At 46.6% G+C, this 144,179-nt stretch overlaps 2 protein-coding genes across 2 annotated transcripts; one reads left to right on the top strand and one right to left on the bottom strand.

The window, feature by feature from the left end:
* Positions 1-40,506: 40,506 nt before the first annotated feature.
* Positions 40,507-125,439, bottom strand: LOC119452497 (sodium-coupled monocarboxylate transporter 2-like). Its single transcript, XM_037714610.2, has 15 exons — positions 125,104-125,439; positions 105,157-105,222; positions 103,133-103,184; positions 91,540-91,607; positions 85,123-85,280; positions 77,314-77,454; positions 75,672-75,801; positions 75,430-75,518; positions 73,092-73,201; positions 72,791-72,858; positions 68,903-68,989; positions 67,441-67,613; positions 65,261-65,364; positions 51,262-51,368; positions 40,507-40,724 (listed from the first exon to the last, which is right to left on the bottom strand). Exons 1-15 carry the CDS (start codon positions 125,437-125,439, stop codon positions 40,638-40,640), a joined length of 1,776 nt encoding a protein of 591 aa, XP_037570538.2. The 3' UTR covers positions 40,507-40,637.
* A 13,790-nt stretch (positions 125,440-139,229) lies between these two features.
* LOC125945737 (uncharacterized) lies at positions 139,230-141,072 on the top strand. The gene is made up of 3 exons (XM_049667998.1): positions 139,230-139,368; positions 140,243-140,293; positions 140,675-141,072. Exons 1-3 carry the CDS (start codon positions 139,338-139,340, stop codon positions 141,070-141,072), a joined length of 480 nt encoding a protein of 159 aa, XP_049523955.1. The 5' UTR covers positions 139,230-139,337.
* Positions 141,073-144,179: the final 3,107 nt, after the last annotated feature.

The raw sequence follows: 144,179 nt of genomic DNA, 5'->3' as shown, positions 1-144,179 counted from the left end.
TATACCGTGCTCTGGCTTTAGGTTATTTAGAATGCAAGAATTGCCCTTAGCCTAACGTTACTACATCCAAGCACTATACAGACTCTGCTCCGAGATATTGACAAATGAAAATTCTACAGAAAATTGAAGGAGCATTTTTTTCTGCGTTGGACTACGTATCGAGTACGAGCAAAATTTGTGGACCATGTGCATTATACCCAGATTATATGATATTTGGAGATCGTAGGCACGTAGGAGTGGAAAAGCAGCATGACTGCGATTTAAGTGACGTTTTTCCTCTTCTGTTTACACAATCTTAGTCAGAGACACGGGTGTCGGTAGGGGGTGCAAAAGGTGCATAAAAGACGCTCATTAAAGAGCAACACATTCCTGCTGAATTAAGTTGACATCAAAGAGGTTTGAAGACCAGCACAGACCGAGTGGCACACACCCAGTGCTCACAGTCTGCGACAAAGTGTTTCTTTGAACAGCGGTTCAACAGCACGTGCGCACATGAACAGCATCTAGTGTGGCCCATGTCGGCGTGAATATACACAATATACACATATGAACAGATTGCCACATACTCAGTGGCCCAAGTTAGTCCAGCGGTTGGTTCAAAACTCTGGTCCATCAGCAGAACAGCCCCATGCGCTACCCACTCTATCACGGACTACCCAGTTGACCAGGTAGGTGAGAAAACGGTTAGGTACAGACATAGAAGCCTTAAAAATATGCATAAAATGGCGACAGGAAAGTGCGTGTACTAGCCCAAAAATGCTTACGCAGTAACAGAAATCTAGGCAAGAAAAAAAGTGGCACGTTTCGAACTGAACCCATCGTACGAACCACTTCGGCCATATGACCGATGAGTAAAGCTGAAGCCCTGACATTGGCTGCGGACAACTTGGACTAGCACGTGCCACCCGCAGTGACTGCTATTGTTTTCTTAGCGCCCGCTACCTGCCGAGTCAGCGGTGGCTGGTGTATCCACATGGTCACGGCTCGGGTGAGTAAGCTTAGCATTGAGCTAGGTTATTTCTTTACAGATTCTGAATTATCAACGCAAAGAAAAAAAAAAGAAAATAGGCGGAACCCATCTCAAAATGTCTGTCGACGGTAATCCGTTAGCGTTGAATTAATATAGTGACCCAGCGTATTGCCACTGTTGAAACGAGTTATATATGAGGCGTGTACCACTGCGGGACTCTCGCTCCTCCCTAAGAATATTTGGCGCAATGCGGTGCCGCTACCACGACGCTTGCACGCTGCCTCAGGAATGCGTGGTTTGATGGTGCCTGCGAATGCTCAGAAACGCGTCGAGCCTTTATCACGTGATACGATTTTTATCGCACCGTAGTGCGATTTTGGTCGCATGCGACATATATTGCTGTCGCAGGTCTCGACCCCCCCCCTCTGCGACTGCAACCTGGTCGCGAGCCGCACCGATTGCAGCGATCATTGGGATTTTTCCTCAAAATTGCACCATGACCCGCGATAGCTACTTCGTGATTTGTTTAGCGGAATGACGTTTGTCGCTCAACAGAACGTTTATGGGTACTTAATTAAGGCGAAAGCCTCAGATGTCTGTTTCAAGGTGGTGTTGTGAGGTACAGAAGGTCACGTGCCCCAATGAAGGCCAGAAGCGAACCGGAGCATGTCCAGCCGTATATACGAGATGATTATTATCAGCAAAGTTAATTAATTAGGGTGGATTAAGGTGTATGAAAGAGGATTATGGTACCATGAGGTGGATCAAGATACATTAAGATCAATTAGGGTGGCTGAAGGAGGATTAAGCGGGACTAGGGTAGATTAAGATGCACTAGGGTGTGTCAAGGAGGATTACGGTGTATTAAGTGATTTAACGGCGATTAAGGTGGCTACAAGAGGATTAAGGTGCATTTGGGTGGAACAAGGAGGATGAGAGTGGATTAACATGGATTAAGTTCAATTAGGGTGGACTGTGGTCAGCTAAGCAGTATTAAGGAGGATTAGGCTTGATTTAGGTCGATTAAGATGGAATAAGTTGTATGATGGAGCATTAGGGTGGATTAAGGTGGATTAGAAAGTATTGAGGAGGATTATGGTGGACTAAAATGAAGTTAAGGACCGCACAAAGAGCGATGGAACGAAAAATCTTAGGACTAACGTTAAGAGACAGGAAGAGAGCGGTGTGGATCAGAGAACAAACGGGCATAGCCGATATTCTAGTTGACATTAAGCGGAACAAATGGAGCTCGGCAGGCCATGTAATGAGTAGAATGGATAACCGGTGGACCATTAGGGTGGCAGAATTGGATACCAAGAGAAGGGAAGCGTAGTCGAGGTCGGCAGGAAACCAGATGGGATGATGAAGTTAGGAAATTTGCAGGCGCAAGTTGGAATAGGCTAGCGCAAGACAGGGGTAATTGGAGATCTCAGGGAGAGGCCTTTGTCCTGCAGAGGACATAAAATATAGGCTGATGATGATGAAAGTGAATTTCAGTAGGCTTTAAAAGGCTTTCCTCTTCGCGTCTCTTAGGCGAAAGCTAATGACACCTGGGAATTTGAATCAATGAAAGTTGACTCAACAAGGCTTGAACAGCACAACTAATTGAGCGGAGCCGTGGATTGCGGAAGCGGTACTTACAATCTGCACCGACGCGCGAACAAGGCGCGCGTTGTAATTGTTACACGTTTGTTGACACGCTACGTCGCCAATCAAGCAACGCGTTTTTTTCTTTTTTCACGTTGGCTTCGGGTGCTGATAATACGTACTTTTGCATGCCTCTCCGTTGTGCACACGCGCTGCGAGTTCTAATTACTACGACGTGTCCCTCACGACAAGACATGGCCTTCGGATGTCGTCCCATTTTTCTGGTTCGTTGCGTAAAAGCTAGTCGCGATATACGAAAACAGCCCCGTTGTAGCGCAGTATGTTTTTGCAGACGAAATAATTCTGTGAAAATCCTTTACAGGTGGTAAAATTCTGTGTCGAGGGGATTTCCGCCAATCGCCCATGTGAAAAGCGGAAAGCAGGATGGCAGCGAGGGAGGGAGGGGGTTTGGCTTCTACTCTGCTAGCAACTTTGTATTTCTGCAAAAACAATGTATTTCGCGCGGCTGCGGGCTTTCGCGCGCACCGTATCTTGAAATCATCTCTATACGGGGTTGACCTTAGTATGCGCTGTGCTTTCGCCAATCAGTTTCCATTGAAGCGATAGACCGCACGAACCTTCACTCGCTGCTTCTACCGCGCTTGCTCACGCCAGATGTTCTGACAGTGGTTGTCTGTGGTAATCGAGTGTGATCTACTCATGTTTGCTTGCGCGCGCTGATACCATGCTTGGTAATTCAGTTAGTAGGCGAATGTGCCAAAGTTGATGCAGCCGATAAAACTATCACTACACCGTATAGCTCTCTACTCATTTTCTATCGCAATTGATGCTTCGCCTTTCGGGCGAAACTGCGACTTTTTACAACGTAAACTGTTATGGGCTCATTCCAATTAGCGGCAAGAAGTTGGAGTGGCGCCCTCTACGAGTGAAGTCACGGCCAGGACGGTGCTCGCTCGGCTGCTGCGCGCGCTCGTTCCCTTCGTGCATGCTTGGGGTATTGGTGGCTCGAGCCGTACTTATTGAAGGATATGTCGGTTTCTTTTTACTGTCACGCCTGAACGGCAGTTTCTTCCTCTGAACCGCGAGTCGTGAAAATTTGCGGCGTGGATATCGCAAGCTATGTAGCATTGAAGGGGTCTACTGGTTTTGCAATGCGTTTATGCGCAGTGTCTATCCATAAACTTTGCGTAAAAAGAATGTCTGCAATTTCAACACACGAAGTTGTGTATGATGCTCCGCAAAACACTTAACATTCCCTTAGTGCTTAGCCATGAGATACATTGCATTTTACAAGGAAGAAAATCTTGGTATTGGTATTTGATTTTAATATTATAAATGGGTGTTAGAAGGAAACTGCACCGCGAATATTTAATGATGATTCTTATGGTGAGTTGTTCTAGTCGAATACGGCTACTTTATAAATGCGTAACAGAAAGAGTTAGGCGCGCATTTTGCATGAACACGTTTGCTAATACTTTCACAGTTCTCTGAAACAAGCACCCAGAAAACGCATTGCTCATGACTGTTAACACGACGGCGCGCCACGTATAGTATGTATATACTTCACGAATACCATAACAGCAATCACCTGAAAGAACAGTTTCATGGTTAAGATCGAGAGCCTATCAATTGCATGCGAGAAAATGTTTCATAGTGACCCTCAGTTGCCTTTATCGACATCATGGCACAGCCCTTACGCACCTAAATCTACCGACTGTGGTTATGACGAGCCACGCATTACTCGCGAAACGGATCAGTTCACTACAACTTCGAATTGAAACTATGAAGCAGTTCTATAAGCGCCAATTGCAATGCCTAAGGTATACTCGAGGCTATACCGCACAGCTTAGGCTGCGCTGAAGAGGAACATTCAAACGCCTTCTGTCTTACCATGTCTCGATCCTGCGTTGTCACAACTACACAAACTGAGAACTATTCGCTTCGTGAGTACATAAAAGAGAACCTCACATACCCGCCTCATAGAGAAGACACCACAAGCCTCAAAAGAAGTCACTTGATTTTTGACCTCCACAGGGCAATAATGATAGCGTAAGCATTGCGTAAGCATGGAACCATTGCGTAAACATTCTACGGATACTTCCCTTGGAAATTTTTCCGTCCGTGCGTGCGTCTGTCTGTAACGCATTAAATGATGCGCTGCATAGGTAGACATGGGGTCCTATGGGGGTCTATGTGGGAATGCCCTATGAATACGTATGACTACTGAGATTTATGAATGTGATTATGTGCAGTGAGTACTGAAGAGGTATTACTAGTTATTAAGGTAAATAAAAATTATTAAGAATTATCACCAAGAAATTATTTAGGCTTAAAGAAGACTTCTTCAGACAAAAAATGGGTGTGGAAGACAAATGGAGGTTCTTCACGATGAAATTAAATAACCGCAATGCTATTAAATGAAGGTAATCAAGCAGAGAGATGCTGAATAAATTTAGTTTAGGTAAAATTCATTTGCCGAATAAAGATTGATCGGGGTTAAATAATTAGTCAAACTTTTGATTCAATAAAATAAATTGAATAGGGTCAATCATGATTAATTAAAGGTAATGCAGAAAACATCGGCATATTCAACAGAAATTGCCTATAATATTTTAAGATTTAAATTGCTAATAATTCAAAGCAATTGCCTTAATAATGAATAATTCCGTTGTTTAAGAATCAATAAAAAAACAAAAGAAGAAACAAAGCAAACGTTACCATCATACCTCCATACGCGTTTGTATAAGTCAGAGACGCTTGTGTGCTAGATGAGGAAACGAAAAGAATGCTTATGCACTGTCTGAGAAATCCAATAAGGGTGTTTCCGAATGAACTTCTTTTTTAGCATTCCCTTGCGTGTGTTCCATTTTGCACGTTGTCCCCTCCTTTCATACAAAATCACTAGAAACAGCCTAAATTTCACCTTTATAGAAAGTCGGTGTCCTCGTGCTGCTGCTACAAAACTTCCGTTCCCGTTATCCGAAATGCAGTGATATCAGGAAGCAGTGATGCGCATTTGACGGTCCTTGCTTTCGAACATTCCGCACCGTTCAACTGCGAAACCCACAAACGAATCAATAAGACGTGGTAGTAACACTGCTGAGTGGTTCCTGAAACAAAACTGTGAGGACAGCTCAGCAAACTTTATGGTGTGTAAATGCGAGATCATTGCTTGTAGCTTTGCAGCCGCTCATTCTGCCTTTCACGTTGTCGGGAACGTGGGTGGTGAACGTTGTTTCGCTGCAGCAGCTCGCTTCGCAGGCTTCCCTGCGTTGCGATAGTTTCGTACATCGTCGACGATTTGCTGTCTCGCCTGGAGATGCAGACTCCATAGCGCCGACAGTGGCGCCATTCCTGTAATTTCGCTATCTGGTGAATGTCGCTCCAGGCAGAGCCCAACCACGTGCACAGCCTCGAAGATATTCATCACTGCCGCCTGTTGGGACGGTGGCGCAGTGGTTATTATACGTTCGGCTACGGCCTGGTAATAATGGCGGTGGCGCAGAGAATCGAATCCCCAATGTGGTCACAATTGTTTCTAGATGAAGATGACGTAATTTTGTGCCGTTTATTGCCACGGCTTTCTGATGATGGTGTTGTCGCACAATGAGAGAAGTAACGCTCTCCCATTAAATGTCTTGCACGACAACTATGGTAGTCCACCTTAAAAGGTGGGATTTCCGACAACTTTGACTTCACAAAAATGGACAACATGTAGGTGAATATAACGAAATACGGCATATTACCGTATTATTAGTACGTTGTTTTTTCGAATGACCTTATTGAGCCAAAGAACTCCCAGAAACCACGGTCATCACGTACTGCCGTCAAGGCTTTGTCGAAAGTCGAACAGCTGGGCGAATGGGTGTGACTGTCAATAGGTACGAATCTGTGTAGCGCAGCTAAAATTTTATAACTTGAAAGTAGGTTATGCTTGGCGTGGGCTACTCTGATATGTTGTTTGAATAGTTACACCGCACGATGAGCAACACTAAAACAGAAAAGCTATCTTAATCATTTTGAGCTATCTGGACATTCTTAAGTTTAAGATCTCTGAATTTATGGTCAACATGCGATACAGATTCGCTTCCAAAACTAACAAATGACACGAACAGCATTATATATACAAATTGTGACATTATTCTGTGATAATATTTCGTGTGTATAAAGCCATGAAAGCTATTGCAATAGATGACATACAGGAGACAATTTTAAAAAATAATGCATGTAAAATAGGACGTGGTTTACCTACAAAGATCTGCTTTCCTGAAAGCTTTATTCGCAATATGCACAAAACCAATGTATGCCTAAATATAATTGGTGAATAGAGGAATATGATATTCCACATAGAAACATATACGTAACTGGTTGGAACTCCCATTGTACAGTAAAGGTTCAAGGATAATTGCGAAGATTCACGCTACTAAAGGAGATACAATAAATTTATCGTCACTCAGGGCGAAACTGGAAATACCAGGAATGAGACTGTCGATGGAGCGAAGCCTGGAGCGAACGCGCACCTCTAAGGTGTCAGGTAGAACCATTATAATTGTTCAAGATATCAGTGAAGCAGTTATATAAAAAGTTTCTTTGGCGCTCTGGGCAACAGTGAGAACGAAGATCTGCGTTAGAACGTTTTCTAGAGGACGCATGTGTTTTAGTCAAGTAGTTTTAATAATACAAAAAAACTTATTCTTGGGCAAGTTGGTGCTGAGATTTCCTAGCTATACTTGAACGTGGCGTGAAAAGGGACAGAAAAATAATAATACATTTCGTGAAAAGGGACAGAAAAGAGGAGACAGTGAAGCGCCAAACTACCAACTGTTTAATGCCAGCGTCAGAATATACAGAAAAAACACCGCATATCCATGGGGTGCATGATGATGAGTGGGCGAAGCTCCGGAGGGAATCATCGGTAAACCGTGAATCTTCCGTGTAATTCGCCCAGTCTCGCCGCACTAAATCGAACGATTCACTTCCACCAATGATACGCGCCATATGTGACGTCATTCCTATTTTATAACAGCGCCCTTCATTATAATTGCACCATCTCCCGCTTAAGGGGACGCTAGCACAAACGAGTTAGAAACGTGCAGTACTCTCTAGTAAGGGGGAGAGGCCACAGCGTCTTACGCAGCCGTTTACACATGCCGGAACGTGCACCGTGTTTGCCGACGCCCTCACATGACTGCTGAGAGAGTATAACCCCCGTATTCATAAACGCTCCTCGACTTGAACTTGACTTGCCACCGCCTTCAACGCGTTTCGAACGCGCTGCCCAAGGCGGTGGCAAGTCAAGTTCAAGTCGAGGAGCGTTTATGAATACGGGGGTAAGGCGGAGAGGCCACAGCGTCTTACACCAGCTTCTTACACGGGCCGTAACGCGCTAGCACAAACGCGTTAGAAACGCGCAGTCTTTCGTTAATGTTGGGTATTTATTGTCATTGTGATGCGTGTGTCCATGTTCGCTTCGTGGCGTAGTGTTTAATTCGAAATTACTAAGCGATGAAATGTTTATGGCGGACGTAATGAAGCGAGTTGAAGAAATGAAAGGTGTGAGTAACGCGTCACACAGAGAAAAATGGGAGAACTTCAAGCAGGCGGTTAAAATGAAAGCAATAGAGCGCGCGAGTGCGACATGCAGAGAAAAAAGAATTGAAGAAAAACAGATGCCCAGTAGCCTGGAAAAATTGACCAGTGAAGAATGTAGGATGCCCGGCATGTTCATAGATGATATTCGCGCACTGAAGCATAAACTAGAACAGTTCGATATCGAAAGATACCGCGGTGCTCTGGTAAGGGCAAGGGCTGAAAGGCTGATAATGGGAGAAGCACCGTCAAAAAGAGCGTTGGGCTCAGAAAAGTGGCACGCGCGACGCAATCAGATAGCGGAAATTGAGCACGGTGGGTAAGTCAGCGACGCAGCAGAAGATATTGAGCGCGCTTTCTTTGAGCACTACAGTGCTTTATTCGAAGACTGTTCAGTTGACATTGACCGTTTTAAGAAGGACTGTTTAACGTTGATGCCAAAACTAGACGACAACATGGAAGAAATATTGGAGGATCCTATTTCACAAGAGGAAGTGAAAAGTGCTATTGAAAGTATGCATCCGGGGAAGTCCCCGGGCCCTGATGGTCTGACCTCAGCCTTCTATAAATTTTTGAAAGGAGCGATCTCGCCCGTATTAGCCGATGTATACAACGAGGCATTCGAGCTCAAAGTATTACCCCTGTCCTTTTCATCTTCACACACTGTTCTTATACCGAAATCAGAAGACCCCGTTGCATTGCGCAGAGTAACTTCTTACCGCCCAATATGCCTCACTAATGGTGATTATAAGATAATGATGAAAATTTTAGCCAAGAGGTTGCAGACAGTCATTACGGAGCTCGTGGGGCCTCATCAAACGTGTGGCATTAAAGGCCGGACTATCTTCTCTAATATACACGTAGCACGGAGTATTCTCGAATGTTGCGACGCAATGGGTGCACGAGTGGCAATGCTCCAAATTGATCTAGAGAAAGCGTTCGACAGGGTGCCTCATGAAGTTCTTTAGTGTATTTTCGATCATGTGAATTTGGGTAAAATAATTAGAGAGGGGGTTGGCGTGGCGTACCGGGACTGCTCAACACGGCTAATTGTCAACAAGGCGGTGGGAGAGCGCATCCAAGTCAAGCGTTCGGTGCGTCAGGGTTGCCCTCTCTCGCCACTGTTGTTTTGTTTATATATAGAGTCGTTTTGTTTGAGTGTCATATATAATGACTGTGTCCGCGGGTTTAAATTGCAAGAGGTTGACGTACGGCTGTTGGCTTATGCGGACGATATTGCCGTGTTTTGCACAGATTCCGACAGTATAACACAGGCTGTCAAATGTGTTAAACGTTTCTGTGCTGTGAGTGGCAGCGCAGTAAACTGGGGCAAGTGCCTGGGATTCTGGCACGGAGACTGGCCGGAGGCCCCGGACACCTTTTCCAACATGAGTTTCGTAACGACTCCGGTTAAATACTTGGGAGCTCCCCTCCAGTGCTACACAGACAGTGAATCGTACTGGAGGAGTGAAGTCGATAACCTGCGGGACAAAGTAAACAAGTGGAATGGCTGGAATTGGTCTATGTTTTCCAGAGCTACAATTTGTAACATTTTTTTAGTGAGCAAACTTTGGTATATCCTCCAAGTGTTGCACTGCTCAAGGGTAAACATTCAGAAAATTCACCGTGTGTTCGCTGTGTTCGTGTGGGCATCGTCTTGGGAAAGATCAAGTCGAACCAATTTATTTCTTCGAGTTCGAAATGGAGGACTTGGTTTGTCACATTTGTTTTTGAGACAGGTAGTCAATCGATTTTCTTTCTTCAGGGACGTAAAAAACCCGTTCCTATACACTGTATGTCAACTTCGCCTGGGGAGACACTTGCCCAACATGGTTATCTCAACCGGCAGTTTGCCCGGTGGTGTTTATGGTTTTCTTCGTGAAGTTGTGGTTTCTTGTAGGTTTTTGTCAGCGCGGTTTTCACTCGAATACTTGAGTGTAGTCAATCGGAAAAAATTGTACAAGGACCTTTGTGATGTGGTTCTACCCGTGCCTCTATATCGATCCCTTTATGGTGCAGGCCATGGACACAATGTTCTAAAGCGCGTTAAGGCAATTCTAATACCGTCAGGTGTTAAGACTTTCTTTTTTAAGTTACACACAGGCACGCTCACTGTCAAACCATGGATGGCTGAAAGGGTTTTTTTTTGTTCCCTGGGGCACCCCTTGTATATTATGCAGAAAGGAGGAGACAATTGAGCATGTATTCCTGGATTGTTGGGATGCTGTTTTTCTTTGGGATGTGCTCCAGCGCACAATCAAAAAAGAATTCCCCCTCGATGCGTAAGGCATTCGCTACTTGCCAATAGAAAGTGATGACGGCACCCCATTCGATATGGTAATGCTCATGGCCCTGCATAGCATTTGGAAATGCAGAATGGCAGTAAGGCACGCTGATCTCGACGCAAGAGCGGCTCGCCAGTATTTTAAAGAAAGCATAAGGGACTTTGTGGAAGAACAAAAGTTGCTAGAATGTATCCCAGAATGGTTGCCTCGGGTGGAATTATTACTGACGATGAGACAATTTTAGCGTGTACGCGTCCGCACAAGTTGAGCGGTTGTATTTAACGAATATTGTGATTGTGACTCTGTTTTGTGATTCTCTGTGAATTTATGTATTTCTGTGTGTGCCAAAGACCGGCAATAAAGAAAAAAAAAAGCTTCGTGGCGTAGTGGTTAGCGCCGCGCGTTCGGAAGCGAGGGGTCCCTGGTTCGATTCCGCGCTACGGACACAACTTTCGGATTTTTGTTTCATAAAAGTAGACGTGGCTACCTACTACTACTACATACTACAGAGGAGGGACAGACCCACACCCTAAGGAGCTTCGCCGCTAAAAAGGTTAACTTCCGCGCGTGCACAGAGAGCCCAGGTGTGACACAGAACTACATGGTCATGATATAATTTTTTCAAGAAAGCGCGTTTCTGCAGAATACAATGTGACAGATGTATCGCTAACACAATCAGAGCCTTTCTTTTTAATAAAGAAAACTGCCTGGAAGTCTTGTTCCCACTTTTGCCCACAATCGATACTTGCTTAAAGCGTGGCTCACAAGACTTAGATGCCTTAGAGTGCGCAGGAAGATGCGCATTGTCACACTGACCAATACTATTAGTATGCTCCCTCAGTCTGTCATTAATCCAACGCACAGAAGTTAACCTTTTTTTCTGTATCTTCTGACGCTGGCATTAAACAGTTGGTAGTTTGGCGCTTCACTGTCTCCTCTTTTCTGCCCCTTTTCACGAAATGTATTTCGCGCCACATCCAAGTATACCTAGGAAATCTAATAATACAAGCTGCTTCACTTAAGCCTTACGACAGGAGAAATCTTCTGTACGCTTCCTAGGCCGGTATTTTGTAGCGATGCCTTTTTCTATGCCAATGCCTTCTCGCGCTTGTTCAGTGGTCAGGGTGATGGTCCGCTCACGTCATCAACGGGATCAGCCAGCCGTGAGTGGTGGATGACAAAACTAGTACAGAATAAAGCATAACGCATCGCTGCAAAATACCGGCCCTACATACCCATAGAAAGTTGACCAAGAACCTTGCACTATTTTTGTTAATAATTCAACAAATTCAAGAGGCCAGTTACGCAGAAAATCCGGCGTCGTAGGCGTTGCTCGTGCGTTCACCGTGCTTCGACCTTGCTTTGACCTTGCGTTGGACGCGAATGAAAACTCCCGATGGAAATAAAGAATTGATAACAGGCCAAATAATGTTTGCATTGACGCGAAATTTCCAGGGAGGTTCCAGTAACCAAAAAAGCATATAAACAAACTGAAAAGAAAATTGGGGCTTACGGGGTAATCGAGCCCAGGATATACGGAATGCGAAACGGCAACGAAGGTTCGTTGGTTCCATCGTGTTAGAGGGTGTCGTAGTGAATGCTTTGTGGTCTTTGGCTTAGTAAAGTGTCTTCGTGCAAATGCACTGTTTCCTACATGGTTATTATGAGTGCGGTAATTATGAATGCGCAAATTAGACTGAAGTGAAAGGGAGAGTTGGGGTGGTTCATTACGCTTAACCCTTTATTGAAGAGTGTTGAAAACTGTAGAGAATGAGGAGGTCGAGAACGCATGAGGCAAAGGCTTCGCGTTAGCACCGTCTTGGCAGTTGGATGTATAAACCGCATCCGATGGACGTCAGTCTCTGTCTCCAACGAGAGTTACCTACAAGCAACGTACAAGAAAAAGAATTTTTTCTTGCTGAGTTTCACTACTGAGTTCGAAGTTTCTGGCTAAATGTCATCGGCTAACACTGACTGACCGGCAGCAAGCGTTATTTGTTGGTTTAGAGCAGGAACACTGGACAAGGAAGGCGTTTGGCACGTGACTCACTGTCTTTTAAAAGCAAGGCCAGAGGAGAAAGGCCGATGCAAGACATCCAGCTTCATTGATGCCACACTTGCGACGTAAAGCAAATATGTACACCAATGGTTCACATATGATGATGAGAGCTTTCTATATAAATTGAAAACGAAGCCTTAGGTGGCTTGGGGTAAAGCCCACTTCCAGTTTTCTCCCTGCGGTTCTCCACTACTGCTGAAAAAAAATTTCCCCAAAACATTTTATTTCTTTTATTGCGATAGTAACGATAGGGACACTACAAGCGGATTTCTGCATTCGGCGTCGTCGTCGCCGTTGCCGTCAGGTTCCGTGGAAAGTCTAAGGGCGATAAAATCGTCGCCGCGCGCCGTATGCTGTTTGTGTGAGGGAAAGCACGCGAGGGACGCGCACTTTCACGCAGGACGAACGCATGGCAGAGTGCACACACGGTGTCTTCCCTCGTGCGAAAAAGGCCGTGGGGGGGGGGGGAGGGAGGCAGGGGAGGCAACGTTTATCTACGGCACCAAATGCGTATCTTGCGACCGGGCGCAAGGGGAACTGGCGACTCAATCGCCCACGCGAAAGGCTGAAAGCAGGAAGGCAGCGCGGGAGGGAGGAGGTGTGGCTTCTACTCTGCCAGCAACTTTGTATTTTCGCACAGAGTTTGTATTTTGCGCGGCTCCGGGCTGTCGCGCGCACCGTATCTTGAAAGCGATCTCCACACGGGCTTGACCTTAGTAACCGTTGTGCTTTCACCGCTCAGTTTCCGTTGAAAAAACAGACCGCACGAACCTTCACTGGCTGCTTCAGCAGCGCTTGCTCACACCAGCGTTCTGACAGTGGTTGTCTGCGGTATTCGAGTGTATTCTACTATGTTTGCTTGCGGGCGCTGATGCCATGCTTGTTAATTCAGTCAGTAGGCGAATGTGTCAATGTCTTGCGCTGTAGTGGACATTAAAGAACCCCAGGTGGCCAAAATTAATCCAGGGCCCTCCACTACGGCGTGCCTCATAATCAGAACTGCTTTTTGCACGTGAAACCCCAGAAAGAAGAATGTGTCAAAGTTGATGCAGCCGACAAAACTACTCTCAATACTCCGTATAGCTCTCTACTAATTTTCTGTCGCGGTTGATGCTTCTCCTTTCGGGCGAAACTGCGACTTTTTACAACGTAAGCTGTTATGGGCTCATTCAAATAGCCGTTGCGGTTGGCGATGATGCCGCCGCCGGCGTACGCCGCCGTAACCGCTGTCGCCGGAAATGCGAAAGAAGTATCCGATTCCTGCCGGGATGAAACCCGCGCGGCGAAGACCCTGTTGTGCGTGGTGCCCAAATGGGAGCTACTCTTGAGCAGTTCCACCAGCTTACGCTGTGACGGTGCTGCGTGTGCCGCCCAGGCTTGTGACGTTTTCAGTGGATGATGGTTATTTTTTGTGTTTGTCCATTTAGATGGAAAATAAACATTTTCTCAGTATGTGTCTTGTCCTTAAATGGTTAAACAAAGGAATGTGCGTCTTTGTGGGATGTATCGATAAGCACGTTGCGTTGCGACTTTGTAAAGTGTCTTAGAGAAACCTACTGAGACGTAGATGGTAATTGTGACTATTCTAATTGGGAATCAGATAATTCGATTGAACTTAAATGACTGGAGGCATCTGTATGTGTGATGTATTAAGGAGAGGGTTGTGGTTAAGGTATCTGGTATTCTTCACTTCATGAGTATGCTCGTAGTTACCAAGTACGGTAATTACAGGTGTGATGCACGTGTTTGGAATGTTAATTGAATTGGAATTGATGTGATTGTGAATATAGGGAACGAAAAGAATTGGAAGGAGGAATAGACGGAAGTGTGTCACATGAGTAAGTACACATGACTGTCGCAGAAATTAGTGATTGATTTTGAATTGATGATCTATAGCGATTGGTAATTCGTGATAAGGAAATTCATATGCAATGTATGATGTTTCGTGTAAAGCCCAAAGGCGAGAACACCGTCGCCACGCACTGCGAGGGGAGCCGACGATCGCTGCTCAATCTGGCCCGCCCAGATTCGGTGGGGCGATGGGAGGGAGGGAGGGGGGGGCGGCGGTGTTCTCCGACAGCAAATGCGCATTTCAAGACCGCGCCTATGGAGAATCTTCGATCGCAGCTCAATCTCGCGCACGCAGGGCGGGAGGCTGCGTGGGAGGGAGGGAGGGTGGGGGTGCGGCGTTTTACTCCGGCACCATCTGTGTACTTCGCACGGCCGCACGCCGTCGGGCGCGCCTTATCTTGAAAGCGATCTGCAGGTGGTTAGTACCATTGGGCGTGCGGTGTTCTCGTCGTTCTGTGTACACTCATGCGATAGACAGCAGGAAGGCCACTTGGCTCACTACTTCCGTACTACCTCATGCCAGCGTTTTGACAGCGTGTGTTAGAGGTCATCGAGTGTGATGTGTTCTTGTTTGCCTGTGCACGGTAACACCATGCTTGTCAATTTAGTTAGAAAATATTTTAAGTTTATATGGCCGCTAAAACTGCTCTCCTTACTTCGTCTAGCTCTCTCTCTACTAATTTGCTATTGCAATCGATGCTTCGCTTTTCGGCCGAAACTGCGTATCTTTCTTTTTAAGCGTAATTTATGACGGCCTCTCAGAGCAATCCAGCCAATGAATAGATTTGGTCTTATGCCCCCTGCGATTTCTTAAAATGCTGTTAACCCTAAATAAAACATGCGATTCAGAGAAGAAGTGTGTACAGCCATCAGTGCTATTTATAGAGCTGTGCTGCGTATCAGGGGTGGATTTCTGTAAAATCCTGGTTACACTAGACCGGAACGACCCAATTTTCCGTCTCCCCTCCCCCGGTCAAGAACGCATGTGCCAGAGAAAGCTGACGTATTTGCGAATGACTTGGAAAACACCTAGTTCTCAGTGCAGATATCTGTCTCGCCTTCCCTTACAAATTATTGTTGAAATGTTATTGAAATGTAATTGGCAGTAACGAAACTACATTGAATGTACATTGTGGTATCGTTGAAACATCATTAAGGAGAGTGCGAATTTTTTGATAAGTGTCGATAATTATTCCGCGATATTTTGTCGAAACATCATTGAGACATTGTAATTTCAAAATCATTGTTATACTGTTCAAACCATGCGGTATTTCTACATTGAAAGCCCATTGAAGCCTTCTTAAGTTTGTGAGGCATCTCAACCTTGCAATCCATTGAAATATTATTCAAGTTATATTTGACGTCAATATTGAAACGATATTGAAATCCCATTAAATTATGCCCCGAATGTAAGGGTTTCATTTAACTTAGGCCAAACTGTTAGAATGTGCAAGTGCTACGTAACTGGGCATAACTAATGTAATGCAGTTGGCCGTCGTTTGGAGACACTCAGAATGTTTTTTGCAGTCCGTTAGTTAGGAAATAATTAGTGTTAATGAATAATGAACTTCTAAAATATTGTCATTTGATTAAAAGTGTCAATGAGAACATTGTGGAGCAACATAAAAAACTTCCGATGCAGCCTTTCTGCCTACCAACTAACACCATCAACCTACCAACCAACACCAACACCAACCAACGCCATACCAACCAAAAACAACAGCTTTCTGACCTACCAATAAGCCCATATAGCTATCCTCCTCGCATTTGAGTATTTGAAATGCGGCTGCAGTGAAGTCATCATGTCAGCGCAGAGAGTAGACCGCTGCACAGGCCCGGGTCGTCCGCAACGTTTTTACGCGGGCTCGGGTCGGGCTGGGCTTGCAGCAACGGGCCGGGGCCGGACTCGGGGTTGAAGCCACAGGCACGGGCCGGACTCTGGCCCGCTCAATAAAAGGCCTAAGTGGGGCCTTCGACCACACGCGAACGTTATACATTGCATGGTTCAAGGCATTCTGTGCCAAGCTGAAGTGACACCGTAGTGCGCAGTTAGTTTCGCGTGTACTGAATCTTACTAGGACAAGTTTGTGGCACTTTCTCTGACGCCTAACATTATTGAAAAATAATTTCGGTATTCTTTGGGGTACTATTGAGGCACGCGTGCCGTACCCAGCTTTGTGACACAGGTAGCCAAAAGCAGCTCAGCCGCTGTGACGGCGTTAGTCGACCATGTACTGAATCTTACGGGGCCAAGTGTGCGACGCACTTTACGCCCCCTCCCCCTCCCCCAACAAACTATACCTTATTTCGGTACTCACACTTGTTGAAAACGCGACGAGTGTTTGCCAAGAGTAATAGCATGGGAGTGTGCTGCTTGCTCCGGCAGAAACCACGAACTGGTAACTCAAAAATCCCGTCTTCCGAACGACTCAGAACGGGCTTTGCACCCACGCATTTGTCTTGAGTACAATTAGAAGGCATTATGCGCGCGTCTAGCACGGTCTGGCTGAGAGCCTGTGTTGTGGCCACCTCTGCGTACCTAGCGCACCGTTGAGTCGGCGGAGGCCAAGCTATGCCGGAAACGTACAGTCACCAGTGTATTCGCGCTCTTAAAGTGGAGGCAATAATGCCCAGGAACGGGGGCATTATTTCATGCCGTAGTTGCAGCGGTGTATGCTTTTACAGACGGAGTTAAAGAGTACGCAACAACGGTAAAAATCTGTCTCGAGGGGATAGGTCATGACAGCATAGTATCCTACGTTTCAACGTTGCAGTCTGTTAGTTTCGGTTTCCACGCGTATTCCCCTCCCCCCACCCCGTGATTTATTTCTTTCGAGGTTCTATGACTACCTTCTATGATTATGATTATGATTACATTCTATGACTATGAGAGGCAACTGCTTACCAAGCTCCCAAAACAAACGCACAATTTATATATCGTAATGAATTCTGTACAATAGTCTTTTAACAGCTTGAATTAGTATATAAAATATCGTCAATTTGCTTTCGAAGCGTTAATGCCCAATAAGAATTATTTAAACATTTTATCTCTTTTTTCTGATGTGTCATTCTTTTCCTGCACATAAATCAATAAACCAGCAATTTTCAGCAGACTTTTTTATCCTAATGGCGCCTGTATAACCCTCAATTTAAAAGGTCATTGAATATTGCACTAACTATAGGGCATTGAACTGCTTTTGTTTATGACGATAGTAACAAACTGCTGCAGTATTCTAAGAGACTACATCGCCGTAAAGATTCCTTCCTCTCCTTGCTTCTCTCTCTCTACTTCCTGTATAAAACCATGCAGCAATGTGAAAAGCAGTGAGACACCTCGTTTTTATAAACAGTCGATGACGCTTTAAACGAAAGCAAATTCAAATCGTACAGCGAAGTCCACCAGTTGCATTTCTTTCTGCGAATGGTAGCATCTTTTCAAGTGTGGATGGTTCTCGCACTTCCACAACTAATAAAGTGTGCAAACCTATCACGAGGCACAGACCGTGCCCAAAAAGACAGAGGGAAAGTTGCTAATGAGTTTTCAGTTACATGCATTACTGCACAAAATCATAACCACATCCCGTCATTACTTCTGTGTGTGATCGAAGATTAGAAAATGCTTTTACTGGAATAATATTTAAGAGCGTGCAAATGATGCGCGAACTTTTAAAATATACTTTCTGAATTTTGAGCTCGCGCCAAAGCGTTATTGTATGTTGCCTTGGAATGGAAGGCCATCAGTTTGGACAGAACCGATGGTGTCTCTAGAAATGAATGCCTTGTCGCAGTGGCCGTTCATCAAAGGCCTTATTTGGTATGATGAGACGCAGTTGTCTGTGTCGCACATCTAATGCGGGGACCTCGATGGAAATTATTAGGCGTGTATAGCAGTGAACTTACAGCATTTTATTGCGCAAGCATTATAGGGTTACTTTTCTCGCAAATCCATCCGTCCATGCGTGCGTCTGTCTGTAACGCATAACATGATGTGCTGCTTAGGTGTAAATGGGGTCCTATGGGGGTCTGTGTGGGAATGCCCTATGACTACGTATGACTAGTGAGATCCACGAATACGACTGCAGTCAAGTCTCGCCAAACCCGCACTCCGGACTATGGACGGCTATTTTGGGGACGAAACGGGTAAATACAGCCATTTTTGTCCCGTTATTACGAACACGGGTTCACATACCAAAAAATAGAAACAAAGTGACTGATGACCCCCAGAGGTCCCTGTGCGTACCCAGAATTCGCGCAGGCCGCGCCTGTATGTACAGGAACTTTCCGGGATGGTGTCGTACTGCCGCATGATATTGCCCGCACGACGCGCGTATCGAGCACATTCTGGAACAGGCGCGTCCACCAATGATAACGCTAAAACATTCGATGGTACTTGTTGAAGAAGCATTGGCGTTCTTTAAAACAGAGAAAGCGACCAACGCCTGGGAGCAAGTGAGCGACGAGCAAGGTAAATATGCGATTAAGATTCGCTTCTAAAACTAACAAATGATTACAACAGTATTATATGTACAAATTGTGGCATTATGCTATGATGATGTTCAATGTGTAAGCCCATGTAAGGTACTTGCAATAGACGACATACAGGGGGCAATTTTAAGAATAATGAGGTGATAACATGAGGTGGTATAACTAAAAAGATCTGCTTTCTGTAATCCTTTATTCGCAATATGCACAAAGTCAATCTATTCTTAAATATAGCAGGTGAATCGAGGAACATCGACTTTGCACAGAGGTAACAAATGCGCAGCTGCTTGGAATGCCCATTGTGCAGTAAAGGTGCAAAGATAATTGCTAAGGAATCGCCACTCCCACTTTCTATATGCCACTCCGCGCAAACCACAACAGTCGTCCATAACGCTGTCGGTGGAGCCAACCTAAAGTGCACACGCACTTCTTAGATATCAAGTAGAACCATTATACTTGTGCAAGTTATCATTGAAGTAGATGTACAAAAAGTTTATTCTCCCTGTGGGCAACAGTGAGAACTAATATTTGCGATAGCGCACTTTCTACACGGCACATGAGTTTTAGTCAAGTAGTTCAAAAAATACAGGCTGCTTCAGATGAGACAGGATGAATCTTCATAACGCACGTTACATACCTATAGATAGTTTACCAAGGACCAGTGTTGTACGGAACGGCGTTTCAATAAACGGCGTCACTGGAACTAGTTCCTTTTGGGAGGAAGATTCAGTCGCAGGAGGCCGCCAGGGGGCCAGGGAGTGTGGACGTGGTTCAAGTCGGCTCCATGGAAAGTTGCTTTGTCGGGTGGAAACAGTGCCGATTCATAGAAATAAGTGATGTGATCGCCTATCGGAAGTCCCAAGGATCACCTGGATTCCAATTTTATGACTGTAAGGGGACTTTCGGATGTTTTACGGCCACTTTTATGTCGACCGTGTCTCCCGCCTAGCTAAGGCTAACGCTAGCATTGAACAAACGCGGCGGCTCGGCGGCGGCCGAAGCCCCCGGCGCACGCTTCGGAACACCGCTGTGGAGGCACGATGACCATGGAGGTGACCGTAGAGGGTACCGAAGTTACCCCCGAAGAATTGAGAACAGCGGATTGGATCACGAAAGTGGGAAAGCGTGTCAAAGATCGGCAGGCCATCTTTTTTAAACCTCCTTGTGCAGGACCTTGCGAGAGACGAACGGCGAGAAAGCCAGAATAACGGCGAGCGGGCGGAACGCGGAGCCGAGTCCGGGGCGGGCAACAAGGCGGCAGCGGCGAACGCCGCGTATAAGAAGCTGGGGCAGAAGATCGCGAAGCGTTCAATTGCGTCGCACCTCCCGCGATTACCGGCGAACGCCTACAAGATAATCCTTCGGCCAAAAAACGGGCTGGGGCTCGCAAATGTTCCAACTACCAGGCTGAGGGTGGCGGTGCGCATGGCAGCCCGGATGGCAGCGCGCATGGCAGCGCAAGTTCCGTGGGTTAAGGGGCAACAAAAGGACGTCCTGATTGTTAACGACAAGCAAGGCACTCTGATTTTCAGCACCCCAGACATGGACACTGTCTGGAAGGTGACCAAGATTATGTCTATCAAGATCGAAGACAAGGAATACGAAGTCACGGCGTACCTCGCGCTGCACGAAGACAACGGGCGGGGTCTGGTGCCCGGAATTGACCCGAGATTGACAATAGAGGAGCTCACTGAGGCTTTCCGTTACCCGAGGAACCTACCGATACTTGGCGTTAGGTAGATGGGCAACTCTAGCGCGGCAACCTTCACCTTCAATGCGAGACAGTGCCGAGGTGGATGTACTGTTATGGCGTACCTCGGAAGTGTGTGCTCTACAAGAAACGTTACGAGGTGTGCTACCAATGTGGTGAGCTAGGACACAGATCGGACGTATGTGCCAGCGAACAAGTTCAATGTCGGGGACGCGGAATGACGTCCCCACCTGAAGATCACCATGTGAGCCCAAGTGTAAGTTGTGCGCCAAAGGTCATTTCACAGCGGACCGGAAATGCAAGGAAGCTTTCAGGACCCTTTATACAATAAAGAAGAGGCAATGGGAGGCTAAGCTGCGCTTGGAGGAGAAAAGCGCAAGGCGAAGGATGCCGAAGTAGGAAGGAACAGAGGGGAAAAGAATCAAGGGAGATACAGGAGTCCGTCAAGACAGGGGAGCATGTCGAGAGGGAGTTCGGATTCCGTCCCGCGAGTCGCGACTGCCGCAACGGCAGGAAGGGGAGAAGCAACAGAAGGGCGGGCCCGGGAATGCGGGGACCTCCGGCGGCGCTGTCGTCAACAACCCAGTGAGCGCCACGGCGCCGAACAGAAAGGTGGGTTGGACCAGCAGTGTCTCCCAAGATAAACGCGATGAGGAAATGTTTCAGATTAAGGAAGACAATCTCATGCTTAAGGAAGAGCTAGCGGCCATGAGAAGGCAAATTGAGGAGCCTAATATAGGTCTTAAGCCTAATACAACACCGGTTAAACAACCGCAAGTGTCTCAAAAGTAAAATATAGAAGGATCAGAGGAGCAGATGGCGTCTCCGCCCCCTGCTAAGAAGAGGGCGAAGGAAATGAAGAAGCCCATAATAGATAAGGACATACATAGGCAGTGACAGACATTAAAATAGCGAAACTGGAGGAAAAAATTCAGACCAAATCTAGTCAGGACGATGAATGGCGCAAGGCCTTCGAGGAACGCATGTTGGGGATGTTCCTAAATCCGACACAGCAGTTGCATCAGCGAGATAACAATCTTACAGAGTGACTGCATCAGAGGGATAATAACCTCACTGAAAAACTTAAAGCAGAATTTGCGAAGAGGGATCGGGCATATGAACAGTTCACCCAGCAAGTATTAGGAAGCCAGATGAATCAGCTAGTGGGCAGTCATGGCTCACAGATCCAGTAAAAACACCGTTTGGCGATGGAACTGTAGAGGCTTCAAGGGCAAGCGTGCGGTCTTACAGGAATTCTTGAGGAACGGGGAGCGACCGGACCTAATAGCACTACAGGAATGCGGCAGAAAGGCATAATCGTCGGGGTACAAATCCTATGCAGGCGACGGCGAAAGCACGCAGGTGGCCACCTTAGTCAGGTGAAACGTCACCGTGGTGCAGCATGACACCGGGAGTACACAAATCGACCAGGTTCTTGTAGAACTGATACCGCGAAGAAAGAGAGACGGTAGCTTGTTTGTATTAAATGTCTACAGCTCTCCCAGACAAAGAAAATGTGACTTCGGGAATATCTTCGTGACGATGCCACGTAGGATTAAGAACAACCCGCTGTTGATCGTGGGAGACTTCAACGCTCACCACACGGCATGGGGATATAAGCAGACTTCGATAAAGGGCAGGAAATTGTGGGACGACTTACAATCTCATAATATGGATTTAATAACCGACCTGATGCAGCCTACGAGGAAGGGAACTAGCGTCGCGTGTAATACTACACACGACGTCACCTTGACGGGGAGCCGCACTAGAGCCACGCGGTGCAATACAAACGAGGACTTAGGCAGCGATCACAAAATCATAGAAGTGGTGGTAGAAGGACGCCCGGCAACCCCCCGGAAACTGAGGGTAGAAGCCGTAAATTGGGACTTCTTCAGGGCACTCAGGGACGACCCGGCTCCCATCTCTGATATTGCGGAGTGGAGCGACGGCATAGTGCGCACTGTTAAAGAGGCCACGGAAGCGGTGGAAACTGAGGGGGACAACGAAGCGGTAGACAGGAGATTAGTTAATCTCTGGAGGAAAAAGAAAGGGGCTGGAGGACCGACTTTGACAGAAGAGATGGGCTCGAAATATCAGGAAACAGATAGCGGCTTTAAACAAGGAAATTGAAGAGCACGCAAACACGCTCACGAAGCAAAATTAGGGGAACGTCTGCGATCAGATGGAGAGGAATATGAGTACCGCGGGGACGTCGCGACTTCTTCACCACCTCTTCATGTCTCTTTAAGTCAGCATCCAAACAACAGCTGGAAAGAATGGCGCATCAATTTGAGGGCACTAAGAAGGAACTCTTAGAAGAAGTTGGGAATAGGTACATCAATCCCGCCGGACCTGAACCCCTCCCGGCCTACGGAGGGGGAAAGAATTCGGAATTAGACGCCCCGATCTCCCGGGCTGAGGTCAGAGCAGAGATTAATCGGTTAAGGACTAAGTCAGTGGCAGGGCCGGACAGAGTGAGCAACAAAATGCTCCGTAACTTCGACTGACAGCTCAATCGTCATCCTCGCAACGTACATGCAGGAGTGCTGTGAGAAGGGGACGATACCGCAGGAGGGGAAACTCGCCGACCTCATTGTGGTTGCCCTAATGCACGCTCGTACCTGCTACAGTCTTGCTAGCATACCATCGCAGATAGATGCGGAGATGTGTGGACACAAATCGCTCAAGAAGTTTTCCAACCACATCTTTGTGCGGATAACATTGATTTTCTGTCGAGGTTACATTCTTTCCAATAATTTCCTTAAGCGCTTTCAATGATGTTTCTCAGACAGCTCAGATCTTGAGCTTCAGAAAAAGACTTGAGAACAGCCTCACATTAAAAAACAAAGTCCAGATTATGTCTGCATGCATAATAAAAAATTTGCCATTCATTTAGTTCAGCAAGGTGGTGTTGCCGTCCGGGTTCTTCAGCCGCTATCATGCACACAGAGCAGTGTTCCACACTGTGGATAATCGGCTGTAACAAAAAGCCTGCGAAGTGGGCGAGCGCATCTTCCCCAAGAGAAGGAACTTCCTCTAAGTCGAGAATGATGTCGCTTCTCTCATCACTCTCTTCCGACTGAGTGATGCTTTGCGCTTGTTTAATTTTTGCTGAGAAAAAAATCGACCAGGTAGGTACTGTCATCGATCGCGTATCCAGGAAACGAGTTTACAAGTGCCCCAATACTTCTAGCTACAAAAAAAATCTCCATTCACAAGCGTCTAGAATAAACCTACGCCGTTGCAACAAGTCAAAAACGGCGATCACACCATACTGCAGCCTTATAATCACTGGAAAAGGCACGCCAACATATACAAGCAACTTCTCTGTGAACATGAAAGGATTTTAAAGGGACATTATTCTTAACAAAATCATGATCCTCACTCGCATATCTTCGTTATGTCCGTCAGTACCCAGCTGTCACGTTTTACTTGCGCTGCCCTTTTCTTCCTTCGTTCAACGTCGCGGAGGTAACAAAATACCCGCGGCTATCTTGCGGTCGATCCAGTGCACAGAGCGACAAAGCAGCCCGTCATGTTTTGTTAACAAGCACGAGCGTCACAAGGGCTACACAAAACACAAGCTTTCGCACCACAACGCTACAAAGAAAGCAAATGGAGCACGCGTCCGTTCAGTTCGACAGCCGGCGCGAAAGAACCAACATGGCGCCGAAAAGCCAGAGCGGCGGCGCAGGGCGGTTCAAAGGCTGTCCCCGACCTGTAAAGCGGCGCTGGCATCGAGGCGCCCTAACTCTCACGAGTGAAGCCCTAACTCTCACGAGTGAAGCCGACGGGAGCGGACGTGTCGAGTCGAGGTGCCATTTCAGCGCAGCAGGAGCAGCGTGCCAAAGAGATAAGTTTTGTTATTTTATATTTCACTTTTTGGTTTTTTTAGGAGGGTTAGCTTAGCCAAACAATCTTTATAAATTATTTTAATGCTTTCTCACTTTCTTGGTCTTCTCGCTTAGATAAAAGTAGGTAAAGAATTTTTTTTTTCTTTTCCACATCTACGCCTTGTTAGTACGAGATGATGGTTGGTACTAGGGGGAACCCACGCGTGCGTTGTTCTGAGTGCGAGCGTTCCTATGCGCTGGAAGAAACGCGGTTTAAATCAGCACGCGAAGCGAATGGTGCAGATTTTATCTGTAGGATGTGTGTGCTAGGGTCGCGGCTAGACCGCCTAGAGCAAGACAAGGATAAGTTAGCTAAGCGGGTTGGAAAGCTAGAAAAGGAACTTCAAATCGAGCAGAAGCAGAGGAAGGAGGCAGAAGAAAAACTAGCTAACGCAGAAATCCAGCTGAGCGCCACCATTCTGCAAAGCAATGATGAACGCATCGAGGCGAGCACCGCGAACGGAGCTGGCTCCGATGCGAGTGTAGAGACAGCCGAACCCGCCACGCCGGTAAGCAGTGGCGCAAACGTCAGTGATAGTCACGAAGGGGATACCACTGACGCGGCCGGGGAAGAAAACAAAGCCAAGGGCAAGAATAAGAAAGGAGGGGAGGGCATTGTGACTTCGGGGGCAGCTTTCGGCGGTGAGGGGGAAGGAAAGCGTCGAGTTGTCTTTGTTGGGGATTCCAACATGCGTAAAGTAGAACCGGCGATAGCAGAGAGGGTAGGGGCAGACGAACGAGTCCAGGTTAGCGCGCTTCCGGGAAAGCCGATTAGAGAGGTGATCGCGAAGGCCAAGGAACGCATGTGGGACACAATGGAGGAGAGACACCTAGTGGTGATAATGGGCGGAGTGATTGACGTACTGAACGGACGAGCAGCAGGAATCACAAAGCAAATAGCCAAAGGGGTCACCGACCTGCGGAATGTTTCAAAAGAAGTACAAATCGCGGTGTGCACGGTGCCAGAGGTTGAAAGGCAGGGTTATAAAATTGAAAGGGCAGTTCTTGCAGTAAACAGGGAAATTTGGACTCTAGCTAAAGCAATGAATTTTACGGTCATTGACATCAACCGTGAAGTGCACCGAGCAGGCCGCGAAGGCGCTTTTGTGCGTGACGGGATACATTTTAGTGAAAGTGTAGCAACACCGGTCGGAAATCGATTCGCGGCACGAGCTGTAGCTTTTTTAGGCGGGCCCCAGGCAATCAGGAAGCAGGATTAGGTATTGAACATAGCGAAACACCAGTAAAGGGCAGAATTAGGCGACCAGGAGTCAGGAAAAGACGCAGAAAGGATAAGAATAGAGAAGGTAAAATTTGCTACATTAACATGCAGGGTGGTCGTAAGCAGGAAAAATGGCTGGAAATTCAAACGCAACTGAATGATGAAGCGATTAGTGTGTACGCCTTGACCGAAACGCATCTACGAGATTTGGAGCAGCCGCCGGTTATTGACAACTTTGTATGGGAAGGGTGCAACAGAATGACCGGGTCAAGGAAAGGCGGAGGCGTAGGCGTACTAATTAGGCGAGGTCTGAAGTGGCGAAGGGTAAACGAGACATGTAAAGAGCATTTATGGATTAGTGGTACATGGCAAGGTAAAAAGACGTGGCTGGGAGTAGCTTACCTGTGGACAGGTAGTGATAGCAGGGAAAAAAATAAGGAATTGGTCGATTGCATTAGAAGCGATATTAATGAGTTCAGTAACTCGGGCCAGGTGATATTAGTGGGAGATATGAACGCGCACATGGACGATTTAGACGGATATACTGATTACAACGGCTCTCTAGTGCTGGATTTGTGTGATGAACAGAACCTTATAGTAGTTAACAGGGAGAATAAGTGTCATGGACAGGTAACGTGGCAATGCGGAAACAGGCAGTCATGTATCGACTACGCCTTAGTCTCAGAAATGGTCTACGAACAACTGGACCAAATGATAATAGACGAAAATGGAAAAAATAGCCTGGGAAGCGATCATAGACGTTTAGCATTAAAGTTTGGGAGAGATACCAGCTCAGAACATGAACCAATAGCCTCAGAGTTTTTAAAAATGAATGACGAGCAAATAACAGAGATCGCAAACAACATAGAGAAGAAAATTGAGGCTTTTCCTACAGCAGTCTGGGAATATAAGGAACTGGTGGAGGTTATGCAGCATGAAATAAGGCGGACACGGCAATACAATTGTTGGATTGGAAAGAGGAAACCACGTAAGTGGTGGAACAAGGAAATTAAACAAGCTATAGAAGAGCGTAAAGAGGCATCTAGAGTTCATCGAGAAGCCAAAAAGTTGGGATTACAAGAAGAAGAGGTGCTCCTTAGATGGAATACATACCGAGAAAAGAAAAGGGTTGCGAGTGAGCTCGTGCAAGAGAAAATTAAATGCGCAAGTGAACGTTGGGTGCATAACATTCACAAAAGAGACAAAGGCGCCCCAAAAAGATTCTGGAACCATATAAAAGCACTCGGAGCTCCAACTAGAAACTCGCAAACGGCTATAAGGGATGAAGACGGTAACATCTATGAAGGCGATGATGCGCTGCGGTACATCACAGACGTTATCAGGCATAACTTCGGGACGAGAAAAAGCGTAGTTCAGACAACAGATCCAGCAACAACAGAGAGGCCTGAGAGATCAAAATTCAGCATAGAAAGCTTTTATTGGAAAAAGGCAGCAGAAAATGTCCCTAACAACACGGCAGCAGGACCCGATGAAATCCCAATACAGCTAATCAAAAACCTCGGTCCAAAAAGCAAGGCACTGCTGACTAATGCCATAGAGCAAGTGATTAGAACAAAGAATATTCCCGTTGGATGGCGTGAAAGCAAGATGAATCTTATCTACAAAGGCAAAGGAGATAAGGAAAAGACGAGCTCGTACAGGCCAGTTACAGTAACGTCGGTGATATATAGAATGGCAATGCAAGCCATAAAATTAGAACTGTCGAAGTGGGTGGAGGAAAACGGTGTATTGGGGGAACTACAGAATGGGTTCAGGCCAGGCAGACGCTTAGAAGACAATATGTTTGTACTAACTCAGTGCATAGAGATTTCAATAGCTCAGAAAAGACCTTTATGGATAGCATTTCTAGATATTAAAGGAGCTTATGACAACGTAGACAGGGAATTGTTGTGGGATATTCTTCAATACGAAGGCATAGATGACGATTTCGTGGAGCTGCTGAGGGAGATATATCGAGACAACCAAGTACAAGTGGCATGGGAAGGCCGAAAAGGAAATGAAATGGTGGGAATTCACCAAGGATTGAAGCAAGGATGCCCTCTGTCACCATTGTTGTTCACGCTTTACGTCAAGGGCATAGAAAGACGACTGGAAAACAGCGAATTAGGTTTTGATTTATCCTACATGCGTAATGGACAAATGGTGCAACAGAAGATCCCTGGACTGATGTACGCAGACGACATTGTGCTACTAGCGGACAATAAAAAAGATTTACAGATACTTGCGAATATCTGTGGGAACGCAGCGACAAATCTAGGCCTTAAGTTTAGCACAGAGAAATCAGGGATTATGATCTTTAATGAGCACACGAGTAACTTCGTGGTGTCAATTCAACAGCAAGTAATACCCATAGTGAAGCAATATAAGTACCTCGGCGTACACATAAACGAAGGAAAGAATTACTCAAGCAACCACCAAGATAATCTGAAAATAAAGGGGAAGCGGAATGCAGCATTAATGAAACACAGAGCACTGTGGGGCCACAATAAGTATGAGGTGGTGCGTGGAATCTGGAAAGGAGTAATGGTGCCAGCGCTAACATTCGCAAATGCCATTATATGCTTAAAATCGGATATATTGGCGGGTTTGGAAGTTAACCAAAGATCAGTAGGCCGGTTGGCTTTGGGAGCACACGGTAATACGACAAATGAGGCAGTGCATGGAGACATGGGTTGGGCCTCTTTTGAAGTCAGAGAAGCACAAAGCAAAATTAGTTTTGAAGAAAGGCTCAGGAACATGGATGAAAATAAATGGGCGGCTAAAGTGCACAAGTATCTCTACATGAAAAGCGTGGACACAGAATGGAGGAAGAGGTCAAGGAAGTTGGCAACCAAGTACAGGATAATCGAAACTGTAAGTAGACAACCAGGGGTCATCAGAAAGAAAGTGAGAGAAATAGAGACCGTGAATTGGATGCAAAGAATGGAAACGAAAAGGACAATGGAGATTTACAAGAATGAGAAGAAAGAAATTAGAAGGGAAAATCTGTACGATAACACAAAGGGCAGTGCCTTGCTATTTGAGGCTCGAGCCGGTTGCCTAAGGACGAAAACATATCGGAACAAATATTCGGAATTAGATGAGACATGTGTATGCTGCAGTAAAGATCCAGAGACCACTCAGTCAGTGGGTGGATCCCGTCGCATTCCTAATGGAATGCGACGGGATCCACCCAGCGAGAACCGTAGGTAACGTGCAACTCCCAGAAGCGCTTGGGTTTAAAGTGGAAGGAAACATAAACAGATCAGCCGTAGAGATCAGCAAGAGACGATTAGAGTACTGGTGGAAAAAAAGTAGGGAAAAGATGGATGCGACCTGATCTCTTAAAATCATAGGCAGCGGTACAAGGTAAATTTTTGAAAAAGAAAAATAATGATAGGTATACAAAAATGCAAGATAAAGAACATGTATAGTATACCTGATTAAATCAAGCAGGCTAGGTGACTATTTGTCGCCGCCCCGTTTCAAAGGGGATGCCAATAAATCATCATCATCATCATCCTAAGCTGCCGAGCATGCGAGCGCCATCTGTAGGTGCTGCAAGGAACCCAGCCTCGTACGCGGCGCGCACCTCACTTTGGTTGGTTTCTTGCCCACGGACACGACATACCAATTGGGAGGTAGAGTAATACAGCTGTGCTTTAAAAAGCTAATGGGGACCTGAAAAGGTAGAAGAAGAACCTTGGATGTCAGCCGCAGTCAGCATAGGTAGCCGGCCAAATGGAAATCAATTCCGTCTCTTGTGCAGCTTTGCTTCAAAGTAACTTGTTTCTATCAGACACATAAGTGCTCAGGATGCTGTGCAAGTAACCGAATATCTCAGAAAGTAAACATTTCTTTCGATCAACCCAATAGATTGGCTCATCACTGAAAGACGCCAGTTCCTTCATTCGGTTGATTAGTACACCATTATTGGCCACTGCGCGCAATTGTTTAATGGCATATTATTTGACACGTCTGTTGATTTTTGGTTTCTTTTGCATATTTCGCTGTTTGCTTAAGGTGGGAGACGGTGAACGTCAAGTGATAATGATATGAGTGGTCAGTACACGCAGCCAATTTTATAGAGTGTACTCAAGTAGTCATTCTGTGTCTACGGGTGCTCGTTTGTGGATATACGTCACGAATTCTTTGCGCATATGTGGAGTGGGCCACAGCGAATTGGACCATATACAAACGTAAGGATGGCTTAGAGGAGTGCCTCCTTCCACATAACAAGTTGATGTAGGCAGTTTTCGGTCTTATCGCCTCCGCGGTGATATGCAAATGCCAGCTCTTAATATTGGAAAAAGATAGCTGTCTATGCTGTTTACTGTCTACTAAACTATGCTGTCTACTGCGAGAGCAGTGTCACAGCAGAAGGAACATCTTTTAATGCGAAAGCATTATATGGCTCATGAAGCGGAAAATCCCGCGGCGTGGCCGCAGATGATACAAAATCGCGCTCGTATAGAGACGCGCTCGTACCAGTGCTCGCGCGTTTGTCATCGTTTTCTTCCACAGCTGGCTTCGCTGATCCTCATCATGTCATCGTTCATATACTGCCCCTCCCTCTGTGAAGCGCTAACGGTACTGGCCTACTGCCAATCACTGCCAGTCGGTGCATTGATTTCGGTGAGCTCTGTCGTGCACTCCATTGAATGAAACTTCGACCGTAATGGTACAAACCGCCACGTGGTCACAGAGACGGACCGAACCCGTGGCCGGTCTATAGTATAGAGCACCGCGGGTCGCGACGCTGCCAGCAGGTGCGGTGGTTTCGGTGAGTGATGGATGACCCTTCGACTTCTCAGTCAATACCGGGACCCGGCTCCTTTGGACGTCTGGGCAATACGCGAACCAGACGAGACACGGAATGCGATAAATGATACAAGACCACATGAAAACAATACCATTACGTTTCGTAAAAGAAGTGGTCATTGGGAGGACGTCGCAATGCTTTCACATTCATTCACGTACAGACATACCTAAGTGTCCTTGACATATAATATTTCTGCTCCCCAGGTTCACCCTTGTTAGGCCACAGAAAGCATCATGCATGCATTCGCTACCGCTGATGACCCTCTGGCTGCCACTAGAGTGCTATCCTGCAGAGAGAAGCTGCTGCAGTGCGTAATAACGATGATGACTCTGTATTAAAGCGATTCCTTTAAGGGCCCCGTTACGCAATGAGCACGGCGTCCGCGTCGTTGAGTGTTCGTTGACCGTGAGCGAAGCGTCTACCATTCACAGCGGGGCGCGACCCCCGTGCTCCGCTCGGTTCCTTGCAGTACCACCCGATAGATGGCGCTCGCATTCGCGGCAGCGGCGGCGCCGGCTGTGCGAGTAAAGAAGGAACTAGAAAGCTCGCGCTCGTGCATAGCGTTAGCCGCAAGTGTTTCCCGGTGTGATTGCACAAGCTGCAGTTGCCAGGAAGTTATCGTGTTGTACTCTTAGAGGCGAAGCTTAAGCGTTTTCTACGTTTTTAACCTGTACGCATTCTTTGGTGGCTACCCCAGCTCTGTCACGCAAAAATAGACTTGTATCTGCTAAAAAATGCGTAATTCGCGAAGTTAAGACATTTAATCGTTGTAGTAGTGAGAATGTAGATGGGTGGTTCCTTTATAACCGACAAAGAACATTTAAAGAAACAAAAAAAATGAATCAGAATACTCATAGGAATACCTAGACCCCCATAAATAATACATGGAGAAACCTATAGTAGGGTTGGGCCAACTCAAACAGGGGATGGATCAATTTAAAATTTGGGGGTTGGCCAACCTAAATTTAGGGGTGAGCACATGGGCCAACTGAAGTTAGGGGGTGCACCAACTTGACTTTAGGGATTGTGCCACCTTAAAGTTGCGGTGGGACAAGTGAAATTCCGGGGCTTCAACGTAAAATTTGGTGGCGGGTCAACTTATTATTTGGGGTGGACCAGCTTGGAATTTGGGGTTAGGCCAACACAATTTGGGTGTGGGCCAACATGAAATTTGCGATAAGGCAAACTCAAAATTTAGGGGTGGACCAACTTTGGGTTAGGACGTGGGCCAACTTAAATTTAGAGTTCTACCAACTTGAAAACTGGGAGTGGGGGTAGGCCAACGTGAAAGTGGCCAATTTAAAGTTGGGGGTGGGCCGATTTGAAATTTGCACATGGGCTAACTTGAACGTTGGGGTGGGACAACTGAAATTTAGGGTTACGCTTGTGCATACTTAGAAAACTTCGGTATAGAATCCTTTATTTTTATTTCAGTGAGAGTCACATTATTATCTTGAACCATGGTGTGGGTCAGGGTATAAAAGGGACGAGAGTTGGTCAGCATGCAATCCTGAAATGATATTCGCCACATTGTTAGCGACCGTCGACCGGAGCACGCCGATGACTCTGTGATACCTGGCATTCTGCGTCGTGATGCAGAAAAATCATCACGTGCAGCAACCAGGTAGCACAGTTCTTATCCCAATGTGGTGGTTCGGTAAAAACCTGAAAAAAGCAAATGGCTCTGAGCTCAGCGAATCATGAAGCGGCTGGTGGAGGTATAAACCCTACACTATGGAATTACCGAATTGGTTGCATTGGTATCGCAACACCAGTAACATGCAACTATAACTGTTGAGTGCTCTACTCCATGCGCTAGTTTTACATGAGGCAGGTTAGTCTCTCACAAAACGTGGTGTGTGCATGTAAACAAGAGGCGGGTTATCGCTGAAGTTTAGTAATTCTATATTTTTCTCTCATGACATATTTGTACAATGAAAAGTGTGCCTGAATGTCAAAATTCCGGTATATGTTGATGTTTCTTACGTATGTATCATGTGGAAACATCAATGTGGTAAGAACATTCTTCACTTTGACTACATAGGGTATAGTACTCGTCATTAACTGTCAGCATTTCCTGCTTTTTGAAGGAAAGTTCTCTAATAAAATCTGGAACAGCTTTCCAGATAACATAGTAGTGAAAACTGACCGTGAAAAATTCAGCCGCTCACTTAACTTCCTAATGCTTTGTTAACCCACGCTATTATACTCAGTTTCATTTCGTTTTACTACTTTTGCCTTGCACTGTAGCACATTTGCTTACAAACTAATTGAGTTGTTTGTATTATTCTGATAGACGGCTGTATGTCGTTATTATGTTCGTGCAATTTTTAGGCTGCGCACCTGGCTGGTGGTGTCTTTTTTTTCGACCATGACATTGTCGCGAGTTTGCCACTTTTATGTCCGTACTTCGTTTTATGCCCCCCTTATTTATTGCCGTATGTAGGAACCTTGTAAGGTATTTTACAAATAACAAAATTGGAGGTACTGATGTCTGTATGCTATATTGCTGATGATTCCTTCTACAATAGCACAAAGGCACTGTTGCGGATAGACTAAGAACATATGGTGTCGTGTCTTGTTACTTTTCTTTTTTTATGGCTGCTTGGTGAACAGCTAAAAAATTGAGGAAGCTGCACACTAGTGGTGTGAAGTCTGGGCAAACAGCGAAGCTGGCGACCCCACCTAGTTTTATCTCGGTTCGCCCAAGTTATTGCGAGGTTATGCTTCGAGACTCGGCCACGTCTTGCGCAAGATCACACCAGAATCATCGGCAGCCCAAGGAGCAACGAACACTCGGTCATTAAAGTATCTGGACGCTTCTGGACGATCAAACGCTTTCGCTCGGTTTCGCGGGCTCGTAACTGCGGATCTTCTGCGAATTGCCGACGTTTTGCTCCCGCTTCGGCGGCGCGATACTCAGGATCGGACTGAAGTTTTATTTATTTATTTGGTACCTGCATCGCCTTTGCAGGCATTACAGCAGGGGGGTATACAAATCGCGACAAAAATTGTTTTTCAATTTAAACACACAAAGCGCGGTAAAATGCATCATTAGATTCAATACCTACAATATTTGACGGAAGAGCGTTCCAGTCCCTCGTGGTTCGACGAAAAAATGAGTATCGCAAGGCATCACCTTTAAAAGGAAGTTCGTAAAGTTTCAAGTTATGGTCCCTTCTGCGTGAAATATACGATGGTGGCCTAATGTACTTTTCTCTTTCAATGCCTGTTTTAGAATAATATATATTATTAAAAAATTTAAGTCTAAGGTTTTTTCCTCTGTCCTTTAAATCCTGCCACTGAAGTTTACGCTTGCTTTCAGTGATACTAAGGTTATTATTGTAATTTCCCAATACAAATCAGACTGCCCTATTCTGGATTTTTTCAAGTAAATTAACTGACTCACCAGTATAAGGGTCCCTAACAAACACACGCGTACTCAAGTACCGTACGTACGTGGGTAAAATATAGTCGTTCTTTCAGTGTACTAGGTAATTGGCCAAAATTTCGACGTAGGAAGCCCAGCTTACGTGCCGCCTTTCTTCTAATCTCCTGTACATGCCTGTTCCATCTTAAATCTGAGGTGTCTCACTAACTCGAGTAGCGGCACAGCTGCATTCGCGCCGCGCTTCCTGTTCTTCAGGAGTGACGCTCTTCGGCCGCCCCATCTTGGCGGCGATGTGCTCAGCGCGGAGACGGCGGGACGCGGAGCTATAAATCCCGTGTGTCGGCGCAGTGACGTCAGCGCGTAGTTCCGCCTCTGCGCAGCCGCTGCAACCACCCCGCACGGCGTGCTGACGTCGTGGCTCACGCAGCTGGGGCGAAGCGTTGCTAGGCGACGCATGGTGACTTCATCGCCAGGCGGAGGTTTTTCGGCATACCTCGACGGACCATCCTCGAGCTTAAACAGCTTCACTAGTTAACAGGGGTATGTGCCATTGCGCTTGAGCCCTTTCTGCACAGCCTCCAATTTCGTCCCACATTTCGGGCGTACGACACATTTACTAACCTGTGGCTTAAACTGCTTCGCCGTTAATATGGAGCACATCTCCATAAGTTGGCTTCGTCCTTTGTATACAAGCATCTTGCTACAAGACAATTCCATTGAAAGGCTCTATTAGTTTTTGCAAAAATACTAGAAACGAGCTATCGCCCCAAATACTATCGGCATGACCTGATTGTATGAATGGTGTCCTTACAGAGAGCAATTTTGTGCTTAAACGCATGGAGCTCTATCAAATTTGACCACTTTCTCATATTAACGAGCGTTGCTGGATACCAACGGAGTGAACGAAAGTACTGCCTGTCCCATGGTGGGATACCTATCGGAGAAGTTCTTGATCAATCCACCGGATATTTATTTGCAGACACGCTGCACAGCAAGAAAGCGACTACCAGTATAATGAAACTACCGTTTTATTTCCATGCTCCAGACCTGAAGTTACGGATCCGCTGGGCCACCCGCGAAACAGCCGAGCGTATCATCTTGCGAAAGGATGCTATCCGGCACTGAAAACGACGTTAATTAGCATCAGTGCCGCTTTGCATAAGTACTCGAAAGGTTAGGCAGAGATCCGTCAGCGGCATTCCGCACGAGCTTCTCGGTGGTATTAAAGAAAAAAGTTGGGATGGTTGGTATTGATGCAGTTGCTGTGACGTAGGTACAAGCGCGAAGGAGACTAACGAAAAAGAAACTAACGAAAAAAAGGATTTCTAGTGTTCATAGCCCCGACAAAATATTGGCGAGAAACACTGGCACCTTAAGTTTCGCTCAAAAAGGCCTCTCGAAGCCTTCGCCTTGAAGCTCTGAAAGACACTCGCGCTCTTAGCGGAATATTTTGCAGGCGTCTCCTCATCTTGCAGTTCAACGGTGACCACGTGCGCAAACCTACCTCTCACTTATTATCTCACATTTGGGCAGCTTAAACCAGCTTTAAGCAGCTTATGCGGGCGTTGTGCAGTGGGTACTAACCTCAGCCGAAAACATTCCACCCTGCTGAAACAGAACCTGCGGACGCGGCGAAACTATGAGCTTCTTGCCTTCTCCAGTGACGTGTAAGCACAAGTGATTTTCCAGAGCTTTCAAAACAGGCACGGGTGGTGCCCGTTCTGAAAACCAGGAAAGAAATGACTTATATCTTTCCACCCCAGTGTGGGGTCTTTAAGGAAAGAAAGATATAGCTTTCTTTGACCCGGTTTTCTAACCTCTTGCGTGGCGAAAGTCATATAAAAATTACTCTCCACAGGTCACGGTTCGCCCGGTTGAATTGGTTTGTATGACAGAAGAGGAAATTTACAGTATGCGTGATTGTATTTAGAGAGCGTGTGCGGGCCCAAGACGCTGTATTAGAGAACAGTTCCATTGAATACCACAACGATGGGCGTTCAGCCCTTGCTGTTTTCATACACATGAAAAGCCAGCATCTGTGTACTGGAGATCCATAACAGCCCAAATGCGATCTATGGACATCAACGGCAACATCTTGCAATATAGACATGCCTTCCTCAGCAACCATGCTATTCCTGTTTGTCTTGGAAGCACTCTTATCGAAAAAAGAGGCATTTCTTGGAGTGTCGCGCAGGGGCGAGTTGTTTGTACCGGCACGCCACAGAAAATGTCAAGATATGCGGACGACATTTGTATTGGGGTCTCAGGATACAGTCAAAAGCATCGGGAACTTAATGCTCAAAGACCTTTTTCAAAGCGAAGCTTTTTTCGAACCCTTCTGGAGTTTATGAGAATGTCTGGGTGCTGCTGTTTTGCCTAAGAATTCGAACGTTGGACGGCACTATCAGGTTTACCGTCTCACAGGTGTCCTGGCTGCCTTGCCTTGCTTTCTACAGAATTACTCAGTGATAAATAAAATGATACCAAATTATCCTCCTTCCAACAAATACATGTCATCAAGAGCACACTTCCGTTCTTTGTCCACTTGCCTAGGGATTAGGGGTTTGGCGCATTGGCTTGGTAGGTCTTTCGCGATGTAAACGGATGTTTGGTGTTGCTCAATCTTCAGGATCGGCCCGCTCAAGTCAGCGCACCGACCATGAGTACAGCGACCTCACAAAGGGGTCACGTGGTGGCGGTCTCCCCGTTTTGTCGTCTTCACTGGCAGGCAAGTAATCGCTAATGCACAAAACGCCGCACAGTGTATAATCACATGAAATTCGTTAAGCCACTTCAAGGAACAATATGTTTTCAGATTCCAGAACGTGTGTTGGATAACCTCAGTTTTTTTTGTTTTACGCTGCCGCTTTCATGTACCGTTGGTCAGTCAATAGCAGCAGATAAATTGCTAATGTGCTCTTTTCAGGGTTAAGACGAAGACTACGTGCCTGCCGCTGAACACTAGATGTCATCCAATCCGAAGTGTGCACTTCCTGGGCGCCTTACTGGGCAGCAGGCTCTTACGGCAAAGAGTTGTGAGCTATGCATCAGAAAAGCCACTGCAGTGGCTTCACTCACTCCAGCAAACTGCTGGCATGCAGTGAGAAAACCACCCAAGCTGGATGCCTAAATTAGACAGCACGCTAGTGACCAACAGGACAGTTCGCCAACTGCTGATGACACGCCCATCAGAGACTTAATGTGAGCGCCTAGATATTATGCGTAGGAAAAATGCTTGTTTCCGTGCGTTCCACAGGTAGCCTCAATGAAGATAAATATATACGAGGCCAAGTCTCTACCACTACGTCCCCTGGCCTCCCAAACGCTGCTTCCCCAGCTTCTCCGGTTGGCTGAGTCTATTCCCGGACAAGCCCTTTTCTTAAGTATCGGGACAAGCCGTGAACGCCACTTCGATTAGGCGCTATATACTCTAGGAGTGATAGGTACCAACAGTCCGAAACAAAGGCAACAAACTAATGCATCCTGGATGCTTGACTACGTCATTTGCTAACTTGTTGGTGCCGAGGTGTAGCTTAAGAGGTCGACGCCTTCTCTAGAGGCCCGCTGTCTGGTTCTAGAGCATTTCTACGCAGAATATGCAAACCACGTCCACGTCCAGATGGATGGATCGGCCAGAATGGATTCTGATAGCAGTGCGGCTGCATATTGAATCGTGTTTCCCGGTACTAGGTGGTCTAGCTTTTTGGACAGCCTAGTCTACTCCACTATGGGGCTCCTGCTTTGCCCAGGGGGGCTGTGAAAATGTTGCTAATGAGCGCCCTCTGTCCTGAACTGGGTAGTACCAGGTTTGGTCGTCTGCTTCGGAAAACACGTTTACAATATGGACCCATCACTTTCAGTTGTGTTGTACCACGGCCTGCAGCAAATATCGGGAGCCGAATATTTTTTCAGGGGTGGCACGCTGCGTAAAGGCAAGAAATTATGCAACGCCGAATACGTTACGCCGTTCAAGAAATAAGCAGCGAAGTTTTGGCGCGGTGTCAATCGCAAGCGAAGCGAGCCGCCTACGAAGTTGAACTTCAGGTAAGGTTTGCACGCTGTTAGATTCAGGTGCGCAAATGCCAGGAAATTCTTGCTATAAATTAATTCCCAGCAGCGATGAGCAGACATCATGTGTATGGAACTTTCGAGCTCACGACAGTACGCGCCGCGACGGCAGCGCTCCTTCAGCATGACGCGAAACGGCGGGCCTCCTGCAATCTTTGTTGACTGCATGCCGCTAGACAAGTAGTTATGCCTGAGCTGTAGTAGCAGCCATCTGTCCCTTTAGCAACTGACAAATAATTGATGCAATTCATATGAGCTCGCAGTAACGTACGTGCAAATCGCGCGCTGCTCGCTTGATGTAGCTTTTAATGACAACGCTCGAACATCGATGTGCTGTAATTGATACTGCCTTGCTGCGCTGCGTTAACGTATTGGCTCGAGGTCAAGGATGAGCGCATTTAACTCTTGAACCTGTGCCTCACGTAGTCAGGTAGTGCAGTTATCCAGTGCGTCCAACGCTCCGCTGCGTGAGGCTTTGAAGGAAAACGGTAGAATCTGATGTTGGGATTGAGGCCTCTTGCTCTTGGCAATCCACGACGCAGCAGTAACGACGGTGACGCTTTTTCAAGGCTGAGCTAGGTCTCTCCGGATCGGCGTCGCCGATTCCTTCTGCTTCCAGCATTAAGTCCCACGGCACACAGGGAGTCAGTTTTCGTAAAACTAGGCTGCGGCCATCTCGCGGCGCGGTATATGAGAAGTGATAAGCCTTTTCGCACTCGCAACAGGGCAGAAAAAAGTGCGAATGAACGCAAACCTCGGGCAAGAAACGTGGTTCACCACAGCCAGTGCTCAATACTACTCAAGCTGGTACTACCCAGATAACTTTTCTCGCCGCCACCAGGCGCCGCTACTATAACTCAAACTCCAGCGCAAGAGGCCCATAGTGGAGACGACTTCTATGACTGTATAGACTTCGCCAAATTACGAAGTGTCTCGTCATGCAGTGATGTCCATCTGGCGACGATGTGGGGCCCCCGACGGTTGCTGATATAAACTCCTACTAAGGCGCCCGGCGTATCTTCCCCAAAGAGTTCCTTCTTTGCTATCTCCATTACCTCCTTGTTTCTTACCGTTTCGCATTCGTGCACATGCTTCCTTTATTTTTCCTCCCTGGCTTTAACGGACCTTTTTGTTTTCTGACTGGTGTCGTTTCTAGCAACACGGTGTTCATGGGGACGATAAAGTATACTCAGCCTTACCTGACCCTACCTCCAGTCGGGTCTTGCTAGAACTAAGAACCGTTTTCGCTGCTGTGCCAGTGTTGAACAATTGAACGGAACCATACACCCGCCATGGTTGCTCAGTGGCTATGGTGTTGGGCTGCTGAGCACGAGGTGGCGGGATCGAACCCCGACCTCGGCGGCCGCATTTCGATGGGGGCGAAATGCGAAAACACCCGTGTACTTAGATTTAGGTGCACGTTAAAGAACCCCAGGTGGTCCCAATTTCCAGAGTCCCCCATTACGGCGTGCCTCATGATCAGATCGTGGTTTTGGCATGTAAAACCCCATATTTTTTTAAAAAGCGGAACCATAAAGCTGTAGTGGCAACGTAGGCGCTGATTTCCGTTGAGAAAGGAAACACACATTATCTATTCTTCAAGGTCAGTAAGATGGCGCATATAACTTTAATGCCCTTCACACGCATCAAAAAAAATTGTGTAGAGTTTGTACCCTAGCCAATACCACCTTTATCAAGGAAGGTGCACCCGGACACCGAGTGCCAGTAGTGCCTCGTTAAACGGTTAAAAATTATACTGTCTCATCAATTGTGACGCAAATAATTATCTGTCATTCCCTGAACAGCTTTAGATCGCCCTGCAAAAGATGTATAATGTCGCGTAAACTCAATAACTTTTCTCATACACTAGCTCCGGCACAGCGTAGGTACGGAAGCATGTACACAGACTTTTAATTACTACTCCCGTTGACCATGGTTTAGCTATTAAGCTTATAAAAATTTATGCAAGAAAGCGTATTCCGTTTATAACGATGGCGTGATTCTCAGACATAAAAAAGTACTGAATGGCTTTATTCGAACACTAAAAAAACTATATAAGTTTTTCACGTTGTTCTGCATGATCACAGCTAGAGGCTCGCTACCGTCGTAATGAATTCGCGATTTGGCCTCTTCTATTAGGTGAATCGCGTTCAACTGCTAGGCAAGCTCAGTATATTGTTTAAATTAGCCAGAAGCGTATTGCTTACCTGAGGTGCCTAGAGTACGTTTCCCTATAGGTTGCTCAAGCAGTGCTCAAGCTCTAAGCAACTGTAGTTGGAGCCATGCTTTGCCACGACCAAGATCATACATGTCATTGGCCTCGGTACAGAATGGCCGGAGTTGCCGTTGCGCCAGTGGGGTTTAAATAACGCGATAATCGCAATGACTTCATCGTACTATCGTGCGTGATACAAGACTACGCGCAGATCACCACGTGATATGTGGTGATATGTTGATCACCAAGGGCTGCGCCCTGCGCAGTTCTTCAAGTCACTGGGTTCGCTACTTGCTGGAGCACTGAATTCAAGTGCCGCCAACCAAAATGAGAATCCTCATTATAACATAAATAATTTTTCATCTATTGAGCATTTTGTAGCATATGAACTATCGCGCAGATGTAATAGAATCTATGAAAGCGCAGTGGTGTAAAATTCGGCGTAAAACCAAATTATTTGGCACTGAAACTTCAGACCGTTGATTCCTGCTGGTCTTCACTTTGGGAAGGTAATAGTGTCTTCGTTGTTTGTGGTTCGTCTTTTGTATCTTCTGTGTTCTGCAAGTAGAACCATAGCTTTATTGAAAGTCCGGCGAGTTATACGGGGATTTGGGCGAACATCCCTGCCTAAATGTATGTTGACAATAAGAATTCGATAATACACCAAGCACATATTTAACGGAACTGGCCCTGATTAGAGTGAAAACACTAGTGAAAATAGAAAAAAAAACCAAAGTTTTCAATATCTATAAATGAGGATGGGGGAGGGGTACAGGGGCTCAAGGTTTCCTGACGTGAATCACAGACACCACGTGACAACCTCTGAAAAATAAGTGGAATATTGATTCGAAACAAAGTCAATCCAGTCCAGTGAGAGAAAATATGCCAAAATTATGATTAACGTTATTACAACAGCGGGGAGCGAAATCCTGAGCGCCTTTCTGTTTGGTGGTCACAACTTTCTCACTAGCATTGTTTCGAAATCTAACAAGCAAGACATCACTCCCATTAAGCTTGGATTGGGCTTCCGATACTCCCACCGAGGGAACTTGTGGAAGCAATGTCGCAATCGGCCTTTTTAATTTTTAAGGGCTGCCCTCCATCGCAGGCCGCTGAAAACGCTTTAGAAGGGAGCCGGCGTTGTCGGTTGGTAATTTTTGCTCCTGCCGCATTGTTGATTGGGCGTTGGTTGGGCGTTTCCGAGACCGCGAATAGCTCTTATTTGCCTTTGCAGGACACTATAATGTTTACTAGAACCTCTGTAGCACTCACCCACTACTGGGTGAAAAGGTCTGAGTGAGCCTTTGTCGTCACAGAAGGGCGGATGAAATTGCGGTCACGCTAGGGCAACACGCCGACATCCGTCTGCCGGCACGGCGGCCGTGGAATGTTTAATCGCTTATTTCTGCACTTGCAGCTAACTCAACTATACAGTTACTCAGTCTCCTGACATTTCGCATACTCGATGCAAGAGGATTAGAGGGCAGTTTGCCGCGTGGGAAAGCCGATTTACTAAAGTGATGCATTTATTTACATCGGCGTGCACGACCGCTGCAGGTCGTTTGCTCCAAATTATGTGAAAACCGGGCATCGCTGATATGACCTAACGTAAAAACATTGCAGAACATCTATGTCTGCGAATATGAGCCGCATTGTTGCACCGACAACGAGCTTGGACAACGGCGACCAAACAATAAAGCCATAGAATGGTCTGTTATTCCTTGTTCTCGCTTCTCTATCACTTCACCACACATACCCTGCGCCTGACACAAAGTACTGCTGGACAGAACTCTGTACACATAAGTTCTAGTTTATAGGGCGTGTAGGTCTCTCGCGAGAACCCAGATGCCAGCGCTGAGATTGTTCCCAGCTCAGCGAAGCCATTGTTTACGCTGCTGTACCAAATCCTTTGTCGTTTCTTTCCCTTTTGACGTAGAGGTAAACAGTTCATCCCGGAATTAAGAAATGCCTTTGGATAACAAAGCATACAGTCCCGCCCGTCTACGTTGTTGCAGTTTAGACAGGGGATGCGCCATAGCGAAACGAATGACAGCCTTCGAGAACGGTCCCGCGCCGATGTTAGCACAGCACTGCATTGACGCTTTCTGCTTATTGTGTTCGCTCTACAAGAAACGAAAAAAAGGTCAATTTTGCAGTTAGTGCAATTTTATTTGCAATAACTGCTTAGTGCTCAGGTCCTCCGTTAGTGCGTGCACGACCTCGATGACTCCGCTAGGCCTAACCTTCGCTGAACAGAATCAACATCGGCTCAAACTTATTGTGCAGGGTGTGTGAGGCCTGCATTTTGTGTAGTTCCACTAAGAAAGCATGTTTACCATAATTTTAAAAACGATCAAGTGTAATACAACCGAACGCGCTGCGGCTATCGCGTGGTCAGCTCGTTCAGGGGCGGATTGCGCAGGTAGCGATTGAATGATGTTCGGCAGGCTGATGCTGCTGGCGCCACCGGCATAAGAGCCGCTAACAATGCGACTCTTGGTCAACCGTTGCGTCGTCGGTTTATTATGATGAAATGGCCTTTCTGCGACAGTGTCTACTGAATATTTGTCCAATCGTTGGCGTGGGCGTATTGTCGGTGTCATATTGGCAAGTCCTGCCGGCTTCTTAGTACGTAAAGTCAGCTGTACGCTGCCACCGCCAGCTACAGGGCCGAAGCAGCAAGAATACATCGTCAGCAATGTGATATTGATTGAAGGGTTGCAGGTGTGACCAAGAGGCTTTTAAATCTATTCACTTGTGATCAATCAAAGGCGGCTACTACGTCGTTCGCGGTCTAGTCCATACGGAGACCACGCCGCTTACAGTTTTAGGCGTGGAGCGTGTGCGAATCCTCGTGTCCCATGACGTTCGCACGCGCTGCAAACGTCGCGTCCCGCTCAAGCGCCTGCAGGTTTGCGAGCAGGGTGAAGCCTCTCTTTCGTGAGTGGCGTACGCCAATCGTAAGCGCTATCAGCGCCACTGGTCGTGTCACGTGAGTGAGTGAGTGAGTGAGTGAGTGAGTGAGTACAACGTTATTAGGGTCCAGTGCAGACGCAGAGGTAGCCCCGCGCCACCCGGCTGCTCAAAAGTGGGGGCCGGCAGGTCTAGCCTACCGGCCCTGTTGTGGGTGCGCTGGACGGCCAGGATTTGGTCTTGAAGGTTTGTGCTTTGCAGAAGCGCATACCACTCGGTCTTGCTGTAAGTCGGGCCGAGCGAACCGCACTCCCTGAGCATATGTGCTAACGGAGCGGCCTGCCCGCAAGCTGTGCAGGCGGAGCCAGGGAACTTGTGCGGATAGATTTCATTGAAATATGCTAATGACGGATACGAATGGGTTTGGAGTAAGCGCAGTAAGACTTCCTGTACTCTGTTCAGTTTTGAGTGTGGGGTTGGGAAAACCCTCGTCGCCATGCAGTAATATTTGGTAATTTTGTTATGTGCAGTTGCAGTATCTTTATGTCCTGCGTCGTCGTCGGCGCTGTAGCCGCGCCCATCTCTAGACCAGCGCGGTCGGTGAGCGCGCGCGCTGCTGCGTGGGTCGACTCGTTGGGGTTCAGGGCGACGCCCTTTACCAACGCCATTTACCAAAATGGTGTGAGGGATGATCCCATCGCTGGTGTTCAAGATCCTGGCCGATTGTTTTGATATGCGGCCCTTTTGAAAGGCTCTAACTGCCGCCCTTTGAGTCGCTGTACACCTCTCCACACCAACCATCTAGCAGAGCGAGTGTGTTGGCCACTTGTTCGGCCACCTGCGGGTTTGCTGTGCGTACTGTGTCGCAGTTCGTAGTCGAGCCAGTCTGGTCGACGATCACCGCCGTGAACTTATTGCCGTCTCGATAAACTGCAGCATCGACGAAGCTTGCAATTGTACTAGCCATTCCCAGTTACTTGAGTAGTGCCGTCGCTCTCGCCCGACGCCGTCCCTCGTTGTGCACGGGGTGAACGTTGCGCGGTATGGGAGCAACGGTGACGTTTTTTTGTACGTTTTTGGATATGCATCGGGTTGAACCCCAATTGGGCAGATATGTGTCGACCGGTCGTCGTGGTGGACAATCTGGCAAGCTGAGAGCGTTCCTGTGCTTCCGCTATCTCGGCCGCAGAGTTGTGCACACCAAGCTTGAGTAGATTCTCGGGTGTGTGCGTACGGGAAGCCCCAACGCTTTCTTGACAATCTTCCTGAGAATAAGGTCGAGCTTGTCCCATTCCCACCTGAGCCAATTGTGCATGGCGACAGTGTAGGCAAAGTGACAGAGCACAAAGGCATTGATGAGTGTTAGCAAATCTTCCTCCCTAAGGCCCCGGTGTCTCCCGGAGATCCTTTTGACGAGCCGAAAAGCGTTGTCTTTCTTGGCGACTATCTTTCGCAGAGCGGTGCCGTTGCCACCCTTTGCATCGATAAACATGGCCAGGACCCTGATGGTGTCTACTCTCGGGATTGATCTCTGTTTCTCTCTGGCGTAAAGATGTGTGTCAGTTTCTTCCACGGGTTTCCGTCCCTTGGGTCGGGAGCCCCATTCCTTCTGCTCCGACTTGGTGGATGAGCATCTCAGTCCCGTTGGGCGAAAGTACGATTGCATCTCAGCGATTGCCTCCTGCATGGAATATTGTACCCGGCCTTCGCTGCCTCCAACGCACCAGAGCGTGATGTCGTCGGCGTAGATGGTATGCTTGATGCCGTCTATGCTGGCCAGTCTCTTGGACAGTCCAATCATGCAAAGATTAAAAAGCACCAGAGAAATGAAAGATCCCTGGGGCGTACCTCGATGTAATAGCGGTACTGTATTCAAAGAAGAAGTTCCCAAAGCGCTGCCTAGCTCATCTCCCAGACTGGAATGATCTGATGTAGTCCTATAGGCTGAGTCCAAGATTGAGGTTCGCCACCGTCTCCAGGATAAATTCGTGCTTGATGTTGTCGAAAGCCTTCTCCATGTCTAAGCCAAGAATGTTCTTGGTATCCCTGGAGTACCCATCGATGACTTGGTGCTTAATGAGCCTCATTGTGTCCTGCGTTGAAGGCCGGCCCGAAAACCGATCATGTTAGGTGTATAAATGTCGTTTCCCTTCAGGTAGTCGTTAAGTTTGTTGAGGATTGCGAGATCTGCCACCTTACCCACACAGGACGTGAGGGATATGGGGTGAAGGTGCTCGATCTAGGCGAGTTCCCTGACTTGGGGATCAACATGGTGTCGGCTACCTTCCATACCTCCGGACTTCACCCGTTTACCATGCTTCGTTGAAGCAACTGGTTAGTCTTTCTATGGACGCGTCGTGGAGGTTTCTGAGGGTCCTGTTGGTGATTCCGTCCAGGCCCTAGAGCCGACTTACGATTGAGAGGTTGAACGACTCGCCAAATTTCGGCCTCCGAAAAGTCTACGTCTAGTTCTGCTAGAGGGGGGTCGCCTGTATTCTGGGAACACGTCGTCTTCGCCCTCATGTTCGACAGGAAGGTGGTTGGATATTATCGAGCAACAAGCCTCTCTATCGCCTGCCTATTAGTGGCCTCATGTAGGGCACGGGCTAGGATGTGTCTCTGGTTGGACTTAGTGCTGTGCTCGTCCAAGAGGTGCTTCAGAAAGTTCCAGGATTTGCTGTTTCTGATTTGTCCGTCGACGGAGTCACAGGGCTCGTCCTATTGCTGCTTGCACAATGTGTTGAAATGTCCCCCTATTTCCTTGTTCAACGTTTATATCTTCTGCCGCAGCCCACGATTATGCTTCTGCTCCTGCCATCTCCGGAATAGGGCTTCCTTGGCTTCCATCAGGTGGGCAAGTCTGCTGTCCATCTTCTCCACGTTTAGGTCCGATTTCACCTTTTTGGTAGCAGCGATGGTATCTTTTCGCATGCCCTCGCACCATTCCTCTAGGTTGTCGGCAGCATCGGCTCTTGTACTACGCATGTGGTGAAAGAGATCCCAGTCAATCACCGTGAACTCACGGATCCTGCTGCGATCCTCCATTATTGAGGTCTACAATACGTAGTACGGTCGCTGCCAAACTCCATGGCGGTGTTGATCCATGTAGTCCTTTCGACATTCCTGATGAAAGCGAGGTCTGACGTCGTGTCTCTGGTCACCGAATTTCCCATCTGCGCAGGAAAAACTTTATCGGTGATTAGGATTAGGTCTAGTTCATTGGCGTCTTGCCAGAGGTCCCGACCCTTGCTTGACTCGTACACGTATTCCCATAAGTCATGCGGGGTATTGAAGTCTTCGACTATGACGAGTGGGCGGGGGCCTGCTAGTTTCACTGCCTTCTCGAGCAGCGTTTTGAACTGCTGGTGCCTGTGCTTGGGATTACTGTAAACGTTCAGCACTAAGACACTGTTTTTGCGTTGTTTGGGCCGCGGTGCGTGACGCAGTATCTCCATCATCACGTGTTCGACCTTGCATGCAGCTCGTCAGCGGAAAGCGGCGAGTGCGGAAAGCTCCGCCGCCGCTCCTGCTTTCCCGCACGTAGTCAGTCAATTACGTTTGGCCGTGGCAGTCGCCACGGCCGCCGTACCCGAGCTGGTATGCTGGAAGCCCCTCTTTGCCTTGCGTATTATTGTCTTCGAGGGAACCCTCAGTGATAGCTGGCCTATCCGAAATGCTGGTTGAAGGTGTACTAAATAATTTACTAGTGTACACGTGCTTGGTGTCCTTTCTTTTCTCAAGCTTGTACCAGACCGCGGTTAATTGGCAGGTGGGCGCTAGCCGCGCGGCTTGGTTTATCGAGAGGTAGCGCCGTCGGCACCCCCTGATCCCTAAAGTGGCAGCCGCACACTGCGGACGCTTTTGGCATCACACCGACGTGGATCTATTGGGAGCGTTACAACGCGATATATGGCACGAGCTTTTGCAACAGTGCACGCATGCGCGCTCCCGATACGCTTGAGCACTTTTGTGGTTTCCGAGATCATTCAGCCGCGCAGGACCCTTCCAAAACCATACGCGACTATTCCGATAAAGCAAGTCGCATGCACCGCACCATCACAAATACAAATTAAACCCAGCAACTCGTGATGTGCGTAACATTAGAGTCACTGTAGTCAACGTGGTTGACTCACGTGCAGTTACTAGTGCGGGCCGGGTCTCTTTTACGTCTAGTGTAGTGGGGAAGAGAGTCCTGAACAACTCAGAGATGATCACGAAGTGCGGCAGCCCGGAGAGCGTGAGACAGCGACTGACGCTCTTGGGCCAAGGCTGTCTTCGTAGCCCTAGCTGTTTGTAAATAAACGCCCTTATAGTTTGGTGGAGGTGCTGAGTATTCTCCCTGTCTCCCAACCTGGAACTACGAAGCCATACCTTACTTCCAGTGTCAGCGATGGCGGAAGAAATCACCACCCGAGGCCCCTCTCAGACCCAACCAACCGTCTGTCCCGTCGTGCAGAGTAAGCGTCGCCCACGGATGTTCAGCGGGACTGACGACCAAGACGACGAGGACTGGCTGGCAACCTACCAGAGGGTGGGCATAGTCAACAAATGGGAGGATGCGACTAGGCTGACCAATGTAATCTTTTACATGACCGGCGTCGCCAGTGTCTGGTTCCGAAATCACGAAGCGGAGATTAATAGCTGGCCGTCGTTCAAGGCCACGTTTTCGGAAATCTATTGTCGCCACAGGGGGTTTATTTACAAACGGCTAGGGCTAGGCAACAGCCTTGGCCCAAGAGCATCGGTCGCTGTCTCGCATTCTCCGGGCTACCGGACTTCGTCGTCCTCTCCCAGTGGTTCCGGACTCTCTCCCCCACTACAATAGAGTGCATGGCATGCGCGCACATGTACTTTGCTCTACCTCCCGACTTTTCCGATACTGCGCCATGACGCATGCAAACTCAGTCATAGCAACATGGTCATCAAGATTGAGCAATGGCTGTAAACATTTCATTGTCTTTCTGGTCGTTTATTCATGATTTCACTTCCCATGGAATTATACGTGCTCTAACCGACTGCGCTGCTGGTTCTGTTCCCAATGGTATTGCATAACGAACTGGGCTTTCGATGATACTAGGCGCACTTGCGAAGCTGATCTTTAAAACCTATAAAAAGAAAAGCTATCCAACAAAAACACTCAAGGTTTACAAAGCTAAAAGTATTTGCATGGTGCGGCGAATCAAAGTCACTCTTTGGTCATCATACCGTATTGGTGGAGCAGCGCACTGACAAGGACAAAGTGGAGAGACACAAGAATTCACGACACTCGTTGCACGTGCAACTATTTTATTTTAGAACGAACACTTCATCTGTATATACCCGTGCAGCCTCCAACGTCAATGATGTGCAAGGTCAGATTAAGAGCACTTTTACAAAACATATGCGCGCACACTCGGGCGTCAAAAATATGCCACATATCTTACACGCTGTGCAATCCTATTCTAATCATTGTACCCCTAACACATTCATTTTTACAAATTTAATCCAGCGACTTCCCAAAAAGGCGACCTCACTATGGCTCAGAGATACAGATGGTTGACTTATACAGCCGTCTTTTCTCTTGTAAATGTGAAAGGCTTCCACTAATTCCCTGGTCAGCTGATCCTTATGGTGCGAAAGAATTGTAGTGTCATTGTACAACGGTGAGCACCCATGCTGTGCACAATGTCCTTTAATGTGGGAACGAATGTTGCCCTTCATTCACCTATTGTGTTCCATAAGTCGTGTGTTCACACACCGTCTCGTTTGGCCGATATACACTTTTCCACAAGATATGGGTAAACAATACACAACGGACGATCTGCACTTGACAAATTCCTTTGTATGATTAATCGTGCACCTATATCTATTTCCTTTTACATTTGTTGAAACTTTACGATCCAGTCCGGCAAAAATTTACCTAGTTTGTTAGGAGCTGCAAAAATTACTTGTAGACCATACCTACTACCTACGTTTTTTAGGTTATGCGCAATCTTGTGCGCATAAGGGATTGACACAACTTTTCTGCTTTCATTCACTTTTCTACTGAGCAGGCCAGAGCAAGTTACAGCTCAGGCCGACCTCTCTGCCTTTCTGTAAATAAATTTATCTCTCTCTCTCTCTCCTTCTGAAAGTCATTGCGCACATAACGAGTCAACTTATAGGCTGATCTACAAAGCACTGACGGCAGGTTATGAAAAACATGCGCTTTGTAGATCAGCCTATAAGTTGACTCGTTATGGACGCAATGGCTTTTAGAAGGAGCCCAGTAGAAAAGTGAATGAAAGCAGAAAAGTTGTGTCAATTCCTTATGCGCACAAGATTGCGCATAACCTAAAAAACGTAGTTAGTAGGTATGGTCTACAAGTAGCCTTTTTAAGCTCCTAATAAACTAGGTAAACTTGGTGCCGGACTGGATCGTAAAGTTTCAACAAATGTAAAGGAAAATAGATATAGGTGCACGATTAATCATGCAAAGGAATTTGTCAAGTGCAGATCGTCCGTTCTGTATTGTTTACCCATATCTTGTGGAAAAGTGTATATCGGCCAAAGGGGACCGTGTGTGAACACACGACTTATGGAACAAAATAGGTCAATGAAGGGCAACATTCATTCCCACATTAAAGGACATTGTGCACAGCATGGGTGCTCACCGTTGTACAATGACACTACAATTCTTTCGCACCATAAGGATCAGCTGACCAGGGAATTAGTGGAAGCCTTTCACATTTACAAGAGAAAAGACGGCTGTATAAGTCAACCATCTGTATCTCTGAGCCATAGTGAGGTCGCCTTTTTTGGGAAGTCGCTGGATTAAATTTGTAAAAATGAATGTGTTAGGGGTACAATGATTAGAATAGGATTGCACAGCGTGTAAGATATGTGGCATATGTTTGACGCCCGAGTGTGCGCGCATATAGTTTGTAAAAGTGCTGTTAATCTGACCTCGCACATCGTTGACGTTGGAGGGTGCACGGGTATATACAGATGAAGTATTCGTTCTAAAATAAAATAGTTCCGCGTGCAACGAGTGTCGTGTATTCTTGTGTCTCTCCACTTTGTCCTTGTCAGTGCGCTGCTCCACCAATACGGTATGATGATTAATCACCAACTAGCCGAACTTTCCACATTACTCACTCTTTGGTTATGAGGAATGAGGAAGGGATGAGTAAGTTTAAGTGGATTATTCGCTCTAGAACAAAGTGTTTATTGATGGCTATGAATCTTTTTCATAAAGTTACTGTGCGTGATGGACTTCAGAAAACAAACTGCATCTCTTTCTTTCCGCTTTCTTTTAAACCCTCTTGAGACCCGAAAATGCTTACCGACATATTCGATTTCTAAGTCAATTCTCATCAGCGGCAGGTTTATTACGAATGTGAACAAACAGCATTTTAATTTTGCGAGAACAGTTAGATGGGGGAGGCAGCGTCCTCACGTACGAGGGCAAATGAATTGTTTCCTCATGCTTACTATGTTAAAATATGCGCTTTAAAGCTGAAACCGAGAGAGAAGTCATGCGGCGAGTTTGCCGTCTTGATGCTGCTTCCTGAATTTTCCTGGAAACTCATGGTACTTGAAACATGTAAATTTTGGTTTTCACACCTCTGGCGGCAGAAACGGTCTAGATCAAATTATTGTCAATTTTCTCGAACGCTGACGGTAAGAATAGTTCTAAACGCCTTGCCCACAGTTCGGTAGAAATATGTGGAAGAAATTATTTATGTAATTACTGGCGACTTATAATGGAAAATGATTGAAAGGGGGGCAATTTCTGATGTATTGTGGAAAGGTTCTCAGGAGGTTGTGATAATCCTGTTCGAAATTATGGACTGAAACGTCGTATCTAATTAGATATAGGTAGAAAGCAAAGTAGAGCGTGTGCTGTTTTACTGAACTTACTTGATTTTCAGGTTTAGAATTCGCTCTACGCTGAGCAGCCTCTGAAAGTCTCTAGAGTACCTATCAGCATCGTACAACAAAAAACACTTTTGTCACTATACTATTGATACAGGCTCAGGGCGTGTTCCCGTAATCGACAGCAGTAAATATGTAGAAAATAATGAAAACAGCACAAGGGAAATGCGTAAAAAGCTCCTTTCGTGGTATCTCAACATTGACCTTTTCCCGCACTGTAAATGATGCCGCAATAAGTGTTTATTAGTACCTCACAGCTTATCCTGAGTAGAAGGAAAATATTTACCATCATTGAGAAGCTTTCATCGGGTTCCATAACTCCCATCCTACGCCAGAACCGAACGCACCACCTGTTCAAGTGGGAGACTTCTGCATGACGTTTCCTGTGCTCACCTGTGAGAGAAATATAGCGACACCCCATATCGCTTGTAGCGGTCATTCTGAGACTTTCTTGCTTCGGCTACATGCGACACACACTTTCTCCCCTACGGCCAATTTTGCTATAACACTGGTTTCCCAAGATCGGCCAATCATGTCTGCGTGACGATGTTGGTGCGACTATGATGGAATGCAGAAGAAACAGACACTAAGGGAACCGAAGGTGCTGTGACGATAGTGGCATGGCGACAATTAGAAGATTGTTCTAAAATGACGTTGGTGACGACGACAACGTCACTATGATAATGAGATGACGACAATGGCAAGGCGACCACAGTTTCACGACGACTGTTTCACGACGATGGCGTGACGAGAACGGTATGACGACCATCGGATGAAGCAGGAATAGCGACGGTGTAATGACTACGGCGGCATGAGGACGACGGTTTGACAACGAATGCATGACCATGACTGTTCGAAGAGGACGCAATGACAGCGGTGGCATAATTGAATGACAAGAGCATGAGTACGATAAAATTACAAGGAACTGAAGATGTCGGTGAAACGACGAAGCTGGTATTACGATGATGATGTGATGACACTGGGAAGACGTTTGTGAAGTGATCACATTGGGAAGACGATAGAGTAAAGACGACCGCATGAGGACAATGGTATGATGAAACTTTGTGACTACGGTGACGGGAAGACGACGGCATGGAGAGAGCCGGTTGACGAAATTAGAATGAAGATGATGGAGCGACCATGATGGCATCTACGGTATGACAAAAAAAGAGAGAAAGAGAAACGGCGTGGGAAAGGCAGGGAGGTTAATCCGAAAAGATTCTGGTTTGCTACTCTGCACTGGGGAAAGGGGAAATAAAAGGTGGAAAGAATAGGGGAGAGAAAAAGCAGCACGAAAAAAATACAAGGAATAAAAAAAATAGAGGAGGTTCGAAACGTATGTCAGTATGTCTGTCAGAAAGTCCACTCGATCGCAAAAGCTTCAACAGTGCCTTGACTGACTTGTGCGACGACTGTACAGGCCGGTGTTCCAGGACTGTCTGCTCTGAAAGCGGCCGGCCGTCAAGATGCGCCAGCACAGTCGCGAGTGCCTGCCTATGTGTGCTGTATCGGGAACAATGACAAAGCACGCGTTCAATAGTTTCATCGTCGCGGCAGTGGCCACACGCAGCACTATCTTCGACTTCGTAAATGCGATACCAAGCGACAATCAGGCAAAGTACCGGTGTTTTGGGTCGGGATAGTCCAGGTGAAGGTCTAAGTCGAAGACAGGGGTCCAGTCGATGCAGACGCGTGTGCTGCAAACTAGGTGTGTTCCACAACGATTGTATGGCATCATTTGCAAGTACTCGAAGTTTCGCTGCTGTATCTGTTCTTGACAGCGGGATTGGTTCGTTCGCGCCATCTTCATGATCATATCGAGCAGCTTCATCGGCATTTTCGTGGCCCATTATGCCACAGTGGCTAGGGAGCCACTGAAAGGTGACGTAGTGTCCTTGCTCGACGAGGCGATGAAGGCGCTCTCGGATTTCGTAGGGTCCACTGGCGTATAAGGCGGAAAGCAAGCAATGTAGAGCTGCTTTGGACTCACTGAAAACACTCCATTTGTTAGGTGGTTACTCACGAATTATGCGAAGTGCGCTACGAAGAGCAGCAATCTCCGCGGCTGTCGATGTCGTCTTTTGTGATGTCTTGATCTTCAAGGTGGAGACTTTCGCAGAAAAAAACACTCATCCTGCAGAACTGTCCATGGTAGTTGAACCATCAGTGTATATATGGGTATGGTGACTGTATGTTTCTTACAGCTAGATCAGCGAAAGTTGTTCGAGAGCTGGTGATGAGAGTTCGGCCTTCTTTCGAATTTCTGACACTGTCAGTCGAACTTGTGACTGAGCCAAGCACCAAGGAGGAAACAAAACTCTCGCTGCAGCTGTGTAATCTGATGAAAGGTATATACGATAAGGCAGTATCGACTGACAAATAGAGGCGCGTGGTCGGTCTTCTGGCAGTGAGGCTAGATAGTGGGAAGGGGCGCGAGCAAGGTGCCTGACGTGAGCTCTGAGCGCTTCCATAATAATGTGAATATTGGCTGGGTAGTCATGCACAATTCCAATGGTTTCTGATGTTGAGTTACATCGTGGCAACCCTAGACCTAAGTGCCTGTGCCTGCGCACTTTCGATTGTACGGATGTTAGTTCTACAGGTATTGGTCAGCACTGCCAAGTTGTACCTCAGATACCCGAGAAACAGCGTCCTGTAGAGTTGCATCATCGCGTGTACTGATGTACCCCAGGAATCACCAAAAAACTTGAAGAGGTGAGAGATGGCTGTCAGGCGCTTCTTTAGGTAGGTGACATGGGGACTCCAACAGAGGTCACGATTGATGATTACCCCTAAGAACCTGTGCGTGCTGACGTAAGATATATTTTGTCCATCGATGGATATGGCGTATGATGTCATTGGTTTCCAGCTAAATGCGACCAATGGACATTTTTATGGGGAAATCTTGAAGCCTTGTTCTCTCAGGTATGTCGTTATCTACGTCACACGTTTTTGGAGCCTTGCACGTACTTTAGGACGCGTCACGCCAGATGCCCAGACGCATATGCCATCCGCATAAATTGACAACTTCACCGTATTGGGTAGGAATTCTACGAAAGCAATGAGGACACAAGGTTGAAGAGTGTTGGGCTCAACACACCACCCCGTGATAATCTACGGTGTGTATAGTGTTGAGAACTTGGGCCGTCTTCGGTATTTACAAATAGATACTGCGTATGTAAATAATTGCGTGTCCAACGATAAAGCCGACCGCCGAGGCCAACCATTTCTAGACCCTCTAATATAGCCTCATGAAGAACATTGTCATATGCTCCTTTGATGTCGAGGGACATGGCGACAGATAATCGCTTACACGCCTTATGAATGTTGAACGTAAGTAGCCAAATTGATTACGTTGTCAATGAAACATCGGTGACGTCGAAAGTCAGCCATTGTGTCTGGGTGAACTTCATAGCGTTCCAGGTACCATTCAAGTCTGGAGAGGATCATTCGTTCTATCACCTTCCCAATGCAACTAGCCAGCGCGATTGGGCGGTATGAAGTAATCTCTAGAGGAGGCTTGCCAGGTTTGAGGAGCGGTACCAGGCGGCTGGTCTTCCATTCTTGAGGAACGTTTCCATTCTCCCAGGACTCATTGAAGATGTTCAGCACGGCACTTCCCGCTAGTTCACCGAGGTGGCACAAGGTGCGGTAAGAAATACCATCTGGTCCAGGTGACGACGACCGATTACATAGGGCAAGTGCCGCGACGAGCTCTTGAGTGGTGAACGGCAGATCCAGGCGTGAGTCCCTTGTGCCCGGAACTAAATAAAAGTTAAGGGAACTTGAGCCCGTTGAATGACCTGCAATCATGGCACAGACATCGTCCGCTACGTCGAGGTCTTGTCGGCGTTGGAAAAATGCTAGTGGCTTGAATGGAAAGCGTTGTTCCGGAACAGAACGTAGGCCTCTCGAATTTCTCCTTATTTGAGATAGTGGTTTGCACGGGTCAAGGGACTCACAATACTTTGTCCATCGCTCAGATTCCGGTTTATCTATGCCGCATTGTATCTTCTTTTGAGCGCGCCGGGCTTCCCTTAGATCGTGAGTGGACTTCGTGCGTTGGTATCTTCGTTCGGCGCGATGACGAATCGCATGAAGTCGCTCCATCTCCAGGTCAAATTGCGAGTACTTCGATGAGCACATAATGGTGCACATAGCGGTCTGCGCCGCTTCTTTAATGGTGTGCTGCAGTCCAGATAGGAGACCTTTCTGGCAAGCGTCCTCCAGTATGTTTTTAAACACAGTCCAATGAATTCCTCGTGTTGTGTTAGGCGGGTGAGTGTTAGACATCCCGTTCATCTAGAGTTAAGTGGGGATGTGATCAGTGCCATGTGTTTCAATGTCCAAAAACCACTTAACAAGCGTGGCAAAGCGGTGTGATGCAAAGATCAAGTCCAGGCAGCTGCTGTACACTGTGCCCCGTAGAAACGTAGGACTAGCGTCCTTCAGCAGCAAGAGGTCATGATTGGAGAAAAATAAAGCGAGTCTTGGTCCGGTTGCGTTGGCTTTTGAACTTCCCCAAATGGTGTGACGGGCGTTAAAGTACCTGGTGATACTCCAAGGACCAGGATACGCATTTATTATGTCTTCTAGTCTTTTGGTGTTAAACGGGCTTGATGGAGATAGGTATGGGCCTACAAGTATAAAGGTGAGCTTTCTATTTTTGACAGTTAAGCAGACAATGATTGTCCTCATGAGGTTGCACAGGCTGGACGACGTACGTAAGCTCACGGCGAATAAAGACGACTACCTTGCTATATCCGTTGTTAATTGAGGTTGTAATTGACTCATAGCGGGATAGTCTCATAGGGTGTGTAAAATTTGGTTCGCAGATAACGATGATTAGAAATCGGTTACCATGTACAAACTGGCGAAAGTCAGCAATGCGAGATCTTAGACCTTTGGCGTTCCACTGAATAATCGATGCTTCTCTGATTGCCTTACGAAATGACTGGTGGTTGTCAGCCATGGTTCACTGGAGGGTTGCTAGGACTGGACAAAGCGAGTCCAGCACTTGTAGTCCCCTTCGAGCGGATGGAGTTTCGATGCTGGTCAGCATTACTCTGATGACATCAATTATCGACTGCAACATCGGAATGATTTGGCGGTCTACTGTTGGCGCAGTATCAACTGAAGGTTGCTTCGATGGAGGTATCGAACGTGTAGGCTCCTTGGAAGGCTGGGTGCTCGGAAGCGCTGGCCAGTCTTTTACAAGGGAAGGATCTTCCGTTGGAGGCCTCCTTGTGATCTAGGGTTTGCTTGTACTTGAACCTGATCTCCTTTGCACAATCTGTGCATGAACTGCACCTTACATTGTACGTTTCCGTCGATGACGATGTCGACGCCGGATCGTTTCAGAAGCTTCACTGTGAGATGAGCTGTCCTTAACCATCTGTTTCAGGATAGCAAATTATTTTTTGATCCATGGGCAGTCTTTAGATGTGGCTTCATGAGAACTGTTACAGTTGCCGCATGTAATATTTCTTGCGCGACGGACGTCTCCAGTGTGTGACTCCGCGAACCGAGGGCACACTGTAGATTTTGCACAGGCGCCCTTGACATGTCCAATCCTGAAGCACTTAGGGCATTGAAGCGGCTTAGGGACAAACGGACGAGCGACATGTCGGAAGTGACCGACCTTGGCATGCGAGGGGATAGAGTCGCCCTTGAAAACTATCTTCACGCAGCGGCTGTTTCCGAGGCGGCATACGCGCGTTATGACTACTCCTTCATACGCCGGTTTAATCAGAATGGGCAGGTCTGAGTTCGTAATTGCCAGGTCAATGTTGTAAATTACGCCGGCAGTGCGGGTTTCTTCCATTGGTATAACTGGTATCACTTTGATGTTTCCCAATTATGTTATCTGTCGGAGCTTATCCAGTGCATTTCCGCGGGTCGTGTCGACAGCCAAGACATTCGTTTGCGTGTTTAGCCGGACCTCCTTAATTTCTTTTGGCGCCATTCCCTCAAATAAAACAGAGAGAGCTTGCCTGTTTAATCCTCGAAGGCTGATAGAATAATCCACAGGTATGAAAAGGATGGTGTGCGGTCAGCGTTCAGGTTTTGCATGCGCGGTTGATGTACTTTAGGGTGATGACGTCTTGATGAGTCTCTTTTTTGCCTTTCGGCTACTCACCGACACAAAGCTGTCGTCCGATGAGTCGTCGCCTGTGACTGAATAAATCTCAATGTCTTCGCTGGTGCTAGACCAAGTACCTGGCTTCCTTGCGGAGCTTTTCAAAATAGACTTCTGGCCCGGCGGGATTGCAAGATCCGCATCGATGGCCACGAGAGCAGGAGCCTCAGTGGAGTCTTCACTGCTGGTGGACCAGGTGACCCTTGTCAATGAAGAGCTCGCCGTGGTAGACTTCTGGCCACACAGGTCTGCGGGAGGCTCCGCGTCCATAGCCGCAAAGCAAGGCGCATAAGGCGTCCCGGAAATTGAGGAAAATTGAACGAGATATAGCTAGCCGAGATAGATGCGTTCTAGCAAAGAGCAACTTCGTCGTAACGAATACATTACGGTCAATGTACGACGATGACGCAATGACGATGGTGGCATGACAGAACTATGAGGTCAATATACAGATGATGAGGGTATTGTGACAACGGCGTGACGACGAGGATGTGATGATGATGGCATGACAAGAATCGAATGACGAAGCCGGAATGACGGTGACGCCGTGACCACGGTGGCATCACGACCACAAGCGCATACCTAGTGGCCAAGGTTTTAGACAACTTGGGACACTGGGTATGGTTGTAAGCGTATAGGTTGTAGTGACGATAGAATGACCACACAGGCTTCAGACCAATGGTATGACAACGAATGGTTGACGAGTGTAGGAAGAGGATGGCGTCGCGACGATGGCATGCGAGAGTCGGATGATTAAGATAGAGTGATGGCGATGCAAAGACCGCGACCATATTACGACCACCTAGTGGCTCTAGCTAGTAGCGAACTTGTATCGCTGGGTCCGCGTAAGAGGCTACATAGATAGATAGGTACATAGATAGACAGATAGATAGACTATAGTCGCCTAAAGTAGGCAAAGAATGCCAGTCACATTAAAAGCCCACCCTCACCACGACAGGAGGCTTGATAAGCCCGACAGGCGCGAAAACGAATTAGTGGCAGCGGCGCCACCTTGAAGTTAATGCACCAGGTTGCCGGGACGCCATGGATTCTGGTGGCGTCTGCTGGGGCCTAGATCGTTAGTTACCGAAAAAGATTCACCGCATTATTGACAAAGAGACAAAGACAGAACCTAGAAAGTTTGAAAACATTTTCTGCGCTTACATGGCCGAAATATTGACGCGAAGTAAGTTGGCACGTGGTGACACTGGCCCCTTGAGGCGAGAACGACGAAGTTCGTGGTTGCGCGCGCGCTCTCCGAGGTCCAGCCATTATTAAAGGCCGACGTGTTTTTTTTTTGCCTATCTGTTGCTGGTGAACTATTCTAGCTGTAATAGCTGGGTGACATTTGGGGTGGAGGTGCTGGGTACGGTCGACGTTAAGATCTCCGGAGCGTACCCCAGACCTAAGCCCGGCGAGTAGTTCGGACGAGCTTACCCCTGTGCACGTACGTACCAGCCGGCGTCTCCAGGGACTCCAGCCACAGCACGGTCTGCTACCCGAACGAAGTAGAATGACGAACCAACCACCTCCTGCCGCTACTGCAGCATCGCACGTGGTCGTCAATCAGATCCGGACGCCGAATCATTTCCACGGGAGTGCTTCAGAGGACGCCGACGACTGGCTTGACCATTTTGACCGGGTCGCCAACGTCAACGACTGGACCCACGAGCGTAAGCTTCGCTACGTGTACTTCGCTCTTGAAGATTCCGCTAAAATATGGTTTGAGAACCACGAGGCGACACTGACGTCATGGGAAGAATTTCGTCGGCAGTTCCTCAATGCCTTCGCCAGGGCGGACCGGAAGGAGAGGGCGGAGTTAGCACTGGAGTCGAGAATTCAAGGCCCGAATGAGCGAGTGACGGCGTACGTAGAAGACATGAATCGGCTCTTCCGACGTGCGGACCCCTCTATGACTGAAGCAAAGAAGGTGCGCCACCTAATGCGCGGCGTCAAAGAGGAAATCTTTGCTGGCCTCATTAGAAATCCGCGGACGACAGTGGCAGAGTTCCACGACGAAGCCACCACCATGGAAAAGGCCCTTCAACAGCGGGCCAGGCAATACAACCGCGACGCCGTGATTTCAAGGGAGCTCTCTGCCGTTACCCTCGGCAACGACGTCGGCGCCTTGCGAGAACTCATCAAGGCTGTCATCAAGGAGGAACTGCAGAAGATGCAGACGACCGCTGCCTCTGTGGGACAATTTTCCATTGCGCAAATGGTGCGCGCCGAGGTCCGACAGGCCGTCCATGTTCCTGAACAGTACGAGGCACCACAGCAGAGACCGCGTCCTGAAATGAGTTACGCAGAAGCAGTACGTCGTCCACCACCCTCAAGCGCGTATAGCATGGTACACCCCGCTCAGCAATTGGACGTTAGCTTCAGGCCTCGCAGCACACCGCACATCGCAGAAGCAAGAACTAGGAAGAGCGACGTCTGGCGCACCGCAGACTACAAGCCCCTTTGTTACCATTGTGGCGAAGCCGGGCACATCTACAGAATGTGTCCTTATCGTCATGTGGGGCTCCGAGGATTCGCACCAAATGCACCTCGTCCACGACCTGGTGAGCGGCCGCCGGAAATAGAGAGTTTCGTCGCGAATCGTCGCAATGGTGATCAACGATGGCACGAGCCCCGTTCGTCGTCTCCTGCTCGTTACAGGTCACCATCATCAAGCCAAGCCTTCTCTCGCGGCGCTCTCAGACGCCGCTCGCCTAGCCCGGCGGCTCGGGAAAACTGAGTTCAGCGACCTCCGGAGGTGAGGCCGCTGACGTCGACTGTGCGCAAGATCCTCCACTACGATTTTCCACAGAATCTAGAGTCCTGCGCACCTCCATTACGCAACACCGGATAGTTACAGAGGAGTCGGCGCGGCCTGTTCGTCAGCACCCGTACCGCGTGTCACCTATGGAGCGGGAGGCGATTAAGCGTCAAGTTGAAGAAATGCTCAATGATGACGTCATCCAGCCGTCGACAAGTCCGTGGGCGTCCCCTGTCGTGCTAGTAAAAAAGAAAGACAACACGCTCCGCTTCTGCGTTGACTACAGACGGCTTAACCGAGTCACCAAACGCGACGTTTACCCCCTGCCACGGATCGATGACGCTTTGGAACCGTCTGCGCCATGCTGAGTTCTTTACTTCGTTAGACCTAAAGTCAGGGTACTGGCAAATCGAAGTGGACGAGCGTGACCGTGAAAAAACCGCCTTCGTGACTCCCGACGGGCTATACGAATTTAAAGTCCTGCCTTTCGGTCTCTGTTCCGCTCCTGCTACGTTTCAACGAATGATGGACACTGTACTCGTCGGACTAAAGTGGCAGACGTGTCTAGTGTACCTTGACGACGTTGTTGTGTTTTCCAGCACGTTCGATGAACATCTCACCCGACTACGAAGTGTCCTTACCGCAATACGCAAGGCAAACCTCACCATCAAGCCTGAAAAATGTTACTTTGGCTTCCGGGAACTCAAGTTTTTAGGCCACGTGGTCAGCTCCCAAGGAGTACGACCAGACCCAGAGAAGCTCGCTGCCGTTGCCGAGTTTCCTCAGCCCTAAAGACAAGAAGGCTGTTCAGCGGTTCCTGGGCCTCTGCGCTTACTACCGCCGTTTCGTTGAAGGCTTCTCGAGGACTGCCGAACCTCTCACGAGACTGACGCGACAAGATGTGCCCTTTGCGTGGACGGAAGACCAAGAGCTGGCCTTCACCGAATTGCGCAAACGCCTTCAATCCGCTCCAGTGCTGGCGCATTTTGATGACACCGCGCCAACTGAAATTCACACAGACGCTAGCAACGTAGGACTCCGGGCTATTCTGGTTCAATGGCAAGACGGCGAAGAACGTGTAATTGCGTACGCGAGCCGTAGTCTCACAAAAGCAGAAGCTAATTATTCGACCACCGAAAAAGAATGTTTAGCAGTCGTGTGGGCCATCAGCAAGTTCCGACCTTACTTATACGGCCGGCCATTTCGAGCGATCAGTGACCACCATTCGCTCTGCTGGCTTGCCAATCTACGAGACCCGTCAGGTCGCCTCGCTCGTTGGAGCCTCCGCCTCCAGGAATACGACATGACTGTTGTCTACAGATCGGGCCGTAAGCATAGCGACGCTGACTGCTTGTCACGTTCTCCTATTCCCTCGACATCCTCCGACTTGGAGCTAGATTTGCCGTTTCTTGGTGTCGTCGACGTGGTGCGCATGGCTGACTACCAACGTGCAGACTCTGAACTGCTTCCAGTCATCCGATATCTCGAGGGAGCTGACGTTGTTGTCCCACGCCCACTTTCACGAGGATTGACATCGTACTGCCTGCGGAACGATGTCCTGTAGAAGAAAAATTTCGAGAACAGCCAAGAAACGTTCCTTCTCGTCGTTCCGACGGCGCTGCGCGAGGAAGTTTTACAGGCGTGTCACGACGATCCCTGTGCCGGCCACTTAGGCTTCGCGAGGACATTAGCGCGCATACGGCGGAAATACTATTGGCCACACCTATTTTCGTCGGTTCAGCGCTATGTGCGAACGTGCCGTGACTGTCAGAGGCGTAAAGTCCCACCCGTCAAGCCTGCCGGCCTCCTTCAGCCTTTGGATCCGCCTCCGGCGCCGTTCCAGCAAGTGGGAATGGACCTTCTTGGTCCGTTCCCCACGTCTTCCTTGCAAAACAAGTGGATAATCGTGGCAACCGATTATTTAACTCGCTATGCGGAGACAAAAGCTGTGCCGCGGGGAACTGCTGCTGAAGTCGCCAGCTTCTTCGTCCACAATATCGTGCTTCGTCACGGTGCACCCGCTGTGCTCATTACTGATCGCGGTGCAGCGTTTACAGCGGAGTTGTTGCAACAAGTCGTCACGCTGACGCATACTGACCACCGAAGGACCACAGCCTATCATCCCCAGACTAACGGCTTAACAGAGCGCCTGAACAGAACATTGGCCGACATGCTATCCATGTACATTGATGTGGAACACAAGACATGGGATGAAATTTTGCCATACGTGACGTTTGCTTACAATACCGCTGTGCAGGAAACCACCGAGTTTACACCATTCGAGCTCGTTTACGGACGTCGCGTTACAACTCCCTTAGACGCCATGCTCCCGGTAGACCACGGAGCCACAAGTAATGACACCACTGAGGAGTTCGTCGAGAAAGCGGAGGAAGCTCGCCAGCTTGCTCGGAATCGCATCCGCACCCAGCAGAATACCGACGCCTGCCGTTACAACCGGACCCGACGGAACGTCCAGTACTCACCAGGCGACCGCGTGTGGGTGTGGACACCTATCCGACACCGTGGGCTCTCGGAGAAATTGTTGCGCCGCTATTTCGGCCCCTACGAAGTTGTACGCCGCCTCAGTGATGTGAACTATGAGGTGGTGCCTCAAAGCTCTGATCCTAGTTCGAACCGATGCCGTCCCCGTGCTGAAGTCGTCCACGTAGTACGGATGAAGCCGTACTACGCACGCGAGGGATAAGCAACCCTCACAAACCGCTTCAGCACTGTGTACATTCCTGTATGTTTTTTTTTTCTTTCCATGTTGACACTCTTGCCCATATTGCTCGCCCCATGCCCTTGAAGCGACCGGGTCGGTCGCTTTTGAGAGGGGAGCAATGACGCGAAATAAGTTGGCACGTGGTGACACTGGCCCCTTGAGGCGAGAACGACGAAGTTCGTGGTTGCGCGCGCGCTCTCCGAGGTCCAGCCATTATTAAAGGCCGACGTGTTTTTTTTGCCTATCTGTTGCTGGTGAACTATTCTAGCTGTAATAGCTGGGTGACAATATTAGAAAACACTTCACAGAGTACTCCTGCAATGGCGCTTTGGCGTACAATTCAAAGAATGCAAGTTTCGCCTTCATTTTTTAGAGTACTAATGACCATTTTACCGCGAAAATAACCAGACTGGTATTTTGGAAGATTCTATTATTAGTTAAAATGTTTTCTTGTTTCTGTTCAGTGTTTAACTAATGTTATTATATTGTGGTCAGAGAATATTTAGACCGCAACTTTTGGATAGATGGCAAAAAAAAGGTCGCTCTATATTTCGAGTATGGCGGACTTGACTTTCAATGTAATTCATGTCAGTCTTAAATTACACTGCGATGTAAGTACTGGACGGGCTCTGGGGCAATTACCGTTTTATTACGGATGTCAGGTATTCAATGTAAATCATAATGCAACATGAAATGATTGTGGAGACGAACCATTATCAGAGCAAAACATTTTCTAAGAAATTGTGAAGATTTTTTGTTTTATTTGTACTCAGAAAAAGTAAATTATAGCTTGCTTGTACGACCTTAGCTGACAGAAAGTTAGCATCCGCGCCACACTTGGATCCCGAAAACGCCCCCAATAATCAGGCAGTTACGTTGCAAGCGCTTAACTTTAAGTACTAAGTACAATAAAAACATCGTAGCCACCGACGACTCTAATTGTAGTTCTTAAATTGAAAAATGCCAAAGAATAAATGCTATGAGAGTAAAAAAAAAAATCACCAGCCCTTCTCCTCCCGAGAAAAGGGGGGTAAGCGATGCTTGTGGCAAGACAACACTGTCGCAGGCATCCGCTTCGTTTGCCTTAAACTCAGGGTCGGCGGCTTTTCGCTGACGTTTGGACTCAACATCCCACTCCCGTAACTCGGGGTCCGCGGCTCTTCGCTGACGTTTCGCCTGGGCTTCGGAACCACTCACGCTAGAATCGGACGACAAGCTTCGCTTATCCCAATTTTCTCGACAGGTCAAGGGCTGGTGATTTTGCCTCTTTGGGTCCTACTTGTCACAAGGGTAGTTCAAGGGCGCGTTACAGGTCCCCCAGCACACAGGGGTATGTGCTATTGAGCTTGGACCCTTCCTGCTCTACCACCGGGATCGGCCCACTTTTTAGCGTGACACCACCACCACCACCACCACCACCGCTGACACTTGTGAGCCTACAAAGCTTCGCTTAAAAAATCGGTCTCTCGGAAGCAAAACCGTTCTAAATATGTTCTCTCTGAGATCTTCCCCGCGCGGAAAACTATATTGCTATCATTTATACTATGGTGTACAACAAACCTAAATTGAAGAACAGGTAGTAGAACAACAAGAAAAAAAAAAAAAAACTCGGCAGTGTATTGTCTTATCTTAGTCGTCTCCCAAAATAATCAACTTTATTTTGTATATCTATCAATGTACTGGACGCTTTGAAAGTAAAAGTGCGTGATCAAACTGACATTTCAGAACGTTTAAGTGACCGGTATAGTTGGACAAGCTTCCACGACAGTACACTTCGCTGTATGTTTGGAAGAGGCTGAACGAAGCACATGCCTTCAACATACTAGAATGAGCCAACAATTACGTCATTAGGCTCATTCCTCCTAGATATTCTGATGATGGTAGGAAAATAGCATTATAGCTGCTCAATTTATCTGAATCAGAGACATATAGCTGCTTTGTTTCTAAGAAAACGAGCGTTTCCTATGAACTGTGGTTTTGTTTACTGAATTGAGTTTATTCTGATCCTAGTCTATCAGCACTATAACGAGACGTCTACGCATCAACGACGTATTAAAATCAAAACAAGTGTGCATTGCGCGCGGTTATTTTATTACATGCAAGCAGTTAATAGTTACTTTAATTGAAAAAGTGTTCGAATATTTGGCTCAGATGTGCCTAGGAATACGACGCATATTTTGCCGATGCCATTCTGGCGGGCATGGTTGCTTTGTTTCTAAGAAAACGAGCGTTTCCTATGAACTGTGGTTTTGTTTATTGAATTGAGTTTATTCTGATCCTAGTCTATCAGCACTATAACGAGACGTCTACGCATCAACGACGTATTAAAATCAAAACAAGTGTGCATTGCGCGCGGTTATTTTATTACATGCAAGCAGTTAATAGTTACTTTAATTGAAAAAGTGTTCGAATATTTGGCTCAGATGTGCCTAGGAATACGACGCATATTTTGCCGATGCCATTCTGGCGGGCATGGTTACGCATGCTGGTGGATTGAAGTGTATTACTGTATACGGAATTAGCCTAGGCATTCTATATGTTTGGTCTACTCTTTCTACTGAGAGGTCTATATTGCACTTTTGGGCACACAAAAAAGCTTTCGCCTTATGCATCTTGGAAAATACACCATTGTGGGCTATTTGTAACAATATGTAATTATGTACCTGTGATTACACTTATGAGTATGCCGAGCAGAACTGTTCCCAACGTGCCTAGGAGAGAGCTCCATAATGGTGATAACGCAACGGACGCTGCATTTCTCTGTGACCTGCAGAAGAGCACAAAAACACTGCTGCATCAACTGTTCGGAAGATAAATTTTACGACGCCACTGCAAAATAGTAAATAGATTTGGCATGGAAAAGTTTGTATGTTTATGAGGCTGAATATTATTTAGTAACGTATCTAGCCACAAAGCAATTGCCGCCTGTTGCGAAACCGACGAGACTGCAAGCGCACAATATTCCTTAATCTTCCTCAAAGAAAACCCATCTGCGGGCAATGAAATTACGGATACTGGTAGCGCAATGCTGGCGAGTTGCGTTCGTGCGTGACAGTGGTCTCCTGTCGAAGTATTTAAGGTCAGCGAGCATTTATTCTACTTTGGTTTCGCAGAATTTTATTGCGATAGCAATTATATGGACACTCAAAAGCAGATTTCTGCCGTCGGCGTCGCTGTCGCCGTCGCCGTGAGGTTCCGTATGACGTCAATGGAGATGAAATCGTGACCGCGCGATGATGATGATGATAAGTGGTTCTTGAGGGAAAAGGAAAGGTTGGCGCTTTTCCTTTTCCCTCAAGAACCACTTATCATCATCATCATCTTGACCGCGCGTGGTAGTAGTAAGTGGTTCTTGAGGGAAAGGGAAAGGTTGGCGCTATCTTCTGCAGCCCTTGAGGGAGCACGGCTCAGCGCCAACGACCGCGCGCCGCCGAACGCTGTATGTGCGAGTGAAAGGGCGCGAGGGACGCGCTCTTTCACGGGGAGTGAACGCACGGCGGAGAACAAACGCGCGTTCCGCGCCGTGCTTGCTTAAGGGCTGCAGAAGTAGGCGTCTCTTTCCTCCTTTACAATCACCATATATGTGGAGCAAACGCGCCTTCTTCCGATGCGCGAGAGGCCGTGGGGGAGGGAAGGAAGGGGGAGGGAAGGGAGGCGACGTTTAGCTGCGGCACCAAGTGCCTATTTATATCAGAGGCTCCGGCAACAGTCACCAACGCCGCACGCATTTTGAGCGAACGCGGGCAAAACACCGACGGCGTCGACAACAGTTCTGCGCGTTGCCGGTGCTGCTGCATGTCCAAGTTTATACAGCTGATAAAGCTAATATCATTACTCCGTATAGCTCTCTACAAATTTGCTATCGCAATTGATGCTTCACCTTTCAGGTGAAACTGCGACAACTTTTTTACGCACTCTATTTGTCTTTGGTTCTCTCTTTCCAGTTTTTGTTGTTTTAGGGTAACTTTTGGCAAAAGTTTCATCTCGTGTTCCACATTCATGGTACCATTGATGACGTTCCACTACCAAAAATCAAATACGGAGCTTGTAACTATTCGTTCTTTTCTCAATGTCGATGATCGACTATAGTTCTAGTATGTTTCTACTAGAGGTCTGTTCCTTTTGGCCAGCGATTGCCCCCAGTATGCAAAGTTCTGCTTATCTATTTCCATACCCTTCCTTTAAATATAGATGTCTTCAGTTGTGGCGGCAAAATATATATCTTTTGTAAGAATTACTTTAACTTCATGTCATTCTTTGTTCCTTCAAGGAATCTAGTGTTTAGTAGAGCCTGGAAACATATTTGTCTGAAGAATTTCCTATGTGACAAGTGAATAAATCGCTTAGCAGTAGTCAAACAAAGAATGCCACTTTAGGCAACACTTCCACAAGAACACTTGTTTTCGTCAAGGCAGCCTTCCTTTGAACTTCTGTCTTCTTTCAATTGCTGAGGAAATTTTGCGGGAACAGGGCGTCAATAATCATAGACAGCACATTCTAGATGTAGCGACAATTTTCTGTAACTGCGGCCATGTTTCTTTGAATACAGTCGCTAAGTGCTCGCTTGAGGATGCTGTGAAAAAAGGATCATTCTAAGGGGGGGATGCAATATGGTCGCAAGAAACCCTGGCGTCTAAAGAGAAACGCAATGTGATTTAACCTTTCCGGACTAATTATTTGAACAGGTAAGAATGCTCGAGCATGCCTCCATTCGCCTAACTATTCTGCCCGAACACGGCGTCGTCGCCAGTTTCCGTGCGACGTAAATTGATACCGGAAGAAATACACCACAGGATTAATACCTCACGCCTAGTGGCATAATTGGAGTTATTTGCACACACACCTGTTCGAAGAAATGTCGACCGTGAGGTTTGTGCCATAAGACGTAAAGGTGGTGTTGTCTGGACAGTAGTGAAGTGACACGGGCATATGTGGCGGTTTGATGCCACCGTCAATTGACCTCCACAGTGCAACAACTTGAGCAGCTATCATGAGCAGGGTCGATATTCCTGCTCCCTGCGGTGAGACAATAAAGCATAGCTGTGAAGCAGTAGGGGCATGGTTTCGAAGGCGAATACCTATATTTGTTGTCTTTTTCAGGTAATAAGTTCAATGCAACACAAATCCGAAAGTGTATTGCTCACAGTGGCCTATGTTCGTAAGAAGGAAAGCCCAACTTAAGCAGCCATGGAAAGTCAGAAGTACACAATTCAGCAGCTTGTTTCCATAAGTGTATTCAGAGATTGTTTAAAGGGGGCGGTCTAATTTACCGTACCACCATCTATATAAGAGAGTTCGTTCATCTGCAGAGTTTTCAAATGAAGAGGCGTAACAAATAGTTTAAATAAAAGGAGGACAATAGAAACTGAGTGCTCACGACGAACTGAATTTTATGAGTTGATCGAGCAAGGAGAAAAGAGAATGTGTGCTGAGTATGAAGCGAATGTTATTAAGCTTTAAAAGGCTAGTTTTCTCAGGTAACATTTAGTTGGTAGCCGGTGCTCTGTCTTTTCCCTCCCATCTCGTTGTTTTCCTCATGCATCATTTGACAAGTCTAATATCTGAATGATTGAAATGATAACCAAGCAATTGTTTGAATATGTTGTAGAATTAAGTCTTGGATGGTAGAGCCTTTCGCACATGCAATATTGTATTTCTCGATGCCTGGCTTACGTACAGCAAGGACACCGCTTAGGATGACTCAGTTAGAGTAAGCACGCCTGTAATGAAGAATATTTATAAGAGGGCAGTGTGGCCGGAAAAACGTCCGGCAGAGCCCATCTCATGTTGACTGTCGACGGTAATGTCTTTAGCACTGAATAAATATAACCACACAACGAATTTTTATTGTCAAAATGAGTTATGCGTAATGCGTGTACTCCAGAAGGACTCATTTTTCGTGTTCATGCAGATAATGACGATTTATTGGCATCCCTTTTAAAATGGGGTGGGGAAAAGTAGTCACCTAGCCTGCTTGCGCTAATCAGGTATGCTGTACATGCTTTTACTTCGAGCATTTTTCTATACATCTCCTTAATCTTTTCTTTCTTCCTCAAAACGCCTCTATCTACCTTGTAGCGCTACCTATGTCTGTAACAGATCCGGTCTTATCAATCTCTTGGCTGCTTTTTCCCCCCATGAACTCTCTAAACGTCTCTTGCTTATCTCAACTGTTGAGCGGTTGATAATGCCGTCCACTTGATATTCAAGCGCTGCCGGTAAGCGTGCGTCATTTACGCATCTCACTGGAGGTCGTTAAATTTTGCAAGCTGACAAGCACGATACAGTTTGTTTATTTTACTTACTTTTGAATGCACGAATGGGAATACAATGGCCAGGATAAAAAGTCCCACGAAGGGGCCGGTGGCGGCTCCGTATGCCATCATGAGGAGCTGCAGTAAAGTGAAAAAAAAAAGAGATCCGACAAGTAATTCATTTGACAGCATCTGCGATGGAGGACAATTGAAATTTCTATTCTCTTGGAAACAGAAGTACGCTGCATTGAGGCAACTGATTAGATTACCTGTGTGACGTGCACAACGTGGTGCACGATTCTCATTATACTGGAATGCACTAGGGGAGGCTAAAATCCAAAACAAAAGCGCAGTCTCCAGTGACATGGCTGACTGAAGTGATGAATAGTGCTTCCACAAAGAGATGCCGCTCAAGCCAACATTCCGACACGGGTACTTGTCTTCGTGACGGCAGCAACTGCTTTTCTTTTCAGCGTGTCTTTGTATGCGTAGCTCACGCTCCCTCAATGAGTGAGGAGGAGGACAATAAGCAGGCGCGCCGAGTAAGCGGAAGTGAAATTAAAAAAAAATAATAACTTGTGCATAACCTCCACTGGAGTTGTCGAAGTATGCGTAAGCATTGTGACACTTGCTCCTGTCCACACGAACTGTTTTCATGATCAATCTTATCAAACTTAATCCGACCAATGTCAGCCCTTATCAACCCTTATTGGTTGTTATCAACCTTATCGCACTAAATCCAACCCTTATCGGTTATTATCAACCTTCGCCGCCTCGATGCGACGCTCATCAACCCTTATCAGTAGTTATCAACTTTATCGCAATCGAACCATCCTCATCCACCCTTATCTGTCCTAATAAAGCTTATTGGACACGATCCGACCCTCATCAACTCCTATCTGTCTTTATCAACTTTATCAGACTTGATCCGACCCTTATCAGCCGTTATCAAACTTATCAGAGAAGAGCAGCTCATCTTATTTCCTGTTATGCGGGATGATGGGTCCACCGTATTGTCAGTGCTGCCTGCATGTTTCTTTCGTTTCCCTTATTGTCAGCCCTGCTTGTCAAGCAGCAGCAGCAGCCCTGTCTGTTTCCCTCTCTGTAACAACTAAAAACTGAACAAGATGACTTTCGCAAAGGCGGCGCAGCAGCTTGTCTTCCAGTTCCGCGGCGCTTATAGCATCCCATATCATATCAGTTATTGGGGTCCGTCGGAGCCGCGAGGTATTTTACCATGCCGGCGTGGGTTCTGAACCATGTCCCCACGACTGCGTTCGGGCTGGGAGCATTTGACGAAATGTTTGCTGCTATAAACAGTTTAAAGTTTCACTGCATGGAGATCGTGATGCAAAGGAAGAGCTCACGTCATTCTGTGATAAATGCCTGAGAAATATGTCTAAGAGATCGTAAAGACCTCGTTTCACCCGTGTATGTTTTCTGTTGGAGTGGCTGCTAAACCTGTATAGCGTGTTTTTTTTTTCAGCTTCACCAAATAAAAAATTACCTGTGGCAGATAGCATACTTCTAACCCTTGAACTAAAATATTCATTGCGGCGGCCATCATTTCTATGAGAAATGAAAATTCTTATTTGAATAACTAACACTGTGTCACTAATTAGGCTTTTACTTATTAGTATACGGCACATAGTGCAATCAGTGGATTGTAGCTAATAAATTTGCAAGACATATCGACATGCATAGAATTATGAGTATGGGACAGGCGCACAGGTATGTGCCATCGAACTTGCAGTAAGAATGCTCTGTTCTTCAATTTGTTTTTTGTTTTTCTTTTGTTTTAATAACGCTGTTTTAAGCACTGAAACAGAGAACTAACTGGAACGCCAATGTATTTCGTTGGCCACTTAGAAAATTATTACCTCAAAACTGGTGTAGTCCTGACAATTATTTTTAAGTGTATACCGGCTTGCGAAATCACAAACTCACCAGCAGGAATTCGTAAGTTGACGTGCCGTAAATAATTAATTCAAAAGTGAATCGGTGCAAATATGCTAATCATTGAAAGAAGCGTTTTGATTTTTCGTAGAAGTATTGGCAGCCTCATAGAGTAATTTAGCCCAAAGGTTAGAATTGTGCTGCCTCCTACACGGAATCCTTAAAAATTTGGTTCAGCCAAAAAAAAGGCACCTAGTAGCAGACTCGCTCGAAAATATCTCCAATGTGCTTTAACTGCTTCCACCGCAGGGAACATCATCATTCCTGCGCAGTATTATTGAAGAACGCTTCGGGATGTTTAGCCTCACAGACACCACATTGCCCGTATTTAGCCTTCTGGCGCCAGTGCTCGTCCTGTCGCAAACCAACAACATCATAATACCTTATGCAGCAAACGGTTTACCATAATTACTCTTGTGGTAAATGCGCCATTTGGGGATGCAATTGATTCGTTCATTTATCGTTCTAATGCAACGTTCTAATGAAACAAGTTTATCGACCTGGAATTCCTTCGCGAGGACGCAATGCTGCCTTCAGGAGCGTATTTTTTATGTGAAAGCGTCAAATGGCCCATGAGTGAACGAACCGACGTCTGTCGTCTGTAGCATCGATACAGCACCTAAACTCGCATAGCCATTCGCTGCGACGCGACGTCACGAGCTGCGCCTTGACGGAGCAGAGCGGGTGAAAAGAAACACCTCATATGGCGATAGCGCGCCAGGTGTTGCATAACGGAAGAGGGCATTGTCGCGTGACCCTCGCTCGTGGCACGAGCGCTCCTCGACGGCGCAGAGCCAATGCCTCCTGGATTGCAGGCCTGTGCACTCTGCTTTATGACGTAAGGTTATTTGAAACAAAATTTCCACTGTGAAGCCCGGCGTGATGAAAGCGGTGACGGTGAAATCACCGCAACTTACTCATGAGCGTTCCCATTAGATTCTATGGCAGTCGGCCAAGGAAACATGACGTCATGGATCGTATAGTCCGCAGGCCTTGTGCTACCTAGGAGGCATTGGCAGAGCGGGCTAAAGGGAACACCTGCTGCGGCTTTAGCACGCCAGGTGTTGCGTGAGGTGAGAGGGCAATGCCTCGACGCGTCGCGCGATGGGCATGGCCGTGTGTGTGGCATGCGGCGTTGGCACCGCAGGCTGCTGTCGCTTGCTGGTTCAGGCAGCACGTACCGCTAGGTACATTACTCGCAGCCTACCATCTCGTGGTGTCACCTGAACGTTCAGTCGCTTGTCGAGTGGATTGCTTCTCACACAAAATAAGTAATAAATAACTAATTAATTAATAAGAGCATGCGATGGGGGATTTCAACAGCGTCCCACTCACCCAATCACTCGATGCCTCAACAAATAAACCACAACAACATATATGTTTTCAGTGCGCGAGCGCCACCTAGCTCCTTCGGTTCATCGCCACGAGTTTATTATGATAATTTACATACCATGGCGGATAGCTACAACGAATGATTGGCCAAGAAGTGGGCGGTAGATATCACGGCAACGCAATCTAGCTGCTCGAGATATGATCGCCATGGCGTAATAATTGTTGTGCTCATATAGTGGCCCACGCCCACAACGGGGAATTGGCCTAAAAACAGCTCGTACACTTAAAAAATAATAAACAATGAATAAATTCAGCCAATATAGGAGTTGTCACAATTTTGTTCACATCAAACTGTGGCAGCCACTGCAAAAATGGAACTATGATATTGTGCTTAGGAGCATGACGCCATAGGTACTGTGATACAGTGGCGGATTTGATAATTAGATTGCTAAACTCAAAGGGACGGACAAAGATATGTAATTCCGTGTTAGCTCTGCACCCAAAATAGCAACAAATTTCTGGCTGGGCGTCCACTGAAAATTAGACGTCGAAATGTTTGACCCCACCGAAGGAATATATTTCGCCGTCGAGCGCACAGCGAAATGGTGATGTTGATGTTCCAATAAAATCGTGAATGGAAGGAATGGTTACCCTGGTTACAGATCCCATGTAGACAATGACACAGCTGTAGGACGTCATAACAGCTCCGAGAAGAAATGCTGCAGAAAGAAAGAACAAAAGGCGTTTTCGGAAATTGAAAACGTAGTACATTCCCCGTCATGAAGATCATTATATTGTGCATTACTTTAATGATAGTAAATTGAAACTGCTGCTTATGCCATCATTCCTCTAGTGTGCTAAAGTGCAAATACTGCTTTCATATTTTCCAAATAGGTAGTTCACCACCATAAATATCATCAAAAAGAAAGAAGGTAATAGTTCACACACAGACCTACGCCGCGAGTTATCCAACGGACATTGGTTTCTGGATTTTTAAAGTGCCGAGAGAGGATGTCCACGTAGAGCACAGCAGCCTGAGAGTTGACGATGGACGACGTAGTGCTAGAAAAAACAATAGTGCAATCTGAAATCAATATCAAAATGGCCACAGTGCCCCGAAGCAAACCGTAAACAAGTTCTAGTTCAAAGATTATGTCGCTTTGCTCGAGAATTCCGTTGCGTTAGTAAAGGCTCTCTGGAGGCCCTGTTTTCGTGGAAATACTCATGAGAACCTATTTCGTAACGTCAGTAGGCTAAACAAAACTACAGTGTTTCTGCCGTTGGCATGGCAGAAAGAACCGAATTTTCACTCTTCCAAAGCGATTTCAATATTCCATGAAATGTTGTTATCCTGATATTTCAGTCCCTAGGGATATTTCGACGGTTCTGAATGTTTTGTCATACCGAATATTTTACTTTTTCTAATATACAGCGTATGTCTCGTTTTACTACGAAGCTGCCGTACCATACTCTCAAGGGTGAAAGTTCCTGCGCAAGAAGTCTTGAGTACCTTATGTTGTATCCTGTGCCTTCTACGAAACTATGAGTATTGTTAGTCACGAGCTAATACGTGAATATCAACTAATTGACCTGCAATGTTTCTTCGCTTTCTCGGTTTCTCAGTAACCCATTGGTCACATGCTTTACTAACAAACTGTTGTTCTAAAGGTATTTCTGCTACAACAGGTGACGAAGGCCTGTGTGCTTCGTTGCCCGAGTCTCATTAGTAAAAAAAACTTATTTATGTTATCTGATACAGGCATGTACTTCTCTTCAAAACTGGACTGTGGGCAAAATGCGCAGAATATGAATAATAAACATTTCTCAGTTATCTGCTCTACTATCAGAAGGACTGTAAGGAAATAGTAATAAAAGCAGAACTTCTCTAGAGGCGCGTAACGTGTGTTCGTCGAAGGAGTTTAAGTGTTATACTACAGCAAGTCACTATTTTTTAAAGGTATGCAAGCAAGTTATGCAAAATCATCAAAGTAATATTGTGCTTTGCTCACTTCAGACAAAACAGTTTGGCGGTTTCCTGAGAGCGAGGCATTCCTATATTGAATGATTGTAAATTATAGAACACAATCCCCCCGTGGGTACGTTCAGAAACCGCCTATGGTCTACAACGACAGGTATATTGCAGGGGCGTAATTCGGAACAGTCATCATTTGTTATGTTGTACTTTCATTGAGAGTTGATATCTCTGGTATTCAAAAAGGAAAATTTGCTAATTTCGAATAGCATACCTGCCAATCTCTGACCTTTAAAATTCGTAAATCCCGCCGACACGACACAAAGAGGGGCACAGCACGCATTTTTTAAAGTTCGCCCTGAACTAACAAGCAGCAGCAATACAGGAATGACTGACAAGCAACATATTGGCTTTTAGGTCACAGTGACTATTCTAGGTGTTGCTAATACTGTGCCTCAGCTACCTCACTGAATAAACTTGCCACAAGCAGGTACCTCTCTTGCGCCCATTCACCATCAGAAGGCTTTCAAAGGCAGATTCGAAGGTTGACTACAAAATCTTTTCGCCAACAAAACTTATATTTCATATGGCTTGAAATTCGTGAACTCGTAATACGAGCCGAAATTTGTAGCATTTACGAAAAATTCGGGAGACTTCGCACATATGAAATGATGACCACTCGAATAGAACATGAATCCTATGGAAATAATATTTCTTATTCATAATGTTGAGTATTTGTAAAATCTCAATGCTCTACGTTTACCTTGAGATTTCAACTGTGCGTTTATGCCCTCGTCACTCTCATTGGTTCATTCTTTGTCCACTCTTTTGGAAGGACTAATTGGTCGTTTTTTCTTTTCATGCACCGTAGTCGACGAGAACATTTATTCAAATTTGTGCATTCGCTTTACTGAACTGAATGCGATATCACAAGACACATACATTTCTCTAGGCTACAGGATTGTGATATGTTCAATGCATTGCAGTTTTCTTATTGATAACCTTTGCGCAATATATTGCAGGGCCACTTGGTCTACGCCCTCGAATTTCAATATTATAAGGCATGTTTAGTGCATTGTTTTTACTGTAGTAATCTGATTATGTGCGTAAGTCGCAGGTTTCTTGTTCTCAGTAGAGCATCCCGCATTCTGCTTCAACTTAAAGACGGGTTAGCAATCGACAGATTTCCGAATAGAAAGCACAAAAGTACACCACGATGTCAAACAGTAGCATTAGACCTGCCAGAAATTGCACAGTTGCATATGCTTCTGTTTTACGTTAGCTAAAAAAATAATCCTTTGCATTTGTAGGAACTTGCCTTGATGCGGCGCTAACAATAGAAGCAAGAAAGATTCCACTGAACCCGCTTAATTTCACCAGGTGTGTTCTCACATAGAACGGCAGGATCTGTTGTGAAGAAATGATGGTACAGCATTGCTTCGAATAAATATTTACAAATTATATCATTGGCTTTGTTCACAAAAGAAACAAATCTATACGCCGTGTTTTGCATATTTCAGATAGGAATTTCCCCTTGCAATGCAAATATATTCTGCTCACCTGATCATGACTTGCAATAGCGCCACGGAGTTGTGGATCACATCCTCTAAACCAAAAAATTATTGCCAGAGACATGGAAAGCTGTACTGCGTACGCTGTGACAAGCAGGAATGTTCCTACTTGAATCATCCTGTAATGTACCAGAAGTAAATTATTATTCATTTCGCATTTATTCTTTATGTCGATTAGGCGCCAGTGTCATGCCTTAATTCTAGATGCATCAAAAAATGCCGAACGAAGTTTAGATATAGCTGCTTATACAGTATTAGACTATGACAGGAGATGGAAACATGGTGTGTTTGTGGAACTGTGCATCACGCAGCAAAACCTTGTTTTAATTGAAGAAAAGCGCTTGCATAACAATTAATAATAAATGTCAAAAACATAATACCTTCCGCTTGAAAACAGCATGCGTACGCAATGTCGGGTGTGTGGCGCATTTGCACTGCGAGGGTCGTGCATTCCGCAGCAGAGCCACATTTCCCATTGTCAAGCTAACGTGTAGAAATATTGTGCAATATGCCACAAGGTGTATATGTGAGAGTTGTGCTTCGTGAGTCAGCGCAGAGCTGAAGAATAAATATCGGGCTACTACGGTCTCTTTTCTATGTCGGGGCCAATAAATACAGTTGTGCTGAAATGTCTCAGCCTGATAGCAGACCATATTTTGACTATTCGTGCAGAGACTGTGAGTTCACAATCTGTATTTGCACAACCATCGCTATATTATGTGAAAATCTGCCCTACCAATTTTTATGTTTACATGACACGGTATGTACAGCTGCATGTTTCGAAACATGACAGTGTGAAACAAGAGTATCGACAACAGTTCGAAATTCGAAAACTCGCAGGTTTTTCAAAGAATTCTGAACGCTGCTAATGTGTTTAAGTTGTCGGCTAAAACACTTGCTGGTGCTAAACTATGATGAATCCTGCACGGCTAATCTTAGCCGAGGAGGAGAGAAAGGTGCAAGGGCAATGAGGCGGAACGCACATGCGCCACACGACCACCGCAACGGCACAGCCTGAAGGGTACGATGCGCCATGATTCAATAAATGATTGCAGCAGCAGGCTTGCTTCGCAGGATAGACCACAGTCGTCGCTCACAAAGAACTTTAGCAGCTGTTGAGGAAGCCACGAATTAAAAGAATACTAACACATTATTGTGCGTGAAAGACCATATGAAATAATATAAGTGAAACCTTACACGATAATCTACATCTAAATGAAGTAATACGGCTGTCAAAACAGACTTCATTTGGATCAGTGTTTGCGCGTTGCTCCGATGAATTGAGCATAGTTGGATCTTCTTATTTATATCGCCTTCCATTTATGAAGCACAGTCATTTCTTTTCGCTGTCTGTAAGATACGAACACCAAACATATGAAGAGAACTAGTACACTCAGGAGGAATGAGGAAAACGAAAACGTAACAATGAGAGCACTTCGTCGGCAGCGCCACTCGAGGTGGAAGTGCCTGGTAGAAAGATATTGGCGGCAAACAGTAGTAATTCATCGTGTATTGCAGATAGTCCTGGTTGTCAGTATTTTAGTTCATCGTGGTTCTACACCAGGGAAATGAAGTGCTAGCATTTATGACAATCTGGAAATAAGAAGGAATTCAGTTTCGTTTAATCTTACCTCTGAGCTTCTGCCAGGGTGCGGGACGCCATGCACCTTTGCACAACTGCCTGGTCGAGGCCTACTCTGTAGATAGCTGTAGCTACGGACCCAAAAAATGCTGCCCAGACGGTCTCATCGTGCGAAAAATCCAGTGTGAAGCTTGAAAAGAATTGATTGTGTCAAGAATTGGCACGGCAACATTTTTACAATTAGTTTACAGCGAAGAAGGACAGAATGCATAAAAGAAAATACAAAAATAACACATTCACTCTCAACCATTTCGTTCACAAGTAAGGAGCTACGGTTCCTAGAGTCATGCATGCTGACACAACATGACATTTACGATTCACATGCACACGTGTGGGCATAATCTTTCGTGAGTTTGTATCTAACTTTTCTTCTACGTTCTTCTCTTGTTTTTTTAGGGGGCGGACCCCTACATAATCGGCGTATGCCTTGCAATGAGCTTTAGTTTATGTAGCGCTTGTCCTGTGTATTTGTTCTATTTCAGTCTATCGCGCACTGTTTGAAGTAATCGATGCTTACCAACTAGCCCTATCGCAGTGCTTCCTATGCTATATTTTCCCAGTGGTTGGGCATTCGGTGGTTGCCCTGTTCAACGACAAGGTTACCTGTGTTTGTACAAGGGGCACCCTAGACCTCGAAATCTCTGTTAGACCTCTTTTCGCGATGAGGGCCCCAAAAGCAGCAGATAACCAAGCACGGATACATCTGTACAAAAAATATAAACGCAGTAGACCCCCATTAGCACCAATATCGCAGAATCCTGGTACATCTTTGTATGATGAAAACTGTTTGAAAGTCATTCCATAACGGAAGCAAATAGAGATTACTTTAGAAACCCTCGAAAGAATCCCGAAGCCATCGTTTACAGAGAAACAACTCACAATTTCACTCAATAGAAACTTGCAGTGTTCTCTCTACTATACCAGAAATTTTGATAATACTTCAAAGCCTGCTGAACCTAAATGTAGTGGAGCTCGAGGCGATAGAAATACAGCACGTCGTCAATGGCTTGGCTGTGCTTGAACAGTTCAAGTCGTCGGGAACGAAGACAGGAAGCTGATGTACGTGCCAAACAAGCCAGCGTGAGTCACAAATCGAACCATCTTTACCTTTAAAGCGAAGCTTTTTATGTCTCACTGATTCGTCTGTGAGCGCCGAAAACACACTGCAGGAAAGCCAACTTACACAATCATCAGCAATTACTTTGGCTCCATGTGCGTATCGGTTTCCCGCCAGTTGTGCTTTAGCACAGGTGCCAAAACGGACGATGGCTGGCCCATTGTTATACCCTTCGTCTACGCCAATGCCTCTTTCACAAGTGTCTGCCAATATTCGCACAGAATAGAACAACGGCTGCGCATCTGCACACACAATAGAACAACGGCGCATGACATACGTATCGTAGAACACTACAGTTTACATTCGCAGTTGTACTGATAAGAACAATTAGAACTGCAACGCCATGCTACCCAGATGAACTGTATATGTCTGCATTGCATTACGCGCGTCACGCAATGCATTGCCGACCGTCACCTTAGGTATATAGGCCGCGGGTGCAGCGCATGGCAGAGGAGGCTGCCGTGCGCGAACGTAAGCGCGAGCGCGATCGTGCCCGTGAGTCTGGTCCCGTGTATCGGCAGCGGCCGAGCCTCGGACCGTCTACCACAGCGATCACAAGGCAATACTGTCCAAGTGTAGAGTCGGCCGCGAAAGTGTGAGTGTGTGCGTGTAATCAACGGCTCCATTATCTACAATAAAGGCTATACAACTTAATGAAATGTGTCTTCATTGAACTTCATCGTTAAAAAAATACCATCCTAAACAAGCAATCAAACCAGATGTGCCTCGCATCGGCTCGCTCAGCATTCCTTGGGTTCGTTGCGTGGCCATTGGCTTTGGACTTTGACTTCGATTCAGTTTGCGTGGGATAAAGCTTCGCGTTCACCAATCTTTAGTTAAGAAAGGGGCTTTGTTTTTCTTCCGCGTATTACTGAAATATTGGGAAGGATAATGAGGTGGATGACTCGCAGGCCGCAGTCCGAACCATCATTGACTGAGAATTGAACGAATTATTTGAGAGCATTTTTTTCTCTTGCCTTAAGTACCGAAAAGCCTCCACAAGCGTTGGATGGATTACGAAATATCGAAAAACGTTTGCCATTTTGAATAATTCTAACACCTAGAACTGGACGAAGGAACAACGCGACTTTCAGAAAAGGATGAGTATATCACAAAACATTTCGCAGAAACTACTGTGGACCGCAAGGGGTGGTGCAAGGCTAAAATGTCCAGATGTTCTGAGGATCATAAACAAAAACACAATTCGGAGTGTTGCTTTCCAGCCGCTGCGATCTGCGCAACTGCAAACAATCATGTTACACTGGATCACTGTAAATGACAAGAACAGACACACCACACCGAACGAGAAAACGCCAACTACCAAATGGTTTACTTTCAATGAAATATTTCCCTTATATGGGGGCCACCTAGCCCGGCTGATAGCCTTACTCAACAAACAATCAAACCAAGAGTTCCCAAAGTTACCCATTGTGTTACAAATAAAATCTACTAGGCAAACAAATTCAGTGATGAAATATTATCCAGGGCTCGATAGAAGAGATCACTACATGCCTCTAAGAGCCCACACAAAGCGTGATAGAGTTCTACAAAAATTCGAGTCGCATTTATGCGTCTTCACAAGTGTCGGATAGCCCGAAGTTTTAGGCTACAGGCCTTTAGTTAAATCAAAAGTCCCTAGTCCTCCTGTTCGTACTGCGTATTAAGGATTTGTGGTCATGGATGATATTCAGAAGCAAAATTTTTCAGGCATTCCAGTCTTTTCGCTTTTCTTCTGCCTTTTAGGGGCGAAGCTAATTAGGGCGTGGGTCTGTCCTTCTTCCGAGGTAGTATGTAGCCACCTGTAGTTTTATGAAGTGTTCACTAGATGGCGTAAGTGTCGATCTTTCTATAAAGAAGTGTAAGTTAATGTCACTAGATGGCGCTAGTTTTTCGTATAGTTGATGAGAAAACCTACAATGCAGTGCGACGGGTTACCGCTAGGGGGTGTTATAATAAAAGGTGCTCGCTCTTGGCGCGCTTTCTCTTTCGCTCGGAGTCACCGGATGGAAGACAAGGCTGCGGAGCGGAGAGCACGGAAGGCGGCGGCGGCGCGCGCTCGCAGGCAGAATCCCGCGGTGAGAGCCCGAGAGGCCGCGGCTTCACGACAGGCAGCGCGGCGGCGGCGCGAAGACCCCGTAGTGCGAGAACGAGAGGCAGGAGTGGCACGGCTGCGGCCGCGAAGACTCAGGCGTTCGCGAACGCGAAGCAGCGGCGCTACGGCGGCGGCGCGAAGACCAACGAGAGGCAGAAGCGGCACGGCTGCGGCGCGAAGACTCAGGCGTTCGCGAACGCGAAGCAGCGGCGCTACGGCGGTGGCGCGAAGACCCCGTAGTGCGAGAACGAGAGGCAGAAGCGGCACGGCTGCGGCGCGAAGACTCAGGCGTTCGCGAACGCGAAGCAGTGGCGCTACGGCGGTGGCGCGAAGACCCCGCAGTGCGAGAACGAGAGGCAGAAGCGGCACGGCTGCGGCGCGAAGACTCAGGCGTTCGCGAACGCGAAGCAGCGGCGCTACGGCGGTGGCGCGAAGACCCCGTAGTGCGAGAACGAGAGGCAGAAGCGGCACGGCTGCGGCGCGAAGACTCAGGCGTTCGCGAACGCGAAGCAGCGGCGCTACGGCGGTGGCGCGAAGACCCCGCAGTGCAAGAACGAGAGGCTGAAGCGGCACGGCTGCGGCGCGAAGACTCAGGCGTTCGCGAACGCGAAGCAGCGGCGCTACGGCGGTGGCGCGAAGACCCCCCGCGAAGACCCCGTAGTGCGAGAACGAGAGGCAGGAGTGGCACGGCTGCGGCGCGAAGACTCAGGCGTTCGCGAACGCGAAGCAGCGGCGCTACGGCGGCGGCGCGAAGACCCCGCAGTGCGAGAACGAGAGGCAGAAGCCTGGATCGCTCATACACCGCATGGCAGCAAAACATGGACTCACGTGTGTCTCCTTAGACTATAAGAAACCCACGACAATTAGGGGGACTTGCATAGATCTTGTCTTCTCTAACTTCCCATTGAGACCTATAGAAGAACCGTTATCCCTTCATTTCACTGACCACGAAGCCGTGGTAATGAAGGGACTCCGCAAACCAAGCATCTAAGAAGAAGCGTCTAAGAAAATAAAACGTATTTTATATATACACACACTGTTTCTCACGTGTTTACTTGATCATATACTAGGCGAATTACTCGGAGTATTCACGGTTTACCGATGATCCCTCCGGAGCTTCGCCCCATCATCATCATTCACCTCGTGGATATGCTGTGATTTTTTTTCGGTATGAGGAACCCTCGTGCAAATTTGAATACGCAAGCATGATAGGAGCATCCATTGGTGCCTAGAAGCGATACTTAATCCACAGACAAATGCAGCTACATCATTTGTTAGCTTAATGTGGGTATCCGTAGTCCACTGCTAAGCTTCTTAAAGAACACTTCTTTTTGTAGACGATTGGGTAATTAGTGCGGATGAAGTCGAAAACCCACTCGGTTGTCAAAGACTGCTTGAATATTTTCAAGGTGGAATGCACCGTTCGTCGTCCTCCTCCAGCAGCAGCCTACAACTGATCACCAATGGCTCGTCCTTTCAACGAGCCGCCATCAATGCCGTACAACGCGCAGTCACTGACCACGAAACTTAGTGTACCTGTGGAAACATCGGCCTACTTCCCTCCGCAGGCAACTGTAGGTTGGCCGCAGAGCACGCCCACAAGTCGACCATTTGTTCGCAGGACGGACATGTGGCGAACCGTCGACCGCCATCCTTTGTGCTTTCATTGTGGAGAAGCCGGCCACGTTTACCGTTTTTGCCCCTATCGTGACCCCGGATGCCAGAGCTTTCCACCCACCTTTCCTCGAGTTCGCTTCAAAAACAGGCGCTACAGTGACGATGTTGCTACAGAAGGACGACATTCACTCGTCGAACCCGTTCTCCGTCACCTGCACCGAGCTCTTCACCGCAAGGTCGCAGTTACGCCGATGTACTCAGGGGCGGCAGGTCCCCTAGCCCTCGTCGGGGAAACTATACAGAAGCGACCTTTGAAGGGGAGGTTGCCGACCGTCGAAATGCTTCAACACCCCCAACACTATCTGTGCAATCGGACAATATGCTCTGCCGACCCCAAGAGAACTCATTCGTGCCGACCTCGCTGTTTTCATAGACGGACAACCAGTAACCGCGTTAGTAGATACTGGGGCCGATTTCTCAATACTTAGCCAGCAACTCTCCGATAGCCTTAATAAAGTCAACACATCATATACTGGTCCCCACATAAGAACGGCGGGAGGTCAATTGATCATCCCTACAGGCAAATGCATGGCCAGAATTGATATTGGTAGCTCGACGTTTGTTGCAACTTTCGTTATTTTTCTGGAGTGCTGCAGAGACGTGATATTGGGAAGGGATCTCCTGCGCGAATACGGCGCTATTATAAACATTCCGGACAGATCGGTCACGTTTTGAATGAATGCAGATTTGGCCGTACCCTGTGACGATCAGCGACGTGAGCATTTACGTATCTTCAATGACGATGTGACCATCCCTCCGCACTCAAGCGCTCTTGTGCCTGTAACATGCGACTCGTCAAGATGCTCCAACATGATCGCCCAACAAATTCGGCGATCACTGTAAGGCCTTAATTGTAAAGGCCTTAATTTTTATCGCGCCTTTATAGTACACCAGTTTCTCGATTGTAATATAGCGCGAAATTTAACTGTACGCATTAATTCCATCGAAGAGATATGAATAGAACGATGAAAACTAAGAATGTTATTTTATTGTCTAGTTCTGCTGCCAAAAGCCCCTAAAATGTGGCTGCGTAGCTTTAGCTATGCTTGTCCTCTCAAATCCTGTACAGAGAACGTCAAGCTTTGAAGAGAGGAAGTGTGATACTGCACTTAACCAGGCGGCGTACAGTGTCTGCATCAGTGAGGCCATTAGAGACACTTTGTCATCTTTGCCCTACTTCACCTGCATCGCGATTGCGCCAGCGTATCAATGCACGAACTTAGTCTTCACTCAGAGCTTGAACGTACTAACGAAATGCACGTCTAGGGGCTGGAGAACTATGTCGCCTGACAGAAGCCTGAAATCGCAATGTTATTTAGCCGCGAATACTCTCCAAGTCACAGCATTGCGAACGACTGGGGCCACGAAATAGCAGGCATTGACAGAATATTGTAAAATTACATATGCCTAAATGTCCGATGCCTCATCTCCTCTCTGCTTTTGTGCCACAACTGTAAACGTCGCATTGTTATTAGGACCACGGGTCAGTTAGCACACTCATCCTTTTTAAACCCTAGCTCTTCTGGAAGATGACCCTCCTCTACGGTGCTGGCTGGGTGAATGTCTTCGCAGTCAACTAAAACGCGCTGAATTGTCTCAGGATCTTTGCTGCAGCAGAACAGACACACGCCTCAACCTTATGGAAATATTCTCTCCGATATGTTTTTTCCTCCGGCAGCTACGGCGGGCCTAAAATAGCAATGCTTGCCCTATAAGTTATAGTGCTAGTGTTATGTCATGATTTATTGCTTGCCGTTTTTGTAAATATCTACGTACTTATCACAACTTTCAAGACAATTAGCAAGAAAATGTGCGGCGATATGCATTAGTGTTCCAGTTAACAGTCTAGCAAATCTTGCGCCACGCAGCACGGCATCATCGCAACTGTAACGCCAATGCAATATTTACCTGACTTTGGGGACGGACACCTAAAAAGTGAGCTTAGCCATACAACTTTCGCTAAGCAGACATGGTTTCACGACAGCTCCATTTAAATTCCACACTTGTAACTTGTGTTACAATAAGAATAATATAAAAGCCAATAGTTTATTTATTAATTGCCTACCTTGACATTGCGATTTGCACTACAAGTAACCTGCGTCTTTTTAGGTAATCCAACTGAACAGGCCGTACTGCTTACAAGCTTCATGCAGCTTAAAACAGTGTTCGAAAAAAATAAAACGGCAATTATTGCACTAGGCCGCGCAAAGCTCGAGACACAGCGAAGCTGGCCGATCGATTGCGCCATAACCTAATGCAGTGATTTGGGCTTGTTGGTACGACATCGTGACGCTTATAGCGCGTGAAAAGACAAGGACAACAGAAGACGTGACAAACACAGGCGCTACACGGGCGCATAGCGCCTGTGTGTGTCAGGTCCTTCCTCGTCCTTGTCTTTTCATGCGCTATAAGCCTCGCGATATCAAAACTAAGAGGTACCTGGCATAACCAAGCTCAACTCGGGCATAGCCAAGGCGGAACCTAGCTGCTACCAAGTTCAACCTAGATACAACCAAGTTCAACCGCGACACAGCTAGTTCAACCTAGGTACTATACCAGGTGACGCAATCGATCGGCCAGCTTCGTGGTGTCTCGAGCTTTGCGTGGCCTAGTGCAAGCTTTGCCCCCCGATTACTACGACAGAAGAGAGGTGAAATTGCACGCTGGAATGATTAGCGGTCACGCAGCCAGCTGTGGAAGAAGACCACGACGACGAACGCGGGAGCAGTGGCACGAGCACGAGTACGAGCGCTAACCGAGGAGCGCCAACGGGCCAGCTGCGGAAGAAGACGACGACGCTTGAGCCAATGCTGAGGTTGATAGTTTCGTGAAACGCGCAGTTTTTACGACTGGCCTAAACAGCTTCGCTGTTAGAAGTACACATGAAAAGGGTGGCGAAGCATGTTACTTACTTGCCAACGAATGCACGAAGGTCAAAATCAGTGACAGGTTGAAATGTGCCGTAGGAAGCGTTCATGTCGATGATCACTTTGGCGATGACAGTGGCCGGAGCAAACAGCATGAATATTAGCTGAGCGCAGTCTGTCCACACAACGCCTCGTAGACCTCCCTTAAAATACAAAAGAAAAGTAATGAAAAAATATATTAACTATCGTGGCTTGTGGTTCAAAGGTCATATAATCTTTTTTTTTCTAATTCACGCCGTCCACAACGAACGTTATAAATTCCATGAGTGCCGTATATATAAGCGTATATTTAGTTACAATGTTAGAAAAATTTAACAATCACCATATAAAAGTGCGGTTAAACGAACATGCGTTAGGAAGCTATAGATTCCAATAACGCTCTCTTAATTGTTTTTTCTTCACCAGTATACTGCTCGCGCGCTTGTTCTTGCCCATCAGCTGACAGTTCAGGAGCACCTTGATGAATGTGTGTTAGCAAGACGCAAATACTAAGTGCCCTGGTTAAGCCTCTGTGGATGTTGCTCGGCGGTTTGCACGAGCATCTAGCACATATACTCTCGAATGGCGGCTGTTTCCTCTGAGAATTCAGTGCATATCTTGGCATCGCTTCGTCCCTTTTGAAGTTATGTTTTTTTACTTTGACGCGAAAAGACATTTCAGACAATACACCTCAGCAATTAAAGCAGTCGCTAAGTATAATTCTCTGTCGTAAGTAAAAATCGTGCGATCTATACAAGGCAAAATGAAAGTAGTGATGTGGTATCAAAATGAGATGGAAAGTTGAATATCGATTGCACCTCCCACTACAATTCTGTGTTTTTTTGACTGCCGCCAAATATAAACGCTTGAAATCTTGCATGCAGGAAACGCCAATTTTATTTAGGCTACCTATGAATACATAAAGGTAATATATTTCCATGACAACTTTACTATGATTATTATCAAATTTAATTTTTGTCACATACCCCTTAAAAAGGGTATGTGGTACAAAAAAATGAAAAGAACATCAGGCGTAATAGCGGCATTCATAAAGTGTTTTTTTTTTCTTCAGAACGGTTTCTAGTTGGCATGGACGTAGATACAATTTTACCAGAAATGTTTTTTTCATAGCAGCAGAAAGCCGAGAAATGATTTCTGCGGCCTGATGTACAACCAAATGTTCAATTTGAAAGAATATGATGAATTCGAGGCAAAGTGGCTACAAGTGCGAGACTAATCACTACTCTATCAGAGCCACCTCACAGCTTTTTGCAATTGTACAAAGTTATTTCGCAGGAATTTGCGTAATCAGGCAATTTGCGCATAAAAATTCATCCAATCTCATCTTCGTAACCACTGGACTCGACTTTTTTCTTAATTGAACTTCAAAGCACAATATTCTCTACGGTTGGGACAATATCCCAACCAGCCACGGTAGTTCGGGGCTATGGTGACTCGCTGCTGATAACACGGTTATGCGTTCGACACTCCACATTGGAGGCCGCACTGCGATGGAAGAGAAATGCAATAAAGGTCGTGTACCGTGCTTAGGTTGCACGTTAACGAACCTCAGATGACCAGATCCCAACAGTGCGGCACCCCTCATAACCCACTGTGCAATTTCGTGCTGTTAAACCACATGATTGAAATTATTATGTCTCGTAAGCTTTATTAAAAACAAGCAAAGAATGTACTTGCTGTAGCTAAGGATAAGGCTCAATACGATGTGTCAACGAGAGCGCAGATACACAGGGCCTATCGCAGAAGTTACTGATAGTACATTTACTGATACCACATTTATATTCGAGTTTTTATAAAAATCACGCATTAGTTTATACAGCGATGCGAAAGAAATTTAATGGCTTGCTCCGACATAATGGTGTAAAAATGTTGTTGAAAACAATACCTGAATTAGCCATTCACACTCTATCATGGCTATGATATCGCATATGATTATTGTACTTAAACCGGATGTTTGTGCGCAAAATAAGATCAATAAAATGGCAGAGCGTTAGAAAAAAATGTGGTTGATCCCTCTTATATAGAAATCGGTATAGAACACGAAAGTGAAACGTGTCTTCACAGAAGTAGTGTAATGTTTATTGCGCATTGATATATAATGTCTATTGGTGTTTTGTGGCTAAAGCGCCCTTAGGCGTTGATGCACCCACGCTGACGCCTGGTGGCACGTCTCCTCCATCACGACTACCAACGTCGATGACCATGAGCAACCGTCGTGCATATGGAAGCTGCACTACGCTGCACACGCTAGCACAACGCGAAAGACGAAGCACGTAACTGACACACTAATACAACGCGCAAGACAAAGCACGTAACTGAATCGTCACCGAGTCAAATCATCGCGTACAGCGCGTCGTAATTGCAGCCTCCGCGATCAACTTCAGAAACATTTTCAGAGCTAATTGCGGAGGCCACGCTCCGCTGTGCTGAGTACGGTGAACGCCACCTAGGTGGCGTTGGTAGTGCTTCTTGATGCCAGCGTCCCTTCGAATGCTGGCATCGAGGCGTCGTAGTGCTGAGACCACCGAAGCGTTCACTGTCGGTGCGCGTTAGTGTCATAATGCAGTACTTCTCTTTTCTGCTCGTAGGCGGCGGCACCGCCCCGAGCAAGAGCGCGGGTACACGGAGGAGTGTTAGATATATAAGGCGCGTCTGTGTAGCTCTCTGCAAATGCGTTTGTGGCGCAATGGGTTAAACGCTCGGCGATCTATCGTCGCGGACCGAGAGGTCGTGGGTTCGATTTCCAAATTTTGCATGTTTGTGGAACTTTTTCTTCTGGTTTCTTTCTTTGTATTATGTTCGTGTACATTGTAAGCTGACGTATTTCCGTGACGGAAATACGTCAGTGAAGTCTTGGTGGACCCCGGCATAAAACACTTTCGTGTTAAAATGTGGTTGATCCCTCTATATAGGAATCGGTATAGAACACGAAAGTGAAACGTGTCTTCACAGAAGTAGCGTAATGTTTATTGCACATTGATATATAATGTCTATTGGTGTTTTGTGGCTAAAGCGCCCTTAGGCGTTGATGCACCCACGCTGACGCCTGGTGGCACGTCTCCTCCATCACGACTACCAACGTCGATGACCATGAGCAACCGTCGTGCATATGGAAGCTGCACTACGCTGCACACGCTAGCACAACGCGAAAGACGAAGCACGTAACTGACACACTAATACAACGCGCAAGACAAAGCACGTAACTGAATCGTCACCGAGTCAAATCAGCGCGTACAGCGCGTCGTAATTGCAGCCTCCGCGATCAACTTCAGAAACATTTTCAGAGCTAATTGCGGAGGCCACGCTCCGCTGTGCTGAGTACGGTGAACGCCACCTAGGTGGCGTTGGTAGTGCTTCTTGATGCCAGCGTCCCTTCGAATGCTGGCATCGAGGCGTCGTAGTGCTGAGACCACCGAAGCGTTCACTGTCGGTGCGCGTTAGTGTCATAATGCAGTACTTCTCTTTTCTGCTCGTAGGCGGCGGCACCGCCCCGAGCAAGAGCGCGGGTACACGGAGGAGTGTTAGATATATAAGGCGCGTCTGTGTAGCTCTCTGCAAATGCGTTTGTGGCGCAATGGGTTAAACGCTCGGCGATCTATCGTCGCGGACCGAGAGGTCGTGGGTTCGATTTCCAAATTTTGCATGTTTGTGGAACTTTTTCTTCTGGTTTCTTTCTTTGTATTATGTTCGTGTACATTGTAAGCTGACGTATTTCCGTGACGGAAATACGTCAGTGAAGTCTTGGTGGACCCCGGCATAAAACACTTTCGTGTTAAAAATAATTCTGTTATGTATCTTGCTTGACACAGATGCGCACATAGCGAATGAAAAGTTTCTTTTAATAACGAAGCTGTTCAGACTAACCGTAAAAAGTGGCGCCTGCTGACGCAAAACATCACCGAGCTATGACGTCACTGCGGCGTGTACTTCGCCTCCTCTACGTGCCGTGCACATGTTGCCTTGACATGGGACGTTAAGGAGAGGGAAGGAGAGCATGCGCGCGGCGCATGCTCGGAAGAGGGAAAGACAAAATGAGAGCGAGATGGAGAGAGAAAGAAATTGTAGAAGCACCAACGAGGCAACGCGCAGAGCTGCTGCCTACGCCACCCGCGTTGCCTACCCGCGCATGCGCCGAAGCAGTAGCGATGACGTAACCTTGCGTTGCCTAGTAACCGCCGGCGCAAGTGCGCGTTCGCTTAGCCCGACACAGACACGGCTCCTGCCTGCCTACCTGCGTTTGTGGCATGCCAGGAACTCAGTCGCTCGTAGGCAGGCGCCGACGCGTCCAGCGCTAGTCACGCGAAATGTCGCGAAAGGGAAGGTACCTCCGAAAATGATCGTTCGAGAATACCTTTTCTACATTCGTATATAGTTAAGTTAAACCAAGTGAAGACCTAGCTGGAACCAAGTTAATACCTAGCTGTAGCAGCCAGAAAGACTTGTGGAGTCACAACTTCGCTGTGACTAAACTTTCTGTAACTCTAATGGTCCACGGGTTATCTGCCTTACGCATTACATGACCTGCCAAGCTCTATTTCTCTCTTAATGTGAACTAGAATATCCGATATGCCCGTTTGCTGTCTGATCCAAACTGCTTTCTTCCTGTATCTTAAAGTTAGGCCTAACATTTTTCGTTCCATCACTCTTTGCGCGGTCCCTAACTTGTTATCGAGCTTCTTTGTGAACCTCCAAGTTACTGCCCCATATATGAGCACCGGTAGAATGCATTGATTATGCACTTTTTTCTTTTCAACGACAGTGGTAAGCTCCCAGTCAGGATTTGGTAATGCCTGCCATATGCACTCCGACCCAGTTTTATTCTTGTTTATTTATTTCTCATGATCAGGCTTCCCTGTGAGTAATTGTAGAGCATAACTCAGATCAAAGCCGAACTATCGTTGCAGTCGTTTAGTGCTCACCGTTATAATGTATTGCTGTCATTATTCCATAAATAAACTCGCTCTGACGGTATATCCCCACCATGCTTGAAACACGACGTCTTCAGATCGCGGAGATTGCACAATATTTTCAGTTATGCCCACGTATATGGCGTGACGCAAGCTTTAAACTTTTCACCACTACGTCGCGCTATCCGCCTCTGGAACAGTGTTCCGGATAGCATTGTTTCGCTCAGAAATTATGATGACTTTTGCAGTAACTTGGTGAAACATTTTTCTCCACACTGCGCGTAGTCTGATTTTTTCTTCCGGGTTAAGTCGGCACATGGTTACTTACCAATCTGATTACGTTTACGTTTCCAATGCGTTGTCACGCGTTGTACCTGTACTATTTTTCTTAGTCTTTTTCGCTTTCTTAATATTACGTTATCTATAAAGTCCTGTGTAACTACGTAACGTATAATGTAACTTTTTTCCTTCTTGCTGTTTTCATGCAATGCTTACCTGTTCATTTCTTTTTCTTTTTTCTTTTTATGATCTATCGGGCCTTTGTTATATGCAATTTTTTTTCGTTTTGTGGCAATGTTTGAATCGTTGTAGCATCGATATATGTATACCTATTGTATTGTATTTTACCATATGCCCCCCCCCCCCTCACCCTATGGCTCTTCGTAGGCCCGTGAGGTATTTATAAATAAATAAATAAATTGCAATCAAGAAGAAGAAGAGTACATGGACAGGGCCAGCGAGATCGTCTGTTCGATGCCTGCAGTGCAACCAGTGGGCCAGCCGGATCGCCAGTGCTTAGCACGAGTGTGAGCCGCTCGGGCAACCAGCTGTTCCTGCTCTGCGTCACCTGACTTCTCAGTTACGAATAGATGCTACCATCTGAACTCTTCAATACACCCCTTTCCAATATGAGTGAATAAATAAATAAATAAATAAATAAATAAATTAATTAATTAATAAATAAATATAAATCAAAATAAATAGCCGTCTGGGCGACTTGGGAATGTGATTGATTATAAAGGTTACAAAGACATACAGTTTCAGCAAACGTAGCAGTTTGAAGTGGAATTATGTGCATCTGCTTCATGTGCATCGATTCAGGACTTTCAATGTTCTTTTTATGTACTAAATAGTTTTTTTTCTCCTAAACTATGCTGCTATGAAAAAGGATTGAAAAAATACCACGATAGTCTGTGCGTTTCAGGCTTTCGCCTTTATGTGCGTACCCACCATGGTAGATCAGTGGTCATGGCGTTGTGCTGCTGAACACTATGACGCAGGTTCAATGCCGGCCGAGGCGACCACTTGCGGCGAAATGCGTAAAAGCGTGCGCAGCACTGAACTGGGCGCACGTTAACGAAATCCAGGTGGGTAAAATTAGTCCGCAGCCTCTCACTATGGCGTGCCTAATAATGAGATCGAAGTTTTGGCATGTAATACCACGAAATTGCATATGGAATGCTGCTTCCGAATTTATAGCAAGAGTTTGGCTCACCAGTGCAGTGTAGAGAGTTCCGAAGAGTCCAATGAGAATGTTGCACAGCACCAACGGAGCTCCAAAAACTGGGAAATAACGAAAATGAAAGGAGGAAAAGAACACAGCATTTATAACATAAACGTAAGCGAAAGTGGAATACTTGAACTCTTTTTAAGAAGCTGGGGACGTCAGCCTGACTGGCGTCCTGGCAAGCTACTTTATTTTCTCTGTAAAATATGATCACACAAACAAACGAACGGCGGTTGCACACATGGAGAAGCACATATACTCTTAATCCGCATATACACCCCGAATAAGCATATACACTTGGGGAGCCTTATGGGCGTCAGAAAAGGCAAAAGCGCGTTGGTCCCGGGGCTCCATGCTCGCGTCGCACTGCAAGTGTAGAGCATTCTTCATTGATTTCTTGATCTAGTAAAGACAGCAGTCCAATAGAAGACGTTCGAAGTCCCCAAGAAAGTTAAACTCAGACAGCACATTACTGCGCTGTGCGTTGAGTATGGCAATTAAAGTGGTTCGTGCAGACCAGGCTGAGTGATGTAGGGAAGGCATGCAGGATTTTTTAATTGATGCCTCGGATTACACGAAGGCCACGATACAGATGAGTTTCGTAGAGGTGTCTGTTTTCGAAAACCTGCGTCACGCTACGCAGAGGGCTCTCAACGCCCAGTGAAAGTTCACAAAGCAATCACCACGAGATTCCTCGAAAATGTTATTCTGACCGGTTCTTTTTGATTTGTTCTGTGATTATCTTCTAGCGCACTCGGGCTTTTTATTTCAAAGTGGGCGGAAAACCAGTAGTATACAATGGTGTGATGCAACTCGAAGGTCTAAATACACCAGCACCTGATATCACTGTAAACGTTTGCTCAACTGGGCTCATTCGGACTAAGGTTCATCTTAATTCTACTGCGCCCTGCGCACACGGGTTCAGAATCACCAAAATTTTCTTCGGCCCGTTTCCCTCGAACTCAAGCTCACCAAAATTATTCTCCGTCTTGCTCACTAACACTCAGACTCACTGGTCGGTCTCTTAGTAACTTTGAGGGACTCGAGTCATGAATGTGCCGCCTTATAGTCATTAGAGCATTGCCAGAGGTGCATCTCCATCACTATCACGGCGCAGTTGTGTGGGAGTGACAAAATAGTATAGTGAATAAAACAGTATAGCAAGAGTATAAATAATAATATACGTGATATCGCGGTTTTATAAGCAATCTTTAGGCTACGTTTCTAAGCCATCAGTTGCTATCTATATTTGTTTCCATATTGTTATGAGCCAGTTGTCTGGCGGACAAAGAAGATGCTGAAGCGCAGAGCCGACAAGAGGAGGAAGAATTGAGGCTATGGTCCGCCATATTGTTGTTGCTATCCCACTTTTAGTCACCTTGTAAATAGTGTAAATAAACCCCCTTTTCTGTAAATCTCCCTGTGACATCTTGGTGGAGTTGCGGGGAACATCATGAGCACATCATGGAACTTCGCAGCAGAAATCTCGTGGGCCTTTCGACCATGTCGACTCAGAGGCCCGCTGCTTGGGCTTCGGCTACCACAGCACCGATTGTATTGACCCAAGTCCGGGACCTTGGCACCTTCTGGGGCACTGACAACATGAACGTCGAAGAATGGCTAATCGAATATGAACGAGCCAGCAAGATCAACCGGTGGGACCTGACTATAATGCTGGCCAACATAATTTATTACCTCATGGGAACGGCTCATGTTTGGTTCCAAACACACGAGGAGGAATTGAACAATTGGGACACCTGCAAGCAAAAACTACAGGAACTCTTGGGGATCCAGTTGGGCGTCAGCGAGCCGCCAAGAAGGAACTTTCGTGCCGGACCCAAACAGCAATTTAAGCGTACGTTGTGTACATTCGAGATGTACTATCACTCTGTCGGCGGGTCGACGACAATATGCACGAAGCTGATCAAGTCAGCGACATTCTTAAAGGCATTGCCGGCGACGCCTTTAATTTACTCGTATACAAGGACTGCTCGACGGTCGACGACATTAAAAGAGAGTGCCGGCGCTTTGAAGAAGCAAAGAGCCGCCGTGTCTCACAACAATTCGTTCGGCTCTCTAATACCGCCGCTAGCTCATCGTGTGAAGATGTTCAGCCAGCTGGTGCCGAAATCTTACTACGTCTTGTCCGGCGCGAGCATGAGGCTGCGTCTCCATCAGGTTCCCCGGCACGTTCTTACGACGAGTACCGCCCGGCAGTATTTGTGATTCAAGCTGTTGTACGTGAAGAGTTGGCGAACGCAGGCATCCGCCCGATCTGTTCTTAAGTAGCCCTATGGTCGGCAAGTTCTTTCGACCTCCACGCCCACAATCAACTTAGCTCGGATACCGTGACCCGAACCAGTGGCGCACACATGACAAGCCAATATGCTTTAATTGAAATGGAGTAGGTCATATTTCTCGCCACTGTCGCTATTGTCGGATTTCGTCTCCTCGTCCCGCGTATGTTGACCGCCCGGAAGACTGCCGGTCTTCGCCTTTTCATGCCCGCAATGTGTTGCCACACTGTGATGTTGCTGCTCCGACTCCACGCTACGACCACCGCTGGCCGTCCCCACAGAACCGGCGTTCTCGGTCACCGATTGCCTGTCACTCACCGTCTCCATACCCTCGCCGTCCCTCTTCGGAAAACTGACCGGTGCAGCTCCCGGAGGTGATGCTGCATTGACCAACCGACCCGGAAATCCTCTGTTGACCCTGACCACTAGACAAAACATTTTGGACATAGAAGTGAACGGTGTGCCTGCTTCGGCGCTCATAGAAATGGGGGGGGGAGCAATTATCTGTTATGAGCACTCGCCTTTCTCATCGTCTCCGCAAGGTTCTGACGCCCGCGTCGTCGCCTGTCATTCGTGTAGCCGACGGCGGTACATATTGCGTCGTTGGGATGTGCACTGCGCGTGTTAGCTTCGGCAGCCACCAGACCTCACTTCTATTCGCCGTTCTGCACCAGTGTCCACATGAAGTCATCCTCGGCCATCACTTCCTGTGTACCCATTCTGCCCTCATCGACTGCTCTTCTGGCCTTCTCCAGTTGGAACTTCCTTATGTGCCCGATCTCTCCACCGAGTCACCGCCGCGTTTATGTGTCGCCGAGTTTCTTCGCCTTCGACCAGCCGCCGCGACGTATGCCACACTGACCTCAGATTCCGCCGTTTGTGACGGCGACTACGGCATCTCTCCTTCCCTAGATGCTCTAGTAACAAGGCATGTAGCCCTCCCTCACTCCGTCGTGAGTGTTTCTGCGAACCAGGCATGTATCCCTATTCTGAACTTTGGACAAACACCGCAGTTTCTTCCCGAAAGTATCACGCTGGACAGCGTAGCACCTTTAGACGCACACGACCCTCTGGCCCTTACTAACGATGCGCCCCCGTCTTCTGGAACCCTGCCACCAGTACTTCATTTGATGCACATGTTGACGCCATGATCGCCCCAGACCTTTCCGCTGTTCAGTCTGACGACCTTCCGTCGCTTGCTAGCCGCTTACAGCGAAGTTTTCCATTTTGTTTGCCCCATCTCAGCGAGACTAAAAGTTGTGACTCACCGCATTGACACCGGCAATGCCAGTTCCATCCATAGGTGTCCTTACCGAGTGTCTGCGACTGAAGGGTGCTAATTCAAATGGAAGTCGAGAAAATGCTTACAAAGGACGTCATTGAACCATCTACGAGTCCTTCGGCGTCCCCTGTGATGCTTGTTATAAAAAAAGACAACACCTGGCGGTTCTGGGTCGACTATCGTCATCTAAACACGATAACTAAAAAGGACGTGTAGGCTCTTCCGCGAATTGACAAGGCCTTCGACTCTTTGCATGGCGCATAGTGTATTTTTCTTCTATCTGTCCGGCTATTGGCAAATCACCGTTGACGAAAAAGGCAAGGAAGAGACCGCGTTTATAACACCCGATGGGCTCTACCAGTTCAAAGTTATGCCATTTAGCGTGTGCAATGGCCCAGCATCATTCGAAAGAATGATGGACTCCCTTCTTCGTGGTTTCAAGTGGTCTATTTGTCTGAGCTATCTCGATGTCGTCGTCATTCTCTCGCCTACGTTCTCCAGTCATCTAAGTTGACTTTCGGCTATTCTGCGCATCCTTCGCAATGCAGGTCTTCAACTTAACTCTACCAAATACCGCTTCGGTTGCCGAGAGATCACTGTATTTGGCCATCTTGTCGATGCTACAGGTATACGACCTGACCCTGCCAAACTTAGCGCCGTTGCCAACTTTCCGACACCTCGCTCTACTCAGGTCGTCCGTTCCTTTTTTGGCCTGTGTTCTTATGTTCGGCGGTATGTGAATGAATTTTGCAGAAATAGCACGGCCCCTCACCTGCTTTCTTAAGAAAGACGCGACTTTTTTTTGGAGTACCGCACCAGCGCCCGCCTTCTCGCAGCTGTTTGGACTACTGACATCACCACCAGTGTTGGCTCACTTCGACGAATCTGCGCCCACAGAAATCCGTACCGACGCCAGTGGCCATGGTATCAGCGCTGTTCTAGCCCAACGCCGGCATGGTCAGGAATGCGTTGTTGCTTATGCCACTCGCCTTCTTTCCTCGGCTGAGCAAAACTATTCGATCACAGAGAGACACCATCTCGCGCTTTTGTTTGCGCCATCGCCAAGTTTTGCCCTTCCCTCTACGGCCGACCCCTCACCGTCATTACTGACCATCATGCTCTATGCTGGCTGTCTTCTCTCAAAGATCCAGCTGGTCGCCTTGGTCCTTGGGCACTCGGACTTCAAGAATACTCATATTCCATCATTTACAAGTCTGGCCGCTTGCACTAGGATCTCACTGCCTCTCGAGATACCCCGTAGATCCACCGTACACTGCCCTGAGCGACTCCAGTCCATCTCTTCTTTCCATCTCTCAACTCAACATCGCTGCCGAACAACGCCTTGACGCGTCTCTACGCAAGATCATCGAACATTTGCACTCCGACGCTCCTGATCCTTCCCTCCACCTCGCTGTACTCCAAAATGACACGTTTTATTGTCGCAGTATACTCCTGACGGTCCTGGCCTGTTGTTAGTCCTCCCGGCTCACCTCCATTCCACTTTCCTGGCGCAGCTTCACGACGCACCAACGGCGCGGCATCTCGGCGTGTCACGCACATACGACCGCACACGCCGCCCTTTCTATTGGGATGGGATGTCCCGCTCAGTGCGCCGTTACGTAGGCTCATGCGACCTTTGTCAGCGCCGAAAAAAGTCGACTCTGCCACCTGCAGGCTATCTTCAGCCTCTCGACATTCCGTACGAGCCTTGTCACCGCGTCGACCTCGATTTACTTCGTGCGATTTCCCTATCCACCTCTGGAAACAAGTGGGTCACCGTTGCCACAGATTATGCGACGCAGTTTGCCATTAAGCATGCGCTTCCGACTAGCTGTGCCACCGACGTTATAAGACTTCTTGCTGCATAACGTCACACTCCAGCACGGAGCTCCTCGGCAACTGCTCAGTTACTGGGGCAGACAATTCCTGTGAAGGGTGATCGATGACATTCTAAGATACTGCGCGACGCAAGATAAACTGACTACGGCCTGCTATCCACAGACGAATGGCTTGACAGAACGCCTGAACCGTACACTTACCGACATGTTGGCCATGTATGTGTCTGTCGAACAACATGACTGGGATGCTGCATTGCCTTTTGTGACAATTGCGTACAACACTTCCAGGCATGAGCCCATGGGTATTCGCCGTTTTTTCTCTTATACGGTCGAAACCCTACAATGCCCATGGACACCCTGGTGCCTTCTTTTGGGTTCCCACCCACTGAATATGCTCGAGAGGCTATTGCACGTGCTGACCATGTACGTAAAGTTGCTGGCACTTGATTTTCTGAGTCCCAAATTCACCACCAGTTTCGCTACAACAGCCATCACTTTGTCCCTGGATCGCTTGTTCTCTTGTGGTCCCCAGCACGACGTGTCGGATTATCCGAAAAACTGCTCTTCCAGTACACCGGTCAATATTGCATGTGCCGCCAAGTGACGGATGTCACCTTTGAAGATGATGATTATGATGATCCTTTATCGTGGCTCGCACCCACTGAGGGGGATAGGCCAAGAATCGGACGGCAGTAGGTAGCTAAAAATTCTCTTTGACAATGAGAAACGCAAAGTAAAAGAAGGCAAAAATAAAAACAAAGAAATTTGGTATAACTAGACTAGTGTGCAAACGAGCTGTCAGACTAACTGAAGGGTGAAAAATGAGGTTACTGTCAAGGTCAGAAAAAATACAATGTTACTAACGAATTTGGAGAAACAAATTTCAGTGAAACGAATACTGATCTGATAGGTAGAATAAAGTTACAATAATTAGCATGGTAATTGTCTTGTTTCAGTTAAAAACTCAAACACTGCGCAACAAACGTCTCTGGGTCAATAGCCGAAGGTGGAGGCCCCAAATGATAATAACACTGGTGTACTTAATCTTAATCCAATTTTGCAGAGTGGAGCTTCGAGTAATATGTGTCTCTGGTTTGAATAACGTGGTCGTGATAAAAAGTAGTGGTCTATTGTTTCAATTTCCTTACAATTTTGGCACAGAGCGGACATCGTCAAACCAGCTCTATGAGAATAGAAATTCAATTCCGGGATGCGACTGCGCAATTTGGAGAATGTAACTTCTAAATGCCGAGAAGGACACCACTGATTATTCCAGCCAAAACCGAGATGCTGAACGTCTGGAGATGGGATCAGCGACAATTTGCTTAAGTCATTTCGTAGGCAAAACGTTCTGAATTTCGATGCAGTGACGTAAGCTGTATCCGGTAAAAATTGCTCCACTGCTGCCTTCGTCATCCTCTGCTCATCCCCGCAACGACATTTTACATGTTTTCCATCTCAAGCCCTATCGTGCCCCGTACAGCTAACCTAAATAGCTTGTGTGCTAGTTTTCTTTTCATGTAGCCTTTGTTCACCTGCACCGAATCGGTGCTTTCGCCGCCGGAGGGTAGTGTTACGAGCCAGTTGTCCGGCGGATAAAGAAAATGCTGAAGCGTAGCGCCGACAAGACGAGGAAGAAGTGAAGCTGCGGTCCGCAATCTTTGTTGTTGCTGTCCCACTTTTAGTCTCTTTGTACATAGTGTAAATAAACCCTTTTTCTGTATATCTCCCCGTAACAATATTTTAAAGCAAGATGCGATACGGAATCCTGCTACGAGGAGGACCGCAATGCATCATTTGTCTATGGCTGCTGCCATGTGTCTGTAACTTCTACTTTGTTCATTTCATGGTGCTCACTGTTGCTTATATTTCCGAGTTTGTGTGCAAGCGCATGTGTGTGTGTGAGTCTGTGTGTGCTTCTTTTCTCTTTCTTCTCTTATATATATGGTGTGTCCCAGCTAGCAATAGTCCACTATTCAACGAAAAAAAAAGCAATAAGATTGCAAGATACAATTTTGCGACCTACGAAGTTCGGTTGTCCGACCTCTCACGACTGAACACCGTAGGCTTTGAGATAGTTTCTAGCACTGCGTTTATTTTTATTTTTATTTCGTTGAGCCGCTTGTTTAATGTTAAGTGAGGCAACATATCTTTAACCTGCAGTAGCATGCCAAACCAAACCTAACTTGAATTGTTATCAATAAACCTTCGCTTACTAGCGTACCCGTATTTTTGGAAAAACGGGTTGATGTATGCGGTTTTATTATTATTATACAGTATAGGAATACACAACTTCAGTTTACAACGTATGTAGGCTATGTGGTGCGAAAATCGTGACGGTTTTCAAGTGATCACGAGGCTATTGCCCGAGGTTATAGCGGTATGGCATAACGCAGCGCCAACACACTGAGCAGTTTAGCTCGGAACAGACAAAATGCGAGAAATTACAGCACAACTCATCTCAGAATTACTGTCGATGGTAATGCGATTAGCATTCCAGCAATGTGGCGACTCACCGTATTTCTGAAGTTGTATTTATTTACCCTCTGAGCAGTTAATCACAGATTCCGTTCCTTGGTCTGTATGAGACATACATTGTCTATGGTATCGGGCCACTTTGCTATGGCACTCGCTTGCGAAGGTTACCCATGAGCGGCCTCATTTTGATTGGAATGGAATGCGTAAATGCTTGTCTACTCTTTTACTTGCACGTTAAGAACTTTTAGTTCGCTAAAATTAATCTTTAGCCACCCACCATTACGTCCCTGACACCATCTGGCCGGTGCCATAGCATTAAACTCCATAATTTTATATATATTAGAAACTTTGCTTATCTCGAACTCAGACTCGCCAAAATCAGACTCTGGCAGGCCCACTGCGGCTCACGGCCTCAAAGTCACTCAGATTCATTTAATTGCGAGCGCCATACTAACGGAGTCACAGAGTCAAACTCATGGAATCGGCCACATATTCAACTAGCCTGGGGCGCCTTAAGATGCACCCAACGCACGGTGCATGACCGTTTCTGCATTTATCCCTATCAAAATCAGGCCGATCTCGCAGATTTTATCTCGCACCCTTGGGATTCGCAGTGCAACGTCATTGAACCACCAAGACGGATAATAAGCTGAGTAGCTGAAGTGCGCTGCACAAGAATTAGAATCTAAACTGACAACCTCATCGTTGACGTCTTCAAACTTTGATTGAAATGTTACGAGCCCTTTGCTCACATTTCATGGCTCAGGCTGATCGGATTGAAAAAGTATCACCCGTGAATAGAGCGATTCAGATTAATTGAGGATCACGTAAATTCAATTTCATTTGTAGTTGATGTACCTGAAAGCACTGCAAACGTGAAACATTTTCGACAAAGAAGTACACCGACGCGAAAGCGCTTTCGTCTGTACGTGTGTTATGTTTACATCCAGTGGGTGCTTGCCCTAATTACGCGCGTATGTGAGCATAATGAGGAATGTGAATTGTATTTTTTTCTGGTACTCTGAGTTAGAGAATCTGTCACAAATGTGATTGCATGTTTGTTCGAGTTCAACTAGGAATGCGAGCATTGGCGGCACGAGAATGCGCAGCTTACGCGTAAAACATCCGCCCGACGAAACAATATAAGCGAAGCCAGTACTATGAAGCGAAATGTGGTATAGGGAAGAGGTCCTGCCTCTTCTCTTCACCACCGCGCAGCGCCCCTAATAGAAACGACGACGATTTGGACAAGAGGCATAACTGGTTGAAGATTTCTCCTTCTCGAATGAAGATTGCCCGTGCAAATCGGCGAATATATCTACTTCAAACGTTATCCGCACGAAACTGTGGAAGGCTTACTGCGCACCCTACGGCGCCAGGCATCACGTCAGTGTTCTGTAATTTGAGGCGAAGCGGCAACGTTGCTTTTGACTGCCTCCACATCTTCTTAAGGATTCAGTTTGCGTACAGCGCTTCCGTTATAGACTGTGAAAGGCAATGGAGCACTTGAAGACGTATCGCAGGAGACCATCAAAGAGTGCCACACCCACGGGTAAAAAAACTCACGGAGCCTTCCCCATCGTAGCTTCAGAGCGTACGGCAGAGGCTCGTGCATGATCCGAATTTTAATTTCACTTTTCGTCTATAAAAGGTCAATGTCAGCAGTCCAAGCTACAAATTTATGACTTGACACGCACTGAATTGCATAAGTAGCGAGCCTTACAGCAATCGCCACATGTACCGCCATGTACACATAGGCAATGTGCAGGAACACATAGGCAAGGCTTTACAGGCACGCATTCCCCGTGTCTATAGAAACTTCGTGACAAAGTTAATAGTATTCTGTAACCTGCAACGTTGAGCAACGTAGGTTGCGACCGCAGCGCAATATGCATCTGAGTATAAGGATATTCCAATTGATGTGAGAGCTTATTTCTGAAGGTCCGAGACAGATGTCAAATAATGTTGCGTGCGATACGCAACCGGGTACTCGGGTACTTATTCGGTTACCCCGTGATATATTTTGTGTGAAGTGTCACACAGCTATTCTATACCAGCCAATCTGTGACGCACTTAGATATCTAGAGGTTCATAGCAGCAATCGAAACCTATCCGTGTCGCAGCTTACTGTCTACCCTTATGTTTTACGCTGTGGAACGCTGCCTTGATGTAAGGAACATAGCGATAGCAATGGTAGTGTAGCTTCTTCGAGTAGGACACATCTGGCAATGGTAATGACATTGATAATGGCGCGACAGCACTATCCCGAATACGATTAAAGTAATGCAGTTTTACCCCCGAGAGGAATACTACCTTAATTTTTTTTAGAGTTCGACACAGGTGAAAATGGAATTAGCTAGCGACCGGAACGTAAGGAAAATTACTGTTATTTTCTTACGTCCTTATCGTGCCTACTTACCATATAAGCATATATATATATATATATATATATATATATATATATGACCGTGGAAACATTTTTGTCGCAGATTTATTCTACCTGCGTTCCTTCTCGCTATTATATTTTCAGAGCATAACAATGTTTTTTTTTGTGTTAGGCTAATTTTCTTTATACCGTTAGCGCTTTCTCAAAACCTTTGATGTAGGCAGCCGAGTTTTACGACAAACACTTTCCTAGTTTAAAACCTGTTATTAACAGCTGTACGGAAGACGAGAACATAGAAGATCGCTGTTAGAAAGGCTCAAACTGGGCAACGCGACGATAAACTTCACGTGACTAAGCGCACTTATGCGCTCCTTTCGTATTTTAACATACATCATCGGGAAGCTTGAATGCACGGGAGCAACTCTGACACGGAAAATGGCATTGATTTGGAAGTTCAGGAAAGGTTCAGCATCATCCGCAATGGACCTGTTGCTGTTAAATTAGGTCGTGAATTTAAATGGTATCGGACGAAAATTCCCGGGTATCTGCACAAAATTAACTTTTAAAAATTTTGACCGGCAAATATTCTGGAATTCCAGATAGCATTGAATTTTCGACAGTTTAGAAGTACGCATATGTGCAACAAACTTCGGTGAATGTTGGGCGCTTCTTCCTTTTTTTTGCTGCATAAAACCAATACTCGGTGAAAAAGGCGAAACCTGACACCCGAAAATCTTAAGGTGCAGCTTGTTTGTCACTGCTTTCACAACATTTGTCGTGGTGACTAGTCACACTACATTTCACGTCTCTTAACCTACGCCACTTGTTTTATTCCGTTTTTTTCGAGAAAATCGAATGAATTTCACAAAACATGTTTAAGTAGGCCGTGTTCTTTCGAAAGTCATGACTCATTCCTAGATGCATAGCAAAAGTTCTTACTAATTGAGAACCTAAAGGGCAATGTTTTGCGCCTATGTAAACTTTAAATCATTACCTGCTGCCTGTTGTAAACGCCTAAAAGAGCATTTTCGGTGCCTAAAGATGTAGTGCCGCACCATTGTGAATGCTCCAGTAGCACTTTATGGAATACGATAAAAGCAATGTAGTTGTTGCCGTGATGTTTGCTACCCATATGCTGACTTGCCGAACGTCAATTTACGCAATCCTTCTTAAGAAACTTTCCAGTATTGTGAACGAAATGACCGCGTGGAATTTCTGCCACTGCATTTAGTAGGCTTGTCGTGCCTTAAGACGACACTTTTGAACTATAACTGCAGAACTGCAGACGTTTTCATCTCACCTGTGAAGATGGTAAGGCCGGCCGCGAAGATAGCGAGTGCGCCAATGCTTTGCTGAAAGAAATAGATGTTATCATAAGTGGCGTTTTAAAACATATACGATCAAATATAGACCTATCAATTCACCGCTCTGGCTAATGTTTGGAGGAGATGATAGGGCGAAGTGGTTATCCTTTATCAAGAAAAAGGGTGAATTCTTCATATAGCACCTTAGCGATTATACATATGTCAAGTTGTGAGGTCTATTTCTGTGCAATTAAATGTGTCACGCCCGGCGCCACTACATTCGCCACTGTTATTGACGTTTCACTTGCGGCGAGGGCATCGGACAAAGTGTTGAGCGATGTTATTTCTGGAAGTAATCACTGCTTCTACTTGTCAAAAGAACTTTTCAAGTCCGCCATCAAAGTGCACTGATATAGAGGTCTACCTCTCTGCAGTTTCATCCCCTAAATTTTGTTATCTCTTCGCAACATAAACAGATAGGTAGCGCGACTTTTCTGTATGATATGAAATATGACGCGGACTCGGCTTAATCGTAGACCAGTAAAATATACTTAGGCGCATTCATTGTGGTGTTACCGCCCCATCGAAACACCTTGCAATCAGCAAAACTGCGAACAAACACACACATGAACCATGAAAAGCGCTGATAATCAGCACAACTTTACATTGAAAACAATACCAAATAGACTGATCAATTTTGTGCCGCTTTTGTCTTGGTATTTGTAATGAAATAGGGCTCTGCAGTAGAATCGTGAGCGTTTTTTTTGCGTACTTTAGGTGGAAGCTTATCCACAATCTCTGGCTGCTTTATAAGGTACGTGAATGCTCTCGCGAATAGATGTGCGAGCGGCTGATAACAAGCAAGCAAACAACTCCACGCTTTTTGGTATCTTATGCTCGTGTATTAACCGTATTTTTCTTTCACTTTTTGACCACAAGATGTTAATGTTGGAAGTCGCAGCTAGAAACGTATGACTTCACACGTACTGAATAGTGAAGTACGCAGCCTTACAGGAGTCAGCTAGAAGGGACTTCGTACTGGACTTGCAGACCAGGTTCGATATGGGAGCGGTAGCATGTACCCCGCACCTCCACCAGAAAAGTATGAGGCTACGATAAGGCGCGATATTGTTGCACTTTGACTTTATATGGAATCTTTGCGCCTGCCACAGAGTACAGCTGTACCTCTAGATGTCGGCAGTGATGATCATTATGCCAGATCCCAGCGCCTACGATGAATTCGCTTCATTATATTGCGAGGCTGACACAGCCACCGTGGAGTGAACTAATGGACCACATGTCCACCTAAGAAGGTCCCACGTCTCGCAGATGACAAGAGAGTGGAACGATCGTCGTCGGGCACGGCTGAAGAGCGAGATACGAAGGCAGCGCTGAAGCTCAAGGCATTTAAATCCGTCACCGCAAAAGATCAGCGGAAAATTCATGCCTAGGGCCATCCTTCTCTATATGATTACTAATGGCTGCGTAAACCTCGTTGCCGTGCCTGGCACGCTTCCAGTGATTTTTGCTTAACTACGTCCAAAAACAGACTGGAAAGCTGTACAAAGCTTAGGACTAAGGTTTTGTATTATAGGCAATAAATATAACTATACATCAAAACATAATTCCAAGACTGAGACATTGTAGGAATCACCTGTGAGAATGATTTGCTATGGGTACTTGGCAGTAGCCACATTGGAATATCGCTAAAGTGGAAAAAAAAACATGAGCACGAAAGGAGATGTTCTGTTTTCACTAGAACACAACTTCAAAAGCCGATGACTCTGAAAGCTACTGTGTTTCATCTAGATGCGTCATGATTTAAAGGTAAATGCACGCCGGCGTGAGCTTGTTTTCATTTGACTAAGGACTGCGCTATGCACTATTTATGAAATCTCCCTACAATTACATTGTGCCTCCCAAATTTTTACCAAGTGTACCTCATTTAGGCTGCATAGTTGGCGATGTTCTGTTCCAATGAATATGTAAGAAGCATATGAATAAATTAAAGCATTCTTACCGTGAGGAAAATGTAGCTAATACAGGCGGTCAGCGCAATGGCTGAGTTGAAGCGCTGCCGGATGTACTGAAAAAAAAAACGCACCAAACAGTTTAATACGCAAACTACCGACACCTGACCAGGATAGAATGTGGTAAAAATTAGAGTCTGTTACACCTTGTTCAATTGAGTGTGCGTGACACTATGCTTGTTAATTTCATTTGTAAGACAATGTTTACTATCAGTTTATATGGTCGAAAAAACACTAACCTTTCTTGCTGGTTCTTATTACTTTGCTATCGCTATCAATGCTTTGTCTTTCGGGTGAAACTGCAACTTTTTTTACTGATAGGACTACTCAGTTTATAGTAGACGAAAATGTTGTACCACATTGCTGAGCCCATTGTTTCTTCATCAGTAGACTTTAGTCGAAGGAACGTTCAACTTAAAGACATTAATGACCAAATGGAATTTTAACCAGACGGGCTACTTAGGTTGATTAGTGCCCGTCGCTGTCTCGCTTTTGCGGGCAAATATGCTCATTTTTATCTATGACTACTTTCAAGAGACCAATCATGTAGGCAAAAAACCTATTTCTTTAAAGGGCAAAAAAGTCGGGCACAAGAAAGGCCCAATATTTGAGGCGCAGCTTCTACATAGCAATGGATTTCAAGCGTTCAGTACATTTGCTACACTTCTTAGTGGAATTGAAAAGGCAGAGTCAGGTGCTGAGCGCTGGATATGGAAAATCATAGATCTTAATCCAAAGCAAGAAAAAGGCAAGGACAGATGCTTGTGTTAGCATTCAAATAGAACACCGAAGTTGTTCAAATTGCGCTGCAGCAACAAAAATTCACAGGCCTGCGCGGCACACGCAGCACAGTCACAGCGTAAGCTGGTGGATCGGCTCAAGAGTAGCTTCAATTTGGGCACCACGCACAACAGGGTCTTCGCGGCAGTCTGTTCGCATCGTTTGGACGAGAATGATCTGAACTGTCCGCCCGGCGTCGACGGCCAGCTGCGGCTTGTAATGTTCTCTCCACAGCAGTCTGCTGAGCCCGATCAAGCCTTACAACTACAACTTACATGTCGGGCGCGCCGCGTTTGCAGGCACCTTAACTAGATGGCTCCACCATACTGGCAGAGACTCGGCAGCTCGGGAGCGCGTTGGTTGCGCGCCTCGTCTGAATCGCATATCATCGTCTGCGCCTGCGGACGCTGCGTTGGCAGGCGTCTTACCTAGATGGCGCCACCATACTGGCGGAGGCTCGAGTCGTCTCCCCCTGCGTTTGCCTTAAGGTATTTTCCGCGGCCCGATAGCAAGCGCTTGCGTTGCTCATTGGTAGAGCATCCGGCTCCCACGCAGCTGGCGCGGGCTCGATCCTGGCGGGAATCTGGTACTTTTTTCGCGTTTCCGGCGATAGCGGTTACGCGATGGACGCCGGCGGCGCGATCATCGCGTCCCGAAAGGGCTATTGGAATGTGCCCATAACAGCTTACGCTGCAAAAACAAGTTTCTACAAGCTACATGCGTACACGCCGCATGCGCACATGCACAGCTTACTGGTTAGCAAAGAGCATGAGGGACACTCCACACTAAGGGAGCTTCCACCAGAGTCCGTCCACCAGGTGGAGACCGAACTCAACCGCAGGAGAAAACCCACTCAAACGTTGTCCCTCATCAGCCGCTACCGGGCAACGCCGTAATTTATTTGGCTAGATCCTCTTGCAGATTCCATAAATTGACGAATTATTTGCCAAAGAGACGAATGTCTGACTCTTTAGGAACGAACAGTCAAGGTGAAGTGAGCGCATTATACTATAGTCAAAATATTCAACGTAATGGCTAAGCCGAGTACCATAGAGCACTTTCGCCGCCACAGCGCTAAGCTAATAGCACAGAAACCTTGTGCGTGTAATCGTAAGTTTCGTATTCCTCGTCCGACTTGTGGCAAATGAAAGACTTGTTTTGTATTTGTAAATGCAGAGGCGGGGCACTCCGTAGTACAAAGACTACGGGGACAAGGCCGCAACGCTTGTAAGTGGTTGAAGGTGTGAAATTTGTAGCGACAAATGTGCACAACACATGTGTCGTTCTGCCCGCTTCCTTTGAGTGGTCCGTGTATTTACTCACTTCCCATTTACAGTGCAAACACACGCGAACTTATCCCCCTGTCAATTGTACTGGAGTATTGCTCATGTTCCGTCGGGCATTCGCTCTTCACTAAACTGTTCCCTGTCTCATCATTGACATTGTCGCGTTGTAGTTACTGTAAAAACAAAACAGTGCCGCACTGTTTATAAATAATCAAGCTCCTTATTGGGCCAACTTGTGCCGAGAAAAGCAAGCAATACTAGAATAACAACGATAGCTGGCGAGCATATTCGGCAGCTATCGAAATTCGCGTGTCAAATCGCCCTGCTATTTATACATGCGTCACCACGTATACAACAATAATCTCTCTTCTCGGTTAGATTCGAAAAGCTAAAATGCTACCAGGATCACGTGCACATTCTGTTTAGTCAAGGCTCTGTCGGTGTAGATTGGGCGAGAACATTTAAGTAATTTTGAATACGGTATGCTTGTCTTGCACGAACCGATAAATTGTTAACAATGATGATCTGGTTAAAAAGTGGTCATCGTCATAGAGCGAAACAAGGTACAGATGTGTCATGGACTTGTGTGTCACCATACTTTTGTAACGTCACGCAGCGCACACTAAACACAATCACAAGGAAGGGTAAATAGAACATGCCCTGGTGCGTGAATGGCGGGCGCGGTCGTCGCGAATAGTATTATACCGCAATAGAGAAAAATCTAAAACTTCGGAGTTCTCGATGTGCCTTTCGCATTGGTAAGATCAATATTTAGTGAAATTTTATTAAATGTCTAGGTCAATTTCGGAGGTTGTGAAAATAGACAATGGCAACAATGCGGTGGCAGAACATGCATGGCATCGCTTAAAACAACCCTTGGTAACATCATTCTGCGTGTAAAAGAATAACCGGCCCCCTCGACACGTGCTGTCGCGCGAGTGCTTTGGTACCTCTGAATGTTTAGACGCTTTGGTGCAGCGCTCGGGATGGATTGCCCTCACCATCACCCTCTGTTGCTGCAAGAGCACGCTTGGGAGCCGCTCAGATGTACTCGCTAACCTTTAGGGTCACTAGGGAATTACGCGATGGAACAACAAACGCTACTTAAATAATCTCACCGCAGCAAATACACGCTGGCAAATGCGTCATTTATTTAAGCTATTCGCTTATCTTTAGTATCATCGTTGACGATTTCTGCACAGTTTTTTTTTGCGTATCGTGTCGCGTTTTTTACATCACGAAATTAAACTTGTCTACTTGTTTGTCATGCCCCGGAGTGATCTCTCACGTAGTGATCCTTTAATGCAAAACTTTATACTAACACAAAGACGAGAACTCGAAAACAGCATTCTCTTCATAGCCGCCGTGGTTGCATAGTGGATTTGTCGTTGCGCTGGTAAGCACGAGGGTGCGGGGTGACATCCCGCGGTCGCGCCAGCTGCATTTCAATGGGCACGAAATGGCAATGCCTATCGTGCATTAGACGCACGGTAAAGGTCTCTCGGTGGTAAAAATTAACCCGGAATACCCCACTGCGGCGTGCCTCATAATGAGAACGTGGTATTGGCGCGTTAAACGCAAAATTTATTTTGAGTTTATCTCTTTCCCTATTCAAAGATTAAGGGGAAGGACTAGCCGGGGATTACCGCTTTGCACTAGGTAACTCCTCCACGCGTGCATTATTAGTAATGTACAGTCACCTAGTCTCTTTGACCTCGTTTTAACGGATAGACTAGCGGATGACATACTTACTGTGAATTAAGTAACACAGCGGTACGATAACAATACTTGAGAGCTTACTCACAATATTCAAGCAGTATTTTGTTTTCCATCATACTCTGCATCTTTCTCTGGTTGTCACAGGGTGTCTACTATAAATAAAAATGACTTATTCAAGGAATAAAGAAGCAAACAATATACAAGCAACGTATTCAGGCTCTTTACGTGAACACATACTATATAGTAAACATTCGCCCATTCTATTCAGAAATGATTAATGAATGGGGAACATGAAATACGATTGGATATATTTCATTCCATTCTTTTTTTAAGAGGACTGGAAGGTTTAAATATGTTTAATTTAAAATGTTGGCTTTCACAGTGTGTACTTGATGAAAACGCGCCGACATTCTGCAAGGAAGCCACACGCACTGTCTACGATCTACGTTTAGCATGTATTTCTACAGCTGACGAAAGAACCTTCACTTTGAAACTTTTTTTTTATGCGTACAGCTAGTTTCAGAATACATGCCCTAAGAAGCAATGTTGCTGCGGACTCGCTCATATCGTATTCGAAGAAAATGGTACAGCAAGACGCTTTACAATTTCATCTCGTTCGGTCTCAAGTATTAGAAATAAATACTGCTAATATTACAACAGTGTGTCAATGTAGCACGCGTCAATGGTTTAACCAGCTCTGTACGGTGTACATTGGACGCGCGGTTTCACTATGTCAGGCTTCATTAGTTTTAGTGTGCCTCAATTTTTAAGATAACAAAAGTATAATAATGTAGAGCCATTCCGAAGCACACGAAGATGAAATTTTCGCGCGATAACATTTTGATCTAGACCTGTGCAATTTTGTCGGTATCCCAACTTTCGCATGCGTCTTTAATGATGTAGAATGGATGTATGTGTTCATTTATTTTAAATGAAAAAAATTCAGTTGCTTTGCCTTGTCATGGCGATCCACTCTTGCTTTTGTATATGTGCTTCAACATTATCTTTATTTTACCTAGCAGACCGATCAAAGCAGCAATGGATGTTGTCGATACCACGTGGCAAAATTACAAACTCCAACACTAGAGTGCACCAACTCATCTCGACCTCTGTCGTTCCTTCCAGTAAAAGTTTCTCTCCATCTCTCCCAGCACTTTCCTACACCTAGTTTCGAATCGGGTAGGTACAACAAATTTGCTTTTGTGTTCAGGTTAGTATTTCTTTCTTTCAGTAAACCGACGCAGCAACAGTCGAACAGTGACACACGGATTTTAATGCTTGTAAAACGGTTAGTGAACTATCGCGGTTCTAAAAGCGTGCGTTCAACGAAGTAAAACACCTGTTTCCGGTTGCACCGGCACATGTGCTCATGGCTTCGGTAGAAGAGGGTCATCGTTAGCTGCTAGTTTGCCGTGGTGGCAATTTTCTTTGAGTACAAAGAGAGCTATTCCTCCTTCCGGATGCTGTCAAGATGATACAGCTCCTGTCTTGTGCCGCTGTCTTTGGCATTGAAATTGCGTAAAAACTACCAGATATAGCAGTGCGGAATATTTGTTCAACTGAGTAAAAAAAAAAAAACTCACTCGATAAAGTTACAAATACCACTTCCTATCACACAATAGGCAAATAGCTAAGCGAATTCTATGGCGCAAAGAAATAAAGAATGGGCAGATTGCTGTAACACGCATTTAGAAACTGCCGAGCATGAAGTCGGAGGGTCATTTCTGGCCGTAGTGACGGCATTACCGTGGGGCGGAATGCAACCCGTGCATCAGAGAACCTGAAGCAATACGTCAGCCAGTCAAAAAACCCTGAGTGAATTTTTTACGAGTGTTCGTATTTCTAAATCTTTTTCAGAAATTTTTGCATTTTTATTCAACGTGGGATTATATATGTTGGAATTAGCCATGCGCCTCTTTAATAGTTTTCTTAGTAACCAAAACCTTCGATTGACGTACCTTGCGGGTTGACTTGCCGTAGCACGGCTAACGCGATGGAAGAGCATTTGCAATTCCTTAAAGCGTCAATTATAGCTCGTTCACACAGGCAACTGACAGTGGTAGCCTGGCAAAGTTGGTCGCAAATGGTCGTTTTCCTCAAAAAGCGACCATTTTGGCCTAGTCGTTTGCGCCTCGATTTTCTCAGTCGCGCGACCGCAGTAGCAAAATTGCCGATCAAATCGGATGTGCAGGAACAGGACGTCTGTATCCGCTGATACCTATTTTACGCGGCGATGCAATTGTGAGAAGAAATGCGACTGGCGGGTCACAGTCGCCGGTGTGAGCATCGGTCACCTTGAGTCGCTTTTTGATCACCATTCGCAACTGGTCACGCGACCTCCGCCAGTCGGCGGTGTGATTGAGCCTTTACGTGTTCATTTGATATTTTTAACATTATTAAACATGCACAGTCGAACGCCTATACTACGATATGACCAGTAAAACGAAGGAGTAATTTGAACACCTTCACAACGAAGACCAATGCAACAAGTTTACGTAGACAACGGACGAATTTAGGCGTCTTCAAAAACTGATTCGTTGTTTTACAACAAAAATCAAGTACCGCTACCGCCACTACGATTCGCAAGCGCCACAGAGCTGTTCTCTGCTCTAGCGCTAACAGCATCGCTAGCGACGCATTTGACAAGCGTGCCGACGTGAGTGAGCGTTGCAGTCCTGCTGCAACCGGCAACGTCCAACAACGTCTTTAAAGTCATCTAGGGCAGAAAGCATGCGAACATCAACAAGGCAACGGTAGGCAGGAGTTTGTAAACGAACCAAGACTTTTCACGGTAAGAGACGCGATAGCGGCATTAGATGATCTGCAGCTTTAGCTTGCGTCACTCCCGCGTATCACCCCGGAACATGCCGTTTAAATCGGTGCATTAGGATCGGCTATAGGGGCACAATCCGTAATATTAGGTGTGCACAAAATTACCGATTGATATATGTTCATCAAGCTTCTGTTGAATGCATGCCAAATAAAGGTTTTATCTTGTTAAACGTGCTTAGCCTTCTCTATTGTGAGCGTTACGATGCATGATATTTACAACGGAATGATCTGTATAACGAATAATTTTGGCGGTCCAACACACTTTGTTATCAAGGCAATGAACTCTATCTACAAATGGGAGAGCTATAAGTCAGATTTGTTTCCAGTAGTGGGAAAATGCGGCAAAAGGCGCACCCCGAGAGCAAACGCCCAGAAGCGTACGTTTCTCGACTCCGTACGTGCTGTGGCGAAAGTTTTGTTGATATGCGACTGCATCACATATTGCCACCGCATGACTCAACTGTTTGACGCAAAGCATGCAGAACAATTCCACCATATGGTATGGGTGGCTTGCACTGACGTCATCCTAAGCTTCATGTTGTTGAACGAGCACGGTGAGCAGCTGCGTCCGTTGTCGTTCCGTGCTGCTTCAACACTCTCCAACACAGCTGGTTGGGCGGGGGTCACTCCTAAGCTTTCCTTTCGGCATGGAAGCAGGTTAGCCGCGGCAGTCAATATGTTATATAGACTGGCTTCATACTGTTAGGGCCACACTGGAGAACCATAATGGTGCAAAGCTGCGTCCGTGACGTCACGAACGCGACGTCAATGAACATTATTGATACCAACTTGGGTCACGTGTTGAGTGCCAGTAGGTCTGTGGCGCTTTTAAACGAACCTCTTTGACGTTAACGTGGGTCACTAGGTCACGTGTCACTGGGAATATGCGGCTCTATCGTAACAAATATGATCTTTTAAGATTTCTCCCAAGCTCGGCACCATCAAACCCGCGCCACGCTCGGAATTCCGGTGGCAGCGCTAGATGGCGTGGCATGTGCCCTAGTAAGCGCGAGAGAAGTGCTCGGCTGCATACACGTGTCGGCGTTGTAATTACGGTGTGTCACAACGTCGGTTCAATGCTTATCGCCGTAGCGCAGTAACCGAGGGCTGTATTTTGTTGTTAAAATAGGGTATTCGGGGCGATGTGACAACTCTCGTTGTTTAGAAATTAGTGGCACTGATTGTATTTAAAAACTCGTATAAGGTCAATATCAGCGTTGGTAAGTTTGAATATTGAATACTTGGGTGATATATTTCCGGCTCTAACGTAATTGCACAAATAAAGAAAGCTAGTCTACAAATGGTAACTCTTTTCCAAAAACTATGCACTGCGAATAAAAAAAAGAGAAACAAAAACAAGCAGAAGGCTTACAGAGGGGCTTGAATTTTTGGTAATCCTCACCATAGAAACGCAACCGGCAACGCAGCCAAGGAAAGCATGGGGTTAATTAGCTGTGCGTGAACTAGCTGCGACTGCCCAATTTAAGGTAAAACGGGATGTTCCACATCCATCCGCGATGGCCCAGGGCCTCTCTGACTAACTCTCCCAGGGCTAAATCTAGTACGCGTAAACATACTCAAGACAGAGGATGTATTAAGGGTGTTACGATTCGCTTAGAACGGCTATGCCCTGACCCCGTGCAGACGCGTGGGAAACGGCGTGCCTAACGATCTCGCCCATCAACATGAACAGACGTGTCCACCCACCGTGAGGGTCAGAGATACGTCAGAGACGAAACCTGCCATGCCGCCTTGCGACCATACCAGCCCCGCTGGGGACGTTCACCCCGCTACGGTATCCCACCTTCACCACTTCGTCTGGTTTGCCCTGTCCTGCAGGGGGGGCAGGTGAGGGTAAGAGTGCCCGGATGGAGGAGTGTATAAGAAAGCCAGCAAGCAGCCACGTGGAGAACACTTTTGCTTTGCCCTAGCATGCAGTTGCATGCACGCTGAACGTTTCTCGTATGATTTCTTTGGAGCACACCGCTCACCCGTAACCTATTAAACTTCTGTTTTTTTTTGTTTTTACGTCGCCTCGTCTTCCCTGCCGGACGCTCTCCGATGGTGAACCTGGTTCGAGCTCATAGCAGATGCTGTTGAAGGTTCACCAAACCCCGGCACGTGACGAGGGCCGCCGCCGTTGCACAATTGGTAGTGCAACGCACGCGTAATGGGAAGCTTGTGGGTTGATCTCCTACCGGCGATAACTTATCTTTTCGTGCACTTTCATTTTCGATTTTGCTCATTATTTCCTACATTTGAGTGGTATTATGAAGTGCCGCACCAACCGCACCACAGAACTAGTATTGGTCCCTGCTCACTCGGGAAATGCCGAGAACTAGGCAGCGCACCAAACAGCCCGAGGCTGAACCAACCGGGCGGGGTTCACCTCAGACTTGGTGGACTTCTGGAGCGAGTCAGCGACCACATTTAATGAATTTGTCAGATTCTTCAAACAGGTTAGAAAAATCTATTCAGTACCTAATAAGGAGCTATCCAGGGGACAGGCCACGATTTTACGTCAGATACAAACTGACGATTTTCCCTGCCCACACAGATTGGCGTATATTACGTGCGGACAGGAGACCCAATTTGCCTAAATTGCTGCCAGAACCAACTGGCCACTCAAAATCAAATCTTACGGGGATGCTCTGCCACGCCCCCTCCAAAACAACTACTGCCAGCTCCCTCGGAGGAAGCCTGGGAGGCCCTCTTAAGGTCAGAAGACAAGACCATCCTAGAAAATCTCACGACCTGGGCTCGGCAGGTCGCCTCAACTGAGGCGTTCTGCAACCTAGGCTCTGCAACCTAGAGGCCAAGGCCTTCAGATCTACTGTCTTAAATTTTGAATAAATTTTTTTCCTCCCCCTCCTCCTCCTACGTGTCAATTTCAAACACAGCTAATTACCTATGTTCTTTTTTTTTTTGGCTTTTTGATTGTTAGCTTTATATGACCACGGTAAACAAAACACCTTGTCATGGCGCTAGCACCTAGCGACATTGTTTGTCGAAGAGGACGCCGGAAGTCGGCCTGAGGCAACCGGAAGTATAGGTGTCTCCAAAACCATGAGAATATAAAACACATCTAAAAGGTGGTAATTGTTCAAGAGTTGTTTGGGGTATATATGATAAAGAAGCTTTAGTTTAGTTAAAGAATGGCCCAATTAACCGTCAGGTCTTTCTCATCATTATGATGATTAAAGATCATCGTGAGCAATGGCTCTAGCGTCGTCGTCTTCTTCCACAGCTGGCTCGTTGGCGCCCCTCGGCGCCATAGCACGAGCGCGCTCATGCCACTCCTCACGCGTTTGTGGTCGTCTTCTCTCCAGCTGGCTCCGTTGCCGCTCATCATTACAGTGTAGAATTTAACTTCTGTTCTGTCGGAGGACGAGTAGGAGGAAGAGACGGAGGCGAACACGATGTCAACACCAGTGACGTGCAGTACGTGTGACATCTGGGCTCAACCGACAATCAGGCATCTATTGTGGTACTGTCCCGGTCGCGAGACAGTAAGTGACAAGCACAAGGGACGCGGCATTACCTCACCGGAGGCATGGACCCCGCCACCCCTGGCGAACTATCAACTCTTTATGGGAGTTTGTGCGCGAGGCTGGCTTGACCGGCAGGTTATGAATGTGTAGTTTTTTTTTTCATTGTGAACCCCGCCATTGACACTTAAACCTGCTTACGCCCTTGAGCCATCCTTTTCTATAAAGTTCATTCTCTCTCTCTCTCTCTCTGTCGTCGTAATGGGGAGACCGCGTTTACGGCAATATGAGCCATTGCTTAATGGGGTATGAGCCATTCGTTGTTCGTGTCCTAACGCGCGCGGCGCCGGCGCGTTAGGGCACATTGTCAATTGCTCCTCTGGGTGTGGAGGGACAAGGACGTGCGTTAACCTAAGGTGCAGGGGCTAGCGCCGTTAAAAACACTTAAATGGAACGTTAAGGTAGCCTAAAATTGTTGTTATGATCATTGTAGAACTAATGCAGCTATTTGCGCAGTTCATCATTATACGGACCACTGTGCCGCAATTTATCGCTTATTTTATTCTTCAGTATCTTTAACATAAACTAATCCGCAGGTAAATTTACTGATTGTAATGGTCACCTTCTTTAAAAAAAACGCTTAACCTTGCACTCGACCGCGCAACGCTTAAAACAGCGAAGCTGGGTGATCGTAGCCCAGCATTTCCCGGAAGTGCGCGAACATTTAATCTTATTACTCATGATGATGATAATTTCTTTTCGAGCGTCTCGCACTTACCGCGGTCACTGCGCGTTGCATACCGTAGCTTGCAATACCGACACCGCGTTCCACAGCGTTGCAAAGCCGACAACGCGTTCCGGCAGTAAAACTGCGTTGCATGTAGGCTCCCTAGTATAGCCTAGTGGTTACGAGGCTCGCCTTGGGGCCGTTGATACGCAGGCTCGAATCCCGCCTCAGCAAGAAAGTTTATTTCCTTTTATTTCTTAATACGAACCACAAATTACGGCTGCCCTAAACAGCTTCGCTGTTAAAAGCTGCCTGCCGTTGTAGATGTTCTGCATTGCGTATGTTCTTCTGCGCACTGGTGTTTTAAAGTGAAATACATTCTGCGGTTTTATCTGCCAAAATCCCAATCTGCATATGAGTCACGCCGCTGTGGGGGACCCGAATTTAGATATTGCCCACGTTGGTTTCTTTAACGCACACCTAAATTCAACTATAGAGGTGTTCTTGCATTTTGTTCATATCGAAATTCGAGTGCTAAAGCAAGGTCAGCGACTTTGAGTTGAGCGGTACAACGCCATGTCCACTCTGTTACAGTCACTGGTTGTCGGAAATGTTGTTCGTAGTACGTTGCTAATAAATCATATTGATTGATTGATTGAATAGCTTTTATTTTTTCAGTCCTGCAGAACGTGTATTAGCACGTCGAAGCCCCCCCCCCCCCCCCCCCCCCCCGTCGGGACCGATAGGCCTAGCCTGCCAGCCGCATCGTTGGCCTGCTGGACAGCCCAACGTTGCTCAGCCAGGAATGGGTTGCGGAGTGCCGCCACCCACCTAGCGGAGCTGAGGTCCGGGCTTGCTATGCAGATACATCCACAGAGCATGTGTGAAAGTGTTGATCTATCCCCGCAAGCAGGGCATGCGTCATCAGTGTGAATCTCCGGATATATTGCATGTAACGTGAACAGATTGGGATAGATCTCTGCCTGCAGAAGTCTGAATTTCAGTGCCTGAGGCCTGGTGAGCTTGGGGTGAGGAGGAGGATATTGTCGCCTCGAGATGTAGAAGTGTTTAATAATTTCATTATAAGTGGCGGGCGCGTCCTACCATCTGTAACTTTCTCCTCGGCAGTTACAGCGCCAGGGCGGTCAGTCAATGCGTGCGCGGCAGTGTGGGCCGTCTCATTGAGGTTCGTCGGGACACCCACCATGTACCCAACGTGGGCTGGGAACCAAGTAAGCAAGTGATGCTTGATTCTATCAGCACCTGCCTTACGAAGCAGCCCTAAAGTCTGTTTTGAGATCACTGCACACTGAATTGCCCTAATGGCCAACCGTGAGTCACTGTAGATGACGTCGCTGCTCTCATCAAGCATCGCCAAGGCAATGGCCACCTGCTCGGCTATCGCCGGATCTCCGGTTCATACAGATGCAAAGTTCATGCGTCGCTGTTTGGAATCCACCACTACCGCAGAAAATGAGCACCGATTCTGACATGCGGCCGCGTCAACAAAGCAGGCTCTATGCCCCTCTGCCTGGATCTGTTTGAGTATGGTGGAAGCTCTTCCTTTCCTGCTATCCTTGTTATATTCAGGATGTACATTTCTTGGTATCGGCGATACGGAGATCAAATCTCGTATGTCCGGTGGTAACTGGCATTTTCTTGGTGCCTCTGCAGATGGTGGGTAGCCGAGCTCTTGTAATATCCTCCTACCAGCGGTAGTCCTGGAGAGTCTGGCAAGTTGCGCTTTTTCCTGAGCCTCTGGAATCTCCTCCACAGTGTTGTGCACGCCTAGCTGGAGGAGACGATTGGTGTTGGTGAAGATCTGTATACCCCGGGCTCGCTTAGTGATTTTCCTGAGCAACGTGTTTAATCTGTTCCTCTCTGCTCTTTGCCATCTGTGCATAGCAGCCACGTAGGCAAAGTGGCAAAGCACAAAGGTGTTAATTAACCGTAACAGATTGTCTTCTTTAAGGCCAGGATGGCGGTTAGCCACCCTTCGGATAAGACGTACTGCGTTCTTCGTCTTGGTCGTGAGCTTGATTATCGTTTGTGCGTTAGAGCCAGTAGATTCGACTACCATGCCAAGTATTCTTATTGCGTCAACCCTAGGAATCTTGTCTCCCTTGCCCGTGCGAAGAGAAATGGTGCTGTCAGACAGAGGTATCCAGCCCATGGGCTTGCGACCTCTCCTTATGGGGCGGTGGAGTAAAAGCTCTGACTTCTTAGCCAAACAGTTCAATTCCTTGGGTCGAAGATAATCCTCCGTGACTTCGATAGTCTCCTGTAATACACTCTAAACTTGCCCGTCACTTCCTCCAACACACCAAATGGTAATGTCATCCGCATAGATCGTATGCCTGATGCCCTCGACTCGTGAGAGTGCCCTGGAAAAGCCGATCAAGGTCAGGGTAAACAAAATCGGCGAGATCACCGAGCCCTGTGGAGTGCCCCTTGTTCCAAGCTCCACCTATTCCGCCATCATGTCTCCTGCGCGGAGAGTCGCCCATCTTCGGTGAAAAAATGAGCTAACGTAATCATGAAATCTTACGCCCAGACCAAGTTCCGATATCGATTGCAGTATAAATGGATGGGCTATCTTATCGAAAGCCTTCTTCAAATCTAATCCAAGGATGGCCCGAGTGCCCCGCATGTCATTTTCGATTATCTGACACTTGATGAGCTTCATGGCGTCCTGTGTGGGCAGACCTGCCCTGAAGCCAATCATCGTGGGGGGGTAGAGTTCCTTGTGTTCGATGAACCAAGTGAGCCTGTTGAGTATGAGATGCTCCGCGATCTTGCCTGCGCAGGATGTGAGCGATATTGGTCATAAGTTGTCCAGGCTTGATGATTTGCCAGGTTTGGGGATGAGTGCTGTAAGCGCTCGCTTCCATGCTTCCGGAACCTTGCCTTCCTTCCATGCCTCGTTGATGACTTCTGCCAGGTATTCTATCGATTGATCGTCCAGGTTACGAGGGTCCTGTTTGTGATGCCGTCGGGACAAGGCAGACTTGCTATTAAGCTCATGTAGCGCCCTCCTAACCTCTTCCGTGCTGATTTCTGCATCCAGTTCGGAGTTGGGTGGCCCAAGGGAGTCTACGTAGGCGACTGATGTCTCTTGCCGGGGACCAACGGGGAGGTACTGCTCCACCAGGCTGTTCAGGACTTCCTCAGTGATCTTGGCTCATGTGGCTGTATGAAGAAGCTTTGCCATCACATGCTGCTGGTTGAACCTTGTGTTGGTGTCGTCCAGAAGATTCTTTAAAAGATTCCAGTTTCGACCATTGCGCATTTGACCATCAACCGAGTTGCACACCTCATCCCATTGTTGCTTTGAGAGGGTGTGGCAGTACTCTTCGATGGTTCTGTTAAGTTCAGCAATCTTTTTGTGTAGTCTGCGATTTAGCCTTTGGCCCTTCCATCGATTGAGGAGTGACTGCTTAGCCTCTAGTAGGTGGGCGAAGCGACTATCCATCTTTTCCACGGGAAGGTCCGTGCATATGTTGTGAGTGTTACTTTTGATATCTTCCCTGATCTGGTCCATCCACTGCTCAAGGCTCAGTCTTGTGGTTGGAGGTGGGCGCTCATTCCTTATCTTGCGGGACTTGTCCCAATCCGTGAAGAAGAACTCCTTCTGCCTTTTGGAGGTTGTCGGAAAGTGTGTAGCAAGGATATAATGATTGCTGCCAAGATCAACAGCAGTATTAGTCCATTGCGTCCAAATTCTTCACAAACGTGAAATCTGGAGTCGAGTCCCTGCACGAAGATGTTCCAAATCTGGTCGGAAAAGACTTATCAGTGACGAGCGTAAGGTTCAAGTCTGTAGCATTCTGTCATAACTCCTTTCCCTTGACCGTGTTGTACATGTAGCCCCACGTGTAGTGCATGGCATTGAAGTCCCCGGCTATCGCCAAAGGATTAGTCCCTGCGAGGTTGATTGCCTTCCTTAGAAGTGCTTTGAAAAGCTGGCGAAGGTCATTGGCGAAGGTCATACACGTTAAGAATGAAAACGCTCTGGCGTCTCAATTGGCCTGGTGTGATTTCTATCATCACATGCTCCGCCTTACAGGTAGCCGTCCCCAGGTCGTGAGGTATGTACGTGAGCTTAACGTACAAGGGTGCATACAACTCTCCCCACAGTTTTACCGATAATCGATTGATATCCCGATAAACTCACTTCAGCAGACAGGGTCCCTTGAATCAGGATTACATGCGGTGTTTCGGGATTGCTGCGAATGTACTGCTGCAGAGGTGCTTTCTTCTTAAGAAAGCCTTTGCAGTTCCATTGCTAAATGCGAAAAGATTCATTTGAGCCCACCATATTGTTTCTATCGACCTGTGTACCCATTTTCTGCGGCTGGATTGTCGCTTGTTATAGGGGGCCCAATGGTAGTATGTGGTACGACATTGACGCTAGGACCAGAGATTGGCAACATCACGTTCTCTAGGAAGGATTATATTTTGGATACCCGTTCGTTCATACTTTAAACTTGAAAGGCCATCTCACTTTGTATCTCGGAGACCTTCTCTGTCAGTTGCCTTACGCTGTCGCTGAGCGCTGAAAACATTTCGTGAATTTCTGACTTTGCGCGTCCCGGAAGACTATCCTGCTCATAAGCCACTGCTCGTTTCTTAGAGGGTCTCGCCTCATCATGCTCGCCCTCCGGTATGGGCACCTCCATAGGTTGGGGTGTTTCCAACGGAGCGGACGCAGGCGGAGGATGCATTCCTCTCGCGTGTTTGATCTCCGCGATTTCGGACGTACGCTTTTTAATAACCTCCCTCATATTCGCATTCTCGCGTTAAGTTGTGCTATTTTATGCGCGCTTCCTGTCGCATGCTCTAAGGATGCCCCCGACCTCACCTCTGCCTGTCGTCCACGGATAATATCAGGCCAGGTGGTCGGTCCCGACGATCCAGGATCCGGTCCTGTCGGGTGCCCTGTGGGTCTGGAAGTGGACCTGGTGCGGCTGTCGGGCCTAATGCGGCTTCCGGAATTGATGCGAATTCTCGTCTCTCTGGACGCTGTCCGCCCTCTGGATCTGGAGCTCCCCCGGTATATGGAGCGCCCTCTGGATCGGGAAAGGCCTCGGGTGCCTGAGGGGGCTGATGAGTCCAATTCTTGAGAGCGTGGGTACCTTTCACTGGAGATAGCTGGAAAGTGTTGCTCATCCTTGAAGGGTGATGATGGCTTGCTTCCTTCCTCCCGCTCAGCATTGCGAGCACGTTCTCCTCTTCTGCGTCGAACCACGTACGGCGTCTGGAAGCGTTTCTTCCATTCCATAGCTGCGGTGAGGTGGGCATCACCGCATAACTTGCATTTTGGATCGCAGCTGTGTTGTTCATAGGGATTGGTTGCTCCAAAACCCCCGCATACCACTTCCTCTGGTGACGGGCAGACATCGGAGCGGTGTTCAAGGCGTCCACAAGTGTAACAAACATGCAACAGTTTGCGGTAAAGCGTGCACCTGATCAGAGTGCCCCCATACGCAACGTAATTTGGGACCTTGTATTCCTCGAACCTTGTATCCCTCGAAAAGCTGGCGAAGGTCATTGCACCACCACATTTCCAGTATCCTTGATTCTTTTGGCACCTAGCGCGAGTGGATTTCTCCGGTTGACCATTTTCCGGTCACTTACCTCTGGTCCGTCCTCGATAGCAATGCGCCGAATCACCCCCTTGCAAGTGGCGTGCGGCGCAGCTACATAAGCGCTCACCTCATGCTGTTGCCCGGCGACTGTACTTTCTCCACAGCGGTGTAACGAACCGCGTGTTCGTGGCTAGATGTGCTGATCACCATCACAATTTGCATCGGATTGGGGCACTATTCTCTTTCCGTCGTACTGATACCCGTTGCAGCCCATATGGCTTCTGCGACCACTGTGGGCCCTGCCTTGGTAATGCTCAGTCCGCCTCTGGGTCTGACCACAATCATTATTTCGTCCTGCGGTAGTGGTGGCATCTTGCTGCCCCGCAGAATCTTGCTTTTAGCATCGTTATATATATTTCGGCTCGGCAGCGTATGTTGGCCGTCAGGGTGGGCCGCGGATTAGTTGGCGCCAGTACGTGCGGCAGCGTTCTTGTAAACGCGCCGTTTGGCGACTATTATCCAGCCAGAATCTTTCCCAAAAACCTTCGGGAACTAAATCGTCCCCATCGTCCTGTCTATCCATCGCACAAAAAGCGGTGAACTAGCGCCTACAGGCTAACGCAGGCCAGCCGTAGCAGCCCAGCGTCTCGCCGGGACTGGCGCCGTTGCGTTTAGAGTTAGTGTTAGCACTCAGTCCGGCGTGGTCGCTACAAGATCGGCCATAATCTCTCAGAAAGTCGACCCACCTCCAAAAAAATGGTATCCACCTGTTTGGCAGTACTTCACTTCAGGGTAAGCAAAAATATTGAAAAAAATCATTTTTTTCTTTTTGCGCAATTTGAAATCTGCGCCTTTTCTGAATCAGAATCAGTCATTTGTTTGTTCCAGCGCGACTTATTTTTGTCTAAAAATGACATATTTTGAAACCTCTGCGGCGGCCTGCCACGCCCCCCTCCCTTACGCTTCGCTAAATGCAAGTTTAGTGGGAATGTGATTTGGTCTGGCAACAAGTGCTTCGTCAGTCGAGTCGATGTTTAGACGTAGCCGAACGCGTTTTGCGCGCGTTTTTTTGCACAGGTAGTTTGCGCGCGTTCGCAGAGTGCTCTGTTTGCGGTTTGCAACCTGATGCGATGCCAAGATCGAAGAAGGTGTTTAGGAAAGTGTTTAGGTGTTTAGGTTTTGGTTTGGCCATTAGAAGAAATGTAGGCAGCTTGGAGGACATGCGAAAAGCTGTCTGGGCCACATATTTCCACTTGGCATCAACGGATACCAATCCATCCCACGGTCTTTGCCCGAAGGACGCCGACACCTGGTGCAAATTCCACAAAGCCCAGTTGAGTGGTGAACCGTACGTTCACAAAGAACACCTTCCAGCATCTGTTCTTGAGGCTGTTAAGCCAATTTATCAGTAACTTGCTAATCCCGAATTACTTGCTAAATGCCTCCATGGCAAAACTCAAAACCCCAACGAGTCATTCAACAATGTCGTGTGGGAGCGAGCTCCGAAAAACGTGTTTCTCGGACACCAACCATTGAAAATATGCAGTCTCGATGCTGTGCTCACATTTAATGATGGCAATATAGCCCGTGTGAATGTGCTCAACTACTTTGGAATTTCGCCAGGGCGCTATACAGTGCAGGGTCTACGCACCCTTGACCTGCCTCGGAAGCACTTCGCTGACAGGGCTGCACAGCAGGCGACAAAGGAGGCTCGCCAGTCAGGACGCCTCAGCACAAAAAGAAAACTTGATATTGGTGATGAGTATCTGGCTGGTGCCTATTGAAAGGGACTTTCAATTGGCGGTTATTTTGTGGCACTTTTGAAATAAAGCACATTTTCCACTTTAAACGCGATTATCTCAAAACATGCTTTTTTTGTACTTTTGTTCCTTTATCTCAGCAACCGCCGTATCTAGGAACATATATTTTGGCCAGTAATTAGAGAACATGCTAGAGAATATACAGAAGCAGAATTATTCTTTTGCGAGAAAGTGCTTTTCTTCAACACGACATCTAGTACCTATTACAGAGTGATAATGACGTACGTGAAGTAAAAAAAAGTTGTCGCAGTTTCACCTGAAAGGCGAAGCATCAATTGCGATAGCAAATTTGTAGAGAGCTATACGGAGTAATGATAGTAGCTTTATCAGGTGTATAACCTTGGACATGCAGCAGCACCGGCAACACGCAGAACTGTTGTCGACGCCGTCGGCGTTTTGCCCGCGTTCGCACAAAATGCGTACGGCGTTGGTGACTGTTGCCGGAGCCTCTGATATAAATAGGCACTTGATGCCGCAGCTAAACGTCGCCTCCCTTCCCTCCCCCTCCCCCCCCCTCCCCGCCACGGCCTTTCGCGCGTCGGAAGAAGGCGCGTTTGTTCTACATATATGGTGATTGTAAAGGGATTGTAAAGGAGGAAAGAGACGCCTACTTCTGCAGCCCTTAAGGGAGCACGGCGCAGAACGCGCGTTTTTTCTTCGCCGTGCGTTCACTCCCTGTGAAAGCGTGCGTCCCTCGCGCCCTTTCACTCGCACATACAGCCTTCGGCGCGCGGCGACGATTTCATCTCCACTGACGTCATACGGAACCTCACGGCGACGGCGACGCCGACGGCAGAAATCTGCTTTGGAGTGTCCATATAATTGCTATCGCAATAAAAATTACAAAAACGAGCAGCAGCGTTTTTAGTGCTAAATTTGCTTCAGTAAGACGAGGAAGGGTTTATCATCACAATGATAGTAAAAGAATTACTATAACTGTTATGGTTATGAAGAAAAAGGTACATAAACATCGCCTAAAATACATGGCGGGTATAGGGCTTATCCTGTTTTCTTAAATAATGCACTCAAAGTTCAGGGGCAACCACTTCATGAATCTTCAAGAGATCGAGAAAAAGCAGGAGCCAATCGGAGCGCGTCCGACCTACTCGGCGCAATCGCGTTCCTTAATAAATCATATGCCAGCCTTTTTAGTATATGAGTTAAGCATTACCATTTTATGTTTTCGTCATGGTACTAGTATAGATCTTTCTTAACATATAAAATTTCTCTGGGCTTATTCGTGCTTCCATGTTTGGGTGTACAGTTTCCTGTAAACAAACAGCGGATAGCTTGTGTAGGAAAAAATACTTGAGAATAAGTATGCACCAAATGCTAAATAAATATTAGATTATGGGGTTTTATGTGCCAAATCCACGATCTGATTATGAGGCACGCCTTAGTGGGGGACTCCGGAATCATTTGGGCCACCTGGGGTTCTGTAACGGGCACGTAAATATAAGTGCACGGGTCTTTTCGCCTTTCGCCCGCGTCGAAATGCAGCTGCCATGGCCGGGATTCGATCCCGCGAGCTCTTGCTTTGCAGCTCAGCACCGTAGCCACTAAGAACCACGGCAGGTGGCAAATAAATATTGTAAACATTGGAAGCTCTTCAACAAATTTATGTTTAGCCGCGCTTCTACTACTGAGTGAACGTTTAACACACATGGAACGCTGTTGTAAACTGCAACCAACTTTACCTCGAACACTGAGGTGATCCGCAGCCCATACATCACTGGCAGGAAAATGTGGGCTGCAACGGGCGCCACGACAACAGCCACCAGCGCATGCCACATGAGGTGGAAACCATAAGCGTAGAAGTGCCCCGTGAAGCCAACCATTCCCGCAGACGAAACGATGGTCGCCACTACGGAGGCCGCCAGGGGTAGTGCTCGCAGTGCCCGGCTGCCCAGAAAGACCTCAACGGTTGTCCGGGCCAGGCGCGCCTTCCGACGCAGCGAGAAGTAAAGGCCCAGTCCGAAGTTGAGGGCCATAAGTGAACCGAAGACCCCGTATTCCACGATACTGTCCTCCATTTCAGGTGTCGGAACGAGGCACTACTCGCCTGTCCCTGATAAGGTCAGTCTTATGAAGCTATGGACGCACATTGCCACTGTCGTTTTTTTTTAAAACTGTTTTGGACGGATTTCCTGTTCCACAAACTCGGCAGCACAGCAAAGCGACGAGCGCTCAAATGCAACGCGTGTATGCGATAGAGCAGGTGGCAATTTAAATAGGAAAATGTACTACAGAAAAGAAGTTCCCTTAGTACTGACAGTTTGATGTATGCCTGCTGTAGTGGTTTATAAAGAGCGTTGTACTACACAGGAAAATGCACTACACAGCGAAGTTGCCTTAGTACTGACAACTTTATGTTGTACGTGCGTCATATGGCACATACGCGGGAATAGTGGGATCCGTCACTATACAAAGATAATGCAGCTGTGCCCTACCAGCGGAATCTCAGTCTATGTGTCCGCATAAGCCGGTCACTCAAGCTTAGGACAGTTGCAGGGTCCTCGCGTTTAATTCGGTACGTAACGTGTTCTCCGTTTGTTCATTCCCAAATTGGGCTAGCCAAATCATGTGCTCTGGAACTCGAGGCATACGAGAAGATTCCTTATTGAGGGAAAGAATTGACCACGTCTCTACGTTTGTTGCTGAAAATGACGCATGTAAGCGCGTAACAGTTGTTTGGCTATGTACGTACAAGGCATAGACTTCATTGGTGAATTAATTGCAGTGCCATGCCATAGAAGTGTGCATTTTATTATGTGCTGTAGACGTCCACATCCGTCGACACTGCATGAAGAGCTTGTTTTCCTGAAAGGGTGTTTCCTTGGAATCTTCAAACACGATACACTACGCCTGCTTCACATAGCTTTTACAGAGTTGCGCACACTTCTATTCAATAAATTCTTGTGTACAAGAGCACAACCATCACGAATCCGCCGGCAGCTAGCATCTCCTGTTGTCTGTTATTTGAAATGGCTTTACAAAAGGTCGAACGTGGCTAAATATGTGCGTTGTCTTTCTTGGGCAAGAACACTAGCTTCCGCAGTTCCTCCAAGCATTTACAGACTTATCCGTGACAGGATAAGTCCGTCATTATGCCATGTCCTGTCTATTTTGTACGTTTGTCTTCTTTTCTTGGTGTTACGGCGCCGTTCCCAGGCGCTCATAGCTACAAGTCTTTTCCAGATCACTAATACTCGGAGAGTACAGCCAGAGAACAGCTTCCAGCAATTATATTATTCAAAATATTTCATAGAATGTTTTAGGTGAACCCACACTTACAGTTTATGTCCGCTATCAATCCATCTAACTGCGCTGATTTCACAATCTTTTCAAGTGTGTCTTCCTAATGAGCGAAACGACGAGCTGTCATTTCGTTGCCAAACGAGAAAAAGCCACAGTTTCACCCGAAAGGCGAAGCATCGATTGCGATAGCAGAATAGTCGACAGCTATACGAAGTAAGAATAGCAGTTTTATCGGCCGTATAAACTTGTAAACATTCGCTTACTAACTAAATGAACAAGCATGGTGTGCGCACGCACAGGCAAACATGAAAAAATCACACTCGATGACCGCGGACACTCGCTGTAAAAACGCGCAGCAGCGAGCGAAGTGGTCTTCGTGCTGTCTATCGCTTCAACGCAAACTAAGCGACGAGTACACCGCATGCACAATGGAATGAGCCGCCTGCAGATCACTTTCAAGATAAGGCGCGCGCGGCCGCGCTAAGTAGGTATACTCGGCCCCTCCTCTCCGCCGTATAAGCCGGCCCCTCCTCTCCCTTCCACGCAGCCTCCTTCCCTGCGCTCGCGAGATTGAGCCGTGATCGTCGGTTCCCCATGCTAGAGTGACCTAGAATATTCTAGGTCACTCTACCCATGCGCGCGGTCGCGAAATCCGCAGTTGCTGCCAGAGTAGGCTAAAGTCCCGATATAAGAAAAGTACCGCCATCTACTCTTTCCTCCGCCGCCTCCTCTCCTAAAGCGCTTGCTTTTTTTCTTTACTTTTTGCTTGCGAAAGCCAAGTCGACGGGGGCGCACCTAGAAAGTCCACGTTGAAGCTTTCAGGCCGGGCACGCGCCGCCGCCGGCGACTGCGGCTGCGCAGAGGATTTTCAACATGGCTCTGAGGCGGAAAAAAAGAAAATATAAAGAAGTGAAAAGCGCGCGCTATCATCGTCCAGTCGGAGATACAGGAGAGAGAGACGCGGCGTTTATCAAAGGATGGCGGTACTTTTCTTATATAGGGACTTTAGAGTAGGCGAGTGCGGAGCTGCCCTTACTCGGATGCGTAGCGGCCGAGTGAGGGCAGCCTTATGCCATCTGCTGCTGCCATGAGCGTTCTGCCCACGCTCACTAAAGATCCTGTTGAGAAACTGTGTGCAAATTGCTATAATACAGTGTTCTGCGAAGAACGTATAGCAAACGACAAGCTAAACATGTCGAATTGCAGTTGTCAACCTACACCATCGTAGCTACGACTTGATTCACTACATGTGCAGCTGGTTATGCATAACAGCAAATGTTACAGCAGGGAACAATCAGTTATATAACACCAGGTTAGGTGCGGACTAGAAATCTGCATTGGTTAAGTATCCTTCTCTCTGAGCTTATAGTTTTGCGTGAGTACTGTGCAACTGCGAGTCGAACCCATCCCCGTGCATACATTGTTCGTGCAGAAGACAATTCAATCGCTAGCGAACCAGCTAATTAGCAGTCTTGCTTATTTAGTAAATAAACAATAAATCGCAGCAATAAACTACGCTACTCTTAGGTATTCACAAAGCGCACTGACATTTTTGTATAAGGCTGCATGATATTGATGTGATTCTTAAGGTGGAGCAATATCTAAGTTGTTTAATTACCACAGGTTTACATTCAAAAAGGCTAAATCAGTCAGGGTATCTGAATAAGCGCTTACGCGTTTAAGAAAAACGTGACTAGGAGAATATGAACATGGTGTAATACAAAATTTGTAAAATTTTCCGTCGCATCTACTATTGTATTTTGAGATACGCTGGGTATTTGTAAAGGATCATGTAAACCAAATAAAAGTTTCAAGAAGCTAAAGTCAATGTCGAACGATAGTAAGGAATTCGTAATGACAAAAACTTCTGACTGGCAATGCGATTTTAAAGAAGCACAATACTTTGAGCCCCTTGACACTTTTTCATGTGAACACGCAATGAGAACGAACTGAACATACCATGCATTGTCAGATGTTTCACTGCAAGTACTATAAATGAGTCATTGCACAGTTTTACTCTTTCGCTCTACGTGGATGTGCGAAACATCGGGTGATGCATTGCTGGTGCCGTTCGTTCTCACTACGCATTGACATGAAAAGCTGTCAAGGGGCTGAAAGTATTGTGCTTCTTTATAAATCAGAGGAGGCAACTATCAGAGACTTCTGGAAATCGTATTGCTAGTCAAAAATGTTTATAATTACGAATTGTTTACTATCGTTCGACATAGATTTTACTTTGTTGAAACTATTATTTGGTTTACAAGATCCTTTACAAATACCCAGCGTATCTCAGAATAATTCAACAGTAGATGCGGCACAATGTGATAAAATTTTCCTTTTAGGCCATGTTCATATTGTCCCAAAAACGTTGTTCATAAACGCGTTAGCGCGTATTCGGGTACTCTAAGTTTGCCTTTTTTGCATGTAAACTTCGGGTAATTTACCAACTTAAGTGTTCCTCCTCCTGAAGAAACAATTGAATGTCATGCAATCTTATGTAAAAAGTCAGCTGCGCGTTAGAGATACCTAAGAGCGGACTTTATATAAAGAGGTATATTGCAGCGGTTTATTGTTTAATTACCAAAGGACAGGAATTCGCTCATTCAGACTAGTTTGTGTGCTAAAAAGGTTGATTCGCTGGCGCTAGGATTGTCTTCTGCATGAGCAATGTGTTCACACGCATGTGTTGAACTTTCAGTTGTTCAGTATTGACACTAACTAGAGGCTCAGGAAGGAGGATGTTGTTACGTTGCGGAAGTCACATATTAAGGTGTATTTACAATATTTACAAGAGAGGCCGCGATAAATGAGCAAGATGGCTGGCGAGACCTATTCTACCTTTACACGTCAAATCGCCTTCTTATTCTGACTGGCGTCACGCTTGGTTGCGTCGTAACATAACCTGCCGCCTGCAAAGGCGCCGTCTCGGCGCTAATAATAAGGGAGGTGAACTTGCGGCAAAGTAAGGTTTCAGCCGGGAAACATGCGCAACGTCAGTGGGGACACGCAGTCCAGCGAAGCGATCTCGGAGTTCACACCGCCAAGCTGACGAAATATCGTGTGGGGCCCTGTGTAGCGCAGCAGCAGCTTTTCAGACAAGCCGATGCGGCGACATGACGTCCATAGGAGGACAACTGGAGCTAGGAGAAATCGAATATCCCGATGTCGGCTGTCGTACCGGATCTTCTGTGTGACCTGAAACTCAGTGAACCGGGAGCCGGCAATTTGGCGAGCCGTGTGAGCCCACTGGAAGACGCCTTGAGCATATTAAGTGGGAGTGTTCGGCGAGGAAGGAAGTAGTGTGTCAAAGGGCAAAGTAGGGTGGTGGCCGAACAGAAGGTAAAAGGGTGAAAAGCCAGCAGTCTCATGACGGGACCAATTATAGGCGAAGGTCACGAAGGGTAACTTACTGTCCCAATCACCGTGGTCGTCAGAAACGTATATAGACAGCATTTCTGTCAATGTGTGATTGAGCCGCTTCGTGAGTCCGTTAGTCTGCGGATGGTAGGCACTGGAAAGCTTGTGCTCGGAAGAACAAGAGCGAAGTAGGTGATCAACAACTCGGGACAAGAAGGTGCGGCCGCGATCAGTGAGGGACTGCAAGGGGTACGGCGTGATATTGGATGACGTCATGTAAAAGGAAATCCGCCACCTCAGTTGCAGAGCTTGTGCGCAAATCTCGCATGATCGCACCGGGTCGCGTAATCAGCCGCGACAACGACCCACTTATTGCCAGGTTTAAACGTCGGAAAAGGGCCGAGAGGATGGAGACCGACGGGAAAGAATGGTTCAGAGGGCAGATCGATGGGGCAAAGGCGTATACAGCGGGCCGCACAGCAGGTTTTTTGCGGCGCTGACAAAGCGCACAGGCTACAACGTAGCGGTGCACAGAGCGGTACAGGCCTGGCCAGTAGAAGCGGTGCCGTACGCGGTCTTAGGTGCGCGAAACGTCGAGGTGGCCTGTAGTAGGGGCGTCATGCAACTGCTCAAGAAGTGAGGTCCTGAGATGGCCTGGTACAACGAGTAAGAATGCTGGTCCTTGAGGGCGTAAGCTGCGACGGCAGAGAACGTCGTCGTGGAGCACGAACATGCGCAGCGTGCACTCCGAATGTCCAGAATTGAGACGATCGATAAGAACACGTAAGCAGTCATCATGCCGTTGTTCAGTGCGGATGGCGCGCAGATCAGAAATGGCCAGGACGCTAGAGTCGGCGCATCGTCTTCAGGGTGGTCGACAGGATGAGGAGAGAGGCAGTCGGCGTCCTTGTACTCAAAGCTTTGATACTCATTTATGATGTCCTGTGCCGTTTCATAATTTTTGCACATGAGCAGGTTGAACGCATCGTCAGGATTCCCTTCAGTACATTGCCAACCTTATCTGACTCGGGTACATCGCTGTGGCCGTTACGGCACAGAGCCAGCACGTCCTGGATATAAGAGACGTACCATGCTTTCGACGTTTGGACGTGGGTTGCATGTTTGTAGCGGCGCTCTTCCGACCGGCGGGACGGCCGAACAAGCCCCTCAGCGTCTGTTTCCACGTGTCCCACTCGTTAAGCTCTTCCTCGTTGATGCGTTTATGCGGGCCGCACCAATTCAGGTCCCGTTTCGTCTATCATGTTGTCCTCTCCGAGGTGACGACCGCTGCAGGGCTCCGTTGTTGTTCCTCGTGCGTACCCAGCCCCTCTCACCAATTTTTTACGGTGCGGAAGTCGCACATAGATGCAGGTGTATTTACAATATATACCAGAGAGGCAACGATATATAAAGAAGATGGCTGGCAAATCGTCTTCTTCGGACTAGCGCTACTCTTGGTTGTGCCGTAACAATATTCATCACTGTCGCCTTTTGTGACGGTGGCGCCGTGCGACCCTGGCGAAGTGATGATGATGATGATGATGCCTCAATCAATGGCACAACCCACTGTGGGAGATAGGCCACGAACCGGGTGGTATTATGATAGAAATTTAAAATAAATTAGTTTAGAAATAAATAAGTAATAAAAATAAAGGAACATAAATAAATAATTGAAGATGTGAAACAAACCGATAATAAAAGAATTAAGAAGTCTATACCAAGTTAGTCAGCCTTACCTAGATATGAGTATTAATATGAATTTAATAATTAATTAAATACAGTAAAGGACAGACGTAAATTTTGAATAATAATATCAACACTAATATAATTGTGATTTGTGACATTACTTTTTGAATTTGCTAAATCTATAATTTATTGAAGAATAAATAAATAAATCATTGAAAGATGGGAAAATATTAATAAGGCAATCTTTTTGTGTCACAAAGAAAATTATAAATTGCTCGGCAAACATTCCCGTGGCCATATCCTAACACCGTGGCTCCAAGTGAGAGTATAACTGGACTGCTTAAAGGCAGTCCTAGATTGCGAAGTGGGATTTCCAAACATCGTTGTCGATGATTAGAAAAGCGCCGACACGATAATAAAAAGTGATCGATGGATTCTGGTTCATTGCAGAGGTAGCATATTGGGGATGCCGCCAGACCACATCTGTACAAGTAAAAATTTAGTTGTGGAATACGGCAACGCAGCCTTGTAAATGTTACTTCGAATTGCCGGTTAGGACACCACTGTCGGTTCCAAGAATAATTTAGATGTATAAAATCTGTAGAATTTGCTAACGCGAGGCTTTTCTTGTCTTCGCTCAAAGAAAACTGTCTATATCTGGCTGCAGTGATATGCGCAGTTGCCGGCAGCACAGATATTGCTGGACCTTTTAAAGAAGCTCGTGCTAAAGAATCAGCTATTTCATTAAGTTGGATGTCTCGGTGGCCTGGTACCGATACTAAATGAACTAACCTTAAGTGGGGTGGAGCTAATGTGTAAAACGTGTTCAATGCTGTTGAATTTGTAGACGCGTTAGGCGCATCGCATACAGAAAGGGAATCTCTCAGGATAACAACTTTTGTGACATTTAGCGGTTACTTTCGCAATGCAAGAAGGCTATTGCCAGAAGTTCGGCCTGAAAAACTGATGTCTAATCTGGCAGGCGAAGTGAAAAAGGCCAATCGAGGGATGGTGAGTAAATTCCCACGCCTGCCTTCTCTTCCCACGAGGAAGCATCAGTCGCTATTACATTTATTGGGAAATGGTCCAAATAGTCTTGCAAAAGGGCATTCAAATATGTTGGTGGCAGTAGTTTTGCGTTATTGGGGAAAATGTCCGCAAATTCTATTTTAAGGGACAATGGGGACCTATCAAACGGAATGATTTCCCTAATGCGAACATTTAAAGGAGCTCATTGTGCCTGCACAAATACAACCTGCGGGGTATGTAACCGGGGCCACGTGTTATCAAAAAATAAATTTGGTTCACTAATAAATATATATTCTGTACGTCTAAGAGGATATTCATAAGTCCTTAAGTAGGTTTGAACCGTAAGCATGCGGAATCTCGTGTGAAGAGAAGGTAATCGTGCTTCCTGGTATAACACGTTATTAGCAACGAATTTAGGCAGACGTAAACATAATCGAAGAGCTTCTCTTTCTAAAAGAAGAAGTGGTCTTATTTTATATTTTGCACTTCCGGAAAACAAAACACAGCCAAATTCTAGAATCGGTCGTACATACATACGGTAAATAATAATTAATGTGTCACTTCGCATACCAGAACGCCGGTTACTGATTCTACGTAATAAACCTACAGCTGGGGTCCCTTTCGTTGCAATATTTTCTATGTGAGAACGCCAGTTTAGTTTTTCATCATATGTTATACCCAGGTACTTAAGCGACTCTATCTGTGGGAGGGTTCTCTGATCATATACTAATGATAAATGTATCGGTCCGGAAAGCGGAAAGACAAGGACTGCACTTTTGTTTACGTTTAGTGACAGGTGAAGGGTGTGAAGCCACTTCTCTAGAATACATAGGTACGTTTGCAAGGACACGTAGAGGGAATTTATGTCTCTTGCTGTCGCAAAAAATGCGATGTCGTCTGCATAGACATAAAGATGAACTTCCCGGCACAGTGGAATTGAACTCATCAAAAGGTTAAATAGTACAGGAGACAGAACAGCCCCCTGGGGCACCCCTCTTGTCTGATCGAACTTTGTTGAAGAAAATCCGTTCTGAAAACAATAAAATTTTCTGTTTCTTAGAAATGCAAAAATCCATGTCGTTATATATTTCGGAAAATTGTAGGACTGTAATCTGTCTAGTAGTAGAGGGTACTCGACACTGTCATAAGCTTTCGCCACGTCAAGAGTCACTAAAGCACTCAATTCTTTTCTATTCCGAGCAAGGTGAATACGGCTTTCCAAGTCTACATGCGCACACCAAATGGAGAGACCATGTCGGAAACCTATTTGACTTGGGCTCAGTAACGAATTTTTAGATATATGATCCATCATGCGATCATATAGAACTCCTTCAATAAGTTTTACCATATTTGACGTAAGAGAAATAGGCCGAATATTGTCAAGATTGTAGCCAGCTCCTTGTTTTTTAAGTAGCGGAATTATTTTGGCTGTCCTCCATTCTTGAGGAATCCAAGCATTTTTTAGAGAATAATTTACTGTGTTCAGAAGTTCCTCAGGAGACATTGCAAACAAAATTTTTAGCATGGCATTGCAAATGCCATCAGGACCGGGGGCTGAGGCAGGCAAAGATCTAACGATATTGGCAAGCTCTGGCATTGTGACTTCCACAAAGTCATCCGCGATGGGAGGTCTTATGGCCCATTTGGCAAACATGATGTTAAGCGTTGTGCTAAGCCCTTTGCTATGAATTCTAATGAAGCAGACATCTCGCGTGGTGAAAGAATTACCGACGCAATATTCATTGGTGTTGGTATAATCTTTCTATACCGAAGGAATCTGAATATAGCTTTTTTGTTGTTAGGCTTAGAGAGGAATGCATGATGTTTTTCATCATATTCGTCTTTGGCATGTGATACTGTTCTCTTGAATGTGGCAGCTGCAAACTTATAATCACTCCAGTTATTCGGAGACTGATTGTAAAGTAGTTTTTTCCAAGCAGCTTTTCGTCGTCTATAATCCCGCGTGCATTCCGAATTCCACCAAGGAGAATGAGTACTTTTATCTTTGGTAACATTAAACTGAGACCTTTTATAGGAACTTTTTGATACAGCGCAAAGGCTAATGGCTTTGATGTCATCCGGCACCGTTATCTGGGAGTTGAGGGTCGCTTTTAAAATACACTGAAATTTCTGGTAATTAACAAAAGTGCGCGCCGGAGAATCTAAAGAAGTAAGAGGGCACACAATATCAAACCGAATGGGTAGATGGCCACTGTTTGAGGCAGAGTCGACTGTAGACCAGGAAGTGACAGACATCCCCGAACTGGCAAATGTTAGATCCAATGCTGATTTATAAAGGCCTTGAATAAACGTAACTGCTTTTGTATTTAGGCAACAAAAATTTTGATTATTAGCCCAATCGAACAATCTCTTTCCACATGAGTCTGTTCTGAAACTCCAAGCCACATGATGCGAATTAAAGTGTCCCGCTAGCACAATTTCTTTCCTACAAGATTTTACAACGTTATCAAGAACTCTAATGTCTTGAACACCTGCGGGAAAATATACATACACTAACTAAAGAAAACGGGGAACAACCAGGAATATTTACATCTAATGCTAATATCTCGCACTCCGTAGACATATACTGATATGATATGTTTGCTTTGTGGCATCCCAGCTAGCACAAAAGAGATATAATCATTCTTATTCATGGATATTTCGCCTTGACCGTCAAAAATCTAGATTGAAGAAGTCAACATCGAGAAGGATTCAATTGGGATGGAAAAATCTTTCTATAAGGCGGATTTTAGAAGACGTTTAAAATCGCTTGTTCTAGCGGCCTACAATTATTGATTTTTTTGTTGTTGTTTTCTTCCGCTTTTTGGCGGGAAAAACGGACATTGGTTTTTGTTTTTGCTTCGCCCTGTTAGAAGAGAGTGCAATCAACCCTGGCGCGGGTGTTTGCATTGTGGTGAGTGAGCACTGAAGGGGCAGCTGCTTGCTCTTCATGCTCATAATGAAGTCCACAATAAAGAAGAAAAATTACGCTGACCTTTCAGACCGTCAGAAGAGGCGTAGAGTTAATGACGAACCGATATCTGCCAGTCCTGTTGCCACGAGTACCGTCCAATAAGTATCATGGTAGGTTAATGAAAGTAGTAACCATGCTTCTAGTGAAGTATCCTCGCCACATGAGGATGCTCAATCCGAGGACAGTTTTCACGAAAGTGACCTTGCCTTGAAAGGAGAAAATGCAGAAGCACACACGCAAGACATTTCTAGATAATATTTTGTTCCACAAAACGACCCTCCTATGAGCGTGGGCATCGAAAATGGAGGTTCTTCGGACTATGCATCATCATCTGCAGAAAATCAGGCAAGTCTTTGTCCACGTAAATGTGTGGAATTTCAAGGATGGCTATGATGGGTTACAAGTCACCGAATTCCGCTTGTCCCAGTTTCTGAACTTCTCCGGAAACTAAGCACCACTTTCGACGTTGATTTTGTCATCGACGCGAGGACATTGTTGAATAGTCCTCGATACACTTCAACGCGATCTGTCCCTCCTGGCGAATATTACCATTTTTCTGTGAAGGAAAATTTAGAACGCATGATTGCTGTGTTCCTGAGTGGCTGTCGAGGGTAGATCCCTTGACAACGCTCAGAGAATGTTAAATGACAATGTCAGCCAAGTTGGACTGACGGTTCAAACTGTAAAATGTTTTGATATTGTTTGTCGCAGTTTTCGTTTTGTCTGTTTGGTTAACCTGTTTTACTTTGACCGAAAGGAAGAAAAAGACACCGTAGTCTAGTTGCTAGAGAACCGGCTGCTGTGACCCACGGCAGAAGTTCGATTCCATTATAGGTTGCACATCACTTGTTTGTATTATAAAGCGAGTTAGGAACCTACCTACCTACCGCAAAGTGCCAAGAATGAGGCATTAAAAAGTTCGACTTTTGTTATTTCAAATTATCTTTGTAAGGTGGCGCTAGTATTATGGTAGCAGCCGCATTTTGTATTTTCTTAGTTAAATTAGCTAGCATTTCTGTGCTTCAGGTACCGAGTACGAAGCCACACTGAGTATTTTTCTGCATTGCAGCAGCGTGTGTCGCAAGAGGATGCAGCGCCGTGACGTGTCATAGCGGCTACCTGACAAAGCGAGGAGTGGCGCGACGGCTCATCGGCGTCATCGCTTGCGCCGACGCAGTCTGAGCAGCCAAGCGGACTGCGCTCTCCGCGCAGCTTCCCTCCAGATTGCGTAACTTTTGAACCCGCCGTTACATTGACCGTTATTTTTGTCAGGACCAGCCGTTAAGTTCCTGACGCGTATTCGTTCATGAACTGCGGAGCGCCAGACTGCCTTCCACATCATCTTTGCTCACGTAAGTAGTCACGGCCACTTTGACACCTGTCGTGTTTAATTATTTACGGTTTTCAGGCGGGAGTTTTAGGTGGAAGTTTTAGGCGGTAATGAAGTTTTTCAATGAAAGCGCCTTGATTTTAACTGCAATCTCTAATATTGTTTAAGAGGCATGTTTACGTCTGCGTACGTTTCTTTTATTGTATGCGTATTCAGGTTTGCCAAAGCTGTCTAAAATTACCTCTGCGACGTTTCGTTGACCATTGATCGTTAGGAAGACGATGACATTCCCGTTTGGCGCAGAATGATTAGACGTGCTACGATCTTCGCGTAGCCACAGCGTTCTTCCGTCAACGCTCTTGTGCGAGATCACTTGTGTGTTTTTCCGAGCGTGAAAGGTGCCCGCGAATACACGCAAAACTGCCGAACGACTGGCCGCTCGAGGCAGTTTGCGTGTATTGGCAGGCACCTTTCACACTTGTAAAAACACTTTATGTAGCTCATATTGAGAAACAGAAAGCGGTATCAGGGGTTTCTCATGTTGCTTTACAATCTTCTCATTTACAGTTTTGATCTAACTATAGTAATTGAGAAGTTAATTAATTAATTAGAACTAATTATCTAACTAGGCGGAATGCAAAAAATAATCTGAGTATCTCCAACATTACCTTGGTTCTGTCCTGGTACGTGGCACTTGCATATTTTTAAAGTTTGGCTAAAGTTAAATGAAACACCCTGCATGTAGTGCACTGTTGCCTTGTTTTTTGTAACATAATCCTGACAGTGTAGCTATTTACAGCATCTTTTTTTTAGGATACCTAACATTTTTTGGCTTCAGTCATGCAACAAATAAATTTTGAGGTCGCACTGGCGTTTTCTTTTTGCAAGTCTGTGCAGTAACAAAATTCTGTTAAAAAAAGAAAAATTCCAATATACAGTTGTAATAGGCACTGCTGTTACATTATAAACATAGATACTCCGAGTTTATCAGCATAACAATAAAGAGTTTTTTTGTAACTTACTATGCAGGCACATACCTACGTGCAAGAGAGAAGGCGCGTGAGGGTGAAGACACCGATCATGTACCCTCTACAGGTGCCAAATGGGCAGACGAAAACGCCGCCGCCCAAAGGGCCACCACGAAACTCCTGAACTCCAAGAACCCAGGTAACTGTTATTTTATATTAAAGTCGTACGAATTAAATTTTCAGCGTGATACATATACAGTCGTATCTCGATAATTCGAACTCGAAGGAGCCCGAAAGTTTGTTCTAATTAAAGGAAAGACTTATTTCTGAAGTATTCGTGCACCACAGCACGACGTACGAATGGAGTCGTTAGATATCACGGCGCGCAAGCAGATGGCGAGTAGGGGCCACGAGACTGCCCACGTCGAGCAACGCTCGCAGAAAACGATGCTGTAGGGAGCGGGCGGCGCCAGCACGGCGGCGCCGGGCGCGCGCGGACACGTCAAAGGTGAGGGAGGAGGGCGTCAGGGAAGCGGATTTGGCTGAGCAGAGGTGACCCCGTCGCTTCGGTGGCTCCCCTCACTCTCCCTCTCAACTCCCTCGTAGCTCCCCCACCTTCGGCTGTAGCCGCGTTTACATGAATGCGACAAGTGGCGCATCGTATCACCTTTCTAGCGCATCGCATTCATGTAAACGGCGCCAATGCGATAAGAAAGCGAATCGCATTAATGCGCTAGACGGAGGTGGTTTGAGACGGCAAATGCGCATCCGCAAAACGCATGTAAACGGGAGCGCATCGCATCGAGGATTATGGGATAGCATTCGCTGCGGGACTGCCGCGCCGCTGCAACTGCGGGCCTCTGCTGCCTCGACCTCCTCACACTTGCTAACATGGCGGCGGTGAATGCGAACGAGACCGCGGCTCGTGTGGTTTTTTCACTTGAGCAAACGCAAACGTTTCTCGCTATCATTAGCGAGATGAATATTGGGGAGCTATTGGACCTTAGAAGGCAACGGAATCAAGTATACTTCCAGAAAATTCAGTCTGAAATGGCCATTTTGGGTTTTCACTGGACGTGGCAGCAGCTCCGAACACACTGGAATAACTTGAAGGGGCGATATAACAAGGTAAGGTGTCATGTTATTTGTTTTCTGCGTCCGATAATGTTTTCTAGCTTGCGAATTTCAAGAATGCTTTCACATGGCAGGAAAGAGTGGAGCAAAACCGCAGTGGCGCGGCACCGTCGAGCTGGCTCTGGTACGCCGAGATGAGTGCGATTCTGTCTCACCGCCCGATGACAGAAGCTCAGGCATACGGCATTGACAGCCATGTGGACATTCGGTGACGACAGTCGGACAGGTAGGAAGATCGAACGCTCTATTGTTGCAAAGAAAAAGTGCTTCGAGAAACACTTAGGTCACACAAGATGCCGATGCTCATCAGCTGGAAGGACGAGAGATGGCTCTGTGAACTAATTAAAATTAAATAATGGGTTTTAACGTGCCAAAAGTACGATTTGATTATGAGGCACGCCGTAGTGGGGAACTCGGGAAAATTTCGACCACCTGGGGCGGCTCTGTGAACTCCATTGTGTTTGAACTTGAGCTCTTTTGTCGCCGTAGGCGCTGGCAGAAAAATATTTTTTTCAGACACTTAGAATGTGTTTTTAGCTAAACTGTATTCATACAGTGTATAGTAATTGCAGATGCCGAAACAAATCGTTTCCAAAAATTTATTTTTAAAATTTGCGGTCTTTATTAATCAACTGTAGTTAATGCAACACCAATGACTTATTCAAGATATGTCAAAAGGCAGTATGCTTGTTAGATTTATTTTGGCACGTTTGGTTAAGGTTTTTGGCAGGCTACTGGCTCATGAAATGTGATAAACAGCACAGTGAAGCAGGAAAGGGCTTGTGTGTGTGTCACTCTGTCATACCTGCTTTGATTTAGAACTGAGGTGCGAATTGCGAAGAAAAAAATACGACAAACAAGCGCTGACTGCCAACTGGAAGTTTATAAACTTGCAGTTGGCAGTCAGCGCTTGTTTGTGGTATTTGTTTCTCCGTGTCCTTGTTTTATTCGCGCTGTTCAAAGCTCATTTCTAAATCATGGACCAACTAGCCCTTATCAAGACCTTACTGATACATCTGCTTTGAAAGTCATTGATATTGTTTTCGAATGAACCATGTCAGCACAGTCATGACAACTCTTACTGTTTTCTTTGTTGACAGATTTAAGCGAGGACGAGGAGCTACAGGCGAATGAAAGTACCCCGGGATCCTGTATGTCACAGTTTGCTTTCTGATTTTCCTCACTTTGTGTACTATCAGTAACATTTTGCGCATATTTTTCTTCCTTGCTTCGAGACATATTGCGAATATTTGAAGGGCTCGAGATTGTTTTAACTTATCTGCAATAATTGCCCTGATATGCATATGAAGGCAATTAAAGAGTGAAGTTTTTAGCAGAGGTTTGTGTTGTCAAAATTAAGAACATTCCCACGAGTAAGAGAACTTACACTTTATAGGTAATTTTAATTTGGAAAATTATATCCTTTCTCCCGCTTACTACTATGCAAATACGCAAGGCGTGCTTATTAGTGTGCCCTGCTTGTCTGGTGATGCTCAGCTCATTACTTCTTTTTTATTTTTCACTGTATGCAGCAAGCGGAAGCAACACTCCTGTGCCACGGGCAAAGAGGCCACGACGGACGAGGAATTCGGAGCTCGCTGAGATCTTAGCAGAACAGCAAAACAGAACTGCAGAGACGCTACAGAAACATACAGAGCTGATATTTGAACAGCAGAGGCAGCTTTTAGAAGATAAGCAAAAAAAGCTCGGCGATATAAAGAGCACTATAAGCACATCGTTTTTGCAGGGCAGACAAGCAATGATGGCGCAGCTGCTGAGCCAACCACTGCAAGCTTACCCTCAGCCTCTGCAGATATACAGCCAGGCTCTACAGCAAGACAGCCAGCAGAGCAGGCTGTTTCAGTTTACGTGGCCAATATTCACCACTGCACCAAGGAATGACACTGCACCAAGCAGCACCAAGGAATGACAAGATTTAATTGGGCAAAATAAAGTCATTTTATTTCACTGAATATGACAAGCCGTGTTCATGTCGTGATTCTTGATAGTGTGTTTACACAGTAGTGCATGCACAAGTCTTGCATGTCATACTTTGTCTGCCACTTACGTACACTAGCAAGAAAATATGACTTGTTCCCTTGCACATGCATGCAATTAACTACATTGGATAAAAGTGTGCTGATTGCAGGTGGAAAACGTTTTCTCACTCAGCCGTGATGACAAAATGTCAAGTTCACCAGGAAGCTGAGCGCAGTGGAAACTCCTGCGCCAAATTATCCCTCCACCAATCATCAGAGCCTGTCTTTGCCCATAGTCTTCGTGGGATGCGTTCCGTTGACAAAAAAACCTGAAAATTAGAAAAATGGTCCGCGTAATTTGGTGATAACGCTGGCGTGAATGCGATATTGAAATTAAAATATTTGACGACTCGAAAGCACGGTAATATTGTTACGGGGAGAATATAAATAGAATGGATATATTTACAGGGTAAGGCGCACAACGCTGCAGCAATCGTGCAGGGGAGCGCGTGCACACCAGAGAAACCACCCGTCGTCGTCGTCATCGTCCAAGCACCGACCACAGGATCGCCGCTCGTGACAATATTACACGTTTGGCAACAAAAAACCACATGTAAATTCCCGGTAAAAAAATATATGTTCTTAAATTTTGCGTGCCAAAATCACGATCTGATTATGAGGCGCGTAGTAGTGTGGGGCCCCAGAATAATTTGGTCACTTGGGGTTCTTTAATGTGCACCTACATCTAAATATACGAGCGTTTTTACATTTTGCCCCAATCTAAACGCGGCCGCCGCGGCCAGTATCGAATCCTCGAGCCTTGGAGCACAATGCAATAGCCACTGAGCTATATACAGCAGCCTGTAAGCACAAGCTAAGGCTCAACCAAAGCGCTAGTAGATGAGCTCAGTAGTTATCGCGACGCATAAACTAATACTCGAACTAAAAGCGCGCATTATTTAAGCGGCTCTAGTTGTACTTACCGTGCATGACTGTCCATTCGTTTATCGTCCCACTCGAAACGGCGCCGGTTGCTTGCAAGACCGCATGGGCGAAAATAGTCTGTATACGGCGCCGACGCTCTTGATAGCGCAAAAACGCTACAGGAATAAGAAGTACATGCATGTTCGTCCATGTTGTCAGAAGCAGCATGACACACAAACGGGCTGTAGCGTTTAGAAGCATTACTGTCGTTTGCACTTAGCCCACACGTGCACGCACGGCCATAACCTCCTATGTGGCACGGCATACGCACGGACGGAGGACATCGACACCGGAAACACGAAGTTCCGGAAGCGCTAGCACGTTACTTCTAAAATGCGACACCGCATGTCACCACCATCGCGGTCGCCTAGATGCGCATGCATGTAAACGCTCGCGCATCGTCTTCAGTCGAGGCGCAATGTCGATGCGATGCGCTACTGTCGCATTCATGTAAACGGGGCTTGTCTCCGTGCGCGCCCGCCGCCGGCCCGGCGCCAGCTTAACCCTCTCCCTTTCTTTTCCTGCCGTTGAAGCGAGCGTTGGCCGGTTGTGAGCAGTTTCGTTGGCGGGACTGGGCCTCCGTCGTAGCTCCTCTGCGTCGCAACCGCAGCGTTGAGACATCGACTCGAACACGCGTGTTACGGCGCGACGACGTAACGGCGACCATGCCATTTAAGAGAGAGAAATTTACGCCGCGGTTCTTTTTCTTTTATTGCGATAGAAATTATATGGGCACTCCAAGCGCATTTTTGCCGCCGTCGTCGTCGCCGTGATAATCCGTATAAAGTGCAACGGCGATGAAATCGTCGCCGCGCGCCATGTGTGGGTTTTAGTGTGTGGGCTCATTTCGGTGTAAGCAATAAATTGCATATGCAAGCACTCTAGATCATAATTGATATATAAACTGCACGAGCTTAACCTTTAACCCATTGCGTAACTATAATTATGTCACCAAGGTCAAAGTTAGTGAAACTGGGTGGAAAATTACGGCTTATGTTCCCACCTTGTGTGTGGATGACTCACTGTTTTTGTAAAAAAAATTCTTTACAAGTGCTTGGCAATGTTATTGTGTGGAGGTTTTCAAACAGGCAAGTCATAGGCGTGCAACATTTTAATGGTTTAATTACAGCAACTGAAGTTCTTACTGTATATGCTTGAAGCAGCCGTTCTGCAAATAGTCGCTGTTACTTAAGGTTGCACTCGTCTGCTGTCTTTTATTTTTTAAGGAATCGCAATATATTTGCTCAATTTGAAGTATGCGATGTGTTTGATAAACTGGTGTTTAGGTATATGCTCAAGCCTGCGCCATTTCTGAGTTGGCTATGTCATCTGTGGCAAATAAAATTGCGGTGGTGTAACAATGCTGTCACACTGAAGCTGTGCCTTTGCAGAGCCACACTTACCTCTTTTCTCGTACAACATTATCAGAAATGCATTATCTATTCCTTTCTTTGAATGCTAATTGGCACCTACTTCGCACGTGTTTAGGAGGCTGCTGTCATCTACCAGTCGCCAACTAGTCAAGACAACAGCCTCCTGAAAGCTAGCAAAATAGCCGACACTTACACTGGTTGGCGATTGTACATGCAACACCTTCAGTTAGATGTAAAGTATGTCTTCAAGGCAACAGAAGGGAATTTCACTTGTGATCGGTTAATGTTAGAACCATGTTAATAAAGATGGAATGCTCGAAAACTGTGTGCTTGGACCAATATATTGTAGTGCTGCCCATTGCCAAGATATATTGCAGTGCTTATTGCCAATGCATTGAAAAACTGTACGTTCACTAAGAAAAGTGTGCTTCAATTAATATACGTTTTACACATGCCTAATGTTTTTGCAGTAAGAAGACCTGCTGAATTAAGGAGCTACAGCCCAGCAGCCTGTTCGAAACCAGGTTTATCAAGGTCGATACCTGTAATGGACGTTACCCGGAGGCACTCATATTTAATGTTGATTGCTAGCTTGTCTAGTCGTGTTTACTTTTTGCAATAAAAAATGTTATTGCTGTATGTGTTTCGTGTATTGCACAAGCGCAAACCTGCATGCCGCCGGCCGGCGAAACGCCGCAGGG

This window comes from Dermacentor silvarum, chromosome 5 (genome assembly GCF_013339745.2).
Source record: "Dermacentor silvarum isolate Dsil-2018 chromosome 5, BIME_Dsil_1.4, whole genome shotgun sequence".
In the NCBI taxonomy this organism is placed as follows: Eukaryota; Metazoa; Arthropoda; class Arachnida; order Ixodida; family Ixodidae; genus Dermacentor; species Dermacentor silvarum.
This window is presented reverse-complemented; position numbering and strand designations above follow the sequence as displayed.

Coding starts and splice junctions, on each gene's coding strand:
- LOC119452497 (XM_037714610.2), bottom strand. CDS start 125,439: ATGGAGGACAGTATCGTGGAATACGGGGTCTTCGGTTCACTTATGGCC. Junction 85,281..91,539: donor GAACTCTCTACACTGCACTG/GTGAGCCAAACT, acceptor TTGTATTTTAAG/GGAGGTCTACGAGGCGTTGT. Junction 73,202..75,429: donor ATTGTTAGCGCCGCATCAAG/GCAAGTTCCTAC, acceptor TGTTTTTTCTAG/CACTACGTCGTCCATCGTCA.
- LOC125945737 (XM_049667998.1), top strand. CDS start 139,338: ATGTGGACATTCGGTGACGACAGTCGGACAG. Junction 139,369..140,242: donor CGGTGACGACAGTCGGACAG/GTAGGAAGATCG, acceptor CTTTGTTGACAG/ATTTAAGCGAGGACGAGGAG. Junction 140,294..140,674: donor TGAAAGTACCCCGGGATCCT/GTATGTCACAGT, acceptor CACTGTATGCAG/CAAGCGGAAGCAACACTCCT.